The sequence below is a fragment of the Streptopelia decaocto genome, assembly GCF_964273445.1.
Source record: "Streptopelia decaocto genome assembly, chromosome: 1".
Lineage (NCBI taxonomy): Eukaryota > Metazoa > Chordata > Aves > Columbiformes > Columbidae > Streptopelia > Streptopelia decaocto.
Genome location: NC_138663.1, coordinates 83,160,532 through 83,304,710, shown reverse-complemented (window position 1 = coordinate 83,304,710; position 144,179 = coordinate 83,160,532). Strand labels below are relative to the sequence as shown.

Sequence of the window (144,179 nt, the reverse complement as noted above, 5' to 3'; positions counted from 1 at the left end):
GTCCATTCAGAGTACAACAAGGGACATTTTATCCTGCAGAGTTTTGAATCAAGTCACCTCAAGCAGTGCTAGAAGCACCGTGAATGGCTGTGCCTTTTGTAGTCATTACCAAGTAAAACTTCGTGATCTGTAAGGCACAGGGATTCTGGCACCATCTAGTCATCCCTTCTGACCTTCAGGTCTATAATGACAGGTCACATGCAATCCCTCCACTCAAAGTTCCATCGTCTTTTTCTGAGCAATTAGTTAAAAACAGTGATGTCAAGTTCTCTGGGTTACTGGGCTCAGGCTTCATATGAGGACTTGTCCAGATCAAGTCACAGATGCATCAAGTGCTTTCCTGTCATTTTCTGACTCCCTTTTGCAGGTTGTTTTGAATGGGTATAGCCCTTTGCTGGCAAATACCAGCAGTGTAGACATTTTCACAGACATATCAGGGAAGAACAAACACCAAAGAGGTAAAGCCAGTAGCATGTCCTGTGAAACTGTTTGAATATGTGCAAAAGGAGGCTGTCAGAGCCGAAATGATACTACTCTTCATCTGTTTTCATTTGTTTCTGTGATTTTCTGTGTTGCAATGAGCATCTTGTGAAATATCCTGGCAGAGAAATGATGAAAATTCCCCCATCTCCATGTGATGTGGGGAACACCCAGGATACAGCTTTTTCTGCATGTCGGATTAGAGATTGTGAAATCTCCTCAATAGTACGGGAGCTGCTCTACTGCAGTCTTCTGTACAGGAGGAAGGCAGTATTCATGGCCATATTGTCATGTGGAGTCTTGGTGGAGAAGAGTGACACTATGATAGAGATAATGAATCATCGAGGCAGAGTCTGTCCTGGAACTGCAGGTAAACACAAAGCCTTCCTTTCTGTCCTCTTGTAAAAGTAGGAGGAGGTGGGTGAAAATAGAGGGCTGGGATAGGTAACGGACATCGTAGAGTGGCTTGCCCCCTATCAGCAGAATGGGTTTAGGACAAGAGCAAAGCAAGACATGAGGAAACTGAGGAGTGCCCAGGCTGGGAGCATGGCGTTTTTCCCAGAGCCAGGGAAAAGGAAGGTTTTTCCTTACAATACATCTATTAATTACTAGTAAAATATAAGCTAAGTATCCTGCTTCTAAACAACACATTACTTAATCTTCTGTCTCTCTCTTGTCACACTGAAGGATCTAAAACTTGAAAAATATCCCCTTCTTTTGCAGGTGGTTAGAAAGAACTTATCATGTCAATATGTTAATGATGGGTATGTCCTTTGTAACTTAGTCACAGTATACATCAATTTAGCAGCTTTTCTTCACCAAGAGCTTCGAAGTGCCCATTCTTCCTGTGGAAACAATCTCCTATGTGTGTCTGCCTCTGCAAACACTGAGCTGGACAGTCACTCTTTGGGTGACTATACAGTATTGCATAAAAGGGCTTGGAGGATTGAGCCAAGATATAGGTAGCTGAGAGAAAGAAGCTCTAAGGAGAGATGAAGGGGAGGGAGGTTACAGAAAGAGTGCTCCATGAAAGAGTGTTCCATCAAAGACAGGAGTAATAGAGGGCAAAGAGGAAGATGTGTTGAGGAGAAAGGAGGTGTGACAGGACAAAGAAAGAAGTGCGGTTTGCGAATAGTACAGGCAGAACTTGTGATAAAAAGTGAAATAAAAGAGCAGCTTTAGGGCAGCCCATGTTGCCCTACTCTGTGAGTCTGATCAGTTGCTAATGTAGCAGGACATGGTTACAGCAGGACATGGTTACAGCACCTGTGGTGTTCCCCAGTCTTTGGAACAAAGGTAGCAGCAGGTTGTTGAGGTATAGAGCCACCTGGGCTACCCCCCATCTCTGGGCTGGGAAATTCCGACTCTTGCCTTGTGTTTTTCAGCTCCAGCAGAAGATACAAGCTGCTCCTGGCAGAACCCCTGGGTCTTCCTTGTTTCTGTCCTTGCCATCAAAACTGTATTTCTGACCATCTGCATTGGCGAGTTCCAGAGTCTCTTAATTCCCCTGGAGTGAAGAGAGCTGTTGACTGCCTTTTCTCAGATGGAAAAACAATATCCTAGTCTCTCTGCCAGCAGGCATATGCCCTTCATCAAAACAGCCTGTTCTGCTGCCCTCTCGCACCTCTGCCCTCTTGGGTAGCAGGGTCCCTTCCATAGTGAAGGTTCATTCCCTGCCAGGCCTTCCCACTGCTCCTCTCACTTTCCTGCCTGCCTGAATAAAGCCAGACCTAGATGAAACCAGTCAGTTTCTTCCCTCCCACCAAGAGCTGAGAAGTCTCTTCGGTGTCAGAGGTCACCTGAATAGGTTCCCTGAAGGCTAATTTTTGGATGTTGGTTCTCCTGATCTGGTTTCTGTCTCAGAGCTCCCTGTGAACATGTTGCCAACAAAGAGCCAGTGTGATCCCCTTGGAAATACTGCCCATGTTTTAGCAGGGTGGGGCTAAATCCATCAAAATGCTCCAGCCCACACTGGCTGCCTGGACTGACCAAAAGGGAAATCCTTTACTAATTTGGTCTGTGATGACTCCTCTGTGTTTCTTAAGTCCCTTCGTTGAGGCCTCAATTCTCAACAGTTCTACCCCTTCTGGATAAAGGTAAAAGATTAAGAGATAATGTATATTAATATTCCACTTTTATTAAGCTTATCCAAGGACTTTTTTAACCCTTCCCTGACCCCATCCTCAAAGGATGTCTAAGCTGGTTTAGTCAGTTGAGAAAAATTAGTCTCTCAGTCAGCAGAGGTGAGAGGAGTTTATCCAATTAATGCCTGTTCAAAGGAGGCAGTGACCAGTAGTGGGAGAAATAGCTTGCTGTTTCTTATCTCCTGATTTGATACACATTTCAGAGCTTGTCAACATAACAGAGTCTCTGTGGGGGCTCTAAACCAGAAGGGGGAGGGTAGGACATGTTGCTCATGAATGAGGACAAACAGGTGGCAGCAGCACTTTCATTCTTTTTCCTCTCTTCCCAGTTGTTTTCCTTCATGGAAGCGATGGCCAGTACAAGACTCTGCTCCAGAATGCTACAGAGTGGTGCTGCATCCACAGCATATCTGCAGACAAAAGTGAGTGATGCTAAGAGCCTCATAAGAAACACTATGAACCTCACCAAAATTTACTCTGGCATTAGTCAGTCCTTGAGGTTGGAATGTGGCTGTCAGCCAGAGCCAGATTATTTTAAGGAAGGAAGATAGAGAATTCAGGGAAAAAAAATGCTGCATTGTACAATTTTACTTAGGATGCTAAGAAAACATGTTCTGCGCTAGTGGAAGAGAGTGGATTGTGCCAGACCACCCTACTCTTCCCCTCTCACTGACCCTCACACAACCCCTTAACTGCTAGTCCAGCTCACTAATCTAGCTGAAAGGGCTTAATCCTTTTGTAAGGGCTGGTTCAATCCAACTCCACTCTCTGTGCTAGTTCACTGCATGTTCACACAAGCATCACGGTCAGTATGAGGGACAGTGGCAGGCATTGCTTAGTCCTGTGGGAAAACTTTAGCTTTCATTGTGGAATTATGAACGGATGGAGTAGCTTTGCAGAGTACATGATGGCTATAGGCTGTCCTCTAGCAGTTCAATGAAAGATTAGGGTGGGTAGCATAGAGACAGAGAGCTCCAAGTTCCTTAGACTGCTTGAACTTGATTTTACATATTTTGTGATGGTCTCTAATGCCACAGTCTCTCTTTCTACAAAGGTACATAATGGTGCACCTTGAATAGATCTCATGTGTTAGAGCCACCAGCAAGTTAACAGAAGTTTTTCTAGCTGTTCCATTCACTGGAGTCTACTCCCTTCATTTGGTGCCAAGAATGGGATGTGAGATTCTGTGTTGTGAAGACAACACTTGAAGAGCCAAGTGATCTCCTTTCTGCATCCCTCCAGCACTGGCTCCCCTCTCCTACCAGCCTTACCCCATGGGGACTCCTGCTGCCTCCCTCTGCTCAGTTCTGCACCTCATGGACATTGTGCTTTTTCCAGGAGTTCTTCTTCAAGTGGGCGAAAGGAGTATTTATGAACACCTATGAAACAAAATACTATATAGGCTTAACTTCTTAAAATGGGCAATGGCAGTGGGTGGATCAGACTCCATATAAGAAGGCAACCACATAAGTATTTCAGGGGAGTGAGGAAGGTCACTTGGTCAGTCCAAGTGACCAATACACTGTGTAAGGCAGATATGTGTCAGAGGGGGATTTTTGTTTCCACCTGAGCCAGAAAACTTGACTAATTTTCTAGTCAAAACTATGACTTCTGATCTCTACCACAGTAATATAACCCTTTCTCTTCCACAATTGTTCGAGGTGACTTCACCCTCATTGTCATGCATTCCAATGCATTCTCCATAGAGGAACTTTCTTTTACAGGTTCTGGAAACTTGGGGAACCCAATTTACTCTTTGCAGAAAAATGTGCTGCAATTTGCACCAAGGGAAACACAGACTCCAGCACTTACAGTAACTGGAATAATGTCCTTTGCTTCACAAGTTGCTATAAAATTTGTGAACTGACAGTCAAATTTGTCTGTGGAAGGAAACTCCACTTTGGATGAAGGGCCTAAAGGAGTATCTTTGAGAAAGGGCAGATCATGAAAGAGCTGATGAAAATCTGGCCTGAGCTCACACAAATGCTTTATCTTGTGGTGTAAGATGAGCAAGCTTTCCACAGAATCCCAGCTCTGAATAACCTCAGTTTCCAGCCTGTGCCCATGCATCTTTTTGCAAGCTGGAGTTCAGTCCTGGATGAAATCACTCAGCCTGATGTCAAGGACCTGCTGTGCCCCTTTTCACTCTCCTTCACAGATGGGTACCCTGATCCTCCGGTACTTTCCTTGACTACTTGTCCAATCAAGATCTCAATAGTGTGTAAAAGTCCCTCTTTGTTTCATGAAAATATAGGGTCCTACAAATCACTGGAGCAGAAATTGAAAGAAGAGCATTCAGTGGAGTGTGCTTGACCCACCCCTGAAGGGAACAATTGTTCATTCATGGCTTATCTGTAATGTTTCCTTCTTCCTTCAGCATACTCTGTGTTGATAAGTTAAAAAAAATCCATATCAATAAATGTTAATTCTGCTCTTTGCATGAGTTTGTCTTCTGAGTGACAGGTCCCAGCCCTCTGTCAACCCAGCTTCCTTGCATGGAAGTTTTCACTTTTCAATGTGTTTGGCACCTGCAGGTGAGAATATCACTGTGAGTGTGCTGGACTGCCCAGGAGCAGGAACAACCCAGTGTTCATCCGCAAAGCATGTGAGAAAGGCTCTGAATACTCTTGGAGAATCATATGTGAGGTAAGCAACAGAGCAGGCTGTGTAGTGGTGAATGCCAACAACTGTTTCCCCAGGATGTGGCAGAAAGGGGATGGATTTTGGAGGTCCTGCTGAGACATATGGCAGGATTAAGCACAGCAATAAAGGTGAGAGAAAGCAGTCAAATATAACATGAAGGATAAAAACCAGAGTCTCCCCAGGAGAGGTTTCTAATGTGAGAAAAGGGTAGAAGACCCTATCAGAGGCATCACAGCCAGTCAGACACACAGAAGTCTTGAGCCAGTTCCCTGCTTCTCTCGAATTCCACAAACCTCTGTCTGTGTGTTCCTCCCCTTTCATTAGAGACATCCACACTCCTTGAAGAGCTGGAAGTTTCCAGTTTGGGGGTAAAAATATACCCTGAAAAATCAGTTTTGGGTGATTTTTATTATCCATCAAAAATCTGAGCACAAAGCAATGTATTTGCCAGGTTTCTCATTTAGCCATTGGACCAAAGTCTTTGCCTTCTGATTTCTAAATTTGCTGGGATCTTTTCACAATAGAGGAAACCTTGTTGTCTTGTCCAATGTGACAGCAAACAAAAACATTGCAATGGACTTCTCTTTTCAATTTCCCCCAACTCAGTCTGGAAACCACAGCAGCAGGGTTTTGAGGAAGAAGAAGAGGCAGAGAAAACACACAAGAAAGGAACCAATGTTCTGCAGGAAGTTTTAGAGGCAACTTGCAATTATGGGTCCTGGGAGGTGGCATGGGGCAGAGCAAAACTCACACCAGAAGACTGGTTGTGAAAATGTAACTTGCTAGAAACACTCTCCATGGCTCAAATTTGGAACACAAAGTTTTTCTTGAGATGTCCTGACAAAAGAGGGACCTTGGGAGATGTTGCTGGATTTGCCTGTAGAATCACTGATCCCATCTCCCTGCAAACATATGCACACATATACATGCATTCACAAGTACAAGCCCATTCTTTTTCATTAGTTGTACAACACAGAAAATGAAGGTAAACAGAAATTGGTCCCTGTCCCTCCTTTGTGCATCCACTGTGGAAGGATAAGTGGTGAAACTCTGAGCAACAGTTTCAGCCATGTCTCTGAGTAAAACCAATGCCTTTGAGTTGTCCACCTCAATAGCAGCACTCAGAGTTTAGGCAGGGATGGACTCTGTACACAGTAGGTGTTGACACAGATGTAGAATATGCAAAAGCCTTCCTCTTAATGTATTTCTCTTCAATACGGATTTATCTGAAAGAGGTGCCTTTCTCCAACATATGAGAAATAGGCATAAGGTCTCAAACTGATCTTGCCCCAGGAAGTAGCAGATGTCATAGCAAGAGGCAGAGGTAAAGATATACAGCCAGGTGTAGCACTTTCAGAAAGCTTCAGAAGAACAATCCCTGCATATTGAACAAGGAGGTTGAGTGGAAAGGACAAAAAGTTTATCAGATTAGCATGCTTCATTAAGACATCTGCAGTCCTTGTTTTCAGGTAGACATCCTGGCCACATCCCAACTGCCTGTCAGAACAAGACCTGGATGCTCACCACTCTTTGACACTTTAGCTTTTCCTTTAGAAAGGAATTAAAATCTGAGGATAGGGAAGGAATCACAGTGACATTCAATTCTGAGGATATATACACTGAAGACATGGTCTGACTGTGGCAAAAAAATATATGTTGTGATTAAAACTTGAGCTAATTTCTGATTGAGCTAACTTCTGGTTTTCCTCAAGAAACCGTTTGATGTCCAGTCTTTGAGATGCTGTCTTCAGCTGGAGAAACATCAGAAGAGCGATATAGGAAGGACAGCCTAGGAATATGCCTCATTCCCCTGCATATGACTTTTTTCTCTCAAGGAAAGCACAACCAGTTCTACTCACTCCCTAAATCCTACTCCACAAGTCTTAGAAATTTCCCAGTGAGAATCTTCTTGTTGGGGAGGTGGTGGTGTGCCCTGTTGGTTTAGCCCATCTGCTCAGATAGCAGGGCAGGTAGAAAGAGAAAATGGTTTTGTTTCTGCTGCTGGCAAGCACTATGTCCATTGATGGCATAATCAGCAAGAGATGGAAAGAAAATGCCAGATGTTACCGTGGAGAGAAGCAAGAGTGGAAAGAAACGGTACTACATTCTGTTTTCAAAAAATGTCTAATAAAAATGTATGTCCTGTGTGACCTGGAATATTTCTGCTGGTACAGGACTTAAAGAAGACATTGATTGTGTCCATGGATGACATTAGTCAGGAGAAGCCAAGATTGGTGCAGGTACCTGTTGCAGATGAGTGATGTAGGGTCTTGCTTGATGCAGAGCAGTGTTTAGATCACTTAAGTAAAGTGTGAGTTAACAGAGTTCAATAGTAAGGTTCACTCTATTACTTACTGCATGGAGGAAATATGCCAAGGTGACAGTTGTTTTAAAGCAATTTATATGGGGACAGGAGAAGTGAAAGGGTAGAGGGAGATCCTCCCATTGAGTTACAAGGTTCAGAATGGATCCTCTTGCTTTCTAAACTCCTTTTCAGAGAGGAGTCTAGGTGTTGCTGGATCCAAACTTAGTCCCAGACTTGGTCAACCATTTATGTCTAAGAGACATAAAGAGTAAGAGAAAACAGGTAATGGGTTATATGTGTTTATAGAGAAAGGATTATATGTGCAGAACTGATTATTTAAATCATTTGGCTAGGATTTCAAAGTTTCATCATTCTGCATCTCAACCTGCTTACCTCACCTCCAGGGATCTGGTGCCAGGTCCCTCCAGAGTATGGATCCTAGGTCTCTGGAAGCAGACTCTCAGGCACTGAAGCTTACTGGCAAAGAAGATGGGATCCTAGGTCTCTCAAAGCAAACTCTCAGGCATCAAAGTTCATAAAAAAATAATTTAATGGAATAGTATAGCAGCTGTTTTGGCTTGAGTATCAAAGAGGTGCTAAACTGAGCATAGAAATGACAGAATCACAGAATGCCAGGGATTGGAAGGGACCTTGAAAGATCACCTAGTCCAATCCCCCTTCCGGAACAGGAACACCTAGATGAGGTTACACAGGAATGTGTCCAGGGAGGTTTTGAATGTCTCCAAAGAGGAGACCTGGGTAATTATACACTTCCAGACTGTTTACCCACCCCTCATGTGATGATTCAGTCCAATAGATATATCTGAGTCTGGGGTTTTCTTTTTTCTCATAGAATCATAGAATGTCCTGAGTTGGAAGGGACCCACAGGATCGAGTCCAACTCCTATCCCTGCATATGACAACCCCACAGTTCACACCATGTGTCTGAGTGTGTTGTCCAGTCTCTTCTTGAATACTGTCACGTCCAGGGCTGTGACACCTCCCTAAGGAGCCTGTTCCAGTGCTCCACCACCCTCTGGGAGAAGAACCTTTTCCTAATGTGCAACCTAAGCCTCCTCTGGCACATCTTCCTGCCATTCCCTCGGGTTCTGCCATTGGTCGTCAAAAAGAAGAGATCGGCACCTACCCTTCCTCCTCCCTTTGTGAAGAAGCTATCTCCCTTTAGTCTCCTCTTCTCCAGGCCGAACAAACCAAGTGACTTTAGCCACTCCTCATACAGCTTCCTCTCCAGAACCTTCACCAACTTTGTAACCCTCTTCAGACACTCTCCAGTAGCTTTATATCCTTTTTATACTGTGGTGCCCAGAACTGCACACAGTGCTCCAGGTGAGGCCGCACAAATGCAGAGCAGAGCGGGACAATCACCTCCCTTGCCCGGCTGGTAATGCTGTCCTTGATGCACCCCAGGACATGGTTGGCTTGTCTTTAGACAGGCCTTTATTTTGTTTTGCTGCCGACATTGTTGATAGTTCATAGTTACTTCATGCTGTCCTTGAAGGCATTATTTTGTCCAAGTGGATCCTTTTTTGCTCAATAAGGTACAAAACAGGCCTTATCTTGCACATGTTGTTGGTTTGTAGCTGCTTTGGTTTGCTCAAGGAGACACAAGTTTAGTAAATATGAGTGGAACTTTACATGGTACAGTTTAAGCATTCAGCAAATTTAGTGACTAAGTAACATAAAGTGGACAGTATACTAAAAATCACACAACGTTAATAATAATTCTAAGTAATTCATTCTATTAAAAATGTACTTATTTAAGCTAAACCATTAATATAAAACTTAAATTGGGCTCATCCAATGAACTGTGAGTAGTAAAGGATCGTCACTATACAGCCACGGCTGTCTAGAAGGGAAGTCTCAAAGTAAGCTGTCATATTTATGAAATAAAGTGGTTGTCTCATAGTCAAATTGCACACAGTGGGAAAGGTATGCATGAGACTCCTTGCACCCACAACTTATCAGTGTTCACTGTGTAATTCTGCTCCTACGGCTCAGGCCTTTCCCTCCTCTGGAGCCTGAAGCAAACTGCTGCTGGTTTGGTTAAGTGGGGTCAAGTGCATCCGTCACGGTAGCAACATCTAGCTTGTAGGATCACACGGAAGAGGAGTGGTGTTGCAGAGTCTATCTCAGTAACAGTGAATTCACTCTCTTAAAAATTCCCTATTGCTGTAGAGAGCATCGGCACATGCTGGTTTACCTTCCTTGCCAAGATAAGGGACAGGAAAACCTCCAGGAGATCACAGCAGTTAGTATTGACATCAGTTGGGCAGTGGACATGTAAAGCAGTCAGTGTTCACAATTCTTCTGGTCAGACTTATTAATCACATCTGCACACTGTGCATGCTGCTCTCTTTTTGTTTAGTTCTGACAGCTGATTCTTTTTTATAGGGTATATCTGGCTGTCTCTAATAAAGAATGATCCTTGCCAAACCAAGCGAAGAAATAAAGTGAAATGATGACAGCCACTGCCTTTTTTTTTTTTTTTTAAGGACTTCTTGAAAAAAATTTCCTCCAAGTGTCTCTGATCGTTTTTCAGACAAAGCACTAATTTTCTTCCTACCCTTGCTCACTTTTTCTATTTTATACCACTCAAATTCTTCCATGTTCCCTTACAACATTTATTCCTCCACTTATTTATGTTTCTTTGCACTCCTGCTGTCTCTCATATTGTTTCCCCCTTTATTACTTTTATTTTTATTTTAAATTCTGTTTCCTTTTTTCTGTTTTTGCTAGAGCACAGATGAGGAATGTGCAATGTTATTTTGGGGAAAAAATATAAAAATAATGTTTGAAGGAGTTCTGACACTGGAAACACATGTGTTCTGGCTTTTAAAAGTTTAAAATAAAAGAGGAAAGATAGTGTTATTGCATATATGAAACTTGGTATTCCTATATACACTGATAATGAGAAATAACACTCAGCTGAAACCTTTATTCTGCAGTGATTTGCTTTGATGGTACATTGGGTTTAACCATTTTTCCTTTTCTCCAACCTACTCCTATAGCTCTTAGAGGCCTGGGTAGTTCCCAGAATCAGTTACTAGCTATGCTCTTAAAAGCGAGAAGGCAGCTCCTGCTTGCAGTCTAAATGCAACAGAGAAAGAAAAGGAGGTGAAAAATAACAAACATCTGATACTGTTACTTCTGAGCTGTAAGTTAGAAAGAGGCATAAGGGAACCACTCTCCTGTGACAGCTTGTGTTAGGTTGGATGAGCTTTTTACCGAGTTGCTACACAAGGAATCATAATTTGTACCATGCTGCAGTATGCTACTGAAAGTAACAGACCCTGCAGCTACTCCAAAACTAGTGATGGGCACTGCAGCTTCGTCAACCCTGACAACAGCAACTGCGGCCACTTAAACCCCTGCAATACGCGCTGTGACTACTCAGACTCTAGCAATAAGTTATGCAGCTGACCAACCCGTGCCTGTATCAGTCACAGTTTCACATTTTCACAGTATGTTTGGGATTGGAAGGGACCTCAAAAGATCATCTAGTCCAATTAGGTTATTCCCCGCCCAACGCTCCAGCCTGTCCAGGTCTCGCTGGATGGCAGCACAGCCTTCTGGCGTGTCAGCCACTCCTCCCAGCTTAGTGTCATCAGCAAACTTGCTGATAGTACACTCTATTCCCTCGTCTAAATCGTTAATGAACATATTGAATAATACTGGCCCCAGTACTGACCCGTGAGGCACTCACCCCTGTACAGAAGAAATACACAAAAAAAATCATCTCACATGAAGGAGGAAGGAGAGTCAGGCCCATCATCACTGTGAGAGGTGAGGCCAGAGATAACCGTCTGATCATGCAGCTGATGCTACATGGAATAAGTGGATGGCAATGATCACACAACAGGCTTGAACAGGAAACCCCAGTTGTCCAGGAATCTTGGTAGTGATCATAGACTGGCCAGAAGGCAAAGATTTCACAATATCACCAGAAGAGGAGCTGATGCTTGCTGAAGAGGCCCCATCATATAATAAACCACCAGAGAATGAGAAGTGGTATGCCACGTTCACTGATGGGTCCTGTGGTATTGTAGGAAAGCACCAGAGGTGGAAAGCTGCTGTGTGGAGTCCCGCACGATGAGTTGCAGATGCCACTGAAGGACAAGGTTATGCAGAAATTGGCTTTACTAGAGGTTAATGTTCAGAAAAAGAGAAAGAGGAAGGAAAAAAAACAAACAAACAAACACCAACTTTATTCCAATAAAAGGAAGTCTCTTCCTCCCTGCGAGATCTCCCGAAAACCCACAGGAAGGCGCAGTCATCCTATGTACCGTCGTCCGCGGCCGCAAGTGATCCCTCCTCCTTTCCCCATTGGCTGAAGTACTCGGAGGGTACAGACTTTCCGATGAGCCCATTTCCTGTCTCCTCATTAACATCCCCTGTTAGCTGATTGGTCAGTCGCAATTTGCTGTGCACTGCTGTACACTGCATGCTCACGAGTTTCCGGCCACGATGTCTCCATTTTTCCGCCACGACCGCTCGGTACGTGCGGGTCTTTGTGCGCATGCGTTGAGCAGCCAGGAGGGGTCCGGTCACAAAGAACCCTTCCTCCACTTCTAGGCAGGCAAGCCCTTATCCAGTGTGTCAGGGTAGGGACTGCTGCAAATGAAAAGCAATACCTTTAACAAGACTAATGCCTTTTCTTAATAAACCAATTAACAGCACACCAATTAACAACGGGAACCTGACGACAAGGTGAATTAAGTCAGTTTGCCAAGGTGAAATCCATCCAGCTGGCTTTAGACCTTGTTGAATGAGAAAAAAGCCATTAGTTTATACAGAGTCATGGGTGGTGCCAAATGCTCCGTGGAGGTGGTTACAGCAATGGAAGCTGAAGAACTGGCAGCGTAGAGGGAAACCCATCTGGGCTGCTGAATTGTGGAAAGATTTGCTGCCTGGCTAGTGATACCAAAAAACTGGCAAAAAGATTCCTTAACACTGTTTTGACAGTGTTAAAAAGCAGGCACTTTTATTGCAGCACACCGGACGCTCGGAGGATCATTCCTCTAGTCGAGTGTACGCATGATTCATACTTCTTGGTATTTATTACACATACCAATTGCATATTAATTTGTTTATACTGCTTAGTTCATGCATTAAATATAAATTATTTACATAATCCTGCCATTTGCCAGAAGCCCATATTTGGTATTTAAGGACCTTCATTGGGGTTCTCTAGTGGCCCTGCTGGTCTTCGCAGCCTGGTGTCCCTCCAGTGTCAGCTTCTTGACCTGATTTCTCAAGGATATTGTCATTTTGTGCTACTACACAGCAAAAGTCAAGTAGTTCTTTCTTCATTTAGTGGAACATTCTGCTTTCCCAGCTTGCAAACCAAGGACATCTCGCTTTGCGTCACGTCCAGTCTCCATATAGCTATTGTTTTTGATTAAGTTCCCATTGCATTATGCCTAGTCTTGTTACATTAGACCTAGGGGTTTCTAAAAGACTTTTGTTCCTCTTATCACTAGAGAACCTGCCTGTAAAAGTGTGCCACATAGATGCCCATATGCCTAGAAGTCAGTCCACTGATGAACATCAAAACAACCATCACATGGATCACCCTGCTAAGATTGAAGTGTCTCAGGTAGATTTGGACTGGCAACACAAAAGTGAACTATTTCTAGCTCAGTAGGCTCATGATGTCTCAGGTGATCAAGGAAGAGATGCGATTAAAACCTGTATGGTATGGCAGGCAATGGCTAAAAATAAATACGGGAAGGCCTAGTAGATTTATTATATCACACTCCCACAAACCTGCCAAAGAAAGTGCTATGTGCTCACAATGGTGGAAGCAACTTCCGGATGACTGGAAACATACATTGTGCCCCATTGCCACTGTCTGAAACACTATCCTGGTGCCTGGCTTCCCTTGAGGTTGTTCTGCCTCCAGGGCCCAGTGAAAAGGGCTGCTCTCCTTGAGGCCACCTGGTGTATCCAGCCTGGTAGGGGGTCCACTCCCCTCTTAGGCACCCTGCCTCTGGGGTCTGGTAGGCTGGAGTGGTGTCCCACTCCGATTGAGGCTGCCCTGCCTCGAGGTCCATCAGAGAGTCCTGTTGTCCTCCAGGTCACTCCAGACTGTCCCACTTCCAGGGTCTAGCAAGGAGGCCCACTTCCCTCAAGGCTGCTCTGTTTCTGGGGCCTGACCTGGAGGTCTGTTCCTCTCGAGGCTGCCTGGTCAACTTGTCTCAGGAGAACGCCCCACTGCCCTTGAGGCTGCCTTGCAGCCAGGGTCTGGTGTGGTGCTCCACTCCCCTCAAGGCCACCCCAACTCTGGGGCCCGACAGGAAGACGTGTGCCCCTTGAAGCTGCTCAGTCTCCTTGTCCTGGCAGGTGGGCCAGTTCCCTTTGCCTGGTCTTCAGGGCCTGGTGTGGTGCTCCACTTCTCTGAAGGCCAACCATCCTCCGAAGCTTGGCAGGTTGGTGTGGTTTGTCAGTCCCCCACACCTCTTAGTCCTGGCAGGCTAGCATGATGTTCCACTCCTCTTGAGGCTGTCCTGCCTCCAAGGCCCTGCTCTCTGAAGTTCAATGCCCTTTCAGTTGGAATCACTACATTCGATCTCTTGATCGACCCTTCAAGATACTAGAAGTTGCAGATTCAGTAAGTGATTACTACAATTAGTAATACAAGAGTAGTGATAACTAAAACAAGTATTGGTCATGAGAATAAGTGTACAGTAGCAGCAACATTAGAGATAGGGCCACCAAAGTCTTAGTCAAGTATGTTGGCTGCTCACTACAGCCTCTGGCCTCTCCATCAGGGAGAGCCAGCAACCCATCAAAAGTCTGTCTCTGCAAACCTAGAGAAGAACAGTGATTCCTGTGACATGGACACCCTGTCATGTGACAGCCCCAAGAGGGCCATTAGCTCCACTCATAACGTGAAACGCATCAAGATGTTTCATCAGGAGCAACTCTGATCACATTTTCTAACTGAGGGAGTGTTTATTGCCTGAGGATATGGTGTGCAATAGGGGATGCTGCAGAAGAGAACTTTTGAATTGCACAGAACGTGCTATGGGATGTTTAGAAGAGGAACTAAAGGTGAGGAAAGAGATTAATTTAAGTGATTAATGGAGGAACAGGTGTGTGAATATAGATGCATAGGGAGATAAAAAGGGCTGGTTGTTTACCAATAGTTTGCTGTTTGATACACTTGTCTTGCCATGTCCCATGCCTGATCAGTGTAGTCACTCCTACCTTCTTATTAAATTCCTTTCTCACTCTTTTCCTGGGTAAGGGATTCTGCTTGTGTGTGTCTTTTGGGGTCTGAGAGCAGCAACTGGAATCAGATCACAGGTTGGAGAGACCTATTTTCCTGTGGTACCAGCAAATGGAGAGACTGGAGTGAGTGGAACTAGAGTGCTAGCAACTGGAGTGGGACCATGGGTCATAGCAGCCCATGTGTCTGTGGCAGCTAGAGTTAATGCAAGTGAGTGAGTGCATAAGCACTAGTGAATATCAGGCTTGGCTAGCTGGTGTGTAAGTGAAGTGGTCTGGGAGATACATGGCGCTTGGCTGTTGGGATCAGAGGAGTCCCAGCCAGGGTATGCAAGTGTGTGTGAGCGATGGACTGTACCAGCAAGTGGACTGGGGTTGCAGCCTCAGGGCTCACATGCTGGTGCTGTCTGTGACCAACTGTATGTGTTGTATACATATGCTCTAGCTGCTTGTTCCTACTGATAATATGCTTTCAGCCTTGCTGCTGATTGGACTTGGGGGCATGGAACTTCAGCCCCTCAGCTCTTTCATGTTGTCAGAAATGGCGTGATATATTTTTCTCCTAACACACCCTACCTATAAATCGTAAATATCCTTCTAGTTGCAAGGTTGTAAAAACTTCTCTGTTCAGTTTTTTAACCTCTCTGAATATGTTAATATCCATTAGTTTATTTTTAGGGTAACAGGATGAATTTCCGTCACTTAAGGTAATTTCTTCACGGTGTCTGGAAAAACCATAGCTTGTTGCTTATGATGGCAACTCCAATGTATTACAAGTGCAATGGAACATATGGGTGACACACCTGCCCAACTAGCTGTTTATTTGCCATACTGGAGAAGGGCTACTCATTCTCTACTCTCATTTCCAGGGAGAAAGGTCAGAGCATATGGGAACAATTGAAGAAGATGTATCTTCACTGTCTACAGTGGGTGGTGCAGGTGGCACTGTTGCTCCAGTGCTCTACAGTTTCCTTCACCCCTTCTCTGCTTTTACTTATTTATACAAGCCACACAAGCACAGAGTTGGTTTGCCATCTATCCTCCCTAGGCACTCCTGCCTGTATTAATGCTGGAAGGATATCTTTCTGAGTGACCTTTCTTTTGTGCACTTTTAGGTAAAGACAAAGACTTGCTGGGGGTGTAATTGCTGGCACAGTGGCAGCTGCCTATAGACTATTAAAATGAACAGTTATCCTGCAGCTGGGGGATATGTGTTGCATAATGCAGGCCTGATGGTCAAGCTACACATCCAGCCTAGCTATGTATACAGCCAAGCACTGCACAGGCTTGTGCCTTACTCAGGTTACCTGTTGTGTCGATCGCTAATTCAGCGTTAAGTCACTACAGACCCTTCCTCATAATGCTCTCCACTGGTCCTCAGGGGTGGCTTGGATCCTTCCCCAACACGTTTGTCCAGACTTGAGGGCTCCTCAGGGGTGGTTTAGTCCCTTCCTCACCTGGATCCTTCATCATTAGGCCCACCAGGGGTGCCTTTGACTCTCCCCCAACCATGCTGTCTGGGGTTCTCTACGGACATCAAGAACCCTTTCCAACCAAACCTGCCAGGGCTTCTAAGGGTTAGTTCTCCCCTTTCAAGCCAACCTTGGCCTCTCAGACTTCTCAGGGTCATCTTGGACTGCTCTCTGCCAGATCTGCTGGGTGTCTCTAGTGGCAACTTGAACCTTTCCCCACCATGCCCACCTGCATCTGAGTCTGCCTATGGGGTGGTAACTTGGACCCTTTCCCACCGATTTCATTTGTCACCTGAGGGTCCAAAAGACTGCAAAAACCCTTCTGCACTATGCCCTCTGGTGCTCCCCAGGGGCAACCTGGAATCTTCCCCACCAAGCCACCTGGGGATCACTAGGCATGACTTGGATTGTTCCCTGTCAAGCAACTTGGGACTTCCAAGGAGGGTCATGGATGCTTCCCTGCCTGGCCATGCTGCTCTCCAAAGGTAGCTCAGACTGTTTCCTGCCAAGCCCTCCAGGGCTTGCCTGGATGGTGATGCCCCTGGCCTTTCAGCTTCCAGCTGTGAGCCAGCTGCCAGCCTTTCCTGGTGCCTGACAACCTCTTCTGGTCACATGATCAGCTCACCTCACTTCCTTTTGCCCTTGGAGGACTCAGTTCTTTCGAAGTGTCATATTCCCAGTTGGTCTCAAAGTGCCCTGTGATTGGACAGAATGACAAGCAACATCTTCCTGTTCTAATGCAAGTATTTCAAGGCTATGGAGTCCCTTCTGGCCCTCCTGTACAGTGCACTCTTAAAATAAGAGATAAAGAAATTAATACTTCAAGATTAAATATTACTAGAAAGAATATTAAATAGTAATAATAATAAAAAAGACAGGTTTACACTCTCACTTTACAAGTTTGCTGATCACATCTTAAGAAGTCTGGGAGGAGGTATGTTTTAGAGGAGTGGGCTGCACCAATAATATGGGCACCATGAAGAAGTTTTGATGGGAACATCTGTCCCATATCTGTACAAAATGGAGTGCAACAGACTTACAGGTTTAACAAATCAGTTAACAGGGAGTGTTGGTCAGGACACATGCAGTGGGTGTTGCTGGGGGAATACGAAGTGAGGATCAGAAAGCTTGTGCCATCCAAGTACCTCAGCCAATGGGAAAAGAAGGAGGGATCACCTGCAGCCAGGGATTAGGATAAATAGGGGGACTGTGTCTTCCTGCACTTTTGAGGGACCCTGTAGGGACTCCTATGGACTCTCCCTTTATTCAAATAAAGATTTATTTTATTTTTTTACTCCTCTGTCTCCTCTTTGAACATATACCTCTAGCAAAACAAATTTCCTTACAGTTTGAACTTGTCTGTGGAGCCAGGGGTCAATAAGGCTGAACAAGAGGCCCCCTCACCCCGAAATGTTGTTCATGTTCTGGACCGTGTTTAACTTAGTGCTGATGATGTAGATATTCAGTTGGTTTTCAGGCATGCAGTGTCTTGTTGTGTGTCACTGTAATGATCTCACTGTTACTGGCAGTTAGAGCACAGCACAATAATGAAGTAAAAAGTACCCATCAGTTGATGCTCTACAAGATCCATATAAAGGTAGAGGTGATATCTACCACAAAGGGAAATTTCTTAGTGGCAACCCATGGACAAGCCCTGAATATATGCATTCACTGCCCTAGTGTACAAAAAGCGTAAGGATTTTCCTGTCTTTTAAGCTTTGATTTCCTAAATCTGCATGTGAGTGGAGGGTCAACAGTTGAAGTTGTGGAGGTCAATAAGACTGTTCACATATTCCTTCAACATGGAGAGGAGTGGATGGTGGCCTTTGTAAAGTATCATGTCATATTTTAACCAGTAGCTTTATTTCAAATCTTCACTGACTTTATTCCACTGCTGTGGATATGGAATTCCTGTCAGCCCCACTCCTCAATTGCTAGGGAATTCCAGGTTCTTAATCTGCTGCATGGTAAAGTTTGAGCTGACATTTTGTGGGAAAGTTGTGATGTTGGTTTTGATGGGTAGCATGCCATAAATTATTTTCTCCCCACCTGAATCCAAAATACTAGATGTCATAAACTGGCTTCTATCCAGCTCTTACATCTTGGGCCATGCCACACTACTTCACCAGTAGCTGTTTCTTTCAGAGATGGCAGAAAAGTTTTCTTACACATGTGGAATCTTAAAGAAGAACTTAGAGCTAGCTAATCACTTGCATGTATTGTGAATGAGTGCTTTTCTCTGTGCAGGAATAACAAAATTTACTGGCTGACTGTAGCCTCGTGTTTTACATTCTTCAAAATAAAATAGGAAAATCGTGTAAAATTTCTGTAGCTTCTAATTAGGGATTATTTTCTGTATGCAATGATATGACATGGATCTCTTCTGTGCTTATATTATCATCTCAGTTCTGAGTATGGCAAGGAAAAAGAAAATGCGTCCATTTATATTATCTTAGAAAATGCCCATAACATATTAAGTGCTGTCTAAAAACTAGGCAGATTCCTTGCCCTGCTGCCCCTAGTAACTGGCTGTTCCAGACTTACTGCTCAGAGGTCTACTACTAATTTCTAACCTAAATTTAAGCATAGCAACTTTATGCCTTTTTGCTTTTGTGTCAACTTTGTCTTCTGTTTGTTTCTAGTGTATTGACAGAGTAATCGCTTTCCTCTCAGCCTCTGCTTTGACATACTAAATAAGCTGAACTATTTTGGTCTCTTTTGTGCAATAATGATGACTAATTTCTACATGATTCTCTAATAGGTGCCATATCCTTGAAGATATCAACTCTCTCCTTCAATCCTGTGTAGTATCTCACATTAACTTATTGTCCTCAGGGGTATCTGTACTGTTATTAGACACTATTTCATTTTTGACTCCTGAAAGCACACCAGTATTTGTGCCCATGATTTTCAGGCATGAGATGCAAGATAACTTGCCTAATGGTCAGAAGTCTTGATGACCTAGCAGTTGTTCTCATCAGGATTCAGAAGTATAATTTTCAGGTTGCTTCTAAATAAAGCAACAACCGTCACCTTTCTAGCTACTGACTGAACATTTAGTCCTTAGTTTAGTTGCCTTCTTAGACATATGTGGCTTGCTTACACATCTCTAGGCTCCCCAAATTTACACTATGCTCCAGTTCTCAGCCAGTGAAGGGACACTTTAAATGAAACGGACTCTATTCAAGAAAAGTATTAATGGTTTTATTAGGTTGAAAAAAAATCTATCAACATTTCTACATCATGTAGCTCAAAAAGAAACTATCATCCAACAGGCCATATTCTTATTCCTGTTCCACTTGCTTTGTCCCACTGAATCAGCCATAAATGCTGACTTAAACCAGAGAACCTCCAGTAGGCTCAAGGCCTCTTGTGAAACAGTGATGTTTAATACATGCTTGTGGTTATCTAGCCTGTGATCAAGGGCCTGAGGGTGCTTTCAGGAGCTGTAAACAGTCTGAAGGGCTATAAAAAGTCGCTTAAATTATACAAGAGGACTGAAGAAAAGACAACATGTCCTCCAGCATTCTGAGTTTTTCCCAAACACCACACAACTGAGGACAGTATGAAGGCATGGGGGTATGCTTAGTGATGTCTTGTCTTGCATGGAAATTGGCTGTTTACATTTTGGAAAATAAATGTAATAATCTGAAAAAATGATGCTGAGATTTATCCATGGAGCTCCTGCTTGTGAAGAATATTATGGGTGGAGCAGTAAGAATAATTAGCAGAAATGCATCAATATAATGAACTTCATCATTTCAGTGTTACTCACAGCAGCAGCATCACTCAAGATGCAAATTCTAAACAGTTTAAAACTGCTCTTTCTTATTCCTCCCCAGATGCTATTCCCATACCTTCCCCTGGTGGTGTTCACATGGTAATTCCTTTTAAGGATCTTATTTTACCAGAAATTTCACGTCCATCACTCTGAGATGTCAGCCCTCAGGTGGCAGAATAACATAACAAAAGTGAGATAGCATTTCAGTGGCCACATACAGAAACCTACTGGCATATTCAGGATAATATTGGAATCTTGACTGAAATTGCTGGTACAGGCATTAACAAAACACTACCTCCACCATAAATACAGGATTGAAGCTGTGGGTTTGGTCACATTTTTTGAAGTGCTAAAAGCAAGATTTCTGTACCTATCCCTTTGCACCTACCCTCCAACAGCCCCAACGTTGTGCTAGTTCAGCTCTTTTTTCAGCTATACAGTGAATTGATTTAGTAAATGAAATGGAAAAAAAAGCAAACCCTCCAAGAGCACAATGCCACACTCCCTGGGGAAAAAAAAAAAAAAAAAAAAAGTAGATTTGTTTTGTAATTATAACCAGTGCCATGATCTGGATAGACCTGCATCCACACAGACAAGGGGGATAGCAAGCAAAAAAGGCAATGATGGAGAACTGGTCTTCCTGTTGAGAAAATTGCCTTGTTGAGCTGCATCTTGAGCTCGCCAATTCATTTAATAGAGTGGTTCCCATAAATGCCCAATAGAGGACAATTATTTCTGTAACTACCAGCTTCAGCAAATTTCTGGTTCAGTGATCTAGGGATCAAAACTCCTGTTGCTCTCAAAATCTCTTGAGCCATTATTCCACTCTGGCATGCACATTCAAATTGACCCTTACGATATTGAAGTAGAAGTCTCAATGGAAATAATTGCATGCCTTTCTGGAAAATAGACCTTCCCCACAAAGCCAGTGCAGAGCTACCCCAAAAAGTTTGCACATTTTGCAAAAATAAAACAAAAAAAAAACGATCTGTCACTTTCTCCAGAAGACAGAACATGGGATTTTGTTGTACTTTAGATCAGGACACACTAAAGCATTCATTATTTACTAAGAAATAATTGGATCCACATGAAAGAGTTTGAGTATTTATTGCCTTTGTGAAAGAGTGGTTACTGATGCATAAAATGCTACAATGTTACAGAGCAGTGGTTCTTTCTATTTCCCCTTTCCTTGCTCACAAGTGCAGCAGGTGACTGTCAGCGTTCTGGAGGAGCAGGCTGTTAAGAGTGTCAGTTCTGGCCACATGAGCTTGGTCCCACATGTTCCTGAAGGTAGAGTTCTCCTCCTTTAGGCTGAGGTGGATGAAAAACTTCCAGACTGCTCTGAGGTGCTATACATTCATTAGTGTAGTGAGTTGCCAGGCAAATATCCTTGAATAGTTCTGTTGTTTCTGCCAATTACATGCATTTTCCTAACACCTGCCTAATTGCACTCTAACTAATAAACGTTACATACCTAACCCCATAGCGATATATCAAAGGTTGGACTCTGGATCTCCAGCACCAATCTAGTTATTTTAGTCATGTCAGCTCAGTAGGTGTTTACCTCTCTGTAAGGAAGTTTGCTTCTGAGCCAAAGTTCCAGGTTCTCATAGGGTTTTGGCCCCACACATTTCTCCCTCTGTAAATGAACTTTCTAATGGAGGCAGTGTACATGAGAATGGGTGTTACAGACACTCATAATACTGATTGTTCGTTAAAAAATACTGTTTTATTGGGATTTTTTTCGTAAGATAGTGTTCACATAGGAAACCAAATCTCTCAAACAAGTTGGTCCGATGGTGTCTGGACAGTGACATCATAAGTCTCTGTTGCAAGTGCCTTTGCAAAGGCATCTTCAGTTGAATCAGATGAGCCTCACTGAATTGCTGCTCTGCTGAATTCTTATTATACAGCTGGCACACAGTCTCATGTGTGTAAACCTGGTCTAGATGTCTTATGTGTGACCATTTTTCTATCTGCAAGAACAGTTCTAGTGACTAGTTACAAGTATCTATGTACTGTTTGGTCAGTTCTACAGCAGCAACCACCTGGGGGCATCTCTGAGACAACACCATACTAATAGTGCCTGTCAGCTGGCTTACACAAAGCAGGAGCTGCCTGGGGAAATCTCCAGGACTGTCTGAAATTCCCACTTGGAGAGCTTCTGCAATGGTTTGTCAAATATTTTGTCGTGAAGGCAAGTAGGAGTTCAGTCAATGACCTCATATCATGTCAATCCACTGTCTCACATTAGTGTCCCAAACAGCAGAAACTATTTGTAGAATTTCTCAGTCACCCAGAGAATGAATAATTGTGCTCAGTATGCACATTGGCACAGCCATGTATTGTGCTGTACAGCTACACTGTGACTGTAACTTCTTGCAAATTAATATATCTCTGTATTTGTAGCGAATGAGATATGGACTCTCTTTAAGGTGCGAAGAGAGACCTTCATTACAAATTCAGGCTTGCATTTATACTTACTATGATGCTTGCTCAAGTGTTTGCTGATTTGCTGAGTTAGTCGTTACATAAGCAATATATTTTATGTTCTCACTGAAGCTGCTGCCATAAAAGCATTTTTTGGTCTATCACAAGTTACCCCCCTGTTCTTAATGTATCAATCCTGTATCAATCCTTTATCAATCCCATATCAATCCCTCTGGCCTTGATGTATCAAATAGTATACAGTCCTTGCTTCTTGTATTTTTCCACCAACACTTGTTCTCACGCTGTTGACTCTTGTGGTTTCTCACAGGTCCCATGTCAGAATACTGTCACATCTCCCCCCTCTTTGTTTAATAATTGCATAGCCATTACACAATTAAAGCTTTTTTCAATCATTCATTGTACACAAGATAAGACACATGGTATACAAATCAGAATAAGCAACAAGACTTCACATATAAACATTACAGGCATAATTAGTCACTTTGCCCATTTGATCTTCCTTTATCGTCCAGGTGGCTGGAACCGCACATCTTGTTTTCCTACATTTTACTTTCCAACAGTTGTCCGAAGGCACAAGGCCCTCCTACTGCTTTTCCCGGGATGCGTTTCCGTGCTCACTGCCCACAGATCAAAATCAAATCCTCAGAAAAACCTATGGGATGTGTCCCAAGAGTGATTTGACCAACACTTGTGATATTGCACCACAGGGAGTGACTGACATATATCCATGTAGGGAACACATCAAATCCTAAACTATTTAGATACTGACATGTTGTGAAATTTAGATAAAAGTAAATAGGTGCTTGTAAGGTTCCCATGATGTCAAACTTCTGTGTTTCAAGGGGCAATGCAGGAAAATCATTAAACTTGTACAATTTATCATGGTACCATGTAGCTTTTTCCCCAGCAGTCTCTTTCTAAGCATCCTGACACCACCACCATGGCTGCATAACTCCTGGCTTGGTGCAATTGCTTCTAACAGTTCCATATATAAATTATATAAAGTACTTAATTGTCGTTCCGTTACTGGCACTCCTACTAAGCATGTACAAAAAGGATCTGTTGGTGTGGACAAAGAAGCACACAGAGTAGTTGCACAGGTTAAGCTAGCTAAGGTAAGCCATACATTTTCTTGCTGAATCAGTCCTCTGTCAAGGGGCCACCCAAGGACTCCAACCAGGAGGCAACATAAGGTTGTACACATCTTGACAGAATCCACTTCACTTGGGAACCTGCAGAGACACAAGCGTAGCCCCTTCCCCAGGTTATTAGATCAACAGGTCCTGACTATTCCTTAGACACAGGATCTTTTACCATCCCTAAAGGACGTTGCTGTTCTGGTATGCTGGTACTATGTTGCCGTTCATACCTACTACACCCAGTATCATTGCAATTAAAAAAAAATCAGAATGTAAGAAGCTTTCCATAAACACTCCTGGGGCGAGAGGCCAGGGTCCCCCCTCTATTGTTTAGTAAGCATAGCTTTAAGGTCTCTATGAGCTCGTTCTACTATAGTTTGTCCTGTTGGTGAGTGAAGTATTCCTGTCATGTGGGAAATGCCCCATTCATTTAAAAAGAAGCAAACTTTGCTGGAGCAGTAGGCTGGACCATTGTCTGTTTTTATATATCACGGAACTCCTAAAACAGCAAAACATGTTAACCAATGTTCACAGACATCGTGTGCTCTTTCACCAGTGAGTGTAGTAGCAACATCAAATATTGAACGAGTGTCTACAGAAACATGTACATATTTGAGTTTACCAAATTCAGAATAATGCGTTACATCAGTTTGCAGTAACTTCATTAGCAGTAATCCCTCATGGATTAACACCCTCTTTGGATGGCATAGGTGTGAACTGTTGACAATCACGGCAGGATATAAGAATGCTCCTGGCCTGATCCATTATAATTTGAAATGGTCGTTTTAACGACCTTGCATTCTGGTGAAAGAATTTATGTGATAATTTAGCTTGCTCAAAGGCTTTAGGTACAATAAGTGGCATAGCTCTCCTATTGACTTCTGCAAGAGGTCCTGAAAGGGCAGTGTGAGAGCGGATGTGCATTGCATAAAAATCATGATGTCTATGATTTATTAGAAACCATAACATTCTTAATTCAGCCATCAAAAGAGGATTATCCACTTCCTGAAGAAAAGAAGCTTCTAGGCAGTTAAGCATGCCAGCTGCATAATATGAATCAGTTATAACATTCAAAGGTTCATTACAAAATAGCTCAAAAGCAATCCTAACAGCTCTTAGCTCAAGAACTTGTATTGACCCTTCATCTCTTTCTTCTGCCCTCTGTTCCCAACACTGTGTATCTGAGTTTAGCCACGTAATTACAACTTTACGTGAGCAACCAGAGGGATCAGCGAAAACAATCTTGCCACTCACCAGTCGTTGCTGACAGCGGCATTTGCTGTATAACAGTAAATTACCAATTTCAGCCCACAGTCTATGTTGAGGGTAATGAACTGATATGTTCCCTGTGTATGTAGCTAATACAGTCTGGAAATTCACATCTTCAGTTAATAACCGTTGCAAATTCTCTTTTGTTTTAGGAATAAATACACATTCAGGTCTGTCCCATCCATAGCATATGAATATTCTCTGCCTTTGATTATTAGTTTTGCATACATTTGTCCAAACTGTTTTTATTGGTATGTGAGCTAGAAAAACCCATTCCAACACTCTTACAGAATCACTTAATAATTTCTCGTATTGAAATAGTATTGCAAATGGTTGGAATTTACTGGCTATGAGTGCCAGCCAAGTAGGCAGTTGCAAATTGCGTTGCCATCCCTGGTTTTGTTCCATAGCATCAGATACTTTCTGTATGGCTGAACTCAGATACGCACTCTTGGTATCTTGTAGCTGGTTTCTCCAGGTTTTCTCAGATTTCTGAGAATATTATCAGAATGAATATTGATTGTCATGCTGACTAACCACCCTATTAAACCTGTAATGAAACGTAGATCTTTTAACCAGCCTGAGGGTGCTTTGCATAGTTGCTTAAGCTTAGGCCTTGCAAGTATCTATTGTAAACACAGAAGTGCTAGCACAAAAGTTGAAAATGGTGTTGGTTTTCCTCGCGGGATCAGAAGGGGAAATCTGAGTGCCCTGCGCACGTAGTGCACAACGAAGCAGCTCAGCAGAGGCCGGTCGGGCCAGGTGGCGGCCGCCCCCCCGCAGGCGGCGAGCCCGAGCGGGACGAGGAGGGGGCGCAGTAGCCGAAGCGCCGCCAGGAGCACCGGCCGCAGGGAGGGGACGGAGCGGTGCAGCCGGGCGGAGGCGGCGCCCACCGTTACCATGGGAAGTGTTAGTTGGCTCCCCTTTCATATTAACCCTTGAGCAACATTCAGTCACCCAGTGCCTGCCTTTTCCACATTTTGGACAATCTCTCAGAGGTACAGCCTTTGAAGTCTGGCGTGTATACTTTGTGCAACCTTTGTTTACATGACCCAGTGCATCTCGATCTCAGTTTTGTTCCCAATACTTGTAACTGTGCTTCTAAGGTGTTAGCTAGAGAGCTAGTAGTACAATGTTCAGCTGACTGTATGTTTTGACACACTCTCACCATGCCTGCTATAGTACACCTTTCCCTATTCCTAATACCCTGTAACACACATGGGCAATCAGCATTAGCATTTTCAAAAGCCCATTGTTTTAGTAACAACTCACGACCTGCATCATTTTCTATTTGTGGCTCCAAAGCAGTTTGCAAGTGGTCTAAAAATGGTGCATAATGTTCCTGTTATCCTTGAAAGATTTTTGAAAAGGACGTACTGGCATCTCTCCCAACCTCCGGTAACTTCCGAAACGCTTTCATTGCTAGTTTTGCTATTACACCATATATATCTCTGGGATATGCAACCTGATTCTCTGGCAAAGCATGAGCACCTTCCCCAGCTAAATGACTGCAATCAATCCCTCTTTGCCGATATACATTATCAATAGCCTTTACAGTACAGTTCTCCTGAAAATCAGATAGCCATACAGTATATTGACTACTGGTTAAGATAACTTTCAACAAAGAATGCCAGTCATGCAGGGTAAGTATGTAGGAGGAGCTTACTGCTTAAAAAAAATGTATAACAAATGGCAAACTCCATTTTCTTTAGCTAATGTCCATAATTCGTTTACAACATCATACGGTAGCTGTTGAAAGCCTGGAGTCTGCCGTTCACAATAGATTACAGGGCATGCTGTAGCCACTTTCCAGTGTCCTGCTTTCAAAGCCTTTTCTCTGCATTTATCCCACATGGTTAAAATAGTGTGCACTTTTGGTTGCAAATAACATCCCAGGGGAATAAATCAGGCTCTCGCTCCAAGTCCATCGGGCCAGGATCAAGGGGGTTGTCGGGCCATTCCCACAAACCATCTTTTGTCAAAAGGGTTCACTGTAGCGTTCATGCAGGGGCTTTGCTGTCAGCCAGCCCTTTCTCCGCTACTGCATCTGTGGTTAGTGCATTTTCACCTGATACAGTTACAGGATCCCCCTCCTTCCCTGGCAAGGGAGGAGCAGAAGGTTCACAGTTTGTTGCTACCTGTGCAACTACTTCCTTCTGAGCCACTTTTAAAGTAGTCAGAAATTTCCCCCAACTAGAAAAATGTTCACAAGCAGCATTATCTCTGGTCGCTGCCTGTTCAAATAGTTCTCATCCAACTTTGTGCCATGCCTCCAACTGAAATGTACCAGTTATAGGAAGGTCCGGCACATGATTAGCAATCCATTCTAATAAAGTCACTAATCAGACTACTGATACATCCTGATTTTGCTTTCTTAATAAATGTTGAAGGACATCTAGGCTTTCTTTTTGTTCAAGGGATAACGTCCCTCCCATGGTTCCCAATTGCTCACCTTTTCTCGGTGATGGGCACGCATGCTGTGCTTTCTGGTTCCCAGTTCTGTTTCCTGGCTCTGTTTCCTGGTCCCGGCTTTGCTACCAGAGCGACTGCTGCCTTTACAGCCACATTGAAAGTCCCTTGTTCAGGGTGCCATTTGTAGCGAATGAAGCACAGACCCTCTTTAAGGTGTGAAGAGAGACATTTATTATAAATTCAGGCTTGCAGTTATACTTACTATGATGCTTGCTCAAGCATTTGCTGATTTGCTATATTAGTCATTACGTAAGTGATATATTTTGTGTTCCCACTGAAGTTACTGCTATGAAAGCATTTTTTGATCTATCACAAGTTACCGCCCTGTCCTTAATGTATCAATCCTGTATCAATGTCATATCAATCCCTCTGGCCTTAATGTATCAAATAGTATACAGTCCTTGCTTCTTGTATATTTCCAACAACACTTGTTCTCACGCTGTTGCCTCTTGTGGTTTCTCACGGGCCCGATGTCAGAATATGGCCACATCTATTATTAAAAAAAAAACCCACCAAAAAAACCCCCCACAAAAACCAAAACCAATCAACCAATCAAAACAAAAACAAACCCAAAAACAAACCACCAAAAAAACCCTGAGAAATCAGGTCAGTTGTAAACTATTTTTTTTCTAAATTCATTCACCAGCAACACACTTCTTAGTAATAGTACTTATACTATACTAATAATCATCACTACCTCTATAGAACTGTTAGTCTCTAACAAGCTTTTTTTTAATTAGCTGTGTGTATATATGGAACTAATGGCACAGAGATCAAGATGACCAGGCTTGAGAGCACAGGAACAAGCCATGTTGGAATATCTGGATTAGTACATTTATATTTTAAAGTTTTCACAAACTTCTGCAATGGTCACAAACTATAGGACGACCTTGAAGTTCAGTCTTATATCTCAATTAAAACTTAAAATTAATGGAATCCTGTTACAAGGACCATTCATGATTACTTTCCTTTTATGGTGTTTTCAGATGTAAGAATTTGTGTGCCTTTCATTCACAACTATAGATGTACTGAAAATAAAACCGCCTATAGATATGACAGAGTATCCTTCAAAGAATCAAAATAATTTTAAAAGTCTAATCTAAAAACATACAAAGTACATTCAGCCCTAGAGAGTAACCAAGATTAGGCTATTCTATTTGACAATACTCTCTGCTTGACCATGCCCTCAATCTTTTCTGCTCTCTTCCTTTTGCAAACCACAGTTTGAGGACTTTTTGCTCTTTGGTACTGCAAATTGTAAGATTGTACTGGGCAATGAAGCATGTTTATTTTGCAGTGTATGGGATGATTAATATAATACAGGTTTGCAGTGTATGGATGTTTACAATGATATTACAAATATAATTGTAACACCCGATGATGTCCCATTACAGTAGCTGAAATGATAATCCAAGTGGTCTCTCTCGTCCTTGTGTCATGTGTAAGAAGTGCTGTAAATGATACTTTGCACTTAAGGAGACTTTTGTATTGTCTCTAAACATGTACAGCTCAAAGGATGTACAGCCATCAACTGAGTCTCCACAACCCAAAATGCAGGCTAATATTATAGATTAATATTAACTTAGATATTAATACTATAGATTGTAAAACTGAAAGACAGATAAAATCATCTAGTAAATTGGGGCAGAGACAAGTTGAAAATCTAGCACTTCTAACCATGTGTTTTTCACCCGTAGGTGTTAGAAGCTTCAATAAGCTTTCCCATTAAAATTGTTCTTCAAGGTTTATCCTTCTGTTCAATCATAATTTTGATGGACCATTATAAGATTCACTGTGACTTAAGGATGTTTTTGTTGTTGTTGTTGTTACTAGGTTTTTTTGTTTGGGTGGTTGAGCTCATACTCTTAGAGATGAACATGACCTTTCACATGCCATTTTAAAGACATGTCTTAAATTGACTTCTAACATGAATCCCCTGTGTTTCAGATTGCTGTAGCCTTCCTTTCTCCTCCTCACCAAGCTGGTAGTTCTTTGGAAGCTGGTACGCACATGGATTTACTACATATAAATCATCATTTTTATGTATTTCTGGAATATACCAGGTACAAGGGAGAGAATGTGACACTTTCCTATGTTTTTCTGTCATTGCAAGTTAAATATTTTGTCAAACCTCTTGTAGGTCCCAAGACTGTAGTAAAGATAAAAACATTTTCATTTGGATTTGTAGTGGTTTACTGTTTATGTTAAACCCACCCATTCTAGTCTTGCTTTTCCACACTGTAGGATGTATTGTTCCTAATGAAAAGGAATGGATCACATAAATGAGTTTAGTTGCAACAAGTTCTAATTCTGCATCACTTTTTTTCTAAATCCTCAGTTTTTAATTATGTACTGTTTTGATCTAGCAGCTTGAATTTTGTTTCAAGTTTTTTCCAGCATGCCAGTTCTTAGGTTTATGGACAGCAAGATCCTGTCAGCTACTGAAATAGACCTGAAAACTGGCTCTGGCCCAGCCCTCTTGGAATTTGTTATATGTTGCATGTAGTTCAGTTGAGCTCTGTGGTAAAAGTATAAAAGCAAAAGTCAGGGAAATAATGCTTTGCTCTCATCTATTTAGCAGCAAACTACCAAAGCAGGAACTGAAGGGCAACACCTAGAACAATGGGGTTTGAGCTTGATGGGCTGCTCTAGGCCACTTCTGTAAAAAAAATAGCTAGTATCAAAACTTCTTTCCTTAAGGAAACTTTGCCTTGCCTTTAGTGGTACTAGCTATATTCTTCCTTCCCTCTCCCTTCTCAGAAGCAAGCTTTCACTGTCACGCAAACTGTTAATACCTCTGCAATACTGACTTCTCTTAATTTCAAAAAACGATAACCAATATGTCTGTATTTCCAGAGGTTTTTTATTATATCAAGCAGGTTTCTGAATCCTAGGAGCAAAACCATTATGCATGAAATACTCATGAGATGTTTTTTCTCTGAAAGAAAATACAAGTATAACACATACATAGTTAATGTACTTCTCAATTTCAGATCTTTTGCTTCTACCATCTTCAGTTTTATCTAGTTTGAAGAGAGAGGATGGGCACCATTAACACCTAGGTCACACAATCATATCTGCATTATGCAGAGTTTAGCGTAAATGATTTGATCTTCTCTCTGGCAGGGACCACAGACAAACTAGCAGAATCTCCAGATTTTGCCAAAGTCCTCAATCAGATCAATAACCCAAGAGGCTTAGCTGTTTGCAGCCAGAAAAATCACCATCTCAGACACCTCAGAGTGCTGATTCTACACTACAATCCGGCCAAAGCCTGACTGTATTTAATTTATTTGGGACCATTATCAGGCAACATTGTAAAGAAGTATGACCTCACTTTTGATGAGTTCTAGACTGGTTCTGGAAAATGTTATGTTGCTCTCAGCTCATGACATACATGAGTACTGATCAGACTTCGTTGTTTTCCATGTTTTAGTGGGAGGCAGAAGCATTTTGGCAGTTTTCTTTAATGGAAGAGGAAGAAAAATACCAAACTTGGAGGAAAAAATTGCCAACACACTATCATAGTTACAGTTGGTTGTTTGTGGACAGCGAGAGCTGAACATACGTGCATGTGTTTGACAAAATTGTTCATGACAGGAAAAAGTGAGACACATAGCAGCATGACTTACTGTATAAGACAGTTATGGAAAAGAAAGCAAGAAGACAGATGGCTATTTGCTAGACCCGGCAGAGCCATCTGAGTGATTTTCATAGATCTTCCAGTTATAATGCTTTACAAGAATGCTCCCAAAGCCTTATGCATGTCACTGAAGAAGGCAAATAAATACCTTTTCCAATCTAGCAAGACATCAAGAAGTCTATCCCTCAAAAAAGGTGGGAGGAAAGACAAAAAAGAAAGGAAGTTTGAGAATGGGTGAAAAAACAGAAAGTGACAGAAACCAACACAACAGAGTGCCTGCCACCCGGCAAAGAAAGAAAAGAGAGGAGTAATTCAAAAACTCCTTTAACCTCATGTGACACAGCAATTTAAAAGTTTAAGCACAGACTGTAGCTTAAGAAGAAAAGAAACAACTAAGATTTTATAATTACAAAGCAATAAAACATCTTGTTTGAATGAATAGGGATGCTTTTACTTATCTGGTCTTCACCTCAGACTTGCTAAGCGTGCTATTATACTGAATAATCCAGCAAGAGAGAAAATCAGGACAGATGAAACAGAAATGAGTTTTTATTTAAATACAGAAATTCCACCTCAGATTCCAGCAAACAATATAAGGCAGAAGGCAGAGTTTTTTCAGAAAAGAAAGTTTCCTAAAAGCTATCATACAAGAGCAGAAAGTTACAAGATACCTTGAAACTGGTGATTTGCATTTGAGTAAAGATAGGTTCATGATTCTGAGAGTATTACTTCACTTTCTTTCTGATAAGCTGCGTGCCCAGATGCAATATTTTCTACCCATTGACAGCTTATGGGGGATGGCATTATAATGAGGTTTAGCTCTTCAAACAAAATTATACACCTTCTCTTCTCTGAGCACTCAAGAATAGAATCAAAGAACAGTCTTTCACTTCTCTCAACACATTTTTTTCTTTGACAGCATTGGCTGCACTTATCAAACCACTTTGGTACGAGAGTGTACATATATATCTTTTCTTTTCAAGGCTTCAGGAGAAATATGACAGAGAAAACAAAAAGTCAGACAGCTATTTGCTGGACCTGATGGAGCTACCTAAGTGATTTTCATAGATCTTCCAGAATCACACAGAATCACAGAATCATTGACCTTGGAAAAGACCTCTGGAAATCATCTAGTACAATCTCCCACTCAAAGGGCTGTCAACTAGATCAAGTTACTTGGGGCCATTTATACTCAGTTTTGAATATGTCTAAGGAAGAAGACTTCAAAATATCTTTGGGCACCCTAACATTAAAAACGAGTTTATCTTATGTTTTTATTTTGTGTATTTCAAATCATGCCCACTTCCTCTTGCCCTTTTGTTGGATACCACTGAGAAGAGCATGACTCCATCTTCTTTGCCCCCTCCCACATCAAACCCTCTCAACCTATCTTCATATGAGAGAGCTCTCCAGTTACTTAAAAATTTTGGGGCCCTTCAGTGGACTCACTACAGTATATCCATGTTTTTCTTAAGTTATATGGGAAAATATTTTGCATAACATTTCTTAGGATCCTAATAACTTGAAGAAGACTTTGTTGTCAAACTTCAGAGGTATTTTGTTGTCTGTTCTGAGTGCATGTGGTTTGTAATGGTTCAGAAAGTTAGGTGGGAATTGAACAAGGTTGTGCTATCACTTATGCAGGTCAGTGTCTGACATAACATGATATTATGCCCTCTTATCTCTGCCGCTGGAGTAATCTCAATTCTCAATGGCCTGCTTAGCTCTTCTAATCCACAGACAATTGGAGACCCACTTCGGTGGCCTTTATAGAAGTTGTCAGAATAGGACTTTCTTCCAGCTCACTCAGTTAAAGTTTAAGAGTTTAAGAGTTTAGCACTCACAATGAAAAAAAAAGTCAGGAACATTTTGGTTAAAATTAGATTAGGTTTTCTGTTTTTTGACTGCAAAATTAGAGTTTCTGTTGCTAAATAAAATTAAGTCTACAACCTTGAGAAAAATACAAACATTCCGGTGATTAATCAGCAAGAGACAAGGTTCTCTGGTGTTTAATTATCTGTAAGCATAGCTAAGGATTCAGATCATGACAAGGCTTCTGTAATTTAACACTGAATTATCTGAGCCCTGTATATATATTCTCGGCTTGTGGCAGTGGCTATCTTGAATCAGTTCAGCTTCTGATAGACCCTTCCTCACTCAAACCTAGCATCAACGGTTGAAAACTGCAGTGATTCCCAGGAGTAGACTGGAAAGCTTTAGTGTTCCTGAAGAAGGATAAGATGATGATACATGGGGAAAAAAAGTTAATGAGGAAAGCTAAAGGACCAGGAAGGAAAAGTATAAATAAAGTATTTTAAGAATTAATTTCAAAATCCTCAGAATGAACATGGCCAAATTGCAGGAAATAAGAGAAATATTTAAACTACTAGAAGTTTTGTGAGAAATAGTCAGGATAGAAGATGCATTAAGATATTGCAGAGATTGCCAAACATAAAGCATATTTCGAGGCAAAGGAAGTTGGTGTGACTTTCTGACCAATAATATTACTTTCAATAACAGATAAAGAACTAACATCACTCAAAACCAGTAAATGTCTCAAGATTCCAGAAGAAGGGGAGAAGAGAGGAAAGGGGAAAGGAAAGGGGAAAGGGGAAAGGGGAAAGGGGAAAGGGGAAAGGGGAAAGGGGAAAGGGGAAAGGGGAGGGAAGGGGAAAGGAAAGGGGAAAGGGGAAAGGGGAAAGGGGAAAGGAAGGGGAAGGGAAGGGGAGGGAAGGGGAAAGGGAAGGGAAGGGAAGGGGAAGGGAAGGGGAAGGGAAGGGGAAGGGAAGGGAAGGGAAAGGGAAAGGGAAAGGGAAGGGGAAGGGGAAGGGGAAGGGGAAAGGGAAGGGGAAGGGGAAAGGGAAGGGGAAGGGGAAGGGAAGGGGAAGGGAAGGGAAAGGGAAAGGGAAAGGGAAGGGGAAGGGGAAGGGGAAAGGGAAGGGGAAGGGAAGGGGAAGGGGAAGGGAAGGGGAAGGGGAAGGGGAAGGGAAAGGGGAAGGGAAAGGGAAAGGGAAGGGGAAAGGGAAGGGGAAGGGGAGGGAAGGGGAAGGGAGAGGGAAGGGGAAGGGAGAGGGAAGGGGAAGGGAGAGGGAAGGGGAAGGGAGAGGGAAGGGGAGGGAAGGGGAGGGAAGGGAAAGGGAAGGGGAGGGAAGGGAAAGGGAAAGGGAAAGGGAAAGGGAAAGGGAAAGGGAAAGGGAAAGGGAAAGGGAAAGGGAAAGGGAAAGGGAAAGGGAAAGGGAAAGGGAAAGGGAAAGGGAAAGGGAAAGGGAAAGGGAAAGGGAAAGGGAAAGGGAAAGGGAAAGGGAAAGGGAAAGGGAAAGGGAAAGGGAAAGGGAAAGGGAAAGGGAAAGGGAAAGGGAAAGGGAAAGGGAAAGGGAAAGGGAAAGGGAAAGGGAGGGAAGGAAGGGAAGGGAAGGGAAGGGAAGGGAAGGGAAGGGAAGGAAAGGAAAGGAAAGGAAAGGAAAGGAAAGGAAAGGAAAGGAAAGGAAAGGAAAGGAAAGGAAAGGAAAGGAAAGGAAAGGAAAGAAAGGAAAGGAAAGGAAAGGAAAGGAAAGGAAAGGAAAGGAAAGGAAAGGAAAGGAAAGGAAAGGAAAGGAAAGGAAAGGAAAGGAAAGGAAAGGAAAGGAAAGGAAAGGAAAGGAAAGGAAAGATGCTGTTTTATATGAGAGAGCATTCCAGTGTAATAAATATAACAGTTTAACATTGATTCAGGCTATATGAATTTTATCTGTGACACAAGGTGCTATTCTATTTTACCTTCTCTCTTCAGTCTTCTCATTGCTGTTTTTCTTTGCCTTCCATGGCTATACTATGTTTCCCTGTGTAGAACTTTGCTACACATTTTTTCACCTTCTCTGCCAGCCCTCTACCTGACCTCCTTCCTTTTTAATATTTTCTCTTCTCCTTATTCATCCTTATATTTCCAGTCTATTTTTCAACTGGAGCACTGCTATTGTCTCCTACTTGAAATTATGCCAAATTGTCAATGTTTGAAGTAATTCTTACCTACTTCAGCCCGAGGCTGCTGTTATTGGAAATCTGAAGTAATAAATGCTTTCCTTTCCATTTTCTCTTGAACACCACCCAACTCCACTTGTAATACTTTGTGACCTTCATATGTACTTATACATTATATGTTTACATTCAAAAGACACTTTTGACATCTCCTGGCTTTGTTACAAGTACGCTTTTACTACCATAATATTTTCTTTATGACAGTACTCTTTTACTTGAGATCTAACAAAACAGGAGCAGAAATATGTTCCCAAGCTCAGTTCCAATGGCTAGTTACCAATCTTAGGTAACCACAGATGTCATCAGGATTTTTATTCGCATGTCTGGGGGCAGAATTTGTCCCATAAACAGTATGAAAACTCATATTCCTCAAATTTAGTGTTCCTGTGAATTTGAGTATCAAAAGGAACTTGCACTGAGGCCCCTATTCAAACTGGACTGGCCAGACATCTGTATGTGTAAAAGCTGCTTGCAGACTCTTAACTGATACTGCTAAATGATTCTTGCAAGGAATAACTTCTACCCATGACTAGTAAAAAAAGTCCTGAAGGACAAATAGTTTTCTCTTTGGAAGAAAACAGATTAGAGCAAATAGTGTGTGTTTTCAAAACAGTTTCCTCAATCACATGTAGAACATAAAAGGAGGAGTAAGGACACCAACCATCTGCTAGATTTCCAAAGGCGTGTGGGACCAAAACTTTCATCCTTATGCTGGAACCATCAGAGTGGAAGGTTTTCATGGTATTTGTAAAGTATCAGCACTACGTTCAAGGATTAGCAGTCAGGTAGCATCTGTGTTGACAAAGAGGTAGGGAAGGACAAGAACAGGTGCCAGGGCAAGTCCTGCAGTATCTGAAGGAGAAGGATATATTAAATCTCTGCCTGCCAGTTTTGCCAGTTGCTGAGTGCTTTTGAAAATCTGATGCTTCATTTATCTGACTAAAGAGTGATTGAGCTGTACCAGAAATACAGAGCCAGCTGTCAGAGAAAACTGTAAAATATGTCCTGGAATAATTTTGAAAAATCTAAGTATTTTTTTTTCTGTATGTCTATATAGACCACTGTTTATTAAAAGATTTAATTATGCTAAGTTTAGCTATGTGCATCAACTGAAAATAGAGGAGACACACTAAAACTATATAGGTTAGCCCAAATGCATGCACCCACCAACCACATTCATGACATACCAGTGAAAAACATTGTGACAAAGATTGCAGAGACATTACATTTTCATTTGCAGATTATTTTTTCCTTATCCCTCCACCTAGAAATCGAAGTGTGGATAATTATTGGAAAAAAATAGTGGTATGGAGCTAATGAGAGAACTTGAGGTGTTAGAATAAATGTGAGCTGAAAGGAATAGCAGGAAATCAGAGGCTTGTAAAAAACTGAATGATCAAATGTCTCTTCAAAGTCTCTCACAGAGGTCCCAAACTCAAGCTGTATGGCATGTGTGTCTATAACATACTCTACAATTCTGAAAACTTTTTATATGGTACCACTGTGTCCTATAAGGCGTACTCATTGTCACTTGACATTTCAGCATACCATACACCTTCTGCTTCCCTGGGTTCCTTACTTTTGTGTGATTTATTACAAATCCCTGAAATCTGTTGCTTACCTACAGATCTGTATCTGAACAAGAATTTGTGAAGGTCATTCAAGTCAAAGGGAGAAATTTGCTTATTTAATTTTCTTGGCCCCACTGCCTCATCCCTGTGGGGCAGGAGAATAATTTTGCTCTCTGCTTTTCAATTCACATTCTCTACCTCCATTCCTTCACCACCAGGAAAATTTCAGCTTCCTGTGTGTCCAGGGACCTCCTTTTGTTTTGGCAATACCTCATAGCATGCCAGTATTCCAGAGATCAGCTGAGGATAAACTCTAATTAAATGACATTAAAATAGGCTGCAGGGGACAACTATTCAAAACCCTAGATCTACCATAATCTGTTACTGATGTAGTATCTGAGCTGGCTAAATGCTTAAAATATGCATCAAAAGTGATCTTTCAAACCTCTTCTTCAGGTCTCCATTGGCACCCCCAGAGGAAATTATTTCAAACTGTTTAGAGAGCAGCAATCCTGTTCTAGTCCTTGGAATCTTTTGAGCAACACACCCCCACACACCAGCATTATTTTCTCACCTCCTCCGTATAAAAACAAAACAGAAACGTGAGAACAGTGGGCTGGAGAGATGGAGCTGTAGAAAGTGAAGTTGGAAGGACTAATTATGTAATACGCCCCCCACTCCTGCCCTTTCCCACAGCAACCGGAGTGAGGTAAGCCTGATCCTCCCATCTGACAACTCAGAACTAGAAAGTACCCGGAGGAGTGAATGCAAGATAAACATGTGGGGAAGGTGGCAATGCACTCCCACAGAGGAAGATGTCATTAGGAAAAGGCTAAAAAGAAGTTCAAAACACCTTTAGCCCCTCCCCAACAAGATCTCTCCCTCCACCCCTTCCCCTCGCCCCCTCTCCCTTTTCAGTGGGAGCTGCATCCGGATCGGGACTATAGTTCTACAGTTCATGGCTGTCTGACGGAGTGTGGATTCTGCTGAAAAACTTCAAGTAAAACAGAAGCTGGGAGAACAAACACCAGAAGATATATTAAGAAAGCAGGTTTGCTACTTAACTCGGAGGAAAGAAGCTGGAGCAGACTTCTTCAGTTGCCCTCTAAGAGCCTTGCTGAGCGTCCTTGCTAAGAAAAATGTTGCTGATTCAAAAAGAAGAGGAGGGATGGGGAAGAAAAAAAATTGTCCATGTCTCTGTGAGAGAGAGATGTGTGCGTGTGTTCGTGTGAATGCATGCTTGTGTGTGAGAGGGTGTAGGCGACGGCTGTGGGGGAGCTTGAAAGAATGTCGTGGGGTTTTTGTCTTTTTTTTTTTTTCCTATGAAAGACATGTGAATGCAGTTCCCACAGAAGGGGACCAAACTCTGCCCAAGAGCAAAAAGGGTAGACAGAGGGAGGAAAGGAGGGGGAGCGGGGGGGAGGAGGGATTGCTATTACAGAAGACATTTGTAGAAAGAGGGTGGCAAATCCTGTGACCATCTTTAAAGGTAGTTTCCTGGGACCTAGGGAGCAAGAAAGAAGCCCAAAGAAAGAAAACAAAAGGCTATGATTTCCTTGTCCTGTTGCTTTATCTCTGTCTCCCTCTGCCTCTGGAAGAGTAGCCACAGGACAATAAGATGCCCGGCTGGTCACTGCATGCCCAAGTTCAGTTTAGCTGGTGCTTCTCTCCTGTTTAGCCCGACTGCTTACTGTGAAGGGGAGGACTCACAGCCCGACAGCCTTGTAGTTTATCCTGAAGAGTGTGTGCCGCCTCTCTTTGCCCATCCCAAGAGCTCACTGGAGGTGGAGGAGAGGGGAGAAAGAGGAGGACGTGAAAGTGCCCGAGCTTCTGATGCTAAGAGGAGCCAAACATTCCTGTGGACAATGCAGGAAGGACAAATCTGACTGATTTATTGCCGTTTTCCATAATTTTTTTTCTCTCCCTATCCATTGGCGCACACCAGTGTTTGGAGATCTTTGAAAACACAAAATAAAACACCAACCCTGAAGCCCCAACCCCTTGGCTAGCCCTTATGGGAATGAAACACTCCTCCCGCTGCCTGCTCCTGAGGAGGAAAATGGCGGAGAACGCTGCTGACAGCACCGAGGTAAGGATGCGAGGCCAAGCCTGGCGCCCCAGCTCCCCCAGCCCCGAGCATAGATCCCTTAGTAGACGCAGCAGCCAGTGCAGATAAGCTTTACTGGCTCCTTCAGCTAGCTCCTGCCTCCCCTGCTGCCATGATTTCCTGCATGTCCCCCCCCGGCCCCGTCATCCCCCTTCACCCCCCTTCACCCTATGCAGGGAACTTTGCACCTCGCGGAACCGGCCTGTCGCTCGGGTTTGCTTCCCGGAAGCTGCCGCTTTACGGCTGTTTCGCCGAGAAGTTGGGTGGGCTGGCAGGAGGTGAGGCTGCCGTGCAGGGTGCGGGGAGCTGGGAGGAGAGTTGGGTGTGTGCGGCGCTAAGGAAGGGGGGCGGTTATTCATGTGCTTGAGGAGGCTGAACAGGACAGAGGTCTCTTGCGACAGCACCTTGGCCAGCTTCGGGTGTGTTTGGCCGGGCAGAGCGCCGCGGAGCCTTTGTCGCGGTCGTTTGGGGGACTTCCGGAGCGTCGGTGTTTCTGCGGCATCTCGGATATAACCAGGCGGAGGTGCGCGGGGGGTGGGGGCGGAGGGCAGGAGGAGTAATCACCCTTGCGCCCCGCTGGCCTCAGCAGTGCCGAGAATAGCTTTGCATTGCCTTCGGGCCGAGAGGGTACCCTGCGACCTCTCAGGTTTTCTGCAAGAAAGCTACGCTGCCCCATCCCTCCCCCACCCTCCGCCCCCTATAACCTTCGGTTTCCTCAACACTGGGGTGGAGCAGCCCTTGTTTACTTGTCTAGGGCTGTCGACCACACTGAGAGTTCTCAAGGAATAGAGCAGTGTGCGAAGTCTCAGATCTGGAAAAGCAGAAAGATGCAGGATGCAGTCCCAGCTTCTCTGGGACTATGTGAGAAGGAGACAGGGGAAGGTATGAGTGTGTGCCAAACTCCCCGTTTCTATTCATAGACTGTGCCTAGCGCTCTGACTGAACTCTTAACACATGGCTGAGAAATATGCAGCACAACCCTGTGCAGACCTCAAAGGACATTGCACCCAGCCAGGTTCATGCCCTTACATGCACAGGCAGGTGGTACCAACCCTTCTGCCCAGTTGCCATACATAGATAATAAAGAACAAAAGCACCACTTCAGTGTGAGCACATGATTATTCCCTCTATTCTTTCAATGTCTCTGCTAAATATCCCCTACTTTCAGATAGCCCTCCCAATAGGTATCCTGCTCCCTCATGAGTTCCTAACAGTGCTCGCTCTGTTTGACCTTCATAAATATGCCTCCTTTTCTGTGCCAGGTGAAGAGCAGTATTTTCTTAAATGAATGTGATGTAAGCACTGAACCAAAGAACATGCCTGCTACCGCTTTCCATAGAGTACTGTTTGCAGAAGTGCTATCTATAAATAGTACGAAGTCTGGCTGCACATCTCTACACTGTCATAGTACTGACAGCACATATTGCATTAAAGGTCCCAGGATCCTGGGCAGTGTTGCAATGAGAAATGTCCAAGAACAGACAATTCCTTTCAAAGCCATTTTTCAATGGAAATTGTCTTTAGACAGGGAAAATAGGTGAGAGGAGCTCTTCATATGTTCCTCTTCTATTTCAATTAACTATTACGACATTTTTGTCATTTAACTGCCTTTGTATTTCTGCTGGTACAATGCTCCACACACAACAATGTCATTTTATGCAGAAGGCTCTCTTAACAAGGACAGTTTCATTCCAATGCTGCATACAGGTTAGGAGAATATTAAAATGCTGTGCTTTCTCTCCTCAGAGTATCCATTAGTGACAGATTTGTGAAATATGAGTGAAAATATTGTAGATTAGGCATATCCTGCTGCACTTCCACCTTAAGAAAATCAGAAGGGATACCTTCATAACATCTGCCAAGATATTTTCTATTTTATTAATTTTCGTATTTGTGATGTTAATATGTGTTATGTACTGAGAGAAGTAAGCTGCATACATGCAGACTTAGAAATGCACCAAACAAAATAAGCCAAGACATTTCAAGCTCTGTTGCTCATCAAGCATCTATTTTTAGCAAAGTCATATGATACCAGCTTGACCTTCAAACCTGTATTTCTCTAATTTTCTCCTGATGTTAGCAAATGTTCTGTGACGGAATACAGGACAAAGCATCTCACTTTTGAACTTAGCAGTATCAGAGAAAATTAGAAATTGGTATAAATTTGCTTCATTTAAAACTAATGGGGTATCAATAATATGCATGATTTGATACTCACTAAATATCTGAGGCACTTTGATGCCATGGTGATAGGCATCATGTAAAAAATGCCGGCTATAATGAGAGATGAACAGTTAGAACATTTAACAAATGGTCAAAATACCCCACTTTCAAATAATTCCAAAAACCTTCTGGTTCTTAGTCAGATCGATTTGAGCCAATTACTTATGTTACAGCTTCATAGCGTTTTTGTTTGGTTGGTTTTGTTTTTGGGGGTGGTGGTGGTCTTATTTGTTTATTTTTAATCTACCACAACTAAGAGCTTTAATCAAACATAGCAAGTGTACTGTTTCAGTAGTAGGGCAGTTTAAAAAAATACATTAAGACAAATAACATGGGTGCTGCATGAGAAACCTTTTATTCTCTTAACTACCCTCTGATGAACATAGTGCTAGCTCATTAGCCTAAGGAAGGAGCTTAAAGAAATTGTAACAAATACAGACAAGAGAAAAACAAAGCTACGGTAAGACAATACTCACTGTTTCCTCAAACAAGAATACAAAAGAGTCAGAAAGTAACAGCTCACTAGCATTACTTTCCAGTCAAGGAAGACACCTTGTGTTACCAGGGAGCTTACAGAAATGTGCTCCCGAGTACCAGATTGTGCAGGCATTTATATTGCCATTATTCCCATAGCCTTATATCTTGATAGAAAACACAGATAAGTGAGTGGAAGTTTTGTTGTGAGTGCTGTTGGGTCTTGGATCAGGCTCAGAATAGTTTTGTACTGTTATGGTATTGATAACAGCTTGATATCAGTCTGCCTGCCAGAGTTTAACTGGAACCAGCATTTTTTTGTGTTTATAAAAGCCTGAGAGTACACAGTTCTTTGTATAAAAATAAAAGTCATGGGGAATAAAATCATAAATCTTTTCTATTTAGAGCCTCACCGAGGCCCCCAGGGGTCCCACTAAGTGGGAGGCTTGCTAGAATGGTTTTGGATCCCTGTTTGGAGCTCACAAGGAAAAAAAAAGTCAGAAAGTCTTTATTCCCCTTGGTTATCCAATAAACTTTAAGAGAAGTTCCACTGGAAAAAAGCTGTAGAATCTCTCCTCAAGATACAAAAAATAAAGTTCTCTGTCTTTAGTCATGAAAGAAGACTTGCCTAAACAAAACAGGACAGTTTGTGTAAAAAACAGATCCAGAACTGAGTTATCTGCAAATAATTAAAGCCACACAGAAAACAAAGTGAAAGAGAAATTGTTCTTTGTAGAACATATGCACAAGGATTCTGCAAAAATCATGGTGCTGACCTGCTGTAGATTTCAGTTTCTGGGTCTTTTTATTTTAAATGTATTAAATGGAAGCCATATTAATACTAGGCCTGATATCAGTAATGAGAAACAAACTGAAAGAAGTGAGATTTCAGAAGCAATGTGCCGGAATCTAGTTTGTGAACCTATGTCAGATGAAGGGAGTAGAATCACAGAATATTTTGGGTTGGAAGGGAGCTTCAAAGGTCATCTAGTCCCACTCCCTTGCAACAAGCAGGGTCATCTTCAACCAGATCAGGTTGCTCTGAGCCCCATCCAGCCTGGCCTTGGATGTCTCCAGGGATGGGGCATCTACCACCTCTCTGGGCAACCTGTGCCAGTGTTTCACGACCCTCATTGTATAAAATTTCTTCCTTAAATCTAGTCTGAGTCTACCCTCTTTTAGTTTAAAACCATCACCCCTTTTCCTATTGAAACAGGCCCTGCTAAAAAGTTTGTCTTTGTCTTTCTTATAAGCCCCCTTCAAGTACTGAAAGGCTGCAATAAGCAGAAAGTGCTGCAATATCTGCATGTCCAACAGACATATACACCTACACGTAATAGTTTAGTCACTGACTGAAACAATTCTAGAACCTGAAACTGGGCTACTTTTGCACAATGCAACTGCACAGTAACTTCATAAAAGGCAATTTTTATGCTGAAGACTTCACGCTGTCTGTAGAGAGAAAAGATGCCAGTTTCATTGCTAAGAATAGAGACATTTGGTAATTTATTAACGGTAGCAGAACAGAGTCCTTCCTGAATGTCTTATTACACAAAGATTGGGTTTTGGTTGGAAAAAATAATCTTTTGAAGATTTGGGGCAACAGCCATAGTAGACTTCTAACTGTCGCAGTATCATGAGATCCAGGTCTGTGAAAGTAAGTGCTCCTCTATCAGAAGTGGGGAGTTTACAATGTCCTATCTGCATGAAATCCAGCCATGCCACTACTGATGGGAGAAGAAATTATAAAATCTGTTAAAATAATGAGCTTGTTTGCATTTCATGAGTGGGAAGAGGGGTTTCTCCTTCCTAAGTTATCAAAGTATAGATGAACAGAAGCAGAGCAAGTGTGTGCCTAGCAGAGAACAGTGGACTGAATTTATTCAGTAAGTCTAAGTTTTGTTCCTGGCTATTACACTGGGTGATCTTGGAGATACAATTTAATCCCTTTGAACTTTCCTATTCATGCTATTGAATTCTGTGATTTATTGCTGAAAGGTGCTGTATAAGATTATTATTTGGTGTTATTAAATTGCTTAGAACACCAGATATGAATGAACATTAATGAGTGGGTGATGTTTACCCAAGAGAGAAATAGCACTGCTATGCGGTGTACTTCTTAGGCTAACAGAAGTCGTGACAGATCTGACAGATAGCTAGCTGAAGAAGCAGGTTATGACATACCTTTTAGCCTTACTGACTGTGCCACATGCCTGTGTCACATAACTTTGAATAGGCAGAGTTGTGGTAGCTGGTATGTGCAGGTAATATCAGTGAGCTATAGAGACCAGCCCAGTGGCCCATGCCCTAGATGTTTTGCACTGCTGACAAGGCAGTCAGAAAGCTGATGTCAGTGAAGAATCACTGTGGGTGTAGTCAAATCCCCAAGGGCTATAGAGATAGCTCTGAATTAAAGCAGTGAGTATTCCACTTCACCACATTTTAATCCTGTACAATGCTCCTACTAGGACTAAGCTACTTAGGCTAGTAACAAGGCAGTTCTAATATAGTTGTGGGGGCTTTTTTGGTTTCTAGACAATTCAGTAATGGGGGAGCAGAAGTATGGCTCTGAGCCATCTTCCCCTACCAACTTCAGCCGTGCAGAACAGTAATTTAGCTCTGCTGAAGATCTCAGTGTAGTTAAATGCATTCCATTCCTTTCTCAAATTAATACTGAAAAGTCAAGACATTGACCATAATATTTTGGCCCCATTGAATAAATAACTTTCAGTTGGCATTAATAATATAAATAGGATCAAAAAAACTTTATGCTTAAATAAAGAATAAGAGCAATCACCCAAAGCAGAATTTCAAGATAAGGATGTCTTTGCATGGATCATCCTTTGCCAGCATAGGATTGTTCTGGTGAAGAGCATTTTAGTGTCAAGAAGACTGGTATTTTTTAGAAAGGATATCTTTCATCATGGTGACATCATAGGCCAGATCATATTGTGCCATTGTGGCGATGCTAAAAGAGAGGTTCCCTGCTAGTGACCACTTTGCACAGAAGTTGCTGTAATAACTCCTTTCCCAACTCTTTTCCCAGCACCAAATTATTCAGAGGAGAGTGTAAGAAGTTCTTAGGTGACTAGCTTTGCCATTGTTCAACCTTCCATGCCAAAAGCAAGTTTAGCAAGACTGACTGATGTGCCTTCCAGAGCTTCACCCTTGTCCTGGCTGTGAAAGATGAAGGCTTGTGCCCCTACCAGTACAAGCAGAGCAGAGAAATAAATAAAGGTAAAAAGCTTTAAGCCTAATATTTTAATACGATTTTTCCTCAGCCTTTCTAAGTTTGTAACAAAGTTCAGTCCATTGACAGATGAGGTGATGAGCAGTTGAAGGGGGTGAATGGTGAAACTGGTTGCTCCTTCTTCTGATTCTATAGAGAATCCTGCTGCCTGCTGTCCTACTCACTAGCTTCAATCCCAGCTTTATTTCGATCTACAGTTTAGGATAAAATGGGATTGTTCTTTCCATAATTTTCCTTCTTTTTTTGGGAAGAACCTCTAAACAGCAGAAAAAAGAAGCACTCATCTCAAGAAAGCAAAGCAGAGATTGCTCACTGTCCTGGTTTCAGCTGGCATAGAGTTAATTTTCTTCCTAGTAGTTCATAGAGTGTTTTGGATTTAGTATGAGAGCAATGTTGATAACATATCGATGCTTTAGATGTTGCTAAGTAGTCAAAGACTTTTCAGCTTCTCATATCATGCCAGTTGCACAAAAAGTTGGGAGGAGACACAGCCAGGACAGCTGATCCAAACTGACCAAAGGGATATTCCATGCCATATGATGTCATGTTCAGTATATATGCTGGGGGAAGAACAAAGAAGGTGGGGGGACCTTTGGATTGACTATGTTAGTCTTCACAAGTAACAGCTATGTGTGATGGAGCCCTGCTGTCCTGGAGATGGTTGAACACCTGCCTGCTCGTGGGAAGTTGTGTTGTTTTGCTTTGCTTGTGTGTGGATTTTGCTTTACTTATTAAACTGTCTTTACTTCAACCCACAAGTTTTCTTACTTTTACGCTTCTGATCTTCCCCATCTCACAGTGGGGAAGTGAGCAAGAAGCTGTGTGGTGTGTAGTTGCTGACTGGGGTTAAACCATGACACTTAATAAGTGGCTGAGTTAATCACTGCAAAGGGTGTCTTCACTATGCCAGAATGGAGCAATTGCTGACTAATCACAGCCCACCTGGCTCTTTCCTGTGTTCTTGAACAGGTAGTGACTAGCTCCATGGAGTCTTTTGGCATGCCATCGCTTTCAAGCTGTTGCATGGGAGCTGAGGCAATTTGCCCACTTCACAGTGACTGTGAGAGGATGGACAATATTTCACTCTTAGTATCTCAGTTTTAAACTGAGATTTAAGAAGTATAGAAAGATGAATGATGGTGGCTTTATTTATTTCTGCACTGGTTTGATTGAAAATGAGTTAATTTTCTTCATGCAGTAAGAAACCTTTCTTTTTCATAGCTAGCATGGTGATTATTTGGACTTAGTTTGAGAATAAAGGATAACACCCCAGGACAGAGTTAATGATTTTAATTGCTCTAGTCTGAGAGACAAGGACATTCTGAGTGCTCTGTCCACAGGTGTGAGGCAGCGAGGAAGGGAGGCATGGATGGGGCAGATCTTGACTGACATCCAGACTGATCAATAATATTCCACCCCATTAGCATCATGCTGCATATTTATCGAGAGTGGGGCTTTGAGTTTCTCCCTCTTGGGCGTCCCTGCTCTTGCTTGCTCTGGAGCGCTTTCTTTTGAGCTGAGGGAGTTTGATTTAGGATGTTTAGTTAGTTTTTTTGCCATTTGCAGAGGCCTCTGAGCCTTTCTGCCTTTTTCCTCTCTTTCTGAGATTGGCTTTGGGACCAGGTGCTGTTTCCTGGGACTGGCTGCTCAGAGTGTTTGTAAGGAATTGCCTTGAGTATCTTTTATTTCTTTTATATACACATACATATATATCCTAGTAGTGTATTAGTATTTTGTTTATGAGTATTTTGTTTTGTTTATTAAACTGTGTATATCTCAATCCAAGTTTCTCCCTTCCCTTTTTGATTTTCTCCCCCACTGGGGAGGAAGAAAGAGGGGGTGAGTGAGCGGCTATTGTGGTTGTATTGCTAGCTCAGGTGAAACCACGACAATTTCTTATAAGTTAGGTTTTTCAGGTCCAAGTTGTGAAAAAGCTATCTCAAAAAATCCAAATTTTAAAAGGTGTGTAAAATTTTGTCTTTTTCATAATCTGCATATTTCCATAATTTTCTCTTTTCCGTAATCTGCTTAATAGAAACTCAGCTTGAGAATCTGGAAGAGAAAATCCATTTATCTTCATATTATTGCACCAACGATTTTGAGATTTAGAGACCATAGCTGGAAATAAGGCAGACTCACTTGAAGAAGCACTCACTACTAAGTTTGCTTTTCTGAAATTTCTGTGAAATGGAGAAATTAAAGACCATTTTGCTTTGTATTTTGAGTGTGAAATGATAGGTGATCATAAATAAAATCTCAATGTCTTCACTTTTAAAAGTGGAGATAATATTTTAGTAACAAAACATTTGTAAGAAAATTATGGTGGGAATAAAACATTTAGCCAAAGTTTTAGACAAAGACACAATAAAGAAGGTGAGAAGAATAGTATTCTCCCTCATTTAAAATATTCTGTCCTGCAGCTAAGACATGCGCTTGGAAGTTTGTGTGTACTGGGGGCTACATTGTACCTTGGTCTGTTCTTCCCAGAGTGAATTCTTTAAAAAGGGGCGTTACCACATTTTCTAGACATTATTCACAGAAAAGGAGTTTCTTAAGCTTTTTGGAGAAAGGATGGGGAAAAACAAACAAACAAACAACTTTGGAAGAGGGGGCATGGAGGTATGCAATTTCTAAGACATTGTTTTATACCAGCTGCCTTGTCGGCTTTTCATAGTGGCAAACTCTTCATCATAGTGCAGTCAGAAAGCATCACATTCAGCATACTGTTTGGTCTGGACCATACCCTTAAGTTACTAGGGCTCTTCTTGTCCTGTCCAGGGATCCAGGTATATCTGAAGCATTCTGTCATGGTTCCACCGCCCCTTTTTAAAATAAAAAGTAGCATTTCCGTCTCTTGTAACAGTATGATGAAAGTAAACATACTGGTTGAGAAGCTGTGGTATACAGTGGTCTCCAAGGATTAGTATAGAAGTGTTCCTTCAGTGCCCACAATGCATGCTTGGGGTCACATATGGCCTAGCAGTTCTGTTCTTCTTGTGCTTTTCTGGCCATACAGCTTATGTTTCATCACTTCTAATAGCAGCAGAGCCCAGAATGTGTGACCAAGCTAGGGCCTTCCAACAATAATCCACCAATCCAAACTTGTTTCTGTTGCGGACCTTAATTTCTCACTTAGAATGGAGACCTTGCCATCTGTTTCAGTTTCTAGTCGTATTATTGTGTTTATTCATTTTACTGTCTTTCTGTCTGATAGGTCTGTTCCTTTCTTGACAGAAAGCTAATAATATTCCTTAGTGCTCATAAAATATGTCTCTGTCACTTTGCAAAGTAGAAGGCAAAATTACTATACTTTCAAGATCTATTTCCACCAGGCAAAACTGAATATTCTCATAATGCCTACTGGAAACAAAGGCATTCTTATCTCAAGACAGGCTAACCCTCATGTAAATGCACCAGTTTCAGCAGAATTATTTGTAATTTAGGTAGATTCAAAACCAGCTCACATGTATATGTAAAATTAAAAAGGATGAATCACTAGTGGTTTTGCTCAAGAATAGAGTTTTCATCATTCTGTTTCTTGATTGTAAAAAAAAAATAATCAGGAATATACTTTCTTGTATCCCTTTCTTAACTGTATTTAAAAGATGGGTCTGAAATACCAAAAGCTTATTCTCTTGTTAACATAAAGCTATACAAGCTTGATTTGTATCGACATGACTGTCACCAGCTGCTATTGAAATCAACTATATAGGTATCTGTCTTTTTACAGGTGTAGTTCAGAACCTATTGGAGTTAACATAAATTGCTGAAGATCTCTGAGCACTTTAGTAAAGATTCTATTACTAATGCAAGAAATGCTGAACACACTGGTTTGCTCATTTGTGTCAGTAGCACTCAGCATGATCATTTATTGTAGAATCAAGTTTCATACTGGCAAGATATTTAAAAACACTCCTCATCCACCTTATATAATAGGGAACAATAACAATTCCACTGGAACTAGTGGGATTGCCTTTGTTCTAATTGTTAGATACATATCCAAGCTTCTTAACTGCTGAAAACACATTGAAGTCAATTGTGGTATTTACAGCTTTCTTGAGAACAAATATGCTAGCCAACCCTGGTATCGATGGGTGATTAATCTCAGTATCTTAGAATTAAATTTCTCAGACTAGCTAAACCAAAACCAAATAATGTTTCATGGTCAAATATGAGCAAGTGTATTTCATTAGGCTAAATTTACAGTATGCTTAAGGACATGTATGTTGTCCTTGCTATAAATGTGGACTAGTCAGTCTGGGAAGTACACACAATTGCCTTAACAGTCTGAAGAAAGAGTAGTATTTCTTTGTCCGTTACTAAGCAGACTTATGAGAAACTTTTTTTTTACTGGGCCTTTTAATCTTGACATTTAAGTTTCGTCAGCTCCTTCAATGTAGTTGCAAAATACCATCACCATTAAAAAACAGCAACAACAACAACCAACCAACCAAACAAACCAAACCAACATTCATATCCAGTGTAGTTCCAGATTCTGGTAATTAATGACTTGTCAACAATATATACAGTCAAACTGACACCACAGTTTCTACTCTAACACCATTTCAAATCAAGGAAGTTACTCTAGTCCCCATCTTAGAACTAAAATGCAAATACAGTACACAACAAAAGTTCTAAATGAGCAACACTATGCTGTTTAATAACACGATAACTGTCTTAACGTTGTGATCATTTGTCATTTTAGCCACACAAAGAAGTATCCAGTTCTTAAACACACATTAATATGCTTAATTACAAAATTGCTTATCATGCGTATGCATCTATATAAATATATACACAATGTTTTGTATTTACCTAAATTCAAACTGCATGTTATGCTGTGACTTTCATTCCTTTGTGCACCCAGATTGTCATTTCTAAAAAGAACTACGTTAGAATAAGACACTACTATGCCAATGTGGGCTCATACTGTAAAATGATAAAAACCTGGTTAAAGTCTTATACCACATCAAATGCTTTTATACGGAATAGAGTCACAGAATGGTTTGAGTTGGAAGGGACCATAAAGATTATCTAGTTCCAACTCCCCTGCCATGGGTAGGAACACCTTCCAGTAGACCAGGTTGCTCAAAGCCCCATCCAGCCTGGCCTTCCAGGAATGAGACATCCATGAAGGACAGCAGAAGAGGACCTGATTCGATAATTCTATTCTATGATTCTATTCTCCAGGCTATAGGCATCTATTACTGACACTGGCATTAAACTGGTAGGAGTAGGATAGCTTGAGGTTCCCTCCCCTGGCAACTTTAGTTTAAAGGCCTCTTTGCCCATGTGGCAAGACGAAGATGCTGTTCTCTTTCTCTAACAGATAGACTGCATCAGCCCTGGGTAGATCAAGTTTCTCAAAGTGAGACCCACTGTCAAAGTATCTGAACCCTTGGCTGTGTCCTCAGTCCTTTAATAATTTGCTGATTTGCCAGATTCAACTGTCTCTTTCAAACCTGTTCCCTTTGACCAGGACAATTGATAAAAAAACTACCTGCACTCCAGAGTTCCTTATCACTGCTCCCAGGGCTCTGCAATCCTTCTTGATACTCCTCAGACTGCTCCTGGTTGTATCACTCATGCCCGCATGAAACAGCAGCAGCGGACAACAGTTAGTGGACTGCACGAGGCTTGGTAGTCTCTTGGTGACATATCTGATATGAGCCCCTAGTAAGCAGCGCATCTCACTAGACAGTGCATCAGTTTGGCAAAGAGTCACCTACTACTATCACCCATCACCTTTTCTTAGTTGAGCTTGTTATACAGGTAGCAGATTGAGCTGCCTTACTCAGCTCCAGCTTCTTTCCTGATGTGGGGGGTCTTTCCTCTTCAGTTTGCAGAGCGGTGAAGCAGTTATGCACCTCAAGCTTCAGCGGAAGTCTCTTCCTCCTGTTGGTCCTGACCATTGCAAGCTTCCATTCCTCTGCATTACTGGCCCTGCTCCCTTCTGTGTGTGCTGATGGGAGAGGTTTTAGCTGTTTGTAGGCTGTGGGTACACTGCAGACTGTACTTGGCATCAGCTATCTAACCCCTTCTCAGCCTTCCTGAGGTAAACACAGCCTTTTTACCACATCCTGCCACTGAGCCACATGCTGCATGGGTCCTCCACCTGAGCATACCTTTTGCAGGCAGGTCTGCCACCTATCCTTTCCCAAGGAGAAAGGTCTAGACACTTCCTGCAGTCTGAGGTTTGCACTACAGCCTCTCCAGCAGCTCCATCTGTGTAGAAGCATTGGCCACCACTGGTGTAGATGGTGCAGACCCCCCAGCCGGAGCTGCTGCCTTTGCTCTCAGATGAGTGGCCACCATTCAGCCTTGAGGGTCAGGCAGGATGAGTGCCCTTGTCTTGCTGCAGATGATCACAGAGCAGTGCTAGGTTGCGGGGTTATGTGTACTTCAAGTCTCCCACTCAGCCAGTGGAATGCTCCTTCTTCAAAGAGGCAGCCTCCCTGTGTACCCTTCCAGACAAACTGCCACACAACCTGCACCATAACATGCCACATTCTGTTTGCTCATCATGGTCATCAGTGCTCCCTCGGGCCGCCTTTTGTGGGAGTAGAGGGTGGCCGCTGTTACACGCCTTGTCAGACACTTTTTTGAGAGCTGCTGGCTCCTGGTGGATCTCTGTGCTCCCCTGGGGTTTCCCTAGCTCAGGAATGTCTCCGTGTACACCACTGTGAAGATGCATCTGCACATTGGGAAGTAATCCTCTGTTGACAGAAAAACTCTATGTTTAAAAAGGTAGTTTCACAGAAAAGTCCTAGCTTTTCATCCAATAATATCCTTCCTCTCTATGGGTGTTCTGACAAAATTGAGTTTAGTTATGTGGAGAATTACAGGAAGATGTAGCCTTCTGTTTCAAGTGGAAATAACGAGCTCACACTTCAGATACAGTGCTCAAAAGCTCTGAAGTAAGTTTAAATTCAACTAACTTGATGAGCTGTTAGGAATACAAACTCCAAATTCAGAAAGGGAGCATTTAAAAATATTTGTCCTTTTCAGTTTAAATCACTTCCAAGTATTCACACCTTTGATTCAGCAATTAAATATAACTAGTCTAGTTTTCTTAAATTCAGTAACACCTACACATCTCAGAGGTCAGAGAATAAGACAGCACACTTGCAAGTCAGACCAACTCAATTGAAATGCATAAAATGCAGTTTAGTTACTCTCACAGGGGTTCTTGATTTGAACATTTTGGCCAGTAAGAATATATTCAGAAATATGTAAAAATCTGGTTCTCAAAAATATTTTTCTTCAAAACCTCTTCAGAAATTTAGCCACTGTTACTAGAATTCCCCCACTCACTCTGTTCAAGCACCTTTCACCATTACCAGAGAATCTCTACTACGCAGAGTGTATTCGACTCAAAAGTACAAAGCAATTATTTATTGTCTAACATATCAAAGACAGTTAGGATTAACAAGTTATTAAGTGAAGCACTAATAGGCTTATCATTCCCAACATAAGACACACAAAGAGTCTTTGCTGGCTGGATAATCATGAAGCAGGTGGTGAAGAGTTAGATTCTGCTGCTGCTGCGAATGTTCATGTTTCATGTTGCTGTTGCCATCTTTAGACTCCTTTAGCATGTTATATCTCTTCACATTATTGTTTTTCTTCCTGAATCCTTGAACTTTAAATTTGTAGTTCACCATATTGTATCTTTCATGGCTCTATGCTACAGGCTTTGTCAAAACTCTCCATTACAATTTAGGATCTTTCTCAGGAGTCTGACCCATGGTTACACATCTGAGCAGCTGATCATTGCTAGACCTTGAATCACACTGCTGAACCATTAGGAGAAGGGGTTGGAGGGTACAGAGAGTAGGATGCAGCAACTAGGAAGACACTGAGCTGAATGGGTACTTCTGAAAACCGTAGGTGTACATTTCCGGATATTTCTCTGCCTACATACTGTTAAGTGTTGTAAGAAGCTTAGCCCACCTCCTCTAGCTGCTGTGGCCAAGGACCTCTCCTACCTGGCCACTGGAGCCCATGCTGGTGCCCTGGGCCTCTGCCCAGACTGAGGGACATGGCTGATGTTTTCCTGTTTGCAAATTCATCCAGTGATAAGGCTGCGCACATATCCCAGACACACACACACAGAGACACAGACACATACAGAGGACACCAATATGGCCAGCTACACAGGCTGGTACAGACAAGGCACTGCCTTCAGCAGCACCTACACACAAGACTCACATAAAAGACAATCCACAGACAGCCACGTCCCCATCTCCTCTTCAGTGTGCAAAGACAAGAAGGTCACTAGAGCAGGCACACAGACACACACACACCACTGTCCAGGTTCACAAGCACACACACATTTGCAGATCCCTTAATTCCTGGTGTGGCCCCTCTGCCTGTCCAGCACTCCTGCCTGGATCCTAGGCCCCCTTACTTGCCCCAAAGGGTCCTTGGCTTGCTGGCTTGGTGCTTGCTGCAAACACACAGCATTCACACACTCATCCCTCATGCACTCCACATTCACAAGTTACCCTAGGCATACCAGCATGGACCCTCTGTCCGGATGGACCCTGGCCCAGACCCTAGAACCCCGTACTCACTGTCTAATCCAGGCAGAGGTTTGCAGGCACACCCCAGGCACACCAGAACTGGAGAAGACACAAGACTCTCCCCCAGCAGCCAATACCAGGCCCATGGGCAGTCACCTATGGTCCCACTCCAATGGCACTGAGCTCCTCACTCGCCTCACTCACGCTGTCGCCCCGACAGCTGGTTTGGGAACAGGCACCATTCCCAGCCCAGTGGCTGGGAATTCAAGGCACCCATTGGCTCCAGGAGGTGATATGGAGACGCTGCTCACACAGTTGCCAGGCCAGGGGTGCCCACTCCCTGTTCTGACCCCCAGGAGCTGGCATCAAATTCCCCTCACTCACACACAAGTCTCACCAGTAGCTAGCACTGAGCCCTTGCAGCGCACGTTCACAGGGGACAGAGAGTGAGCATACACAGAGAGATGCTTATGAGAAGATTCAATAAGAAGATATAAGAAGCCAGGCTAGACTGTGGTGATCAGGCACAGGGCTCAGCCAGACAAGCATATTGAACGGCCTCGTTTTACAGTGACCAGCCTCTCACACCCTTTTCTCTCTATCCCCATTGTTCCCCCTGCTCCTTCTTCCCCTGCACTTCCCCCACCCCATGGGTCTGTACGGCTCTGTTGGTTTCCACATCTCTCGAAGTCTGGGGCCCGCTAATATGCAGTATCATCATCTGCAAAGTCCTGGCTGATCTTTTGGAAGTGGCACATGTGGTTTCTTGATAGCTCATCAGTTAGTGAGCATGGTGAGGTTTGTTTCTTGCCATTGTCTCCATGTTTGCTTTGTCAGGTCTATGTGCCTGTGTATTTTTTTCTTGTTTCCCCCTTTCCACAGTTTCCCAACTGATGGGTCCCCAGTCAGATAACCTCGCTGGAACAAACTTTCCTCACACTCTCACAAGCCCTTATCAGCTGATGTGACTGACAGGTTTTCTTCTCCTCACTGCCTCCCTTATCATGTCAGTCAGGTTTGTGTCCCTGTATTTTTTTGTTTCAGGCTTCCTCCTTTTCTTATTGTCCTGTTGCTTTGGAAAAGGTCCTGGACAGATTCCCATAAAGAAACAGACACTCTCCTTCCACATACCCTCCTTTCACATACCTTTGAAATCGTGGCCCTCAGCTACACTGTATATGCTTGTAATTGCTTACACATTTATTCTAGTTCTGCACAGATATTTTGTTTAGGTTAAACTTAGGGATTTTTAAAGGTTTACCTGGGATTATACTACAATAGGAATGGCCAAGTGAATTTTGTATTTTTGAATGATGGTTGTCCTGCACACCACACACATTGGTATAATTTAAACCAAGTCTGAGTCTTACAGTATACTAAACTTGTAGTATAATTTAAACCAAGTCTGTAGTTCACTTAAAGCAAGTCTTTGACTTACTGTGCATATTGTACAGTAAGTTTGATGACTCACAAATGCACTGGATTTAGCACATACAAACCACAATTGTCTGTGAGCAAGTCTGATGTTTCCTGAAACATACATGATTTCAGTCTAATCATGGACAAGCATGATAATCCTATCTTGGGTGACTGAAGACTCTAAACCATACTGAAATACTTTACATAGCTATAGATCCACTAAGAATGAATGGAAAAATCAGTCGTACCTGGTAGGTTAACTGTGCCAAGTATGGATAATGTATTAAGTCATTAAAGTCTTAAAAACTAAGATAGCTGTTTTGCTTCATTTAGAATCTCAATTTAACAGTAATCATGAAGTCACTGTTGTGCTTTTCACTGTGTATGACCAAGACTTATCTTTCTTGGAAGCCAAAATTATATCCTTACATAAATCCATGACCAGTACAAACCAGATGACCAGACAAATGCTAGAAGTACCTAGTTATGGTGACAATTTTCAAAATGATTTAGCAATTCTGAATTGTACTGTGTGCACTGAGTACCTTTTGTATAAAGAATAAGAACAGATCTCTAGCAGCTAGTTTCTCCTAAATCATTAGCAATATATTTTCTTGTAAGAAATGTCATATTAATGAACATCAATATTAACCACGTTCTATAAAGCAGCATTTATATTTTCCATGCTGTATGTTATATTTAGGGCCTCTTGACTGCATCTGACATTTTTGATTACTTGCAGATTTTTCAGAGGTGTGAAAGTCTAATCCCTATTAAAAACACAGAGGCCACTGGGTGTTGAAGTTTCTCTTAAAAGCCACTACCGCTTACAGCTCCACTAAGAGGTCTGTTAGTTGTAAGTGTGAAGAGTGGAATCATAATGAAGAATTAACATTTTTGACAGAAAGAAGAAATCTGGTATGTGATTCATGTTTCTACCCATTTCCTTGTTTGGTGATCTCAAATAATGAGGAAAAATAAAACCAGAAAATAGCTCAAACACTGATTTTACATAAAAATAAATTTGAATAAGCAAATCAAGGCAGGAGAAACGGGCTGACAGGAACCTCATGAAGTTTAACAAGGGAAACTGAAGTCTTGCACCTGGGGAGTAACAATCCCATGCATTGATATATGCTGAGGGCCACCCAGCTGGAAAGCAGCTTGGCAGAATAGGACCTGGGAATCCTTGTGGACATCAGGTTGAATAGGGCCCAGACCTATGCCCTTGCTGCAAAGAAGACAGTATCGTCAGCTGCATTAGACAGAGTATAGGCAGCAGGTTGAGGAAATTGATCCTTCCCCTTTATTCAGCTCTGGGGAGACCACACCTGGAGTTCTGTTTCCAGTTCTGAGATCCTCAGTACAAGAGAGACATGGACGTACTAGAGAGAATGTAACAAAGGGCCAGGAAGATGGTTAAGGGACTGGAGCATCTCTCATGTGAGGAAAGGCTGAAAAGGCTGGGACTGTTTAGCTTAGAGAAGAGAAGGCTCAGGAATATAATCAATGTATATAAATAAGTGAAGAGAGAGTGCAAAAAGGACAGAGCCAGGCTTTTTGCAGTGGTGCCTAGTGACAGGACAAGAGGCAATGGGCAGAAACTGAAACAGAGGAGGTTCCATCTGAATATCAGCAAATACTTTTCTACTGAGGGTAACCAAGCACTGTCACAGGTTGCCCAGGGACGTTGTGGATTCTCTCCCCTTGGTGATATTCAGAAGCCATCTGGATGTAGCCCTGGGCAACTGGCTTGAGGTGGCCCTGCATGAGTCGGGGGTTTGGAGCAGATGACCTCCAGAGGATTCCTTCTAACCTTACCTGTTCTGTGATTCTGTCATCCCATTAAATCAAACACAAGATAAAAATAAAATTGGAAATCTAAAAGCTTTATATATCTATAAATAATGCATTGCATTATTTTTCTTTCCTTGGTTGATACTTAAAAAATCCAATATATTTAGAAATCTGTAACAAAGGAACAAAGTCCCTGGGTTTCCTCAAACATTCAGTCCTATGAAATGCTGAGTATCTTCACATGTCCATTGACTATGATTTCTTTCACACCTGATGAACTGAGGTCTCAATAAAATGAAAAGGACCAATGATTTATTACAGTCACTGGATTGTACAGTTTGCACAATCCAGAACAAAGGAAATAAAGACAATTAATTACTGAATGCATTTGTGAACAATTCTATATTTGACTTCTATCACTTTGCATTCATCTAAGTCTTTTAACTGCTGGATTTGACTTCAGTATCGCAGACACCAACTTAAGATCAAAATCCTACTTAATCATCTGTTTTTCAGTGAGAAATACTAGGTTGAAGAAAGATGATGGAAATTACTTGGACCTTTTAAAGGAAGTAGGGGAGATGCAGTTGTCAGATTCCTTTGTTCTTCCTTCATCTTTCAATCATTGATATCTTCATGGTGTGGTCTTCAAAAGAAACCTTATTACTTGTGATATACAATTTGTGTCAGTTGTGTTGCTGGTGGCAGAACAGTGCACTCCTCTGACTCACGTCATGATTCAGAATTCTGCTGAAAATTACTATGTTGTCAGTCAAAAGAAAAAAATAAGCACTGTTTTTAATTTGACGCTGAATGGTTTTACCTCCAGTGATTCAATATCTCTAGAAACCCCATTTGTACAGGCTTTTTGCATTGCTTAACTTCCTGAAAAGTTTCAAGAGTTATTCAAGTCACTCTTTTGGGATGTTCGTGATAGCAGTAATTTGTTTTCCATGCTATTTTAAGAAATATGCACAACTCATTGGTTAGGGTCCTGTTGTTCTCTATCATTGGATCAACAAATCTGTTATTTTCTGTTGTTATTATTTTACTTTGCATAGGTGAAGTAGGATCTGGATTCTGCTCACATGAATTTGAATGCTTTAACAAAGTGTCTGAGTTGATGGCCTACTTGTCCTGTCTAGGACACCTCTGAATGGCAACTCTGCCCATCTCAAAGCTGAATCATGTCTTTAAAAAGCATCTTTCTTTCTATTGATTGTAGACAGAGCCTATGGTGGTCCGGCTGCCAAACTTCAGTAATATTAACAGACCAAACACAGTGTTTTTTCATTTGTATGACAGTCCTGAAAACATATTCCCCTGTTTCATAGTTCTATAGAAAATATCTTTCTTTTCTTTTTCACATTTTCAGAATCTTATGCCTATCAGAATGCTTTCCCTCCCCATTAATTCTGAAAGTGCAGGCAGTAAAGAAGTGAGAGCTGATGCTGCTTCTCCAACCATTCCACAAAGAGGAGAAATATTTAAAGAAAGACTGTTCTGTGTCAATAAAACCTTGAATCACCTTGAGTCTTATCCCACTCTCCATGATAATTTATTGTAGCATCCAACAATCACCACTAGACAGACTGGGAAAGAGGTTTCTTTCTTGACAGTGAGGTATGAGTAGGACTGGAGTAACCTAAATGCTGTTCTTGTCCTGAGATTCATTAAAAAGATAGATCAGCTTTGGCAAATCTGAATTCAGTGACATGGCCAGCAGCAGGCTATAGGAAAATACTATTTTTGCTTCTATTACTTTTCTCTCTTCTGTTTGTTTTGTTCTTGTTGTGGGTTTTTTTTTGTGGATTTTTTTTTGTGGTTGGTTTGTTTGTTTGTTGTTGTTGTTGTTTTTTGTGGATTTTTTTTTTCCTTTCATATTTCTTAAATCATGTCAATGTTCAGAAAACTAGCAAGTGAAACTTTCAGTCCCATCCTTTGGCTCACAGCTATCTTAAACAATGCATAGATTTTGATGATTTTTTTTCCCCATCCACCAGCATATCAAAAGGCAAGAGAAACTGAAGGCCTGTTCTACCAGCGGAACACAGAAGGGGTTGGTGCAATGAAGAATTTTGCATTACTTTACATCATGCTGTGCCCATGACGTGTTTAAAGAACAATAATGCCAGCCTCATATGTGGAAAGGTGATAAGACTGTCTAAAAAAAGACATGGAATTTGCGTCAATGTGTTCCTTTTATAGGCCTTTCAGTACCTGGAAACTTTTATTCAATATTTTCAAGGTTTCTTCACAACTGTGAATAGTAAAAACCTTTCTAAAGCTGAGATTGACTCTCTGAGGTTTTCAGGTTGAGAAAAGTCACATGAATCAGTGTGAGTCACAGGTCAGAAACATTTTCATCAGAGAACATCGGTCTTCCTGCTAATCAACCTATTTACTCAGCATCAGTCCAAGACTTATTTGAACAGAAGCCCAGTTATACAGATCTTTCTACTGTCAGTTATATTTTCTGCTCATATTGTCTCTAGCAATTTCCTTTTTGCTCTACAGTTCTTCTAAGACACATGTACAGTTTGTAGTGATTCTACAGCATTCATTTGAATTATTAGGTTGGTGCAAAAGTAGTTGCAGGTTTGGACCATGAATTTTAAATCATAACTAAGCTCAAAAACATCTTTATTAATCAAAATAGGAACCAGTACAATCAACACATTTTTGCGAATGAGAAATAAGTTTGTTTATTCCTGTAGCATAAAAATCTGTGCTTTGGGATTTGATGAACTCTTGGAAAGCATTTTCTATATACTGCAGGTTGTGGAAGCATTTTCCCTGCAAAAAGTTGTCAAGATGCTTGAAGAAGTGGTAGGTGGTTGGTGAGAGGTCAGGTGAATATGGCCCATGAGGCAAAAAATAGTAGCCCTATTTGTTCAACTTATGAAGTGTTGGTTGTGCGACGTGCAGTCAGGCATTGTCGTGGAGAATAATTGTGCCCTTTCTGTTAACCAATGCCAGCTGCAGGCGTTGCAGTTTTCAGTGCGTCTCGTCAATTTGCTGAGCATACTCCTCAGTGTAATGGTTTTGCCAGGACTCAGCTGTAATGGATCAGACTGGCAGCAGACCACCAAACACTGACCATGACCTTTTTTTGGTGCAACTTTGGCTTTGGGAAGTGCTTTGGAGGATCTTCTCAGTCCAGCCACTGAACTGGTCATTGCTGGTTGTAGTAGGAAATCCATTTTTTTGTCACACATGACAATCTGCTCAAGAAATGGTTCATTGTTGTTGCAGAGAATAAGAGAAGATGACACCTCAAAATGACAATTTTTTTTTTTTTTCAGTCAGCTCATTAGGCACACACTTATCGAGCTTTTTCACCTTGCCAATTTGCTTCAAATGCTGAATGACCATAGAAAGGTTGACATGGAGTTCTTCAACAACTTCTCGTGTAGTTTTAAGGGGATCAGCTTCAATAATTGCTCTCAACTGGTCATTGTCAACTTCTGATGGCTGGCCACTATGCTCCTCATCTTCAAGGCTCTCATCTCCTTTGCAAAACCTCTGGAACCACCGCTGCACTGTACATTCGTTAGCAGTTCCTGGGCCAAATGTGTCATTGATACTGTGAGTTGTCTTCGCTGCTTTATGGCCCATTTTAAACTCAAATAAGACAATCACTTGAATTTGCTTTTTGTCTAACATAATTTCCATAGTCTAAAATAAATACAAAATAAATAGCAAGTGTCTTGGTTTAACCCAAGCTAGCAATACAACCACGATAGCTGCTCACTCACCCTCCTCCCCATTCCCCCCAAATAGGGGTGCAAATCGAAAGGGAAGGGAGAAACTTGGGCTGAGATAAACATGGTTTAATAAAATAACAAAATACTAATACACTACAAGTAAAAATATATATAAAATAGAAATAGAATATAAAATAAAAGCTACTCAAGGCAATTCCTCATGAACTCCATCCACACTGAGCAACTAGTCCCAGGAAGCAGCACCTGGTCTGTAACAGCTGATCCTGAAGAGAGAAAAAAAGGAAAAAAAGGCAGAAAGGCCCAGAAGCCTTTGCAAAACCACAGAAGGCTGAACTAAATGTCCAATACAGAACTCCCCCAGCTCAGACAGAAAGAGTGAAGAAAGCTAAGAGGCGAGAGAGACCAGAGAATTCTGACTCTCCTTAAATATGAAGCATGACGCTAATGGATGGAGTACTCTTATTGATTAGTCTGGATGTCAGTCAAGCTCTGCCCCATCCATGCCCCAGTTCCTTGATGCCTTACATCTGTGGGCAGAGCACTCAGAATGTCCTTGTCTCTCAGACCAGAGCAATTAAAATCATTAACTCTGTCCCGGGGTGTTATCCTTTATTCTCAAACTAAGTCCAAATAATCACCATGCTAGCTATGAAAAAGAGAGTGTTCTAACTGCATGAAGAAAATTAACTCATTTTCAGTCAAACCAGCACAGCAAGTAATAAGTCAGTAGCAAAAAAAACCCACCCACCATAAAGCAAGAAAATCACATTAAAATGATGTATAACATAACTACATTTATGTAAGAATGTATTCCAATACCAAACAGCAAATTTCAACGATGCAAAACCTGTGATTACTTTTGCACCAACCTAATACTTTTCTATTACTGCATAAGGAAGGGGAAAGATGAACCACTCATGCACATACATGTTAGTCTTGCTTCTTGCTGCCTGTGTGCTCTTGTGAATGTACTAGGCAGAGCCAAAGCTTTTCACAACAAGAAGGAAAAATCAGGACCCACACAGGATGTCAACAGAAAAGAGTATGTGTCAGCTACAGAAATAGGGTAGCAGAATGCAGGCTGCCCTTGCATGCCTGAGGCCTCCAGGAAAGATTCAGCTTCAGCTGACACTGTGGTGCAAGTAGCTGTTGCTTGTTGCACAGAGTAGCGGGTCAGATGTTGTGGACAAAGCATTCTACATTTGTGTCTCCATGAATCAGGTGAAGATTTCCAGGCATTCCTAGCCAAGCGTGTGCCTGCTCTCAGCACGCAATAACATATGCTGCCTTTGTCGCAAATGAGTTGAATGCAGCTCACTCGAAAGGCAGAAACACGATATGTTTTTACTGAGGTAACATAATAATGTGACAGATTTCAGCGAACTAGATGGAATTTAACAAAGTATAACAGTGATTTATTAAGGTTCAGCAAGTTTGATGGCAAGGTTCACCTTATTAATTACCGCTTGGAAGAAATATACAAAGGAAAATTGAGTTAGAATTGAGTTAGAATGATTCACACAGAGATGGGACATGCAAAAGGTAAGAAAGACCCTCCCATTGAGTCACGAGGTTCAGAGTGGACCCTCTTGCTTTCTAAGCTCCTTATGTAGCCTAAGTGCATCTAGGTCCAATCTAAGTCTCAGACTTGGACAATGGTTTATGTCTAATGGAATTATCTATACAAAGTTTATATTAATATGTATTAGTAATGTTTCATTAGTATTGATTCAGCATACTACCAGTAACTTGCCAAAGAACTGCCATTGGTAAAAGGTGCCTCAAGGAGCAGCCTTGAGAGGCATCCCAGCTCCAGGAGAGATCACTGCCATGCAGCCACTCTGCCTAGTAGGGAGAGCTCAAAGAAGGCTCACCTAGGCTGTCACATTTATGGAATAAAGTAGCTGTCTTGTAGTCAAATCACATGCAATGGAAAGGTAGGCATGAAACTCCTTGTACCCACAACTTTCTTTGTTCCTTGATAAATGAGTCTTGGAAAAGTCACTCGCTTTAATTGCAAGATTGGTGTTCCAAGCTTATATGCATTGATGCTCACTGTGTCACTTTGCTCCTTTGCGGGTTTTCAGAGAACTGGCTCAAACTACAGGAGTTCTTGGCCTAACTGTGGCTCAGGCCTTTTCCTCCTTTGGACCCTGTACCAAACTACTGCTAGTTTGGTTAAGGGGTCAGGTGCATCCGTCGCAGCCTTATGAATCAGCATGAATGGAAGTACTGAGAGAAAACACCCAAGTCCTCATGAAAATGGCAACAGCAAGAGAGGGAAATTGTTGCAGCAAAAGCCAGGATGGAGACAGCCCCTTAATGAATAGGAATGGAGGTGGTTCAAGGTAGACTATTTGTGATATTTTAACTAACCTGAAACCATTTGGTATATAATTCATACATTCTTACTGCAAAGTAAGCCTCACGAGAGAAGGTGCACTCTTCATTGTAAATCTGAAAGGGATGTGTCTTCCTGAACTTCCACATACCCAAGACAGAACAGTCAGAACTTTCCTTCCACTACGCACTTAACCACCCTTGTGAGGCAGAAAAGCTAGTATTTTTGTTTTAGCAGCTGGGGCTCCTGAGCACAAGTTAAAGGCTTTCTGCCAGTTTTCTCCCCAATGATTTGTTTACAATTGGACCCTTTAAGTCTTATAAAAATAAAGCTTGAATGTCTTGACAGGAGTTTTACTCTGATTACAAATGAAAATACCAGTTGCAGATAGGTGTTAAAAGTCCAATATTCCCTTAGCCAGTTTATTTTAGATATTGCATATATGAAGAGTATACAGGTAAATATAAAAATTTTTATTAATGTCTTATTTGAAAAAAGTTGATGTTACATGGGATTTCTGATTCAGTAAGGTAATACAAAATACACTGAAGACACCATACAAATTTAAGTTACACTTAGCAAAATGTAGGAATTGCAATTGCAGTTCAATCATAATACCAGTGTAATATGCTCACTGTCATGACATTGGGTGTCCCCAGTCACAGGGGAGGAATACATGAGTTGAAGGCAGCTCAAGCCCATTGCTGTCATTGAAATTATTCTGTTAGTTGTTTACATTTTGTACATTATGTTGTGCTGAGCCATGTAATGACTTCCCACATACAAGTCTAGCTTACTCAGGAACATTCATGCTCTCGTAACGAACTCAGGGAGAAATATTTAAACCACCAGTTTGATAGCTGCTTATCTGAAACAAAAGTCACCATCTAGTCCCTTTTGTGTTGAGATAAAGTCAGCTTCTTTGCAACAGCCATGGTCAGTCACACTGCATTATTCTCTGAGTTTTTATGGGCACACCACCCTTGTCCATCTCTAGTCAGACTTCTTCCATTTTAGGGCTTAATTCAGAGTCAGATTGCACCTCTAATTCAGTCAGTCACAGGAGGATGCAAGACTCTGATAACCCACACCAAGAGATGGCTGACTCCTTCGAAGTTACACAATGACATGTACTTAAGATTAACGCAGAGGACAAAAACAACCTGCCAGCCTGGTTATTGCAGGTGATCAAGAGAAAAAAATTGTGCTGTAACACAATAAGACCCAGTGAGCTATGGTTCTAAAGTGGTAGAGTGTCTTTACTCTGTGCAGGGAAACAAATTGTTTTTTGCTAATTGGCAAATTGAAGTGCCAAATGACTGTTGCTAGTGTTGGTGCCTGTTTTCTGGCAGTTCTGAAGCTTCACTGAACTGTGTAAATCAGTGTCCTGATTTTCTTTGGCACTTAAACTCAGGAATTGCTATTTCTATGTTTTAGTCTTTCTGTCCTCATTTATCTTGCAGGGGTTAAAAAGTAATAATGGATTGACACCATAAAATCGGCAAAGTAATGGACTCTTAAAGCCATGTTTTAAGGTTTTAAAAGTAGCATTTCTTATTCAGCACGAGGGCCAAAATGGGGGTGTTCCTCCATAGGTCTGCCACTGACTGGTTGGTCATACATGGTTTATATTGACAGAAAAATTACATGTTCATTACAGTTCTTGACAACCATTAACATATTCCATGCCTATTCTAACACAAGCTATCTTTTTAAGCAATGTTAAGTAATATTCACATGTTTCTCAGTTACTTCTCAGTTACATGTTTTAAAAGACTATGTCGTAAAACTATGTCAGTTTTAAAAATAGGGTATGATTACTAAGTGCAAAGATTCTATGGTTACAAGGTCTGCTTATACAAAGATTCTGTGGTTACAAGGTTGGTTAATTTTTAAAGGTTGCTACCTTAATATTCTCCTAAACTCTGAGTTCTATAATTCCTTAAAACACAGTCTAATAATTAGAAATAGAGGTATCAGATAAACCTGGATACTTCTTAGGCAGAGACCTTCTCTAGAGCTGAAGTACCTCTGAAACAACACTGAAGCGTAGATCAAAAGCTTGACTAAGACATGGAGTAGGTGATCAATTGGAATTTTTTTCCTCTCTCTCATAATACAGCTCAGCAAAGAATGTCTTTCTAGAACTTTTGTGAAACATCTGTGAAGCTAAGTAAGAGTGGAAGAGAATGACTGGGTTATCAGAAGTGAAGTGACATTCAGGGATCAGGTAATTAGAAATTTCTAAGCAGAGGAGGGCTTCCATTAACTTTTCTGCTAATTTTAGAAAATAATTTGTACAGATAGAACTCTCTGGTTATTTTTGTGAAAATAATTAGCCTCTAGAAATAGCAACGCTCTACTTTTTCAAGTGAATTTCAGCTTACTGCCTGATACTGACAAAGACCCCCAAAGTAACTCGTTTTATAGTTGACTATCACTTTCTGGTTCTTGTTCCCTGTGTCGCCAGAGAATCAGTCAAGATGATGATGAGGTGGGGAAGAGGCTGTCCAGTGGCACAAGAACTTCCCCTACAAGAAACATATAATGAACATTGATAATGGGAGCGGTAGCCCCCTCCTTTTTCTCAACACATTTCATGCATTTGCCAAGGTGATGTAAACTAGTTTTAAAGTACCAAGGTATTTTTGTTCCCTTTCCATTTTGCCACTGCATCACAGAATGTTAGGGACTGGAAGGGACTTCAAAAGATCATCTAGTCAAATCCCCTGCTGGAGCAGGAACAACTAGATCAAGTTACACAAGAATGTGTACAGGCAGGTTTTGAATGTCTCCAGAGAAGGAGACTCCACAAACTCCCTGGGCAGCCTGTTCCAGTGCTCTGTCACCCTCACTGTAGAGAAGTTTCTTCTCATATTTAAGTGGAACCTTCTATGTTCCAGTTTACACCCTTTGCCCCTTGTCTTAGAATTGGTTATCACTGAGAAGAGCCTGGCTCCATCCTCCTGACACTCTTTACATATTTATAAACATTAATGAGGTCACCCCTCAGTCTCCTCCAAGTTAAGGAGATCCAGCTCCTTCAGCCTTTCCTCATAAGGAAGATGTTCCACTCCCTTAATCGTCTTTGTGGCTCTGCACTGGACTCTCTCCAGCAGTTCCCTGTCCTTCTGGAACTGAGGGGCCCAGAACTGGACACAATATTCTAGATGTGGTCTCACCAGGGCGGAGTAGAGAGGAAGGAGAACCTCTCTCAACCTACTAACTACACCTTTTCTGATACACCCCAGGATGCCATTGGCCTTCTTGGCCACAAGGGCACAGTGCTGGCTCATGGTCATCCTGCTGCCCACCAGGAAAGTCCCTTTCCCCTACACTGCTCTCTAACAGGTCATTCCCCAACTTTTACTAGTACCTGGGGTTGTTCTTGCTCACATGCAAGACTCTACACATGCCCTTGTTATATTTCATTAACTTTTTCCGTGCCCAACTCTCCAGTCTGTCCAGGTCTCGCTGGATGGCAGCACAGCCTTCTGGCATGTCAGCCACTCCTCCCAGTTTGGTGTCATCAGCAAACTTGCTGACAGTCACTCTATTCCCTCATCCACATCATTGATGAATATGTTGAATAGTACTGGTCCCAGTATCGACCCTTGAGGGACTCACTATATACAGGCCTCCAACCAGACTCTGCCTCATTGACCACAACTCTCTGGCTTCTTTCCTTCAGCCAGTTCACAGTCCACCTCACTACCCAATCGTCCAGTTTCTTTTGTGTCCATCTTGAGAAGTTTCTCACAAGGGGGTATATCACTTCTGGTTTATTTGTACATTACTGGAACCATTATTCTTATGCAGCAGCAATTATAGTAGCAACCAACAAGAACATCATAATAGAAAGTTCACACATCTCTGGCATTGTAGCTTCGTAACTCTTTATGCAATGATCTGTGACACACTCTTCCTCTTCACTGCGTTCAACTTTTATGTTTTCAGTACAGGCTCCTGTAACTTCTGTTGCTATTTCTACAACAAGCTGTACCTTGTGATGTGAGGGATTTTTAAGTAATCTGGGACATATCTCTCTTCACTTGGAGATGAATTAAAACCATCAGTCACATTTACATCTCTGCTCACTGTTCCACATAACTGTAGCACAACTTCACTGGTATGTAGTTGATCACAAAGTGAAAACAACTGCTAAAAGAGCTAGGGTTTCATGACTCAGAAAATGACTGTGTCCTTAAAAAGAATTTTATTTCAAAAAAGAGCTGAATTACCTAGTCATCCTTAAAATACAACTGTTATCACTTGTTAACAGGCCCCTTACATTCTGGCTATAGATTCCTATGCACCATTCATGGCTTCTTAGCTGTGACAATAAATAATCTGTAATTCAGAATTTATGTGGAGTTATATCACCCAGGTGGGTGACACACCACACATTCTGAAGGCTTTTTTTATAGGGTCTTGTACACTGAAATTTGGACTCTGCAGATGAGTGAAAGGGGGGATCTTTTTATTTCCCTGTACAGTCTATGCACACTGTGAGCTATACTGTAGAAAAGAAGTATTAAGGTGCCACTGATGATACACAGAGAAGGGAAGGGGCAGAATAATGAGAAACCAAGATCTTCCTCCCAACTAGTCCAACTAGTTTGTGTGAAGGCAGTCCTAAAAAACTGTCATTATTTACTGAGCCTGACATTACAGGAGAAAAAGGAACTGAAATGGAGAAATAAACTTAACAGCAGAGTCAATTATACTGTTAAGGAGGCATTCTTTATTGACAGCACTGGGGAGCTCTGGGGATCATTCTCCATAAGTGCTCCAATGACTGGACACTCTTGCGTTGCTTATATTCACACAATTATTACATCTTAATTACAATTTTAAGACATTTTTAACATACAATATATCTACACTAAGAAATAATAGATAAAATTGGTTATAATTGATTGTTTCTTACTTTCAGTACATCTATTAATTATTAGTTATATCTAAACTAAGCACTCTGCTTCCAAACAATGTATTACTTAATCTTCTGTCTCCCTCTTGCCATGCAGAAGGATCTAAAACTTGAAAAATATCCCCTCATTTTGCAGGTGATCAGAAATCATTTATCATGTCAATTGGTTAATGATGGGTATGTCTTATATAACTTAATCACAGTATACATTCATTTAGCAGCTTCTCTTCAGAACTGAAACATGACTTGCTAAATAACAACACAGAGTTTGAGCTACTCCCAGGGAAACATAGCATGGAACAATTTATTCATCATAATTGTTTGCAAAGTGCCAAATCTACCCAAGCAGCAGAGAACATCACCCACCAGGAACCCTGAATTATCAGTGTACATGTGCCCACAGGAAGAACTATTAGCCTTGTCCCAGCTACTGCCTCACAATACCCAGGTTGCCTAGAACTAGTGCTGGATTGAGAGGACCTGAGGACTCCACTCATAGTCACATGTAAATCTGAGGGTTTATGTCGTGTCTCAAAAAATGAGGCAAGACTGGTGCTATTTGACTACTTGTATTGCAGAATACAAGGGGAAGGGAAAGACTAACTGTAGTTTAAGTCAGTGCTATTCCAGCAACCTTCTCACTCTGCTATGCCAAACCTGATCATGAGAGTTGGAACTGGTAGTATGAGTTTGGCCCCTGAGCAGCTGAATGTAGCTGAGTATTGTTAGTATAGGCATACTTGCCTGATGGGATATTAAAATACAAGTATCAGTGCAAGTAGTAAGCATGTAATGTTAACAGTTTTCACTACCAAATACAGAGATTGCAATGAATGTCCAGGAATCAAATTGGTACAGTTTATTTTTAGATTACTTGAGTTTGTGAGCAATATTTTAAAATCAGCTGGAAGACCTGATGCATTCCCCTTATGAAACTCCTTGAAAGGCAAATCAGAAATAAAATGACACTAAACTTGGAAAATGGCTTTATTTCCCAGAGGCTATGGCCTCATTCAAATGGAAAATGCTGCTATCAGATTCTCCTCTTGTGTAACTTTCAACAATAGGCAAGTAATAGACATACCTCAAACTTTCCCTCTGAACTAACACAAAAGCTAAGCCTTTAATAGCCCTGTCAGAACAACAGGCTGTTTCCCCATCTTGTATCTGTACATCTTGATTGCTTCGGTTTAGAGAGCTCTGGATGTAGTGCTGCAAAGAGAAGAGATCTGTCAAAACTCTTGAAAACCAGAAATCTCAAAAGGAATATCTGGATAACTGAATGGAAGAGAAGGAATAGTATTCCACGGTGATCGTCAATGTCAGTGCTCCCTGGCCTTCAATGGCTATTAGGTGCACTTCAAATTTTGATAGAACTAATACCAAATATGTAACATATGGCTGGGAATAACATTCTTAGCTCTCACAGTTGACCTCAGTTTTTAATTTTAAATTCCCATTATGATATCAGAATTTCACCCAGTCAACATAAACAGGGTGAGGACCACTCGTTAAGGCACCTTCCTGTTTTTCACTACTGTAATATCTCAGCTTCTACCAAAGGAATGAAGAATGATTAAATTAAATTAAATTCTCACCATCTTTGGTCAGAAAAGGAGAGGCTTAAACCAATACGAAGAATTTTTTTTTACATCATTTGGTTTTATTTGTTTTTCATGAATCTTTAAAAGGGATGGGATGCCCCAGTGGAAAGCAGGAATGTGCAGTGTTACCATGTCAGACATAGCTGTAAATCTTTACAAGACCAGATGCTGCAATCTGGGAGAGCTTCTGGCCTTGTGAGGCTGCTGGTTGCAGTTTGTGCTCCTCTGTGATCTACACATCAGAACCAACTTTCCAGACTGGATTCTGGAACAGAAGAAAGGCTGCTGTAACATACAACAACCAAAAGGCTCATACTGATTAGCAAGGCACCAAATTTGGAAGAGCTGTATTAGAAAGTATGCTGTTCCTAACTGTCCTGATATATATGGTAATAAGACAGAAAACACTGCGAAGTCTGAAATGTCTCTCAGAGACACTATAGTCCTGATGGTCTGGCCTGTATTTTGCAGCCTGCCAGTTTTACTTATACATGTCAAAATAACCAGGGTGCTTGAGTATATCCTCCTCTTCCATTCCTGATTGCACTGAAGAACGGAAACGAAATCATAGAACATCACGCCACAGAACAGCACATCTTACCTCCTTCATGAGTTTTAAAACTCATATTTAATATTTAATTCTTTACCTTTCAGATTCTTGACTTGTGTGACAGAGACCATTATACTGTAACAAATCCTATGATGTATATTTGGAGGGAACAGCATAGCTATATGCGGGGATTCATTTTCAGATTATTGATTGTAGTAACTTAGTCTCTACTCCATTAAATGAAGGATGAATTTAGCCATCTACCAGCTGTACTTCACTTTTAATATTATCCACCAAAGGGCAATGGCTCTACAATATGATACCCCACTGAGCTGAAGCTGTGAAACTCTGACTTCAACAGAAGCAGGTTTGAGACTTTGGCCAGCACTTGAGACTCAACTCCTCACCGTGCAACTTAGCTCACTCCTCATGACACTTAGAGGGCTTCATACAAGCAGATGGGCAACAGACTCTAGTGACAGACCATCTGCTCTGCACAACAAAGTACAGGTGAAAGCACAAGGCATTTCTCCAGCTGCTCCTTGTAACAGGGATCTTGTAAAGCAGCAAGGTGTTGCAGTTAGGTGTGTGACATTAAATCTAAACCAATAACAGACATTAAGTCTATCACATGCCAAAGACAATAAAAATGTAACCTTGTCCTGAAGAAAGGTGCCTTTCAGCACTTTTAAAATAATTATTCTCTATCCTTCCATGAGGTACTTTGCAAAGAGTAAATTTTAGTTATTATTACAGTAATAACATTTCTCCCTTATTTCCTTTTGTTCTATGCTGAGCTAGGACTGTTAATGCCCTGTACTGGACCTTCTACTTTACACGCATTGCAAAATCTCCATCTTTATAAAAAAGAACACAATTTAAATGTCAACATCCATAACTACAATTTATCACTTGCTTTTTTCTGCTGTACTCAACCTGCACTGTAATGTGCAGCAAGCAAGCAGTCAAGAGGATAGATTGGATGAAGAGTATTTTTATTACCTGCGCAGGCACATAGAATGGTCTAGAACCATTTAGACTTTTATAAATGCTACAGACATTTAAATGTACTCCCTTCCTTACATTCTGTCATCTCCTGTCCTATCATTCAGTCCAATTCAGTTACATGTAGCTTCAAAAGCTTTTCATTACAGAGTGGCTTGTTGTGTTCTTCTCACGGTGTGCGGTTTTTAATATCATGAAAACAGATTCTGTTCCTATTTTATGTACAAATCTATAAACCCAAATTTATAACTGTCACAGTTAAGCCCCAGAGCCCCCCAGTCAGCAGCTAAAACCTTCCCCCACCCCTGGTAGGATGGGAAGAAGAATCAGAAAACAAAGGCAAAACTTGTGGGTTGGGATAAAAACAGTTTAACAGAACACCAAAGAAAAAAAAGAATAAGCAGTTACAACAGCAATAATGATAGAACCTGCAAAAGCAATGGTTAAATGGAACAACTGCATCCATGCTGCGGTCCCACCACATGGCAGCTCCGCCGCAGCAGTAAGCAGGCTCCCACCGCAGGTCATGCTAAAACTCTCCTGTTGCCTTGGCCACAGCTCACGCTGAAACCACTCCCCCCCTGCCCCGAACTGCAACTCATGCCAGAAATACAAAAGCATCAAACCATGTGGTCAAGAAGGAGCTGACCCAGGCCACACCCCTGGCTTCTCACCTTTATACCTGAGCCTGGCCTTATAAGGTATTGAATACCTGGATGTCCTGGCAATGTAGAAATGAATCCCATCTTGACCGATCCAGCACATTCCATCCTGTATTCTATATTATTTATGTCATGCTCGGGTCCTACATGTACCCATATGCTTCAGCTACCTACCACCCTAAATACATATGCGCATATATATGTATACACATATACACACAGATATTTTATCCCTTAGTTTATGGCATAGTCTCATTCCTTTGAAATGTTCATTGAGTCTGTGATTTTGGACTCTGTCTATCAGGACAGGCAGGAAAGATGGAGTGCCATGTTGGACTGTTGTATTGCTGCATGCTGCATCTGGAACGTGTAGTTTGTGCTCACGGTTTGCATGTCAAAGGCATTGATCTCAAGGAGAAGGCTGGATACCAGTTGTTGGAAACAGCTCTGGTTCCATTCTTCATTAACCTAAAAGACACTTACTGAATATTGTATTAAGCAGCAATTACTGTCATAAAATTCACATCATGGGAGTATGCTCGCCCAGAATCAAATCCCCCTGAGGTACACATTGGACTCCTCCATCCCTTAGCATTACCCACCAAGTGCACCCAGGTCCCTGAGCAAAAGCAATCCCATGGATGGGTTTGCCTTTGCCCAAAGCAGGAGTAACACTGACAGTTTTCCTCAACACGTTCTTGATTCGCATCACAGGGACTTTATCCCCCACTACGGTGCATGGAGCAGGGCGAGCTCAATTGGAAGATTCCCTGGTGTTAACTCATCAGGTGGCCTTTGCTGAATTTGAATCCCAGTTTCTAAAAGTTCCAACACCCATTGATCTTAGTGTAGTCTTTAACAGTCCGTTTTGCTGTTCAATTTTCCTGAAGGCTGGTGCATGAAAGGGGATGTGATATACCCACTCAATGCCATGCTCTTTGGCCCAAGTGTCTATGAGGTTGTTCCAGAAATGAGTCCCATTGTCTGACTCAATTCTCTCTAGGGTGGCATGTCACAAGAGGGCTTGCTTTTCAAGGCCCAGGATGGTGTTTTGGACAGTGGCATGGGGCACAGCAAATGTTTCCAGCCATCTGGTCTTTGCTTCCATAGCACTTGCCGTGTCGGGTTTGTGGGTGTGTAATACGGTCAATCTTCCAGGCCTGCCCGCATTTAGACTTCAGCCATCAGCCCCCATACCACACAGGCTTTAGCCACTTGGCTTGCTTGATTGTAGTGCATGTTTCACAATTGTGAATTACCTGTGCACTAGTGTCCATGGTCAAGTCCACCCTTCAATCATGAGCCCATCTATATGTTGCATCCCTTCCTTGACTTGAGGCATCATGGGCCACCTGAGCTATAAATAATTCACTTTTGTGTTGCCAGTCCAAATCTACCTGAAACACTTTAATCTTGACAGCTTGATCCACCTGATGGTTGTTTTGATGTTCTTCAGTGGACTGAATTTTAGGCACATGGGCATCTATGTGGCACATTTTTACAGACAAGTTCTCTAGCTGGGCAGCAATGTCTTGCCACAATTCTGTAGCTCAGATGGATTTGCCTTTGTGCTGCCAGTTGCTCCTCTTCCACTGCTGTAACCACTTCCACAGGGCATTTGCCACCATCCATGAATCAGCATAGAGATAAAGGACGGGCCATTTTTCTCATTCAGCAATGTCTAAAGCCAGCTGGTTTGCTTTTACCTCTGCAAACTGACTTAACTCACTTTGTACTTCAGTGGCTTCTGCGACTCGCCATGTGGGACTCCATACAGCAGCTTTCCATTTCCAATACTTTCCCACAATATGACAGGATCCACCAGTGAATAGGGCATATTGCTTCTCATCCTCAGGTAACTTATTACACAGTGGGGCCTCTTCAGCATGCGTCACCTCCTTTTCTGGCAATACTCTGAAATCCTTACCCTCTGGCCAGTCTGTGATCGCTTCTAAGAAACACTGGGCGATCAAGGTTCTCCATTCAAGTGTGTTGCATGATTAGTGAGACCCACTTACTCCACATGGCATCAGCTGCATGATGAGTAGAGGAGACCTTCCCTTTGAACATCCAGCCCAACACCAGCAGCTGAGGTGCCAGGAGGAGCTGTACTTCAGTACCAACCACTTCAGAAGCAGTTCGAACCCTTTTGTATGCTGCCAATATCTCCTTTTCAGTTGCAGTGTAGCAGGCCTCAGATCCTCTGTATCCCCAACTCCAAAACCCCAGAGGATAACCTTGAGTCTGCCCTGGTGTTTTCTGCCAAAGGCCATTCTCCCCAGCTGCAGTGTAGAGCACATTTTTAACATCTTGTCCTGACTGGACTGGCGCAGGAGCCATGGCATGGACTATCTCCTGCTTAATTTTTTCAAAGGCTTGCTGTTGCCTGGGGACTAACTTAAAATCATTCTTCTTCCAGGTCACTTGACAGAGAGGGCTCACAATCTGACTGCAACCTAGAATGTGCATTCTCCAAAAACCCACAACCTCCAAGAAAGTCTACGGTTCCTTTTTATTAGTTGGTGTAGACACAGCTGCTATTTTGTTGACCACACCCACTGGAATTCAAGGACATCCGTCCTGCCATCTTACTCCTAAAAACTGGATGTCCTATGCAGATCCCTTGGCCTTACTTTGTTTTATAGCATAACTGGCTTCCAGAAGAATCTGGATTATCCTCTTACCTTTCTCTAAAACTGCTTCTGCTGTGTCACCCCACATGATGAAGTTGTCAATGTACTGCAGGTGTTCCGGAGGTTTGCTCTGCTCCGGTGCAGTCTGGATCAGTCCGTGACAAACGGTGGAGCTCCGTTTCCACCCCTGGGCTGTCAGTTCCAGGTGTACTGGATGCCCCTCCAGGTTAAAGCCAACTGTGGCCTGCACTCTGCTGCCAAAGGAACAGAGAAAAATGCATTAGCAATGTCAGTTGTCACATACCACTTGGCTACCTTGGACTCCAGTTCATTCTGGAGCTCTAGCATGTCGAGCACAGCAGCACTTAATGGTGGTGTGACTTCATTCAGGCTGCGATAGTCTACTGTTAATCTCCCCTCTTCACTGGGCTTCCTCACTGGCCATATGGCACTGTTAAAGGGTGAGTGACTTACTGATCACTCCTTGGCTCTCCAGTTGACGAATCAACTTATGGATAGAAATCAAAGAGTCTCGATTAGTGTGATATTACCGCCAGTGCACTGTTGTGGTAGCAATTGGCACCTGTTGGTCTTTGACCCTCACCAGTCCTACAACAGAAGGGTCCTCTGAGAGACTGGGCAAGGTAGATAGCTGTTTGATGTCCTCTGTCTCCACAGCTGCTATGCCAAAAGCCCACCAGTACCCTTTTGTGTCTTAAACTACCCTTTTCTGAGGCAGTCTCTAACAAGGATGTATGGGGTATCTGGGCCAGTCACAACAGGGTGCTTTTCCGAGTCCTTTCCAGTCAGACTCACCTCAGTCAGACTCATCCTCCCTGGATGAGGGGACTGAGTGCACACTTAGTAAGTTTGCAGATGACACCGAATTGGGTGGGTGTGTTGATCTGCTGGAGGGTAGGAAGGCCATACAGAGGCATTTGGATTGCTGGGCTGAGGCCAGTTGTGTGAGGATTAACAAGGCCAAGTGTCAGGTCCTGCACTTGGGTCACAACAACCCCAGGCAGCACTACAGGCTTAGGGAAGAGTGGCTGGAAAGCTGCCTGGAAGAAAGGGATCTGGGGGCATTGATTAACAGCCAGCTGAATATGAGCCAGCAGTGTGCCCAGGTGGCCAAAAAGGCCAATATCATGCTGGCTTGTATCAGGAATAGTGTGGCCAACAGGACTAGAGAAGTGATCATGCCACTGTACTCGGTGCTGATGAGGCCCCACTTTGAATACTGTTTTCAGTTTTGGGCCCCTCACTATAGGAAAGATATTGAAGTACAGGAGAGAGTACAGAGGAGGGCAACTAAGTTGGTGAGGGGCCTGGAGCACAAGTCTTATGAGGAGTGGTTGAGGGAACGGGGGCTGTTTAGTCTTGAGAAAAGGAGGCTGAGGGGAGATCTTCTTGCTGTCTGCAGCTGCCTGAAAGGAAGTTGTAGCATGAAGGCTGTCGGTCTCTTCTCCAAAGTAGCAAGTGATAGGAAAAGAAAAAATGGCCTCAAGTTGCACCAGGGGAGGCTTAGATTGGATATTAAGAAAACTTTCTTCATGGAAACATTGTCAGGCATTAGAACAGGCTGTCTAGGGAAGTGATGGAGTCACCATTCCTGGAGGTGTTTAAAAGGCATTTAGACAAGGTTCTTAGGGACATGCTTAAATTCTAGAGTTAGGTTCTGGTTGGATTCATTTATCTTGAGGGTCTCTTCCAAACAAAATGATTCTATGATTCAGCACCTAATACAGTCAACTGTTGGGATTCCCCAGTCACTCCAGAAATGCTGATGGATTCTGCTCCTTCAGAGTTTGATGGAATTAGAGTACATTGGGCCCTGGTGTCCACTAGAGTCTTGCACTCCTGTGGCTCTGACGTTCCAGGCCATTGAATCCACACAGTCCAATAAAACCAGTTACTCCTCTCCTTCACCTGACTGGAGCCAGGGCCCCTCTAGTCCTGGTTGTGGTACTCATTGCCCCCTTTTTGCAAGAACAAATCAGAAGTCCCTTCAAGAGGGTCAGAAGCAAATTCAGCTCTTCTACTATATCTGCGGAACTGCCCGCAGGAAACTGGGACAGCATTTTTCCTGGCATAATCTCTGCTAGAGGTTGTCTTTCCTTTCAACTCATGTACCTGTGCCTCTAGGACTGAGGTAGGTTTCCCATCCCACCTCCTCATGTCTTCTCCATGGTCATGCAGGCAAAACCACAGGGTGCCCTGTTTTGTATAGCCTCTACATTCTCTCTCAGTTGGAGATATGTTCATTCTGAGTAGCTGAGACCCTAGGCCATACAGGTGGGGAGCGAAACTTGTCTTCAAAACGCTGGAACTCTCGGGATAGTTTTTCAGTTAGCATGTCTGGCAGTTTCTCCACAGCCAAGATGCAGGACTGCAGGGAGGAAGATAGACTTCCCTTGTATTGCCAGAGGTGGCCAGCCAGTTCATCCACCATTTGTCCCTTGCCTTCTTTCCAGGACATTACTGCCAATTAGCTAGCATAGGACGATGGTGCACTCTGCAGGAACTTTGGCTGCATGGGTTGTGTGCACTGGATTCCGTCGGGATCTGTGGGTAAATTGTTTTTATTGATGTCATTATAAATCACCTCCAGCACAGCTAATTCCCTCAAGTACTGCATAACTTTCTCCATGGTAGTCCACTTGCCTGGGTGGCAAGTAACATCTTCCTTGAAGGGGTACCTTTCCTTCATGCCTGAAGGAAGTTGCCCCCAGAGGCTGAAGGTTTGCACCTTTTTTCCAATTGCCTTGTCAATGCCCCCTTCCGCAGACAGGGATTCTAGTTGCTCAGCTTTCCTACTCTCTAATTCCAAGCTACCAGCCTTGTTATCCCAGCATTGGATCAGCTGAACAACAATGTACTCGCCATCCCAGCGGCTGAAATCCTTTTGCATATCTGGCAGCTCACCTGGGGATAGAGATCGGGTGATTATCTCTGGTTCTGCCTCCTCCTCCTGTTCTTGTGATGGGACTGGGTCATCATGTTCCCTCACTAAGTGAACTGATTTCTTTGTGTATTTTTTTTTATGGACAAGGGCGACTAGTACAGACACAGGTTGGTTCTCTGATTCAGCTGAAGCACCTGCTTCCTGGGTCTGGGTAGCCACAGTGCCTGTCACTGGGGTCTGAGTAGCTGCAGCATTTGGCACCAGAGTGGGAGTAACCGTAGTGCCTGTCACTTTGTTACCCCCCGGCTTTGCCCTGGGGGTGCTGCATGATGTTGAGCAGTGTTTGATAGATACTGGCCAGCGCCCAGCACAGTGCAGTAAGTTGTGCTTCTTTGGAATAGCCAGAGCATTTTCCTTTTAAATATTCTATCACCTCATCAGGGTCCTGCAGTTGTTCAGGAGTAAAACTCCAAACCATCAGACGTGAGAAATTCTCTAGATACCTGCCTGTGTTCTCCCCCAAGCCATTCCACCCATGACCATCCAACCTCAGGGCAGATCTGTGAGCAATATTCTTAACACATCCTTTTGTAACCCTGTATATGACCCGACACAGATTTGGAAGACATAGCAACAATAGCATGCTAGCTTGAATATTACCAGGGTGTTCAAAATCCTCAAAAACTGTTGCACCTAAGCCGGAGGAGAAAACGGAGGTAAAGAAGCGGGGGAAATTGCCCTGCCCTCTGTCTTCTCCACAGACTGTGTACAATTACCAATCAGTTCAGAGGGATGGCACCCAAGGTACAGAAATATCGTCAATATCTTATAAAAATACCAATAAAGATGTGTAAGAAATTAAATCACTATCTCATAGGTTGATATCATACAGGACAGCAATATGATCAACCTAATCTTTTTCCCAGATGTAATAAAAAGCCCCACAGGGAACACATGTGGCATATAGGAATTCAGATGACACAGCCATGTGAGCAAGTAAAGAAACATTGTGACCACTTAACTAATAGAGTAAACTTTAAGACACTCTGGTCGGCTCTGTCCTTATCCCAGCCCTTTTATTTGTCCTGGCTGGCTCAACAGAAAGGGTGGTTGTAGTTTAGCCCCAGCCTCCTGCCAGCTGTCAGCTAAAACAACCCACCACTCGCTCACCCCTCTCCTGCCCTCGGTGGATAGGAAGGACAATCAGAAAACAAAGGCTGAGAAGGAGCCCACCAGAACCACCAGCACAAGAGAGGTCATGCCCTGGCTTCTTGCCTTTATACCTGAGCTTGACCTTGTAGGGTATTGAATACCCAGATGTCTTGGCAATGTAGGAATTAACCCCATCTTGATTGATCCATCACAATAACCTATCCCATAATCTACACTAGCCTCAGGTTTATAAGTTTATCCTGTCATTGCCACCTATGTGTCCTGCATAGTACAAATATAACAAATATAACTGTCCATGTCTTATTGTTAGAGAATAATATGGGTAGAAAGAGAACATGAAAGGTAGATCAGGCTGCTAAGGACCTTCTCCAGCTGAGTTTTGCAATCAACAAGGTTGGAGACCACACAGACCCTCTAAACATTTGTTTCAGTGCTTAGCCTCTGTTAGGGGGAAGAACTATTTCCTTATACCAAACTGGAGATTTGCTTCCTTAATTTGTGACCTCTCACTAAGAAGATTCTGGCTTTTCCCCAAAGAGTGTCCCCATTAAGAATCTTGACAGGATATCCTGGCTCAGATCCACAAAGCTATCACAGTTCTTACCTTGTATTTACATTTAGATATCTGGATTAATTTTTAACTTTCAAATGAATAACAGACTTGCAAACCTTTGTGATCTTTGCTGTCCTTCTTGCTACTCTGTGTTATTTCTACAGCAGTCTAAATATGCCAGCCGTGCCCCTGTCATACTGAAGATCTGCTTGCATCTTTTGCTTTGACTTGCTGAGGATTTGGACACTTAGTGTATAACCAAGATCCTTGTATAACTGCTCAGTCTCAGTTTTTCTGGACAGAGGCTTTATTTTAAAGTGAACAATAGATTTCAGAACATGCCTCAGTGTTTTCACAATATTTTTACTATCATCATTACCTTAGGTAAACTCGCATGTAGCAGTTGTAATGTACTCTAAGCTATACTTGTCTGTAAAGGACAATTAATTTCCTGCTGATAAGAAATGGACAGGTTTGTCTATGACAGTTTGATCTGGCATTTCAGATGCTCTGTGTAGAAAGTTCAGAGCAGCACTTTACTTTGAACTGGCTGAAAAAAGAATAGCTTCAAAGTAAGCAGTTTTAAGAATCAGTTCTCTCTCCCAGTTTTCTTACATAGTCTGTCTCTGACTAGATTTGCAGTTTTAGAGTTTAGAGAGATTTGCAGTTGCATTGAGCTCATAGTTATCTGCAATTTAAAATAAAATGAGCCTAGTTTTTATCAAGCAGAAAGTAGATTCTGCTTCAGATCCTGCTACTGACAAACTGCCTATTTCATCCTGATTTTTAAAAATACTACAGTATAAAGCCTCCATTGAGAAAAACAAAATCCACAGTGAAAGGCAAACATTCTTTTACTGGTCCTGAAAACATGTACCTAATGCAGACATATATAACATCCTTGTCTCCAAGCAGTTGAATGTTTGTCTCATCTGGTCTCAGTTGGAACACCTTCCTTACTGGCTATTTTGCACTTCTTGTGAACTTCACATCCTTAGCATAAAAAGGTTTTTCCATGAGTCTTTGTAATCCAGTAGACAAATACAGAAAGGACTACAGGGCAAGGTAACTGCAAAAATTTGATAATGTGTACACCAATGGAGAAAAATGTTGGTATATAACCTCAAGCATGTAATTGAAAGTATGAAGATTAAATCTGGAAGGCTTGAGCTGTCAAGGTGTCTCTTGCAATGAATGGGCAAGGAGATAGTTTCTTAAGATAAATTCCTGCAGATGGACATTTTAAAACTAGACAGGACAGAAATACAAATACCAGTTGGAAACAATTGTATTCTGGGTGGGAGGTGAACGGGGTCAGGTAATAGAGTAAAAAAATCAGAAGTAGAAAAGACACATAAGTAAAGCGCTTCTGGATCTCTATGGATGAAAGGTGTTACAGAAACATAAACCACTAGTATTAATGTTTCACAGATGGACCAAACATACCATCTAAAGATGACACATTTAAATCTTTAATTGAAGAAGGGAAAAAATGTGGGCGTTTTTGTGTGTGGTGATTTTTTTTTAATACATATATTGAAGTAAGCTGAACTAAGCTAATTGGTGCTAGAACTAGGTTAATTGATGCTATTCAGAGAGAGTACAAGGGATTAATGGCTCATGGTATCAAGCTATAGGAGACAGAGTGAACTTAATGGAAGTAGCTAGGAGAGGCTCAGGCAAATCTAGTCCCCACTGGGAAAATACTAAGTCCAAAATTTTTTTTAAAAGTACAAGAGGAGGTGATGTATTTTAGGTAGGATTGTCCTTCTTAATATATGAAGCTCTTGATTGACATGTGAAGCTGTAGCATCTCACTCAGTCTTTCTCAGTTTTCAGCATTTTGCTTCATGTTAGGGATGAAAGATGTAGATATACTTATGGGCCAAACCATGTTTGTGAAACATTCTTTCTTCTGCCTTAGGTGCTACAGGTGTCTGAGTGAAGGGGATGTGAGCATTCTGGCTCTATGGTGTTGGAGATGCAATATACAAGGAAAAATGAAGTGCAATGGGCCAGGGGGTGTTGGTAACACATAGCTCCTGCATCTCCCAACACTGGGAAACTAAATTAGGGGATCATATATCCCTCATGGCTCCCTACAGTGCTTTCTGGACATGCTGACTCTCAACATCAGATACTTTCAGATACTGTGAGCATTCTTATACCTATCTCATCAATACAGTCAGAAACATTACCTGACAATTAAGAATCAATTGTGAGTCCTGTCCTTCTTGTTGGCAACACTGTGTCCAAAATCATTTAATTATGAGCTCTTCTTTGCAGGAGAACTTTTTATTTATTACAACTTACCTCTCACAAAGCTGTAGCAGTTTGACAGAAAAAGACACTAAAGAAGAAAACCTATCTCTTAACTGCCTTGTGTTAATGTTTGGAGTCACACGCTTCAGCCAACACCAATAATATGCTGTTACTTTGCACTGATGTAGGTATCTACAAAGGAATATCAAGGAAAATGCCATTAAGGAAATTTTCCAAGACAGTAAATAAATTAAAGAGCCAGGAACAGAAGGCAGCCTAAATTTCATTTATGATATCCCATGTGTCTTTGGTCTTACTATCTCCTAGATAGTCACAATAATATCACTATGCTAGACATAGAGAAAAATGTTTGCTTTTAATGATCCCTCTTAAAAATATTCCATGTTCTCCTAGGTTTGCCCTATCCCATCCCAGCCTCCTCAGCCTGCTGTTGTTCCAAAGCCAGTTCAATCTGTTATACATGTTCCATTGCAACCAAGCTGCCCAGGCCGAGGCAAGATGGCAAAGCTCATCAGTCCAGAAGAGATGACATCCAGAGATTATTATTTTGATTCCTATGCTCACTTTGGAATTCATGAGGTAATATTTTTTTTTATTTCAGTAACTATTATTATTATTATTGTTGTTGTTATTTTCTTTGATTTTTTAAGTTATGTATCCCTCTCCCACTTGCTTACAACTGTATTCCTCTGCCTTTCCTCAGGAGATTGTATTGTCTGGTTAAGTGCCAAAGATATCACCTGTACTCAAAACCTCTGTGTCCCTTAGAATCTTACATAGATATGTTCTATACAGAGCTCATATTAGCTATCTGTACAGTGGCGATCTTCATTAGTGCATCAATTTAGTGCATTTATGAGAGTTGCATACATGGAAAATACCTAATTGCTAAGTTAGGTCTTTTGTTCTCTTGCATATTTGAGCACAGATGCCAACAGAACAGCTACTCAACTGACATGAGAAGTCAAGTAATTTCTTGAACTCCTGGCATGTTACTTAAGTGCACAGGCTCAATATCCTCCAGTAAGTACACTTCTGGAAAGAATTCAAAATACATGGTGGACCAAATTTGCCACCAAAAAGTTGACTGTAGACCAGTTCTAAAGATGACACTACTATCTTAAATTTATGTGACCCAATAAGATGGGATCTTAAAGACTAGGATGCAAAAGGCCAGCAATGTGAAAACAGTGGCACTTTTCACAAACCACACAACAAACAGAATCTATTTCCATTACTCTAATAATAGCTTGTGGACATATACATAAACAGAAGATTTCTATCTGCCAGTTAAATCTTGCCAGTGTAGCCTTCAGAAATTTAATCCAAGAATGGAAGACAGAGGAACAATTGAGTGAGAAGTAGACAGAAGAGAAATATTGAAGACACATCAGAGACCTCAAATTAGATTGAGATCCTGATGGATGGATGCATGCAGCTCTATAGGTCTCAAGGAGTGCAGGGAGTACCTGCAGCCTCTTGCTGAGACTGGGAAGTAGGACGTTGCCTCCTTGCCTGCACCAAGTCTGTACTGGTAGACGATCTGTGGCAAATAAGCAAAGGAGCTGCTAGAGGAGGTTGGCACACTTCACTGCATCAGGGACATGAGAGACTGACTGGATTTTCTTCAAGATCCTGAATATACAAGAGCCTAAATTCCCAACTGTATGGAAAAGAGGGGCGGTCAGAGTCTCTACTTACCAGGTTTGCAAGTGGATACTTCTCTGATCGTGAAGCTGGAAACTTGTGATGTCTGGCAACAGGAGGAAGGCTCCTGATCCACCTGGAGACCTCTAGCTACAAAATAGGTTCAGTGTCTTCATTGTAGATAAAGGGCAGGAAATTCTGTACAATGAAGCATCAGAACCAGCTGGCCCTGAGCCACGCAGAAGCACTGGGAGGAAGCAACAAGCGATAGCAGCGGAAGTCTCACTCCTGCTGTGGACAGGGTCCCATATACTGATCTGACCTGCTGGTCTAGGCATATGGGTCTGGGATATTGTGGAGAGGCTTCTGACATTTTTCCAGCCTGTAGACCAGCCTTGCTTTACTAATGCTGCTACTCCACAAAAGCACCAATGAGATCTGGAGCATATGAAGTATGACTACACAGCTCTTAGGATGGTGATCAACAGCAAGGTGTGCCACGTGTTTTTTTACCTTAATTCTAACAGTGCAAATAAAGACTTGAGGAGAAGTGCTTCTGCGGGTCCACAGCTGATTATGCAACTAGTGTCAATGACAAGATTTCAGCTTTTATGTCTATGAGACCCGCTTTGAGATTAAGGCTTGTTAGAAAGAGATGGAATCCACCTGACAAACTAGGCCAGAAGCATCTTTAATAAGAGGCTGGCCCACCTGGTGAGGAGACCTTTAAACTAAGAATGACAGAGGAATTAGATGGTGACCCAGGTGACTGCACATGGGGAAGTAGTGGGCTGAGTTGGTAAGCAAAAGATACAGAGTGGTGCGGACAAGACTTCATAGTCAGTTAGTAAAACAGAGCAGAAGGGGCCCACCCCAAGTGTAAGCACACAAACAAGGAAGTATCATGATGCTGTATTATGAGGGAAGGTCTCATAGATTTTCTGGAAAATCAACATGACAGAGAGCCTCTCTGCAGTGTTTGTACACTAGTACATGCAGCTTGGCGAATTGAACATGAGGAATTAGAAATGAGTGTGCAGTTGCATGGCTACAGAGATGCGGTGCTCACATGACTGGAATGCCACAATAGCTGGATAGAGGCTAGTTAGGAGGGATGGGCTGGGAAGGTGAAAAGGGAGATAGGGCAGCTGAATGCATGGCGTCATGTCCGCTGTGGGACAGATGGTGTTTTAGCTGAGAGCTTTTGGGTCAGGATTAAACTGCAAATCAATATTGTTGACATTGTTGGGGGTGTCTGCTACAGACCACCTAATCAGGATGAAGTAGATGAGGTCTTCTTCAGACAACTGAAAGAAGTCTCATATTTGCATGAGAGATTTTAGTCTATGGGAGATTTTAATCAACCCAACATCTGCTGAAAGGCAACAAACAGGACATAAGTAATCCAGGACATTTTTTGAATGCATGATGATAAATTCCTGGCACAAATGACCTGAATCAGTGTGGGGGGGTGTGGGTTGTGTGTGATGGTCCACTGGTCCTGATAATTACTAAAGAGAATGAACCAGGCTTGGCTGCAGTGAGCATGAGATGGTGAAGTTCAGGATCCTGAGAGCATGGATGCTTTCTCAGGATCTATGCTATTTGTCTTGTTGACAACACTGGGTTTCAGAACAGCAGTCTTCATCCTTTTCAGGAATCTGCTTGGAAAAAGCTCGTGACAGATAGTCTTGAAGAGAAGAGGGGTCCAGGAAAACTCACCTCCTCCAAGAATGGTTCATCCCAACATGCAGAAAGTCAAGCAGCAGTGGCAAGAGGCCTGCATGAACAAACAAGAAGCTTCTGAGAAAATTCAAACAAAAAAAAGAAGCATACAAGAGGCAGGAGGGTCAGGTGACTCGGAAGTAATTTCAGGGCCACAGTTAGGAAAGATAAGTTGTATCTGGACAGGAATTTGGCAAGGGATGGGAAAGGTAACAAAGCAGGTCTTCTCTAGGTGTAGTAACAGCAAAACGAAAACTGGGGAGAGACTGTTGCTGAATGAGACAGTGTTTCTGGTGACAAAAGATATGCAAAATTGCTTCCTATTTCTCTCAATCTCTCCTCACATAAGCAACAAACAGGAGGAGCTGGAAGCCATCGTGCAGCAGAAAAAATACAATATAGTTGCCATCATTGAAACATGGAGTGCTGCATTAGATGGCTATAAACTCTTCAGAAGGGATAGGCAAGGAAGGAGAAGAGGTAGGGTAGCCATGTATATTAGGGAGTGTTTTGATCGTCTGGAGCTTGATGAGGGTGAGTGCCTATGAGTGAGAATTAAGGGGAAGGGAAACAAGGTGGACATCCTGGTGGGGCTCTGTTACAGACCACCCAACCAGGATAAAGAGGCAGACAAAATATTATATAAGCAGCTGGGAGAAGTCTCTTGGTCTCTAGCCCTTGTTCTTGTACTTCTTCAACTTACCCAATGTCTGCTGGAAATACAACACATCAAAGAGGAAACAGTCTAGGAGGCTCCTGGAGTGTATGGAAGACAACTTCCTGACACAGCTGGTCAGGGAGCCTACTAGGGAAGATGCCTAACGGACCTGTTGTTTCTGAATAGAAAAGGACTCATGGGTAATGTGTCAGTTGGAGGTCGCCTTGGGCATAGTGACCATGAAATTATTGAGCTTTCTATTCTTGGGGAAGTAAGGAGGTCAGCAGAACTGCTATCTTGGACTTCCAGAGGGCAGACTTTGACCTCTTCAGGAAACTGGTTGACAGAGTCCCTTGGGAGGCAGTCCTGAAGGGAAAGGAGTCAAGGAAGGCAGGTTGTCCCCATGTGCTGGAAAGTGAGCTGGCAGGGAAGAAGGCTGGCCTGGCTGAATAGATAATTGTAGCTGGAAGTTAGGAATAAAAGGAGAATTTATAACCTTTGGAAGAAGCAACAGGCTACTCAAAGAGGAATAGAAGAATGCCATGAAGTTATGCAGGGAGAGAATTAGAAAGGCCAAAACCCAGCTAGAGCTGAGCCTGGCTACTGCTGTAAATGGCAACAAGAAATGTTTCTATAAATATATCAGAAACAAAAGGAGAGGTAAGGAGAATCTCCATTCTCTGGTGGATGCAGGGGGAAACATAGTGACAGAAGATGAGAGAAGGGCTGAGATACTAAATGCCTTCTTTGCCTCAGTCTTTAATAGTCAGACCAGTTCTGCTCCAGGTACTCAGCCCCTTGAGCCAGAAGACAGGGATGGGGAGCAGAACAAAGCCAAATTAATCCAAGGGGAAATGATTAGCGACCTGCTACACCACTTGGACACCCACAAGTCTATGGGGTGAGATGGGATCCATCCAAGTGTGGCAAAGTGCCAAAAGAAGGATCCAGGGAATTACAGACCTGTCAGTCTGAACTCAGTGCCCAGGAAAGTCATGGTGCCAATCATCCTGGGTGCCATCACATGGCACATACAACACAACCAAGCAATCAGGCCCAGTCAGCATGGTTTTATGAAAGGCAGGTCTTCTTTAACCAGCCTGATCTCCTCCTATGACAAGGTGACCCGCTTAGTAGATGAGGGAAAGGCTGGGAATGTTGTGTACTTAGACTTCAGTAAAGCCATTGACACTGTATCCCACAGCATTCTCCTGGAGAATCTGGCAGATCAGGGTCTGGATGGGTATATTCTTCAAGGGATAAAGAACTGGCTGGAGAGCTGGGCCCAAAGAATTGTTGCCTACCTTGAGTTCAGAGAGGCTTTTGACTCCATCTCTCCCTACATCCTCATAGGCAAGCTCAGAAAGTGTGAGCTGGATGAATGCACAGTGAGATAGTTCATCAGCTGGCTGGATGGCAGAGCTTAGGGTGTTGTGATCAATGGTGCAGAGGCTGGTTAGAGGCCTATTGTTAGTGAGGTTCCCCAGTGGTCAGTATTAGATCCAGTCCTGCTCAACCTGTTCATCAGTGACCTGGATGAAGAGACTGAGTGTACCCTCAGCAAGTTTGTTGATGATACCAAAATGGGAGGAAGGGCTGACACACCAGAAGGCTGTGCTGCCATTCAGTGAGACCTGGACAGGCAGAGAAGAACCTAATGAAGTTCAACAAGGGCAAGTGTAGGGTCCTGCACGGGGGGAGGAATAACCCCAGGCACCAGTACAGGCTAGAGGTGGACCTGCTGGAAAGCAGCATTGCAGAGAAGACCTGGGAGTTCTAGTCAACAACAGGTTGACCATGAGTCAATGATGTGCCCTCGTGGCGAAGAAGGTCAACAGTATCCTGGGGTGCATTATGAAAAGTGTGACCAGCAGGGTCGAGGGAGGTTTTTCTCCTTCTCTATTCTGCCCTGGTGAGGCTGCATCTGGAGTACTGTGCCATGTTCTGGGCTCCCCAGTTTAAGAAGGACAAGGAATTACTGGAGGGAGTCCAGCGGTGGGCTGCAAAGATGATTAGGGGCCTAGAGCACCTTTCTTATGAGGAGAGACTGAGAAAACTGGGTATGTGCAGCCTGGAGAATCGAAGGCTGAGAGGGGATGTTATCAATGTTTACAAAAAACAGAAGGGTGTGTGTCAAAAGGATGGGACCAGACTCTTTTCAGTGATCCCCAATGATAGAGTGAGGGCCAACGGGCACAGATTGAAGCATAGGAGGTTCCTTCACAATATGAGAAACTTCTTTACTTTGAGGGTGAGAGAGCACTGGAACAGGCTGCCCGAAGAGGTTGTGGAGTCTCCTTCTCTGGAGACATTCAAAACCCACCTGGACACATTCCTGTGCGATCTGCTCTAGGTGAACCAACTTTAGCAGGTGGGCTAGGCTAGATGATCTCCACAGGTCCCTTCCAACCCTAACAATTCTGTGACTCTGTGATTCTGTGAAAGACTTGTGGTGAACGGAGTCAAATCCAGTTGGTTATTGGTTGCGAGTGGTGTTCTCCAGGGCTCAGTATTGGTGCTAATTCTGTTTAATCCCTTTATCAATGATCTGAATGACGAGATTGAGTGCACACTTAGTAAGTTTGCAGATGACACAAAATTGGGTGGGTGTGTTGATCTGCTGGAGGGTAGGAAGGCCATACAGATGGATTGGACCAGCTGGATCGTTGGGCCGAGGTCAGTTGTATGAGGATTAACAAGGCCAAATGTCAGGTCTCGCACTTGGGTCACAACAACCCCAGGCAGCACTACAGGCTTAGGGAAGAGTGGCTGGAAAGCTGCCTGGAAGAAAGGGATCTGGGGGATTGATTAACAGCCAGCTGAATATGAGCCAACAGTGTGCCCAGGTGGCCAAAAAGGCCAACATCATCCTGGTTTGTATCAGGAATAGTGTGGCCAACAGGACTAGGGAAGTGATCATGCCACTGTACTTGGCGCTGATGAGGCCCCACCTTGAATATTGTTTTCAGTTTTGGGCCCCTCACTATAGGAAAGATACTGAAGTACAGGAGAGAGTACAGAGGAGGGCGACTAAGCTGGTGAGGGGCCTGGAGCACAAGTCTTATGAGGAGTGGTTGAGGGAACCGGGGCTGTTTAGCCTTGAGAAAAGGAGGCTGAGGGGAGACCTTCTTGCTGTCTACAACTACCTGAAAGGAGGTTGTAGCATGGAGGATGTCAGTCTCTTCTCCAAAGTAGCAAGTGATAGAATGAGAGGAAGTGGTCTCAAGTTGTGGCAGGGAATGGTCAGATTGCATATTTGGAAAAAATTCTGCATGGAAAAGGTGGTTAAACAGTGGAACAGGCTGCCCAGGGAAGTGATGGAGTCACCATCCCTGGGGGTGTTTGAAAGGTGTATAAACAAGGTTCTTAAGGACATGCTTTAGTGCTAGAGTTAGGTTCTGGTTGGACTCAATGATCTTAAGGGTCTCTTCCAACTGAAAGGATTCTATGATTCTATGTATCTATGTCAGATGCTCCAATCCCTTAATCTTCTTCACGGGCCTTCACCGGATCTTCTCCAGCATCTCTTGTCCTGGAGAACCAGAACTGGACACAGGACCACAGATGTGGTCTCACCAGTGTTGAACCACCTCCATTGACCTGCTGGTGATGTTTTTTTTAGTGCATCCCAAAATGCTGAAAGGGCACATTGATGATTCATGTTCAAACTGCTGTCCACCAGGTTCCCAAAGTCATTTTCAGCAAATACTGTTTGCTTTCCAGACAGCTAGCCTTCAGTCTACAGTAGTGCATGAGGTTATTCCTCCCCATGTGCAGGACTTTGCATTTCCATTTGTTGATTTTATTGAGATTCTTGTCAGTTCTTTCTTCACGTTGTTGAGGTCTCCCTGATTTGCAGCACAATCACCTGGTGATTCAGCTACTCCTTGCAATTTTCTATCAACTGCAAACTTGCTGAGACTGCACTCTTTCCAATCATCCAGGTGTATTATTGAAGGTATACAACAGTACTGGTGCCAGTATTGACTCCTAAAGGGACACCACTAATGACTCGCTTCCAGGTGGACTTAGTACTTCTGATCACAACTCTTTTAGAGAGAGCACTAGTTCAGTCAGTTTTCAATCCACTTCACTGTCCATTTATGTAGTCCATATTTCATCAGTTTTTCAATTAGGATGTTATGGGAAATGGTGTTGAAGCTCTTGCTAAAATCAAGGTAAACAAGCATCCACTCCCCTCATCCACATCCTCATCACCATAAAAAGCTAGCTGGTGGTCGAGCATCTCCAAATCACCTTCTTGTCCTTAATAAGTTTGGAAACAGTTTCCATGAGGGTGTGCTTTGTCACTTTTCCAGTGTTGTTGGACTGTTCCTCTGCCTCTTTCTCTGCCTGATACAAAATAATGTTTTATGATTATAAAAATAGCTGATTATTCATGTGGGTATTGAATATATATCATCTCCTGCCAGGACAGGTAAGTAAGCAACTGATACGTGTAACAATCCAGTACACTAATGCTTCAGAGTGCTGGGCAGTGAACTGATTCTTTTTATCCTGAAATTCAAAATCTCATTTGCCTACTTGCTTAAACTATGATTGGTGGCAGTAGTATAAGGAAAAGTTCAGCCTTCTAGAACTAACAGAAGCATTTTGAGAAAATTAAAATGTGTATTGAATGGCCTCCACTTCTCTTAAAAATGGCACTTGGATTTTGACCTCAGTGCTCTTTATTGATATAATTTGGCTGATATATGCACATTTGAGAACAAGGTGTCAATGGAATTAAATGTGTGTACTGCTGCTATCAGTGGAGTAAAAATCAGAACTTGACAATGACAAATTAAAATAGATTGTAGCACTGAAGTAATATTTAGGGAAATAAAATTGTACAGAGGTCATCATGCTTCTTCTTAATAGTTCATTTATAATTAGCTAGCATTTTACAGTTGCTTGGATGTGTGCACCCTGAAGTACTTGAAAAACTCTTCAGGTTGTGTGTTAATAATGCTTAAATTATAATAAAGGAATGCATTCAGCAGCGGTGTTGAATGCATATGAATATTTCAAGTAACAGCACAATGCCTTTTTGTTTCATCACAGGAAATGTTAAAGGATGAAGTGCGTACATTAACATATAGAAACTCAATGTATCACAATAAACATGTTTTTAAAGATAAGATTGTCCTTGATGTTGGAAGTGGCACAGGAATCCTCTCCATGTTTGCTGCAAAGGCAGGAGCCAAGAAGGTTTATGGGGTAAGAAGCCTTTATCTTCTGTTTTAAGTTTGTGCATTTTGCCTGAGAATTTGGCTTGGCAATTTACGTTTTCTTACTTGTCTTGGTTTGAAATTCTCCTCTCCAAGCTCTTGTGTGGCTTGATTTACAGTGACTTTGGCAGAGTTCTGTTGCTTTCTATGACCTGCAGTAATGTGCCTTTTCCAAACTGAGATACAGTGTCTTCTCTTGTGTGGAATCTTTGGTGATCTGGTACATATCCACATTTCTTCTTAGCTGAAAAAAAATGTTAAACAGACTCACTCCTGCTCAGAGGTGCCAAAGGAACTAACTTGCTTTTTAAAATTCTTAAGTTCCGCAACTTTGTAGTCTTGGAAAGAAATTTATTTAATACAGTTTTCCCTGTACATTTCAACTCAGCAAACCATGCAAAAAAAAGCACGTGTATATTTTCTGTGCCAAAAATAACTCTTTTCAGAAGCAGAAGGGAATTATTACCTTAAATACACTGAACTTTTGGAGTGTGAATGTGCAGTTCTCTGTAGAAAAGTCATTAGAGAGAGCATAGATTTGCTTCCTAAGTATATTCAGAGTTATTTGTACTGACTCTAAAATGAGAAATACAGTTTATTTTTGTTTTGGACTTCTGTTTCCCGTGCAGACATAACACAACATAGAAAAGGGGAATGGGAATTAGATTCTATTTCTCTGTGTACTTCTTCAACAAAATTGTTTTCTAAAATTTAGTTGGCTACATCTGCATTTGAAGACACTGATGTCACTTAGTATCTAAATGGTACCTCTTCTACTATTGGTAATGTTACATGACATGCCAGGACTCCTGTTCAATTCTCAGGCTTATATTTTCAAAATCCACTGTTAATTCTGAGTTCCTCATCTGAGTATCAGACGAGAGCATGGAAGTATAGATAGCTGAAATCAGAAAGTTCTGGCAGAAGTTTTGGAGTTTAAGCATGAGACAATATCCAGACTTGGCAGCGGGAGTGTATTTCTTGTAAATCAAGTACACAATTTATTATCTAAAGCCTCAGGGAGAATAAACCTGGAGCCTTCTCTGATGCAGGAATGCAGGTCTCACACAAGGATATTGCAATGCTGTGAAAGTATAACCATATACAAAACAATGATGCTGTGCTCCCACCTTCCTGTCTCCCAGATCCCTGGCCATATGGTCTTCCTCCCTCCCTTGTGCTGGCACTGGTGCTTATCTGACTCTACACTGAGCCAGATCACTGGCAGAAAATTCACCTAGTAAAAGAAAATACTTTTCCACAGCTTTGTGATTGTTAGGTTACATTGATTTGGACTTCCTTAGAGTTCAGGTTGTACCTCAGGCGTTTATAAGGCCCGGTTGCACACCAGTGTCAGCTCAGCCATGGACTGCACGGCACTGAAGCTGGGGGGTGTGCTCTCAAAGGAACTCAGCTGTGAAACTTCTCTGCTACAGCCTAAGAGTTTCAGCCGTCTTGTTACATGATCTACCTCACCATGAACCTTGTCATGTAGCAAGCTGCAAGAGTTGTATTTATTTTGGAAAAACAGATATTTCAGAGATCTGGCAGTGGCGTTCTTACAGTAAAATTCAGACTTTGTAGTCCTATTGGCAAAGAGTGCCAATGGGAAGTGTGAGTGTTCCTTTTAAAAAGCCAGCATTTGCTATGACATATTACATAGAGCAGAGATGTTCCATTTTCTTCTCTACAGTTAGATGTGATTTTCAAATAGCATGATGTGGGAACTGTTGACAAATGAAGAGTATTGGTTTTCTGACTACAGTACCACTGAAATCACTCTCTTCTTTCTGACTCTTTCCCTTCTTCAGGTTCAAATTCTTCCGCTACCCTGTCTGGTTCTTCTTATTCCCTCTTACTCACTGTTGGAACTTGTTCCTTGCCACTACCTCAGCCAACTGTTGGAATCCTCTCTAGGTCTTCAAGAGGTATAAATCATAGACTCACTGACTCATAGAAAAGATTTAGTTTAGAAGATATCTGGAAGTATTTAATCCAACCTCCTGCTGAAAGCAGACTGAAGTTTAAAGCTTTATCAGGTTGCTCAAGGCCTTGTCCAGTCCAATCTGGGAAATCTCCAAGGATGCTCTCTCAGCACCTATTCCAGTGCTGCAGTCATCAGGAATTTCTCTTGCTGCAGTTCATGATTCCTGCCTTTTGTCCTGTCACTGTGCACTTAAGAGTTTGACTCTGTTCTCTCTCCAAGCCTTTTTTAAATAGTTGACGATAGCCATTGAATTGAGGGGTTTGCTACTGCAAGGTGAACAGAACAAGGCCTCTCAGTTTTTTTCTTTCTTTATGTGTTCTGACTCCTAAGCATTGTGGGAGGATAACAGTAGATCATGAAATTATGTTCATCTAACTAGGGAGTTGTAAGATGAGTAGAGATAGGATTGGTATGTGGCTGTTGGTGCTTGGGAGGCGTGAGTGAGGGACAGAAAAATACATTCTATTCTCCCTTGAAACCTTGGTTTGTCTGCAGCATTTAGTCATACAAAATTCAGCATAATCACTGCAATAGAACTATCTGAATTCTAAAGTATTTTCAGACAAACAAGACAGCATAGGTAAGAAGGATTTAAACAGACACATAAAATAAGGGCCATGTGTCAGATGTTAGCTGATTTGGATAAAAGGATGGTGATGAGGACACAGACTAAGGGAAAAGGAAATCTGGGAATGTGGTGACTGTTTCAGAAAAAGACCCCAGTAAAAGAGGAGACAGTTGCAGCATTAGATTGAAGATTGAGAAGTAAAATGAAAGTAGAGATGAATATACACACACAGTACTAGATACAGCTGAAGAAACTCAAGGGTCCCTCAAGGGTCTGTAGCAGGACCACTACTATTTAGTATCTTCATTAATAACATAGACAATGGAATTGTGTTCACCCTCAGCAAGTTTGCAGATAACACAAAGCTGAGTGGTGCAGTTGATATACTTGAGGGAAAGGATGCCATCCAGAGGGACCTTGACAGGCTTGAGAGACAGAGCAGTGTGAATCTCATGAAGTTGAACAAGGCCAAATGCAAGGTTCTCACTCTAATCAGGGCAATCCCCAATGTCAGTATAGACAACTCTGTCTCCCCACTCAGGCAGCTGTGTACCTGGAGCACAACTGGTCTTACTATTAAAGACTGAGGCATGGCAGGCAGTAAGTACCTCAGCCTTTTCCTCAACCTTTGTCGTGATGTTTCCCCTTGCATCCAATAAAGGATGGGGAATCTCCTTAGCCCTCCTTTTGTTGCTCGTGTATTTATAGAAACATCTTTTATTGCCTTTTACAGCAGCAGCCAGATTCAGCTCTAGCTGGGCTTCAACCTTTCTATTTTTCTTCTTGTATAATCTCATGACATCCTTGTAGTCCTCCTGAGTGGACTACCCCAAAGGTCATAAACTCTCCTTTTATTCCTAAGTTACAGCCAAAGCTCTCTTTTCAGCCAGGACAGTCTTCATCCCTGCTGGCTCATCTTTTGGCACTCAGGGACAGCCTGCTCTTGTGCCTTTAAATCTTCCTTCTTGAAAAATGTCCAGCCTTCCTTGACTCCTTTGCCCTTCAGGACTGCCTCCCCAGGGACTCTGTCAACCAGTTTCCTGAAGAGGTCAAAGTCTGCCCCCCGGAAGTCCAAGATAGCAGTTCTGCTGACCACCCTTCTTACTTCCCCAAGAATAGAAAGCTCAATAATTTCTTGATTGCTATGCTCAAGATGACCTCTAACCAACACTCTACCCACAAGTCCTTCTCTGTTCACAAACAACACGCCCAGTGGGACACCTTACCTTGTTGGCTCACTGACCAGCTGTGTCAGAAAGCTGTCTTTCACACACTCCAGGAACCCCCTAGACTGTTTCCTCTCTACTGTGTTGTATTTCCAGTAGACATTGGGTAAGTTGAAGTCCCTCACGAGAATAAGGGCTAGCGATTGTGAGACTTCTCCCAGCTGCTTATATAGTATTTTGTCTGTCTCTTTATCCTGGTTGGGTCATTTGTAACAGATTCCCACTGGGATACCTGCCTTGTTGGCCTTTCCCTGATTCTTACTTGTAAACACTTGACCCTATCATCACCATCATTAAGCTCTAGAGAATCAAACAACTCCCTAACACACAGTGCTACCACACCTCCTGTCCTTCTTGTCCACCACTTCTGAAGAGTTTATAGCCATCTAATGCAGCACTCCAGTTTTGTGAGTTACCTCATCGTTTTCCTGCTGCACAATGGCTTCCAGATCCTCCTGTTTGTTGCCCATGCTGTAGCATTGGTGTAGACGCACTTCAGTTGAACTATTGTTCCTGCCACCTTCTTGGGATGTGTCCTGGTTTTGGGTGGGATAGAGTTAATTTTCTTCCTACTAGCAGGTGTAGTGCTATGGTTTGGATTTACTATGAGAAGAATGTTGATAATACCCTGGCGTTTCAGTTGTTGCCAAGCAATGTTTATACCAAGTCAAGAACTCTTCAGATAAAGGTTGTAGGTGCACAAGAAGCTGTGAGGGAGCAAAGTCAGGACAGCTAAACCAAGCTGGCCAAAGGGGTATTCCTGATCATATGTTGTCATAACCAATACATAAACTGGAGCTTGATGGGAGGCAAATACTGCTGCTCAGGTTCTAATGGGCTATTGGTATCGTGGGCTATGAGCAATTGTATTGTGCATCACTTCTTTTGTGTATTCTAATATTATCACTATTTTCTCTTCCCTTGCTGATTAAACTGTTCTTATCTGAACCCATGAGGTTTTTTTCCTTTCTTCCCTTTCAATTCTCTCCCCACACACTTGTCTGCACGGTCCTAGTTGCGTTTGGAGTTAAACCGTGACAGGGGGAGAAGCCCTGATTCTTACATGACCATTCTCAGGTGCTTCGTGGTTTCTAACACATTAATAACGCTTGTGTCTTTGCTGCTGCATCTATCTCTATTCCCTACTTCCACTGAGACAGCAGACTACAGGACCTCACTAACAGACTGTCCCTCAAATGTTTGTGTGCTGCTCCCAGGCTTATCTCTAGTGAACCTGGTTTTATCCCTTTCCCCCTTCCAAGTCTAGTTTAAACCTCTTTCAATGAGCCCTCCGAACTCCTGCACAAAGATCCTTTTCCCCCCTTGAGACAGGTGTAACCTGTGTGTTGCCACCAGGCCTGGTGTCATGTAAAGTGACCCATGATCAAGAAGCCCAAAATTCTGCCACTGACACCAGGCTCAGAGCCAGGTATTGATCTGCTGGATCTTCCTGCTTCTTCCTTCATCGTTTCCTGCAACTAGAAGGGTAGAAAAGAACACTCCTTGTGCTCCTGATCCCTTAACCAGTCATACCAAGGCCCTAAAGTCTCCTTTGATTGCCCTCGGACTCCTTGTTGCAACTTCATCATAGCCTAGCTGAATATTATATGATTAATATATTATGTAACTTTGTAGTTAGGACCTCTTTTTTTCCACATTGCAGGAGTTTTAACAGCTCTTCTATATGAGCCACTTTAACTTAAACATAGACTGAAGTTTAAATATTAAGATATCATTGATCACGATCCTGCCCATGTTGGTTTGATTTACTCTTTATCAATGGTTACATGTCCTGTTGAGTCTTTGCTGCCTTTAGTAGATTTTGGTTTTATTTGTGTAACTGAGCTCTTCCCCTTGCTTTTCTTTTTTCTTTTTTTTTTTTTTTTCCTAGATTGAATGCTCAAGTATATCTGACTACTCAGAAAAAATTATCAAGGCCAACCACTTGGACAACAGTAAGGCATATATAAAAATAATTTCTTCAGGAGAAAGAGAAGATAACTGTTTCGCTTTTTCTGATTAATTTATGTTGTGTGGTTTATATGCAAATGGTAGGTTTGCATAATTTACTTATGTAAATACAAAACTAAACACCTCATTCTAGGCACTTCAACAGTTCCTCATGGGAGAAGTTACTTCTACAATTTCTTCTAGGCTCACGGACAACAGAAGCAAAGAGGACTCATCAGCAGGCAGTTTGATGTAGCAAAGTACACAGAAGGTCCCATATTAGAGCTGAACTTTTCCAATTACTTCTGCCATGTGAATTCCACCTTATTTCTTAAATAGAATCAACACACACATTCAAATTGAAATAAGGTTCAAAACAAAAAATATTTCATATCAATACAGAATTTTCACTAAGTATATTCTGACTTCGAACTTTAAAAAAATATTTTTTAAAATATAGAAAATTGTTGAAATTTTCCTGGATGTGGAAACAATTAAAAAAAGAAAACAACAACAACAACAACAAACTAGAAATACCCCCAACCTACTGAAAACTCTTTTTAAAAATAATCTCCAACAAGCTCTATTTCATGCCTTCAGTCCTCCCCCTCCTCTGAATCACTGCACACAAGATATCTTTGTAACAACCTAAAAAAACAGGCTTTTTTTAACTGAGGTTGTGAGATAATTCTCGTTTGAAAGTGCTCTTTGTGAAGAGCTTGACTTTGCTGCAGAGCAGCGCAGGCCATAGCTGGCTACACTGTCTCATTTGTCATCCCCCTTTTAGCTGGGTCCGTACTGGTGCTATGCTAGCATATGTGCAGGAACAGATTTCTGTTCTGGTTTAGATCTGCCCTAATTTTTATTGTGGTCACAGGCAGCTTCTGACTAACACAGAGCTGTTTGGGAGGAGAATTTTTTGTACAGCAGGCGTATTCAAGTGGTGTGGTGTGAAAAAAACAGCGATGTGGGATATAAGAGGCCAGCCAGTGTACGCAACCTTTGGTTCAGAAAAAGAAGGAAGCAAAGAACCAGAAAATACTCTCCTCCACAGCTGGGATAAGGCACTAAAAGAATGAAGTGTTGACCTCAGCTTGGCTATGCTGTACCTTTGGTCCAGAGCCCATTTATTCTAGAATGCCTGTTCATGAAATAGCTACACAAATGGCATACCACAAATCAATTCGCGTTTGGATTTCCAGCAACAGGAATTGTGTGTGAAGGCACTGTCATCAGAATAAGTAAGATGCACCCAGTGTGCTCCAGAGGCTGCAAGAAGGTATTTCTCTCTGCTTCTTTCTCCCATTTCTCCAAGGAGCAAGTCCTTGGAAAAACTGTGGATGAAGAAGCAGAGACCACACCCCTTTGGCAGAAGACTTGTCTGGACAGGTGCAGCAGTCTGTCCAACTGCAGTTTGGTCTCCAACATAAACAAATTACACAACTGAACTAACATTTACACTTACACACTTTACACTGACCCACATTCACTTTTATTGTAAAGCAAACAGGATCTTGTTGCTCCTGGAAATTTTTCTTCCCCCCCCTAATTGTTTAGAGAAATGCAGAGTCAGCAAAAGGGGCTGAACCAACAGAAAACCCCCTGTTTCCAGAACAGATACAATGCAGCTGGGGACAGCACTATTTCTTCTCACATGTTGCCTTATGAAGATGTTTTATCAAAGCGAAGGGAGGCAGAAGACACTTACACTGATACTGTGACTGTTGTAGCTATAAACAGAGGGCTTCTAAGTCTGTAGGCGTGTCACCCTGACAGCTGTCAACAGTGCTAAAATTCAGTCTGAAAGAATTGTGGCAGTGGAAGTTCTTGGGAGAAAAGAAAATTAAAGAGAACTCATGGCTGGAGCTTATAGACACCAAGAGTCTTCAGTATAAGGAGAGATGAACTATTGAGCTACTAACTGAGAAAGGAATGAGTGGGAAGGAGAAGAGAGAACTCTACTTGTTTCCAATCAGGTTGCTTTTACCAGCTGATAACTTTGTGTTACCAGTTTGAATCAAAGTGTCCCAAATTCTTAGGGGACCAGGCTAGATTGAAAGTGTGCTGTGCAAATAAAGTGGCCACATCTAGTTAGATTAATACTAGTACTGCATGTATTTTGGAAAGATAAAACTTAATTTTCCCTGGGCCGAGTTCTAAATATCGCTCAACCCACACATCCAGTCTTAAACAGCTAACCTATTTCTAGCTAAATGAAAGTACTTTCATCCTTCTCAAACTGATTGTTGGCCACTTTCATCACTAAAAATTCCCGTCATTAAAAATTGCCATTTATTAAGAGTAATACAGTAATTGAATCAATTAGTAATGGAAATGTTCTCTACTCACTTTATTCTGGAATTTCAAGTGCAACAGTTACCTTGTCAAGGAAGAATCCAGAACCATGAGACTTTTCCCACTGCAACAAAGAATATAAATAGCAGATAAACACAAAATGAAAATTATTTACCTAAAGAATTTAGAATACATTTTAAAATAGGAAATATATTTTAAAAAGCAAGAATGATTGGTGAATTGTGTAGTGATCCTAAAATGAAATTATTGAACTAAATTATTGAACTAAATATGGGCCAGCATTTAATTTTCCTTTAAGCAAAATATATGTTCTAGTATCAGCCAGTTCTATTAATTGCTCATTGATTTGCTTTCATAGTGCATACTCAGTCTCCTGTAAGCAGTATGCATTATTTCCAGTCATTTAATGTGCTGTTTTGTAATAGTGTCTCTGAGGATCTGGTATTCTACTACATCAAATTTCTAGCAACCCTTTTCATTTCCTTTAAGCCAATTTGGTGACAAAATACCTGACAGCAATGTTTTCCAGCAATCATCATAGATAACTGTGGAAAATTATGCAAGTCTAAACCAGATAGAAGATTCAGAGTATGCTAGTATGTTATCAAAGATTCAATCATGAAGCTGAAAGGAATGAAAAATGTTTTTTCATGAGAGAACTGTGTTTGTACAAACTTTCTTTTCTGTGTACTGTCAGGCTAAATCTGACTTTCTCAGTTGAGTCAACTCACCAGAATTCATGGAAGAAATAAACCTTAGTTTCCTCATTGTGAAGCCAGCATATTATGTTTGAAAAGCAGGTGGAAATTAAATCCTAGGTCCATAGATCACTTAATATATCAGTGATGAGATCATGTATATGAAAGCCTACAGGGATGTTTATAGGATTCTAGGTGGATTCTTTGCATTACTTGGTCCGAATTCCAAAGAGCATGTAAAATAAGAACATGCAGGTAAACGGGTAAGACTTTTTTGTTGATGGTGGTGGTGGTTTTTTATATATGGGTTTTATTTGGTTTGATGTTTTGTTTTGTTTTCCTTATATACAGATATTAAAATTTCTGTTTATTATGCTTACTGCAAGTAGTTTTAAAATAGCATAAAATCCACTGAGTCACATGGAGTCACCCCTTATCTACAAGCATTCAAGAAGAGAAATCATACTGTCAGCCTGTCAGATCTCCCTGACATTCACCAGTAAGGAATTTAGTCGGGTGTTTTATTATGTGAAACATATTTCTTTGGATTCTTCTTTCAGTAATCACAATATTTAAAGGTAAAGTGGAAGAAGTTGAATTACCTGTGGATAAAGTAGACATCATCATCAGCGAGTGGATGGGTTACTGTCTGTTCTATGAGTCAATGTTAAACACAGTCATCTTCGCACGAGACAAGTGGCTGGTAGGTGCTCTGTATGTCATACTCCTTGCTGGAGCAACCGTAATTTATTTTCTGACTACAAGCCTTCCCGCTCCTACTGTCACTGTATCAAGACACAGTTACATTTCCAAGTGCCACTTCCTAGGCTTTAACAAAAAGATTAACAAAGGGAATCTCAGTAGAAGAGCTTTGCTTTTTGTTAACTGCTGGTGGAATTTGTGTCAACACTAATAATATTGCCACAGGCTGGAAGAGTTGCTGAGATTAAAGCTGATGTGACAATCTGAAGGAAAACAATGAAGTCATGCAAGGGGTGCTTGTCTGGTTTTTGTATGTGCAGTTCAAAATGTGATGTCTTTGTCAGGTGAATAGATTACGAGATCCATTTCCCCACAATTCATCAACAGAAACCTGGAGGGCTAATGTTTCCAGACCGAGCTGCTTTGTACGTGGTAGCAATTGAAGACAGGCAGTACAAGGACTTCAAAATTCACTGTGAGTAAATGCCTAACAGTAACCCTTTCTATGATTATTTCCCTAAACTATTTGATTTACTGTAATCTTAATTAATGGCAAAGTTTTGCAAAAGCCATGAAGTCATGCTGACCATGCCAGAATTCCAATACAAACATGAACCCTAGTGCAGTAAACCTTGCTTTGAATTATATTGATACTTCTCCCTACCTCTATTTTAAAATGCGAATTTTGGAAGATTTAATTTTGTTGTTGTTTTGATAAATACATCACTTCATATAACTGTGATTAAAATTGGTAAAATGCACTTTCTATTGTTGCAGAAAAGTGGAATAGATAATAGAACCAGGTCCCAGTTTTTGTTTTTAAAACAACAAGAACAGACAAATTAATAAGATGCAAATGAATTGTAAATATTAAGAAATAAGTCTAGAAAAAATGGTATCTCAATAATAAGCTTGTCAAGAAAAAAAAGCATGTAATACTATTTAAACTTTATCAAATATTTTATTTGAGCTTTTGCAAATGAAAAAATAGAATCAGAAATTTCCATTTACTCTGATGTGAACAAGTTTCTAAGCTTTTTTGTTTTACTTCATAGATGCATAAAATTGACTTTACATTTAATTTTTTTTTCTTGAAGTTTCATTGAATAACTGGTGCTGTTAGTGACCTCTACAGGTCGCCTAGTCCAGCCTTCTGCTCAAAGCAGGCCAGATTTCACAGTTAAAGCAGGTCACTTAGGGCCCCACCCCACAGGGTCAAGAGATGGGGGATTCCATAGCTTCTCTGGGTACACAAATACTGAAGCACACTCAGGAGTATACATGTTTCTGAATATTCAGAATTTTCCTTGCTGAAACTTGCCTTCATTGTCCATTGTCACCTGAAGGGACTCGGACTTTTTATTTGTTTCCGTAGCGGCAGATAGCAACTAGATTCCATCATTAGCCTTTGCTGTCCCAGGCTAAGCAAACACAGTTTTTTTGACACTCCTTATATCTTAGCATGTGGTTCACTTTCATCACTACAAGGTCATACTCGTGGTTCATGTTCAACTTGTTGTCACCCAAGTTTGGCTTTATTTGCTCATAATAGTTTTGAGGAAATTAATAAGTTCTATATTATTCCACTTTTTTTTTTTTTTTTTTTTGGCTTTTATTTATTTTTTCAGAACCAGTCGATTTTGCTTAAAGGCATTTTCCATTAGGGAAAAAAAAATTACAAAATTTCTAAGCAGTTTTATTAATTAAGAATACATGCAGGAGCATGGTTGAAATTAATGGGTTCAGTCAACCTTTAAACAAAAATGTCTAACTCCTTCCTTGACTCTCAGCTCCTCTCAGAAAAGACAGTATGGTGTTTCTGTAACCAAATTCCATGCCAATACACAGAACTACCAATGGGACGAAACTGTCATTCTGGTTCAAAAAGCAAGCCCAGTGTAGTAGGGCAGTGACAAGAAATCTCTGTAGGTGCCAGGGAGAATTAAGCACAGCCTAGATTTTTCTCCTCAGTTAAGTGATGACCTTGACAGCTAAATTCCTTACAAAAAGTATGCACAATCATTTAAAGGAATCAAAACCATTTTGTCCTAATTAAAAAAAAAAATCCCTTATGCCTTTTTTCACTTTGCTTTTGAACCCCTTCCTTTCTAGGCCGTGAGCCTTTTTCTTTTCTTACAGACAATACTCCTGGTTTTAATTTGCTTATTTATTATAATTTTAAAAATATTTCAGGTTCTTTTTCTCTTCTAAAATATTGTTTCCTTTAAGACACTTTCATTTCTGATTTCACTTCTGATTTCCTTCTCCCCTCACTTTTTATACCTCTGTGACTTCTGCAGTTATTTCCATCTCACTACCTAACTATCTGCACCACCATCTTGTCTGTCTTTTCAGTTGTAAATCCTTGATGGTGTCTCCTTACATTTAAATTTTTCATCTTTCTTTTTTTGCTCTTAGAGTCTTGCCTTCATATCAGATGCAGGGCTGAGCATTTCAAAGGACACTCACGAACACTGATGTTGATTAAGAAATAATGCAATATGACATTTCTAAAAATATCTGGCTTCTGATTTCTCTATTAATACCACAGACTACTACTGTAGTCAATTACTCTGATTTCCTGCAAAATGTAAAATATATGAGTTTATCTTTTAACTGCTGCGACATGTCCCTGTCTAATACAGACTGTGGCATATATTTCAAAGGCATTCCATTTGGCTTGAAGTACATCAAGTGATGGAGGCCTCCAACAACTCTGTTAATAAATTGTTCGTTCAGGGTTTCCTAGCTAATCTTTTCAGAGTAACCACATAAAAACATATGGCTTCCATGAGTATAATCTGAAGTTCCCACATGCTGCTGATGCCTGAAATGAAAGTTTTGATCACCATCTTCCCTGAAATATGGAGGAACTCACAGCCAAATAAAGAGATAAATCAAAGAACTGTTAATATCCAGATTTGTTACAATTTAGGAATACACAGATTTCTTGCTCATACTGTATTTTCAGTCATAGTCCTCTGGGAACATCAGTAGCTCAAATGCTGTGCTCTGAAAAAATGAGACATTTCAAGCATGCTCACTATTGCTGTTTATCAGTTTACTTGGCTTGTGTTCAAACTATTTTTTTTGAAGTTCACAGTATTCATTTTAGATTTTCAGATGCAGCAGTGAATGGACCTTGACTCACATGATTCATGAAACTTAGATTTCACTTTTTTGGAGGTTTTTCTTTCATTTTGTTAAGCAATCTTAAAAGCAAAGCCAGTGTCCTTTTCAGTGTTTCAATATTTTAGTGTTTTAATTTCGTTCAAGAAAAGACAGAAAAAAAACCTCAGCAAGATAAAAAGTATTTATCAAAACCGGCAGAACAGAAGAGCAGTTCAAATATAGAAGAATGTCTTAGCTTTTAAATCTTTTAAAATTGGACATTTTGCTTTTTTTGTCATGATGTACATGCAGATTAAAACTTGGGTGCTCCAAATATTGAAACAGACCTGTAATTCCACTGTCAGTAATTCACTTGCTGAAACTAAAGGTACTTAAATAATTAAAAGAGCATGCAAACTGCTGATTGAATAGCAATCTATTTAAAAAATAATAATAATAATAAAAAAGGAAATATTAAACAGAACGAATAGGAAAGAACAGAATAAACTTACAGCTATTCCTAAGTCTCAGCCTGACATATTATATGATTTTGGGCAACACTCTTAAATGTCTAAAGCCATGATGTCATTGACAAACTTCATGTAACACAGTTTTGGGGACATGAAAAAACAAGGACCACTTGTTCAAAGAGGTACCTTGTGGGGTTATTTTGCCACAACTGCACTATCTGTAAAATAGCATTGATGACATAGACAACTGGAGCAGGGAGCAAAGTGCTGAAGAGGAGCTGAAAGTTAGGGGATGGTAGAAATTATTTCAAACGAAAGATGCTTTGACAAACAAAAAATGTTTTTTTTATTATTATTGCTAATCTTTGACACATCCATTTGCATTGACAGGGTGGGAGAATGTGTACGGCTTTGACATGACCTGTATTAGGGATGTTGCCATGAAGGAGCCTTTGGTGGACATAGTAGATCCAAAGCAAGTGGTGACCAATTCCTGTTTAATAAAGGTTCGATAATTCCAAATGTACCTAATTATGAATGTTTATACCTAAATGTAGGATTCTTTGGAGTCCTGCTGCTTATGTTTTACTATTATTTTTGTATGCTTCTAACTATCTGCAGAAGCCATCATCATAGAATGCTATCACACTAAGAGGGACAATTGTGCAGTTTTAAATTAGTCAGTACTAGTATATTGCACTTGTCAAATACCATCACCTGAGCTAAACAGGAACATTGATACCTTGATCACTTATGGAATACCCAAAAGCAAGATGCTTCTTGTGACTCTATACTCATCTGGCTACTGCTAACTATAACTTAAGACTCTTACAAATTATACATGTACAAATACTGGATAAATAAAGACATGGTGTATTTAGATATGAATTTTAATTGCCCTGCATTCTCGTAAATATAGGTTGGAAATTATTGATAGAATGCTGCTGAGGAGAAGGGGTAAATTAATTCTGTTTGCTGTAAAAAAAGGCTCAAGCGTCAGTTTCTGAATTGGTCAGCTCTGATGAAGTAACTCTAGTTTACTCCAGAGCATGAGATCAGAATTGGAACCTAATTTATTTGTGTAACTTCCTGATTCTTAGCCTTACCCAGAAAGATACTGTGCTGTCCCAGCACAAGTATCTGCAGCTAGAGGTTAGCTTGTACTCTATTCTACATAGAAGACAGAATGGTCACTACTCTGTTGAGAAGACCAGGTTAAGAATCCATAGCCTGCAGGAGCACATGAAAGTTCTAAAATTCCTTCCATGTGAAGGAATCCTCCTCATGTGGAACTAGTCTCATGACTAAGGCTGTCCACATGAACAGCAGTGGTAGGACTGGATCCATGAATCTAAGAGTGTTCTCATCACAAAGACTCGGCTCTAATTTTCCCTTTCACTTTTTCCTAGTAACAAGCACAGCATTAAGTATGCCCATATGCAAAAAGGAAAGACATTCCTTCAGTCTGCAGAACCTTTAGTGCAGGATGTCAAACTCATTCTCACTGGGTGCCACATCAGCCTCGCTGTTGCCTTCAGAGGGCCAAGTGTAATTTTAGGACTGTGTACACCCAAGCTTTAGTGGAAACAGCAAAAAGGAACAGAAATAGAAACTCTGTGCGTATGTATGCGTGCACTGAGGGCAATGCAAGATGGTTGTGTCTGAAAACAGCCTGAGCAATTTAAAATTGCAATACACACAAAATAAACAGCTATTTAGGCTACATAAAATATGTCTGGAGAGTGAGAGATCAGGTAGCAAAATGGGTTGGCTTCTCTGGAATAAAAAGATATAAAAGCTGCATTAAATGAAGTGCAAATCTAGTTTGTTCTTTAGAAGGTCTTTGAAAGTAATTGGGTTTAACAAGACGGACAAAATTTTTCGAACTTCCCTATTCAGGGTTTATATTTAATTCTACATGGCCTGGCACCTTTTTTCCATACACTGAATGGTGCTTTGCCATGTAATGGCACTTTGGGAGCAAACCAGGTAATAACTACATAGGCAGAATCCACTCTCCTTTCCAGAATCTGTCCCTAATTTCACAAATTGATCACTAAAAGCAGAGAAAACTGTCAACAAAAGGCAGGAAGAAGGGAGACTTTTGTTCAAGGTAACAATATGGAAGCAGGAAAAATTGAGGCTACATTTCTCTTTTAAATTTAATTTGCTTTTGCACATGGTGTATTTCTTTGATCCTGAAAATATTTGTGAATTCAGATAATAATATTAGCCTAAGACAACAACTGAGAACAAATAAAGCAATAATGTTTCATTATTAAAATGCTTTATTATGACACTTAAAGATGGCACATCCTATTCATATTAGATTCACAAAGGGATTTTTTTAGGGGTGTACAAAGCCAGATGGCTTTTTTTTTTTTTAGGGGTGTACAAAGCCATCTGGTAGGTACTTAACGTACCTACCAGATGAATCTGTGTTCCCTGTACATTAGTCAGCAGATGGAGTAGTGACTAGATACATTTCTAACAGACCAGTTAGAGCCCTGTGCTTCTGCAGTTATTTCAATTCCCAATTTAGATGCTCTGAATTGTTCTACAAAATCAATAAAATAAGGAATCAACCCCTGCATGCTACGTTACCATGACACTTTTCTAGAATGCTGGAGACTTGAGTAAAATTTCCTCATTTTTACTCTTCAGGAATTGGATATAACCCAGGTCTTGAGCCCTTCAAGGAACTTTAGCCACTAAGCCACAGGTGCTCTGGGGGTGGTGCATGCAGGGAATACAGCATCTTCTTTGTTGTGGAAGCAATTCCCCTTTTAATGTTCCCTTAAATATATCGCAAGGGCATAGGAATTTTCCTGGTAAGTAAGAGTCCTCTGTTTAAATTCCAGTCCAAATCAGTCAGGAAGGGTAGTGGGACCAAAGTATCTTCAAACACCAGAGTCAATAACTGATCTCAGGAAAAGTGTACAAGTGTCCTTCTGAAGGTCTACTGCTTTCAGTAACATTGTCTGATAAAACTGAAAAGTATTTTCAAACTCAATAAAAGAGTTGTGTTTTCTTCTCTGATCCCATTGTATGTTAGAGAAATACAAATTATTTTGGATTGACCCAAAACTTATTCTCCATGTTAATTTTGATTTAGTTTCAGCACCAGAGGCTACAATAAAAATAAACCAGTTGTTCACAGAGATGTAGAAAAATCTGCAATGAGAGAGTGGCAAAAACACACAAAACCAAACAATAATGAAGAACATGTCACGTCCAGTTTAGAATAAAAAATACTCTTGGACTTTCTTGAATATCATCCCCTATCTAGCCACAGAGAAAGAACATAAAAAAAGAAATACATCTATTTTTATACTCTCCTTTGTCCCACACTTTCCAGGAACAGTTTAAAGCTCCTGCAGGTCACACACCACTTTAAGATTACACAGTTTAATGCTACTTAAAACAGAAACTGCCTTCCCTGCACAAACACACACACACAAAAGGCAACATTCTTGTTTATCAGAGAACATAGCATGATAGTAAAAAAATTCATTGACCTATACGCTCAAATATCCAGTTCTTTGAGAAATTTCTGCTGTTTTGGAAACATATGATTCACCTGTGTGAAGCCTTATTTCAAAGGACCTGCAGTATTTTCCCCAAAAAGGTACTATTGCTCAGAGAGATCCAGTCATACAAGTGAGGCACTTGTCTGTGAGCTCTGGTGAGTCCCAGTTCTTCTCCCATAATCTTGACCCATGAGATTTAGGACAAGCCATTCCTCATGAGACTTTTCTCTTGCTCCACTGCAGCTTCAGTGAACTCCCTAATCACATTCCTTTCTCCCAGCTTCTCCTGAAGTAAAGCAAGAGGCACCTATGCCACTCATTTTCCATCTTTGGAAACACTGCTCTTTTTTTCTCATTTTTCTACTCTTTTCTCCACCTGAAAATCTCCCTTTGCTTTCTTAAGTGACTTTCCCTGTCACTCTTTCCAATAGTCCTCTCCACAGTCTTTTCTTTCAGCATTCTCAGATTTAACTCTACCAATTCTCTCCCTCCAAAAAAAAAGAAAAAAGAAAAAAAAAAAAAAAGAAAAAAAAAAAAGAAAACTCAAATCCCAAACAACACCCTCATAATTTTCAGGTACTTCCTTCTGTGAAAACAGGAAAACATGGCAGAAGAGGACCCTGGCAGGAGGCTGAGATCTCGTTATCTAGAAGCCATAGCTACACTTGTTTCCCTGTTATATAATCTGACAGAAATATTTGCAATATTTAGTCTTAACAATCTCAGATACTCCATTCTTCCTTTCACTGCTCCCCCAAAACACCCAGAATTTAGTGTTGTTTAATGTTGTTACTGTTCTCCTCACATTAATACTGTTAGTTCTCCACACTTAAAAAATACATATGTGGGGGGTTTTTTTTGTTTTGTTTTGTTTTTTTAAAGTGAATGTGTTTTGGGGCCGACTACTGCCACATCTGTATGTATGTGTGCAACTGACAATACAGGTCATTTGCTCAGTTCTTGTCAGAAAAGAGGGTCTGGCCCTTTCTCCTTTCCCTACCATTTAATTTTACTTCTCAGCCTTCAGATCTATTCTTTCCCTGAAACTGGCAATACTGCTTGTACCGATGCTACCTGTCCATCTTTTACATAAGTGTAGTAGTTTTACCTAGTCTGATTAGCACTGCCTTCACCATCACAGCATGTTAGGGTGACCATTTCCCTCTTTGTCCAAAATAAGACAGCTAGTGCAATGGGAGAGAGGAAGGAGGGAAAAACACCAACCCCAAATTCAAAACCAACCAAACAATCAAATAAGAGACCCCACCAAAGTCAGACATTCACTGAGATTTTAATCTTTCATTTATCTCCATGGTCACATAATCCTAGCCAAGTAAGCTGACTAGCTGGGAAGGGGATCAGAAAAGAAGTGCAGTGGCGTTTTAGAGGCAACCTTAATTATGATTCACTTGAAATAAAGAGTCAAGCAGCAACTCAACATTTTTACCATCAGCAAACCTGATTCAGGGCTGTTTCTCTTGTTAGTTAGGTTATCTTCAGCTAGCATGATACCATTCAAACAAGAAATACACAGTAGCAGGCAACACCACATCTCAACCTCACTGTCACCGTCCCTGTAAATCTAAATTATCTTCTATCCATCATTTGCTCAGTCCTAAAGCAATTCATGCCACAAGACAGCCTAAGAACTATTCTTTATGCAGTGAATGTAAAAACTGGACCCTATCTGCCCCTCTGCAACAGGGAAGTGTATCGTGGGATGTCTCATGCATCTTTCTGCACTGTCTTTCGTGCAGTGTCAACCACAGTCTCTTGACCTGCTTATTTAGCTGATAATCCTGACACTTTTATTGTTGCTCAACCTAAAACATTTTATATTTTTGTTATAATTAAGAGCTGTATTTTGATCAAATCCCTGCTTAACTATGCCCATTTTGTTGCTGTTTTTGAAATCTGAAGGAAATCTGGTACATCATTACTTTTCCACTTATTTTATACAAAGATAACATTTGTCCACTGTGCAGTTAGCTGAAATTAACATTCAATGAGTGGTGGCATATAATATTGTTCTGGTTTCGGCTGGCATAGTGTTAATTTTCTTTCTAGTAGCTGTGTTTTGGATTTAGTATGAGAAGAATGTTGATACAACACTGGTGTTTTGGTTATTGCCAAGTGGTCAAGAACTTTTTTGGCTTCCCATACTCTACCAGGTGTACAAGAAGCTGTGAGGGAGCAAAGCCAGGACAGACAGTTCAAGCTGGCCAAAGTGGTATTCCTTACCATATAATGTCATGCTCAGTATATAAACTGGAGTTGGTCAGGGGGCAAATACCGCTGCTCAGGAATGAATGGGTTATCGGTGCCACATGAGCAATTGCATTGTGCACCACTTGTTTTGTATATTCTATCATTATTATTTTTATTACTATTTTCTCTTCCTTTGCTGTCCTGTTCTGTACGTTTCTGATTCCAACTCACAATTTTTTTTTTTCCCTTTCTGATTCTCTCCCCCACCCCACTTTGCAGGGGATGAGCTACATGGTCCTAGTTGCTGCCTGGGGTTAAACCCCATAGTCCTTTTTGACACCCAATGTGGGACAAGAAGGGTTTGAGATAATAACATTAACTAGAACAAACTAAGAGTTTTATATCTGTTAACAGTTGTGGGTCATTACATTGATTCATCTGTTCTCAATATTAGTTTATTTGATCTGCACTATGCTCTTGTTTTTGTGGTACATGTTAAAGATTGGTGTTGGGTTTTGCAGCTTGCTGTGCTCTGCAATGATTAATGACATTTTGCCTGGGTTATTAGAACATTGACCTCGAGCTTAACCTGGTATTTGAGCTTTGTACTGAAGCCATTACTGTACTTCAGGTACTGACTTGTGGAGACAAGTAGTAATTATACTTCTTCCTCTGAAATGCTTTTCATGGAGGAAATACAGAATGGCACTTTTGCTACCTTCTTCTATGATGTTTCCTCCTTCAGTACAATAACTTGTCAGTACCTTGAACATCCTTGGGTAGTTAAAATACTTCTATTGGTATCTCTTTGGAATATTGTCTCAGTTTTGTCTGAGGTTAGCAAGGATCATCCATAGCAAGAGTATCATCCAGAGATCTGCCCTAGGGCTGGATATTTATGAGTTGCAGGGTGTATGGAACAGCATGGGCAAATGCTTAGGATGGTGGGCACCTCCAGTGTTTTGGAACTTCACCCATTAACAAGTTCAGACTCCTGAAAAACTAGTAGGACACTTAGAAGAAGTATGCTGTCATCCTGGCAATTCCAGAGAGACACAAGTCACTGCAGTGTGCTGGGGCCTGGCCCATAACTACTGAGCCCTGTTTAACACTATTCAGTACCCTCAAAGGGAAGAGAGTGTCTCTTACAATGTGACAAGTGCAGCAGTTACTCCAAACCCTGTGACAGGCACCTGCTGCTACTCAGTCTTCAGTGACAGGCACTGCAGTCACTCAGAACCCAGTGACAGGCACTGCAGATGAGTCAGAGGACCAATCTGTACCAGTATCAGTCACCCCTATGCAAGAGAAGAAAGCCTGGAAGCAAAAGTCAGCTTGTTTAGTAAGGGAAGATGAAAAAGCAGGGCCATCACAAGAAGAGGAGGAGGAAGAAAGCAAGACGGTAACCACCTGTTCACTATCCATGGATGAGCTGTGAGATATGCAAAAAGACTTTTGCCATTGTCCAGGCGAGCACAATGTCACCTGGCTGCTCCAGTGCTGGGATAATAGGCCCAATAGCCTGGAATGAGAGGGTAAGGAAGGAAGCAGCTGGGACCCCTTTCTAGGGAAGGAGGTATTGACAAAGTGGTTGGAAAAGGGACACAAGCCCTCAGTCTCTGGAGGTGACTCATATCAGGCATAAATGAAAGGTATCCCTTCAAGTGAGATGTGTAACCCAGGCAAGTGCATTAATGTGGAGAGAGGTATCCAGTACCTGAGGGAAATAGCCATATTGGAGGTGATTTGTAGTGACCTAGACAACACGCAGTTGCCCAAAGACCCAGATGAAGCCCAGTGCAAACAACCCATGTGGCTGAAGGCTGAACACACTATCATCGTATGTCAACTCTTTGGCAGTACTGACCTGGAGAGACGGAGCGGCACCAGTGGTGGATGATGTGGTTGGCCAACTCTGGCAGTACAAAGGAAATCTCTCTTACTCCCTCATATCAGCTGTGGATAATCTACAGGACATGATAGCCGAGAAACTGTGCTAGGAGTTCCAGCAATTCAAAGAGGGTATGTCCTACTCCTCACCCGTATGGACTCAACTACTAGGAATAAGGATTTTTTTGATCAAGAGGGAGGATATAGAGAGTACACACTATGGAACACCTGTGGTTTTAGTTGCATGACCACAGACAGGATATGAGGAAGAAGGACCTAGGGACTTCGACCCTAGAGGCACCGGTACATGAATTGCAAGGAAAAACAATCACAAATAAAGGTTCTTTCAGGAAAATTGCTGCTCCAGTCTCCAGTGGGCTGTTCCTCAGCAGAGTAGAAGGACTGAGTTGCTCATTCAAGCAACTTCCTTGAGTGAGAAGGGCTGATCTCACTTCTGATGCTATGGAAGAAACTTGTGATTCATATTCACAAAAAGTGAGTAACAAGGATGAAATTTGAACCCATGTGTGCCACACAAAACCATTCAGCAGTAATGAATACTATGATCAGGACTAGAGGAGCCTTACATCCAGCCAGGTCAAGGAAAGGGACAATTGGGTTTATTGGACTATGTGGATTTAATGGCTTGGCACATCAGACCCACAGGAGTGTAAGTCTCTATTAGACAGCAGTGCACAGTATACCCTAATGACATAAAGCTATAGAGAGGCAGAACCCATCTGTATTTCTGGAGTGACAGGGAGATCCCAGCAGCTAACTGTATTGGAGGCTGAAGTGAGCCTAACTGGGAAAGACTGGCAAAAGCTCCCTATTGTGACTGACCTAGAGGCTCCATGCATCCTTGCCATAGACTGCCTCAGGAGAGGGTATTTCAAGGATCCAAAAGCATATTGGTGGAATTTTGGTATAGCTGCTGTGCAGACAAAGGAGATTAATCAGCTGTCTACTTTGCCTGGTCTCTCAGAGGACCCTTCTCTTATAGGGCAATACAGCAAAAGTTTTTGAGAAAGGGAAGAAAATAGTCCAAATCCTTCTGAAACTGTTTTTGCCATAAAACAAAGTAATGTCAAGGGACATGCACAGGAGATCCAGTTTTTAGGAATAAAATGGCAAGACAGACATTGTCATATCCCAATGGATATGATAAAATAGCAGTTATGTCTCTATCAACTAGTAAAAAGGAAACACAAGCTTTCTCAGGCATTGTGTGTTTTTGGAGAATGCACATTCCAAATTACAGTCTGATTGTAAGCTTTCTCTATTGAGTGACCAAGAAGAATTATTTTAAATGGGGCCCTGAACAACGACAAGCCTTTGAACAAATTAAACAGGGGATTGTTCATGCAGTAGCCCTTGGGCCAGTCCAGTCAAGACAAGTTGTTATAAATGTGCTTTACACTGCAGCTGGGGCGAATGGCCCTACCAGGAGCCTCTGGCAGAAAGCACTAGGGAAGACTTGAGGTCAAGCCCTAGGATTTTGGAGACGGGGATACAGAGGATATGAGTCCAATTATATTCCAACTGAAAACGAGATTTGGCAGCATTTGAAGGGATTTGAGCTGCTTGAGCAGTGATCGGTACTGAAGCACAGCTCCTCCTGGCACCCTAACTGCTGGTGCTGAACTCGATATTCAAAGGGAAGGTCTTGTCTACTCATCATGCAACTGATGCTAGAGGGAGTAAGTGGATGGCACATATCACGCAATGGGCTTGAATGGGAAACCCAAATAACTCAGTAATCTTGGAAGTGACCATGGACTGGCCAGAAGGCAAAGATTTCAGAATATCACCAGAAGAAGAGGTTATGCTCGCTGAAGAGGCCTCATTAAATAATAAACTACCAGAGAATGTGAAGTGATATGCCTTGTTCACTGATGGCTCCTGTCTTATTGTAGGAAAGCATCAGAGGTGGAAAGTGGCTGTATGGAGTTCTGTATGACAAATTGCAGAAGCTGCTGAAGGAGAGGGTGAATAGACTCAGTCTGGAGAGGTGAAAGCCATCCATCTGCTTTAGATATTGCTCAACAAGAAAAATGGCCAGTACTTTGTACTGATTCATGGATGGTGGCAAATGCTTTGTGGTGGTGGCTAGATCAATGAAAGTAGATCAATTGGCAACACAGAGGTAAATCCATTTGGGCTGCTGAATTATAGCAAAATATTGCTGCTCAGATAGAGAACTTGGTTTTAGAAGTACACCACGCAGATGATCACCTACCTGAGTCCAACCACTGAAGAACAACACAGCAACCAACAGGTGGATCAGGCTGCTGAGACTGAAGGGGCTCAGGTAGATAAAGACTGGCAACAAAAGGGTAACTTATTTATAGCTTGGTGGGCCCATCAAGGAATGGATGCGACACAGAGGTGGGCTCCTGAGTGAGGGATGGACTTAACCATGGACACTATTGCACAAGTTATCCATTAATTTGAATTATACACTGCAATCAAACAAGCCAAGTGGTTAAAACCTCTGTGGTATGGAGGATGATGGCTAAAATATAAATATGGGGAGGCCTGGAAGATTTATTATATTACCCTCCCACAAACCAAACATGGCAAGTGCTATGTGCTTACAGTGGTGGAAGCAACCATCGGATAGCTGGAAACATATCCCATGCCCTGTGCCACATGTCCCCAGGATACTATCCTGGGCCTTGAAAAGCAAGTCCTATGGTGAAATGATACCCCAGAAAGAACTGAGTCAAACAACGGAACTCATTTCTGGAACAACCTCATAGACACCTGGGCTAAAGACCATTGCATTGAGTGAGTATATCACATGCCCTTTCATGCACCAGCCTCCAGGAAAATCAAACAGTACAATGGGCTGTTAAAAAATACACTCAGAGCAATGGGTGGTGGGACTATCAAACATTGCAATACACATTTAGCAAAAGCCACATTCTTAACCAACACTAGGAGATCTAGGCCCTGTCTAATCAAAAGTTTCACATACTGTAGAAGGGGATGAACTCTTTGTAGTGCACATAAATATGTTAGGGAAGATGGTCTGGGTTACTCCTGCCTTGGGCAAAGGCAAACCCATCCATGGGATTGCTTTTGCTCAAGAACCTGGATGCACTTGGTAGGTAATGCAAAAAGATGGGCAAGTCTGAAGTGTACCTCAAGAGGATTTGATTCTAGGTGAGAACAGCCAATTATTTGAATTGTATGATGTTCTAATTGCTTCATAATACTGTATGTTATCTCTACTAGGGTTGCTATATGCTGTATCAGTAGTATTATAGAAAGAATCACACAGATTAATGAAGAATGAACTTTGATGAAACAGAGTAAAGTGCAGTGATGATGGAACCAGAACTGGCTTCAGCAACTAGTGCCCGGCAACTTCCTTGAGATCAACATCTTCAACCACAGCCATGGCCATGGACTGCACCAGATACACCAGCTACAGGCTTTGGATGCAGCAGTGACCTTACCTGAGATCACTTTGGTGCCCAGTAACCCCACGGAACGCACCACCTCTCCTGTCGTGAGTGACCACTACCACAGATGGAGCCCAAAGTAATGGACTAAATTAACTCAATGGACATTTTACAAACGTTGCATGGAAGTGGTCCATAGACCAAAGGAGGGATATATGTGTATTATATCAAAGGATGGGAACGGTAATACTGGGTAATGAGAATATATTGGATAGTGTGAGAACTGAGCATGATGTAAATGGTATGGAATAAGGTGTGGATACTTTCCTGGTTTTGGCTAGGATAGAGTTTATTTTCTTTCTAGTAGCTGTGTTTTGGATTTAGTATGAGAAGAATGTTGATACAACACTAGTGTTTTGGTTATTGCCAAGTAGTGAAGAATTTTTTTGGCTTCCCATGCTCTACCAGATGCACAAGAAGCTGTGAGGGAGCAAAGCCAGGATAGACAGTCCAAGCTGGCCAAAGGGGTATTCCTTACCATATGACGTCGTGCTCAGTATACAAACTGGAGTTGGCCAGAGGCAAATACCCTAATACTGTTGCTCAGGCACGAATGGGTTATCAGTGCCATGGGTGGCGAGCAATTGCATTGTGCATCAATCGTTTTGTATATTCTATTATTGTTATTATTATTATTACTATTCTCTTTTCCTTTGATGTCCCATTAAAATGTTCTGATCTCAACCTGCAAGTTGGGGTTTTTTTCCCTTTCTGATTCTCTTCCCCATCCCACTTTGTGAGAGGCAGGGGGGGTGAGCAAGCAGCTGCATGGTCCTAGTTGCTGGCTGGTGTTAAACAATGACAAATCTAAGAATATATAGTAGTGAAAATATGATTCAAAGAGATCACCAAAACAGGATCAAAGTAGTTTCAAAACTAAATTAATATAACTCCCCATATTTGTCTCATCTTTCATAGTAAAAGAAGTATGTTTCTGTTCTTAAAAAAAATTACTGCAAAAGTGACCACCACTTTATCCAACACATCTGCTCAATATTTCTGAGACATTTCCACCTAACTTCTCTGCTTTTGATTCCACTTTACCCTGCAGAGCCAAAACAGTTCAGAGAGACAGAGCTAGATACATTTTGTGTGCCTCATCATTGGACTTAATTCACAATTTCCCTAGTGCAACACCACTAAAAAAACCCCAAAAATTACAGAAATTTGCAGCTATCACCCACCCGTATAGTCTAGCTTGTCAAAGCAAATTTTGCAGGCTACTATGGAAATCTGCCAGAAGACTCCAGAAATTCTTATTCCTAGTATGCTTTTTTCTTCTTCTTTTGTAGGGGAAAAATAGAATATGCTGTTCCAGCTTTAAATGACCACTTAGAAGCATGCGTCACTTTTAAGCACTAGTGACTCAGGGTGCCATTGCAATGTAGTAGAATATTTTTCATCATGGTTAAGTTATTCTTGAACAATATTGCTAATCAGACAGGCCAAAACTATGGCTTGCTCAATTCATAGAATCATAGAATCATTTCAGCTGGAAGAGACCTTCAGGATCATTGAGTCCAACCATAGCCTAACTCTAGAACTAAACCATGTCCCTAAGAACCTCGTCTAAATGCCTTTTAAAACACCTCCAGGGATGGTGACTCCACCACTTCCCTGGGCAGCCTGTTCCAATGCCTGACAACCCTTTCCACGAAGAATTTTTTCCTAATATCCAATCTAAACCTCCCCTGGTGCAACACTTGAGGTCATTTCCTCTTGTCCTATCACTTGCTACCAACACCACCCCCCCATGCTACAACCTCCTTTCAGGCAGTTGTAGACAGTGAGGTCGTCTCCCCTCAGCCTCCTTTCTTCCAGGCTAAACAACCTCAGTTCCCTCAGCTGCTCCTCATACATCTCATGCTCCAGACCCCTCACTAGCTTCATCACCCTCCTCTGAACTCTCTCCAGCAGCTCAATGTCTTTCTTATGATGAGGGGCCCAAACCTGAACACAGTATTCAAGGTGGGGCCTCACCAGTGCCAAGTACAGTGGCACAATCACTTCTCTAGTCCTGCTGGCCACACTATTCCTGATACAAGCCAGGATGCTGCTGGCCTTTTTCGCCACCTGGGCACACTTCTGGCTCTTACTCAGCCGGCTGTCAACCAACACCCCCAGATCCTTTTCCCCTAGGCAGCTTCCCAGCCACTTTTCCCCAAGCCTGTAGCTCTGCCTGGGGTTGTTGTGACCCAAGTGACCCATTTCACCGTAAGTTTGCTAAGTCTCAGAAACACATATGTGGTCCATGCAAAGATCTCAGTAACTGAAATATGGCTACATCTTTTGATGTCTATTTTTCTAGACTTCTCTTAGATTATAGAATGTAATTGCTAAAAGAGTGCTCTATTGTGCTCTAAAGAGGCTAAAAGAGCCTTCTTCTAATGGACATTCTAGATTCTGCTCCCCATGTTTGCAGTGTGAATCTGAAGTAATGCTAGTGAGGTCAGTGAGATGATTCCTGGCTTACGTTGGGAGCACAGGAGAAACTTGGATTTCTCCCTACAAAGCTCCTATTTCTCTGCATGCATGAGCAGTTTCGTTGTTAATACTGACTTTCTGAATAACAGAAAAATATTTTTGCCCTGATAAGGACAATAAGGACAGTGAAGGCAGATACACTCAGGAGGATATGAGAAGGTGCACTGACAGGAAATGTTTCCCATAGCCTTATAATACAATTACTAGTATTTCAGACTTACTATCCTCCCTATCATGACAACAAGTTTTGGAAACAACCCAGATAAAAGCAATACCTAGCAGGGAAAACGAGATCCATCTAAAAAAATTCAGTTTAAGCCTTGAACAGTGGGATTTAAATACTGATGGAAATAAGCAATCTTGGAGACTACATCACTGCTCCCAACTACTGCAATCAAGCCATAGTATGATGTACATTATTTGCTTCTGTCCAAGATTAAAATCACTGCACTTAGTATTTGGAAGTGGTTATCTGACATAGGACTAAAAAGCATTATCAGCAAAAAGCAGGCCTCTGCCATCTCTCACATATTTTGACTCCTTGGCACAGTCAAAGCACATTCCCTTCCAGAGGTGCTCAAACAAATCAGAGGTTGATTTTTATTAAAAACCTAACTCTGATAAATATGGGCATAATGGGTTTTGAAATGGAGATATAGGTCCCAGTTCTAAGACCTTTCGTTATCAGGGACTGTCACCATGAGGAAAAATGTCAAAGCGTGTTTTTACCTGTATTTGCTCCAACTCCTGCAGCCTCTTCCTGCTGTTCTCAATGACACATGCTCTTCTGTGAGTGGCCTCATATCACACTTTTTCAACTTAGTCAGATAACTGTATCATTTGATGATGATTTGGTATATTCTAGTGTAGCATTGATTTCTTACATTGTTAAAGAGCTGCCAGTTGTCTTTGTTGCTGATCATTAAATGAAATGCTTAAGTCCATTACTTAACATTTACTTTAGAGTCACAGACATCTGCATTTAAATGTCTTTTTTCTTTCTCACCAAAACAGGAAGTAGATATTTATACAGTGAAGACTGAGGAATTGGCATTTACTTCTGCATTCTGCCTTCAAATTCAGCGTAATGATTACATTCATGCCTTGGTCACCTATTTTAATATCGAATTTACAAAGTGCCACAAGAAGATGGGATTTTCTACAGGTAATCTGTATTTCTTTAACTTGCATTTTGACTGTTATCTGGTCAGTGATACAGGAAGGTTTACTGTACCATAAGGTTTGAATTTCAGTGATAAAAATTATTGTCACTTTGGGGGAGGTAAGTGGGGTGGGGAAAGGACAACTGCTTAAGGAATTCTGTGAAAACAGAGGCAGGCTTTCACAATGGGAACCATCAGAGAGTGTGAGAAGGAGATTGACTGGTGGAATAACTCCCTGGCGTGCCAGCCAGAAAGATCCCAGGGAGATACCCCTCAAAAGGTGATGGACCCCCCGCCCTGTCAGGCTGAGGGGGGAGACCTGAGACAGCCCCTGCCCTGTTGCTGTCAGGCAGAGGTAGGGGACCAAAACGATGAGGAGGGTTGGAAGCAAGTCCCAGTTCAGCATCATGGGCAACCCCTCTCCCTACCTGCCTTGCTTCCCCAGGTGCGCCTCCATAATAGTTTTGAGGCCCTGGATCTCGAAGGAGAGGTAGGTGAGGATGTGGTGGAAGGCCCACTTACGAGGTCACATAGGAAGAGGCAGTTGACACCACACCTCAAGACTCCCTCCAATAAGAAAGAAAAAAGGGTAATTGTAGTAGGCAATTCTCTTCTGAGAGGGACAGAGGACCCAATATGCAGAGTTGATCCTCATCATAGGGAAGTATGCAGTCTGCCTAGAGCCTGGATCAGGGATATCACCAGGGCACTCCCCAACCTCGTGCACTCGACAAACTACCACCCATTACTGATCTTCTAGACAGATGGGGAGGAAGTTGCATCCAGTAGTCTGAGGGGAATGAAGAAAGACTTCAAGACCCTGGGACGGTTGGTGAAAGAGTCTGGGGTGCAAGTTATTTTCACAGTATCACAGTATCACAGTATGTTTGGGATTGGAAGGGACCTCAGAAGATCATCTAGTCCAATCCCCCCGCTGGAGCAGGAACGCCGAGGTGAGGTCACACAGGAACATGTCCAGGCGGGTTTTGAATGTCTCCAGAGAAGGAGACTCCACAACCTCCGTGGGCAGCCTGTTCCAATGCCCTGTCACCCTTACTGAGAAGAAGTTTTTTCTCAAATTTAAGTGGAACCTCTTGTGTTCCAGCTTGATCCCATTACCTCTTGTCCTATCATTGTTTGCCACCGAGAAGAGCCTGGCTCCATCCTCATGGCACTCACCCTTTATATATTTATAAACATTAATAAAGTCACCCCTCAGTCTCCTCTACTCCAAACTAAAAAGACCCAGCTCCCCCAGCCTTTCTTCATAAGGGAGATGCTCCACTCCCTTAATCATCTTTGTTGCCCTACGCTGGACCCTCTCCAGCAGTTCCCTGTCCTTCTTGAACTGAGGGGCCCAGAACTGGACACAATATTCCAGATGGGGTCTCACCAGGGCGGAGTAGAGGGGAAGGAGGACCTCTCTCAATCTACTAACCATCCCCCTTCTAATACACCCCAGGATGCCATTGGCCTTCCAGGCCACAAGGGCACAGTGCTGGCTCATGGTCATCCTGTTGTCCACCAGGACCCCCAGGTCCCTTTCCCCTACACTGCTCTCTAATATGTAATTTCCCAACCTATACTGGAACCTGGGGTTGTTCCTGCCCAGATGCAGGACTCTACACTTTCCCTTGTTAAATTTCATTAGGTTATTCCCCGCCCAACTCTCCAGCCTGTCCAGGTCCCACTGGATGGCAGCACAGCCTTCTGGCGTGTCAGCAACTCCTCCCAGCTTAGTGTCATCAGCAAACTTGCTGACAGTACACTCTATTCCCTCGTCTAAATCGTTAATGAATATATTGAATAATATTGGCCCCAGTACTGACCCCTGAGGCACTCCACTAGATACTGGCCTCCAACTAGACTCCGCACCATTGACTACCACTCTCTGGCTTCTCTCCCTAAGCCAGTTTGCAACCCACCTCACTACTCTATTGTCTAGACCACACCTCTTCAACTTAGCTGTGAGGATGCTGTGGGAGACTGTGTCAAAGGCTTTACTGAAGTCAAGGTAGACCACATCCACCACTCTGCCATCATCCGTCCACCTTGTTACATTCTCATAAAAGGCTATGAGGTTGGTCAAGCATGACTTACCCTTGGTAAAGCCATGCTGACTGCCCCTAATAACCCTCTTATCCTTGATATGCCTTGAGATGGCACCAAGGATAAGCTGTTCCATTACTTTCCCAGGGACAGAGGTGAGGCTGACTGGTCTATAATTACCCGGGTCCTCCTTCTTGCCCTTTTTGAAGACTGGAGTGACATTAGCTTTCCTCCAGTCCTTGGGCACCTCTCCCGTTTCCCAAGACTTGGCAAAGATGTTGGAGAGCGGTCCAGCAATGACTTCAGCCAGCTCCCTCAGCACCCGCGGATGCATCCCATCTGGACCCATGGATTTATGGATGTCCAGACTACTTAATTGCTCCCTAACCCAGTCCTCTTCGACTAAAGCAAACTCCTCCATTGACCTGGCTTCATCCGGGGTCTCAGGGCTACAGGGCTCCCCAGGACAGCCTCCGGCAGAGTAGACAGAGACAAAGAAGACATTCCATAATTCTGCCTTCTCTGTATCTTCTGGGACCAGGGAACCCACCCCATTCATCAGTGGGCCTACATTGCCTCTGGTGTTAGTTTTATCTGCTATGTATTTGAAAAAGCTCTTTTTGCTGTCCTTGACCCCTTTCGCCAGCTGTAATTCTAAGGAGGCCTTGGCTATCCTAGCTGCCTTCCTACATCCTCTAACAGCAGCCTTATATTCTTCCCAAGTGGCCAGCCCCTGCTTCCATGACCTGTAAACTCGCCTCTTCAGCTTGAGCATACCCAACAGACCCCTATTCAACCACACAGGCCTCCTGGCTCCCTTCCTTGACTTCCTACATGTGGGGATGCTCTGATCCTGAGCGTGGAAGAAGCAATCTCTGAATGCCACCCAGCTATCTTGGGCCCCTTTTCCTTCAGGCAGTCTTGCCCATGGGATTTCCCCCAGCAATTGCTTTAAAAGGCCAAAGTTAGCCCTGCTAAAGTCCAGGGTTGCAATTCTACTCGCTATTCTGTTCCTGCCACACAAGATGCTGAACTCCACCGTCTCGTGGTCACTGCAACCCAGGCAGCCCTCAATCTTTACTGCTTCGACCAGACCCTCCTTTTTAGTGAGGATGAGATCCAGCAGTGCACCTCTCCTAGTTGGCTCCTCCACCATCTGCATGAGGAAGTTATCATCAATGCACTGGAGGAACCTCCTGGACTGTGGCTGGCTGGCTGAATGGTCCTTCCAGCAAACATCAGGGAAGTTAAAATCACCCACAACAACCAGGGCCTGTGACTGTGAGGCCACTCTCAGCTGCCTCTAGAAGGCCTCATCAACTTCCTCAGCCTGATCTGGTGGCCTGTAATAGACACCCACAACAGTGTCACCCCTGCCAGCCTGCCCCTTGATCCTGACCCATACACTCTCAGCTCGCTCGTCATCCACTCCTGGGCAGAATTTAGTACGTTGTAGTTGTTCTCTCACATAGAGAGCAACTCCACCACCACGCCTGGCTGACCTGTCTTTCCTGAAAAGGGCATAGCCATCCATGACCACATTCCAGTCATGTGAACTGTCCCACCATGTTTCTGTAATTGCCACCAGATCATAATCTCCCGGCCGAACATAGGATTCTAACTCCTCCTGCTTATTCCCCATGCTGCGCGCCTTGGTGTACAGGCATTTCAGGGAGCGAGCAGAGCACACCAATTTCTCCCTAGGGGCATAGGAGGCCACCCGGTCCTCATCAGTTTTAGAATGCTGCCCCACTGGGACAAGCCCAGCTACAACCCCATCCCCCTTCGAGCCTAGTTTAAAGCTCTCCAAATGAGCCCAGCTAATTCCTGCCCCAGCATCCTTTTGCCCCTACGAGATAAACCTTTCCCACGTGACACTGTCCAGACTGGTGTCTTATAAAACCAACCATTATCAAAAAATCCAAAGCCCTACCTGTAGCACCAGTCTTGGAGCCAACCATTTAGGGCCTGAATTTTCCTATTCCATCCCACATCGTCACTTGAAGATGGAAGGAGTGAAGAGAAGATCACTTGAGCCCCTGAGTCTTTCACCCTCCTTCCCAAGACCCTGAAATTGTTCTTCATTCCCCTCAGACTATGGGAAGCAGCTTCCTCCCCATCTGTCTGGAAGACCAGCAGCGGGTAGTAGTCTGTCGGGTGCACCAGTCTGGGGAGCTCTCTAGCGATATCCTTGATCTGGGCTCCAGGTAGACTACAAACTTCCCTAAGATGAGGGTCAACTCTGCATATTGGGCCCTCTGTTCCTTTCAGAAGGGAATTTCCTATTACAATCACCCTCCTTTCTTTCTTATCAGAGGCAGTCTTAAGTTGTGAAGTCAACTGCCTCTTCCTATGTGATCCTGTAGGCAGGCTTGGCACCATCTCCTCAACTACCTCTTCTTCAAGATCCAGGGCCTCAAACCTATTACGGAGGGGCACCTGGGGAGACAAAGCAGGCAGGGAGGGGGGCTGCCCGTGACGCCGAACCGGAATATGCTTCCAACCCTCGTCGTCTTTTCGGTCCCCTACCTCTGCCCGACAGCAACAAGGGTGGGGCCGTCTCAGGACTTCCGCCTCTGTCCGAGAGGGCAGGAGGTCCATCTCCTTTTGGGGGGTACCTCCCTGGGACCTTTCCGACTGGCACGTCAGGGTGTTACTCCACCAGTTGATCTCCCTTTCACACTCCCTGATGGTCCTCAGCGTCTCAACCTCCTCCTTAAGTTTCACAACCATGTCGAGCAGATCTTGCACCTGCTCACACCTCACACAGGTGGAGTGCTGGCCTCCCTCCCCTGGCAGCAGCAGGCTCTGGCACTCCCTGCAGCCGGAGACCTGAACGGCCACCGTTCGGGACAGAACCTCAGTCTGCGTAGCCACAGTCTGTTTGAGACAAGCTCTCCTCCTGGAGGCGACCATGGTCGTCAGCAGTCTGGGATGCTGGCAATAAGTTAGAGGGGCTGACAAGCAACAAGTGCTCTCTGCACCCTGCTGCACAAGCTACCACACCCGCTGCTCCTGCACAGTGTGGGTGGGACTCACCCACCTCTCTTCCCTCCTTCAATTTTTGGGTGATAATGTGGGATGGAATAGAAGGGTCCAGTCCATAAATTGCTTGGCTACGAGACTGGTGCTACAGGCAGGGCTTTGGGTTCTTTGATAATGGCTGGTTTTATAAGATTACAGTCCAGACAGTGATACATGGGAAAGGTTTATCTCACAAGGGCAAAAGAATGCTGGGACAGGAATTAGCAGGGCTCATTTGGAGAGCTTTAAACTAGATTTGAAGGGGGATGGGGTTGTAGCTGGGCTTGCACCAGTGGAACAGCACTCTAGAATTGATAAAGACTGGGAGGCCTCCCATCCCCCTAGGGTGAAACCCGTGTGCTCAGCTAATTCCCTGAAATGCCTGTATACCAATGCACGCAGCATGTGAAATAAGCAGGAAGAGTTAGAAACCTTGTGTTTGGTCAGGAGATTATGATCTGGTGACAATTATGGAGACATGGTGGGACAGCTCACATGACTAGAATGTGGTCATGGATGGCTATGTCCTTCTCAGGAAAGACAGGCCAGCCAGGCGAGGTGGTGGAGTTCTTCTTTATGTGAGAGAGCAACTAGAATGTATTGAGTACTGTCCAGGGGCAGATAAGGAGCAAGTTGAGAGTTGGTGGGTGAGAATTAAGGGGCAGGCTGGCAGGGGTGATACTGTTGTGGGTGTCTATTACAGGCCACCAGATCAGGCTGAGGAATTTGATGAGGCCTTCTAGAGGCAGCTCAGAGCAGCCTTGCAGTCACAGGCTCTGGTTGTTGTGGGGGATTTTAACTACCCTGATGTTTGCTGGAAGGTCAACTCAGCCAGCCATCCACAGTCCAGGAGGTTCCTCCAGTGCATTGATGATAATACCTTCCCGATGCAAATGGTGGATGAGCCAACTAGGAGAGGAGCACTGCTGGTTCTCATTCTCACTAACAAGGAGGGTCTGGTTGAAGTGGTAAAGGTTGAGGGCTGCCTTGGCTGCAGTGACCATGAGATGGTGGAGTTCAGGATCTCATGTGGCAGGAACAGAATACCAAGCAGAATTGCAACCCTGGACTTCAATAGGGCCAGCTTTGGCCTTTTCAAGCAATTGCTAGGGGAAATCCCTTGGGACAGGGTACTTGAAGGTAAAGGTGCCCAAGATAGTTGGTTAACATTCAGGACTGCTACTTCCAAGCTCAAGATCAGAGCATCCCAACAGGTAGGAAGTCAAGGAAGGAAGCCAGCAGACCTGCTTGGTTAAACAGGGAATTCCTTAGCAAACTCAAGTGGAAGAAGAGAGTCTACAGATCATGGAAGGAGGGGCTGTCCACTTGGGAAGAATATAAAGCTGTTGTCAGATGATGCAGGGAGGCAACTAGGAAAGCTAAGGCCTCCTTAGAATTAAACCTTGCTAGAGGGGTTAAGGACAACAGAAAGAGCTTCTTCAAATAAATGGCAGATAAAACTAACACTAGAGGCAATGTAGGCCCACTGATGAAAGAGGTGGGTGCCCTGGTGACAGAAGATACAGAGAATGCAGAGTTACTGAATGCCTTATTTGTCTTTTTCTACACTGCCGGAGACTGTCCAGAGGAGCCCCATACCCCTGAGGCCCCAGAGGAAGGCGGACAATGGAGGAATTTGCCTCGGTTGATGAGGACTGGGTTAAGGACCAATTAAACAATCTGGACATCCATAAATCCATGGGTCCAGACGGGATGCACCCATGGGTGCTGAGAGAGCTGGCTGACGTCATTGCTAGGCCACTCTCCATCATCTTTGCTAAGTCGTGGGAAATGGGAGAGGTGCCTGAGGACTGGAGGAAAGCAAATGTCAATCCAGTCTTCAAAAAGGGCAAGAAGGAGGACCCGGGTAACTATAGAGCGATCAGCCTCACCACCATTCCTTGAAAGATGACAGAACAACTTATCCTTGGTGCCATCTCAAGGCATATCAAGGATAAGAGGGTCATTAGGGGCAGTCAGCATGGCTTCACCAAGGGGAAGTCATGCTTCATCAACCTCATAGACTTTTATAAAGACATAACAGGTTGGATAGATGATGTTAAAGTAGTGAATGTGGTCTGTCTTGATTTCAGTAAAGCATTTGACACATTCTTCCACAGCATCCTCACAGCTAAACTGTGGAAGTGTGGTCTGGACAATCAGGTAGTGAGGTGGACTGTGAACTGGCTGAAAGAAAGAAGCCAGAGAGTTGTGGTCAATGGGGCAAAGTCTAGTTGGAGGCCTGTATCTGGTGGAGTGCCTCAAGAGTTGGTACTGGGACCAGTATTATTCAATATATTAATCAACGATGTGGATAAGGGGGTAGAGTGACTGTCAGCAAGTTTGCTGATGACACCAAACTGGGAGGAGTGGCTGACACGCCAGAAGGTCTTTTATAGCATTGAGAACATGGCTTCATCTGCAAAGAAATGTGTTTCTCTTTTATGTGTGCATATGAACATACATGTTTTAAGGAACATTCATTGAACAGATTATGGTATTTGATTGTTTTCCAGTCAAATATGTCTCATCAGCAAATCTGGCCCTCAAATCCAGACATTCTTTTTTTTGACTTGTAGACATCCCAGTGAATAAGCATCAAAAGTTACAAGGAAAGGATCCATTATGTTATTGCAAGGAGCTACAACAGAGTAGACATAAACTTGCTCCAGTATCAGTACAGCAAAAGGTGGCTGGGATAAGGACTTTCTTGACTCTTCTTGCCTCTTGGGTGTATGGAATAAAGAGGGCTCACTCAGGGACTTAAACAGATGTTCTGCAACACCACCACAGGTGGGCTTAGCTTCCATTAGCATATAGAAGTGAGAACTTGAGGAAGGATTGAGGTTAAATAGTATTAGTGAGAAGAGGCTACATTTGGACAAAAACCTAGAGCAGATATCAAGTTTGGCATATTTTTTCTTACAGAGAGGTTTTTTTCAAACCCACCTCAACTTGCAAATATATGTACAAGGTATTTTGTGCCTACCCATCATAAATAAAGGGGAAGTGAGTCACGTTCTTCAAAATTTCTGAACTTCTATCAAGAATGATGTTCATCAGCAGTACTTGAAAACCTAGCTTCTCTAAACTATCTCTAGCTCCCACTTCAGAGGTTCTTAATGCTTAGTTATACGCTCATATTGTAGGATGCTTTCAGCTTTGATGACTTCCCCTTTCTCATCATTCTTTGTGTAACTAGAGCTGCTGGTGACTCAGCCTCCTTGGAAGCTTGCTTGCAGAGGCTTCCTATGTCTTCAAACTCTGTCTCCTGTCACTTGGCAAATGCTACATTTCTCCTATCAAATGCTTTTATTTGCTTTACTGTCAATTTTCTGAACATCTTACTTCAGTAACTCATTTCTCCAGTAGGCTGTATGGCCCACCAAATAAAAAAGGTTGGATGTAATTATATGCAAATGAGAAAGAGCTACTAGCCAGGTATCCATGCGAAGTCAAATTCTTAAGATTTTCAAGTCCTTGCTCAAGCTTTTTGTGTGTTTTTGGCAAGGGCTTCTTCTAAAACTGTCTTTGATACAAATGATGCTACAGCCACATCACCAGTCGTAGCAGATCTAGAGACCACTCTAAAACCTGGGGAACCAATTGGTTGTGACTTCTCAGCACAGTACTTGGTCCAGTGTTTCCTCTGGGTCCCATGGGGTGTCCCTCTCCTTGCACTAAGACAAGTACTATTTAAATGGAAGGGTTAATTTTTATTCAAAGTACCTAAAATAATTGGAGAGGTGCTTTGTTGCCATTGGAGAACAAGGTTTTTTATATTATGAAACTGCTAATACATGAGTTGTGCTTCAAGGCACGCCATCAGGTCTACAGAACCCTAAATAAGTCCATAGGATCAGACATGAGGCATCCAAGCATGCTGAGGGTGCTGTCAATGTTATTGTAAGGCTACCCTCTAATATCTTTAAAAGGTCATTGTGACAGTGGAAGGTTCTTGAATCTTTGATTTGAAAAACACAGGTATCGCACACAACTTCAAGAACTGCAGTAAGCAAGATCCATGGAACTACAAGCCAGTCAACCTCACCTCAATTCCTGAGAAGCTTATGACACAAATCCACCTGGAAACTATTTCCCGCTGTATGAAGCTATATGAAGAAGGTCATTGAGAACAGCTAAGCATGGATTTACCAAAGGCAATTATACCTAACCAACCTGGTTGCCTTATAGACAACTAGATGTGTGGATGAGGGAAGATCCATGGCTGTTGTATACCTTGACTTTAGCAAGGCCTCTTATACGACCTTGCATAACATCCTTACAGCTATATGGGTGAGATATAGACTGGATAAGTGACCAATAATATGGGTGAAAAATTGGCTCAACATGTGTTAATCAGCAAAGTCAAATCAGAAGCCAGTTATTAGTAGCATCCCACAGGTGACCAACAGTGAGGTCAATATTGTTCCACATCTTTATTAACAACCTGGATGATAAGGACAGAGTGCACTCTCTGCAAATTTGTTGGTGATCCCAAATTGGGAGAAGCATAACCTGGAGAGAAAGGGCTGCTATTTAGAGAGACCTATGCAGGTTCAAAATGGGCTGATGAGAACCTTATAAAGTTCAGCAAATCCAAATACAAAGTCCTCCAGCTGGGACCAAACAAGTCTATGCTATTGCTTCAGCCAACTGGCTAGATATCAGCTTTGCTGGAAAAGACTCTTCGATTCTGGTGAGCCACAAACTGAGCATGAGTCAGCAGTAGGCCTTTGCAGCAAATCTGGCCAATTTTCCTGACCTGTATTTGCATGAATGTAGACAGGAGGTTAAGGAAAGTGGTTCTCTGTCCCTGTTCAGCACATCATGACAAGGTAGGTGCAGAACAAGTTACTCCATAAGGCCGCATTTTAGGCTTCTGTAACTGAAGGAATAGATGTCACTGTCTAGAAGACTGGTCTGGTTGCTCAGCTAGTGTCCTCTGCATAAGGGCTTGTACACATGTACATGTGTGTGTACAAGATAGCAGTTGATTTAAAATATAATTTAAATTTAGTTTTGGTCTAACATGTTTTCAGTTCAGAAATTTACAGAGGCATATCCAAATGGAAAACATATTCTGGATCTGAACTCCTGCAAGAAGAACTCTCAATTTAGCAATTGAGATTAACAATCATTAAAACTGCCTAGACACATAGTCAGAAATTTTCTGGTAAAATACTTTTCCTTTGGGAGACATCAGTTTGCCAACACAGTCTCTGGCAAGTTTGTTTATATCAGTCTTCTGATTCTAGAATTTTGGACGAAGAGAACTATTACAAATTCCTGTCCTGATAGTTTAAAAAAACAAAACAAAACACCAAACGTCCACTATTTTCGCAGTCACAAACCATTTCTAAAGCCAAATATTTTTGAGACATTGATGTTGAAATAAAAAGAAGTCATTGTTTTATTAAACAGTGTTAAGATATTATTAGCATGATTCAATACAGTGGGCTCATGTCTGCATCAAAAAAGTGACTGCGGAAGCAAATGGAAGAAAAATAAGTTTATCAGAGGCTTTTTTGCCAGGTCAGGAAGTCTCTGAACTTGTACATCTGTTCTTCGGTTCCTAGATGCTCTTAACTGCAAAAATGCTAGGAACAAGAAGTAACCAATGCAAGTTCATTAGGCACTGCTCAAAGATTTGAATTCAATCAAAAGTGAAAACAAATAAGTAAAAAAACCCAAACCACCTGAAATAGCAGAAGGTCATCAAAATGATTCTGCTAAGCAAGACTAGAAATTAATTTACATCAGTATCCATCTCTGGCAAATTTACCACAGCATGTGACTTCAAAGTTCCAAAACCAGGTCAAAATGCAGGTGCCCTTTCCCCAGCTGCATCCTGCTGGAAACTATAAAATCTGCTGTTCCGGGATCATAAGTCAAATATTTCATCCGTGTCATTGCAATTAATAGTTTTTGATGAACCTTTCTTTCATGTTTTTTGTAATTGTTTTTTGACATCTGACTTTCAAAATATTTAGTGGTAAAGATTTCTACAACTTCAGTGTGTGGGGGTTGAAAGGAAAGCATCAAAAAAGTGCCTATCATGCTCCCTTTGTGGAATCCTTCTTGTGGGGTGTGATTCACATCTGACATATTCCAATAAAAATCAGAAAGCAACCCACTGACAGTCAATAAAATTGTGTTGTTGTAAACCATGTTTGCTAATATAGTATATAAGTTAAAGCATTCTATGAGAAGAAAAGGCATTTTTTCAGTATTTCCAAGTCTTAATTTGACTTGTAATACAAAGAAGAAATTTCTGTCAATAATACCATATATATTTTTTAGCACCTGATGCTCCCTATACTCACTGGAAGCAAACTGTCTTCTACTTAGAGGACTATTTAACTGTGAGACGAGGAGAAGAAATCTATGGGACTATATCCATGAAACCAAATGCAAAAAATGTGGTGAGTCAACATCACTGATTCTAATTCCAACTCTATTGATCACAAACTACAATAAACAGTAAATAAAATGCACGTAAGTATAACAACAAGCACACCAAAGGCTATAAATTCATGTTTATTAGTAAAAGCTTTGGTCACAGCTTCACCAAAACTGGTGATAGCAATAGTAATGCAGTGCTAATGTTACAGAACTCAGCCTGCAAGGGGGAAGGAAGAAATGATTCAGCACCAAGTCAGCTACTCTGTGCAATCAGCTTAGCTAACATTTTGTAACATGAGTAGGGAAGGATCTCTTCATACTGTCACTAAAATCCATGGTAAGATCTCTTCTGACAGCACAGGATTATCAAAAGTACTTCAGTTCCACATCTATAGCCGGATTTCCAATACAATGACCAAGAACCCTCTTTTAGGAAATTAACAGCTTTCAGCTGAATGTCTGTATTAACTCGCTGATCAAATGTGTTTGAACTCACTAATTAAGTTATATGGTTGGTTAGAAATCGTGGCTTTCCACAGAAAATACTGATGCTTTATATGTCTGAAGATAAAGCATGATGGATATCACACTACGATGACTGGTGAAAACTTCCTTAATTTCTTTGCTATGGGCTGAATCCCTCACCAAGTATGTCAGTTATTCAGTGTTGCGTTAAACTTGTAAGAACTATGAGACATGGTCTGATGGACATCTTATGCCTGTATAGAAGAGCAAGACATGAGAAGTATGGCTTCTGGGAGAAGCAGTGGCATCATTTTCTGTCACAAACCTTGAGCAGAATCTCTTCATTATCTATCACAACATACAACCATTAAAATAACCTGGTTATAATCCATCCATGCAGTTGTTGCAATCGTTGTTGCAATCAAGAAATATTGCATTTCTTGACTGTAGCAAATTACCTCATTTTTTTGCGTTATCTCTCCTCTTTTGTAGCAAATACAGATTGGATATGGTTTTCATAGTAGTGTTGGCACAGAGGAAGAAATAAATATGAAACACACACAAAATATACTTGGCACTGAAACAAAAACATTGACTCCTGAAGCTCCCCCTTGGTGTGAAAGTAGAGGAAAACAGTTTGTTTCCCAACTTTATGTTGTCCTTGGGGGCAGCTGGAACATTTTATTAGGTGATGAATGTATCAATTTTTGTTTGAGAGAAAATGAAGAAAACATTTCAAATTTGTTTGCACAGCAGTAAGCACCTGAATGTGGATTTATGTGCTAAAATTAATGTGTTCTTGATAGTTATCACAAGACAGTGAGAGCACCTTGGTTCAAAAGGATTTGTTAGTGTTTTGTTCTGAAACATGAAGCCTTTCAAAAGCTTGTAGAGAGACAACTTTGTTTTGTAGGGCTATGTAGTGCTCATTTCCAAAAAACATGTCATTATAAGATAAATAATGACTGAGGGCTTCCCTACAATAGGAAGATTACTAGATCTATTCTGGAATAAGTCCTAGTGTGAAAACCCTAAATTAAAAGCATCTCAATGGAGGATACCCTTAGAAAATGCTACAGAATGTGTATGATAGCACAGCATTTCAGAAGCCTCCCAGGTGTAACAAGGACACTAAATCAGCCTTAGGAAGGATACACAAATATGCCCTAGGCATAGATTGTGTGGGGAATGCTATTACACAGCCTACATTGTGCTTTTTCAGTGTTAGCAACATTTAAAAACAAAAGAAGTTAGAAACCACAGTAGGGATCTCCTGAATCTGCAGGTCTTTTCAACCTGAACGATGATAACTGGATTCATACACTAAACTAATGGTCTTACTTACATGTTACATTTAAATCTTTTTACAGCGTGACCTGGATTTCACAGTAGACTTGGATTTTAAAGGACAGCTATGTGAAATGTCAGTATCTAATGACTACAAAATGCGCTAGCAAGAAATCTTTCAGAGAGATGAAAAGGAGAATTTTATTAAGTCCTGAACTGCTGAACTTCAAGCTAGGAACAACTGTTCACAAGATCATTATATTAAATACTAGAATGTTTACTCTGATGAAGAGTGGTAACCTGATCCTTCTTGCAAGTAGTACAGGGGGCTGGGATCCCACTGTGAATGTACAGTATACAGAACTGCAGCTTTTGTCAAACAGGAAAAATGAGTGTTCTGGTTAACTTTAGGATGCCAGAAGATACATATACAAAATGTACTACTTACTGTGAATTTCTGGTTCTTCCAAGCCTTGCATGTTAAAAATTATTGGGGCAGCTTTTTCACTACGAAAGACCACTACACTACATCACTATGATAACATTACTGGACTTATATTCAATATAAATGAATATATATATTGTACATGAGAAAAAAATGTCATTTCATAATAAGAATTTGTTTTGTGATTGTTTAATTCTCATTATGCAGTTATGGAAAGATAATGATGTTACCTCTGGCACCACTCCAGGCAGTGATCTATTCCATTAACTGTCCAAAGTTATAGCTTTGGTAAATATTCTGTGCAAAGAGTAGATAAGACCTGAGCATTTACAGAAAGTACAACTATATTTTTTTATGTTCTCTGGAAAACATGGACCATTAGTTTCAAAATTCACCTTCACAACTGGATGTCTGTCAGAGCTTTAAAAAACATTAGCTTTTTATTCTTGAAAATATTCTGTGGTGATTTTTTATAGGTGGATTTTGCATGAGATCTTCTGAAATCAGACACCTAGTATTTAAATGTGATGAATGAAAAGTCTCTGAAATGGTGGGTAATTCATGTTTCTTGGTCATGCCATATTTCAGTTCTTTGCAAGATTATTAATACAAAATAACTAAAAAACCAAGGAATGTTTTAGTGATGCTTTAGATAAGTTTAAATTGCAAATACTATTCTCAAGAGTGCAGTGATTTGCAGGAACAAGCTAATGTCTTTAGAAAAATGTCCATGGCTTCTGATATTACTAAGATGTCTGTAACTTCCCTGTCCCTTTACACCCCTTGTTTTTCTTACAATATCTCCTGCTTATAGTTAAAATATTAACTGCTTATAATTCTACATACGTATATATCATGTCTTTTTACTATATGAATGTTGACCACTTAATCACAAGTAATTCATCAAAAACTGCATCATTGGTCCTATCTACCTATTTTCCTATTTTCCAATCTGTCTGGCATTAGGCACTAAATCATGTTGCATCATGTATTGGATGAGATTGACTAGTTCTTTGCCTAAAAAAATCCTTTTAATCACCTGCAAATAAAGCATACTTGAAGATCTATTTTGCCAGTATTTGTCAACTTTTCACTTTTTAGAAACCTATTTCTATTGTTTTTTCCTTCACAAAAACTGCACAGTGCCTCCCACTTTCTTATGGTCTAAAGATTACGATCTAGAGATTGTATCACATGGTAGACTGACATTAAACTGTAACTCAGCAGTAAAAGATATTGTTTGCAGTGTAGCTCATCACTGTTGTTTTCAAGTACTTTCCTTTTCTTGGAATAAGGCTAAATGACATTCCTCACAATATGACCAGGTTTTTATCTCTCAAATGTTACTGTCATTTTCAAGGTATCACTTCATAGCTAGATCAGCTACTCTGTCAGTAACGGATTGGACTAAAAAAAATAGTAGAAGTCCCTTTCTACTAACACTTCCGTGATTCTAGGACTTTAAGGTAAGGAATTCTACTAGATTTTTTCCTCAGCCATCTTCATTTATATAAAGGTACTCAAACAATGTTTTCATCTTCTCCCTTGCCAGTAATTCCTGAGGCAACTATAACTGAAAGAGGAAAGACCCTTACTTTGTCTAACTTACACTTCAACAGCACTTCAGACCATCCACTTCTCTTGCCTACTGCATGAATCTTTAATATATATAATATTAAAATAATAACAAAGAAGGAGGGGAACACTTTGTTTAAAAAAAAAAAAGACAAATCACACACACACAAAGATAATTCACAAGGGTCTGCCTGCCTTTACTGAAAATTGTCCTTTTTGCCTGACAGCATTAGACAAGAAGCAGCTAAGAAAACTCGATCAGAACAGCTTATTAACAAATTTGAGAGGTACTTTAAGCACTGCTGTGTACTGCTGTTTCTGCTTCATCTTTCACCTAAAGACAGTGAAATGTAGGTCTCTCTTCAACAGTGGCCACCTTGCCTTTTCACAAGTGCCCCTTCACTTCAGTGTTGCAGGACTAAGCCCTTGCTGATATCACTAATGGCACAGTCTGGGATCATGACCAGACTTCAGTCACTTTCAGCCCTGGGGAAATGGCTTGTGCTTCACATCAAAAGCATATCACACATTTCTTCACATAAAGAATGGAGAGTATCTACTACAGTGCTGAGTATCTTCAAATGACAGTAATTGAAAAGAAAATATAGGCTTCCAAGGCCATTATAGGTGTTACCTACCACTAAGGTTTTGATAGCATCAATGAGTTGAGTGTATGTAGGATCTGTTAGGTAAGCATTAGTGAAACATATATGCAAAGAGCTTGCAGGCCTGGTGCAATTGGCTGATAAACTTTCCTCAGCAATCCAACAAGTCTGGGTAACCACCACAGAGTCTGAGCCTAATCTTCTCAAGGCTTGAATAAGAAGGTCTATCATGGACTCCAGGTTGAATCCAAGCCACTAATATTCAAAGCATAGCATTAAATTACTAATGACAAAATGACTGTTGATGTCTGAAATAGACATATGCTTAAAGTTTTTCTTTTCCCTCTCACTGACAAGAAAAGAAGATCATGAGCTGAGGACAGACCACGAGATAGAAACTGAAATGCAGTAATCACACAAAAGACTGTCCCTGATGAGTAACAAATAGAGTAATGGAGAAAGAAAAAGCAGGTTGCTTCTGCTTTGACTCTGATCTTAAGGTATTAAAACTCTTCTCAGGAATTGTCCTATCACTTGAAACACAAAGAAGCATCCAAAAAAGCTAGATACTGAGCATGCCTCTAAGAGCCACAGTGTGTAATTCACACTTGCAGTGCTTGTAGGATTAGGGAGGTAGTCCCTAATGTTAAGAGAGGGCCCCCTCTGTTCCAAAGATTCTATGCAGAACAGTATAGTATGACTCTATTCTCACATACATTTCTTACTTCCAGCACCAACTAGCCCTTGCCAGATGTTATTAAATTTTCACAGTTTTGGTTTGGTTTTTGCAGGACTTGTTCTGGGGACCTTCATATGTGCTGAATTAGGAGTTTTAGAGCCATTTTGTGCTCTCTTAGACTTTTAATAGGGGTTGAAACAGTCTAGAATATAGACAAAAGCATTAACCAAGACAGCATGTTTTTGCTATAGAGCTAGTTTGAAGAACCTTCTCAGAGGTAATTTCTTACAGGATTTGTCTTTAATATTTATTCATAAATTAATTTACCACATACAGATTTGATTGTAAATAATCAAGAGAAACTTTCTTCACTCAGAAGGTAATTTTATAAAGTATACATGCTATTCTATGTCTATAATGAAGAATAAATCACCATCTTAACAAGATAATCCAACAGTCACTCTCCTTTACACATAAAATACATTCCACATATACTACTTACATAAAAAATACATATACATATACATACATATACATATACATACACATATACATATACACATATATATATATATATATATACTGTCATTTCAGAATCTTGTCAATAACATTGTAAGTGGCCCAACTCATACGGGTTGAATTTAGTGTAATAAAGGACAATCTGTACTGTATAATCAGCAACTTGAAGTACCGTGCAGACTGGTAGATGTAATGTTGTCTGTGATCAGAAGACACCAAAAGGCTTTTTTTATTAAAAAAAAAAGTGTAAATGAGAAAGAAAGACTTAACAAAAACATGTTCCAGTGTCACTGGTGTAATAGACAAAGCAATACAGTATTATAATTATTTTCAAATTACAAAGCCTCATGAGTGTTACAGAAATGGGAAATTAGCTTTCAGAAGACTGTTTGCATTGGTGACCATGCTTTTATTTTGCAGGCAGGAGAAGCAAAAGAGAGAAGTGGGGAGGGTGGTGGAGCAGGAATGTACCAGAATGACCTACCTCTTATCAGTCTGTCCCTTCCCTCATTCAGGTGGAGTCATGGGCTCAGAACTCCTTTCTTAGCTGAATAAGAATAGATTACTTTAGCCAAATGAAATGAATCCTGCTAAATATGAAGAAGATGGAGTGGGGGGGAAGGCATTCAAAATTCAAAGCAGACAGCAAAACAGAGTAGCCGGAGTTATTTTGCTGTAGAACCTAATAGAATCTTAGAATAACTTGTGATGGAAAAGACTTCTGGAAGTCTTTGGTCTAACCACCCTCTCAGATTAGGGCTAACTTCAGAGCCAACTCATGTTGCTCGGGGCCTTGTCCAGACAAATCCTGAACATTTTTGAGAACAGAGATTCCCCAGGCTCTCTGGGCAGCTGTTCCAATGCTGTGCTAATCTCACAAAGAGATTCTCAACTGGAGATTCTCTTGTTATAACTTGAGACAGTTGGCTCTTGTTCTTTTACTATTTTCCACTGAGAAGAGCCTGTCTCTGTTTTAACTGTAACTCCCCATTAGATATTGTAAGATTCAATTAGTTCGCATCTTAGTCCCATCATGGTAGCTCCTCTCTTGCCTATACAACCCTTGATTGCATCCTAGCCTTTTATATGAATTACACCACCTATTCACCTGCAATCCCTCCCCTGCCTTTTTTCTTTCTATATTTTGCTGCTGTTACACTGCTTAAGAAATATATCTAAGGGTTTTGCAAAGAATGTAATTCCAAGGGTCACTAATCAAAGAGAACATCAGGTTCTCTTACCATGTTGTGTTGGTGGCATGGAGGACACAGGTTGGCATATGAGGTATAAACTTATGCCAGTGTGTGTACTTGCCTAGTTTGAACATAGAACAAAGACAGGTGATTTATGTTTCAATAGGCTTTAGGTATTCACAGACTAGTTCCAACTGGAAAAATGTGAGGATTTTAGTCCTCTTTAAAACATTTCCTTTCAATGTTTCTCAGAGATCATCTCAGATGTTAATCCCCAAAGCACCCAGGCAGGTGAGAGGAAGACACATCTTTTAGATGGTATCACAACTTCCTAAAAATTATGTGTGAATTTACAGCACTTACAAATCTTTTTTAAAACCAACTAAAGAAACAACCCTGATGTTTCAGAACTGGAATAACATTTGTTTTATAATAGCCTCATTGTAAAAGAAAAAAACTCAGATTACTTTAAATTCAATTTTCATATGTTGTTTTAGAGTAAAAAAGTAGTGAATCATCGGGTAGACATTCCACAGAATATTGGTATTTCTGCATAATATGTTGACTGAGGTGAGCCTGGGCAATAGTATGTCTACAGGGAACTAGACTGTTCCCTGAAAATCTGTGGATAGACACAAAAAAGGTAAAAAAGACATGTGCTACACACTGCTGAGATGGAGAAAGAGGCAGATCACTGCTCACAGGTGGATGCTAAAGCAGAGCACCTGTGCTTTAGACAATAACTTATTCCAGGGTCCAGATATTGCTGAAGGGGAAGGGAAAGGTTTTTTATGATCTCAGAATTGTTAAAATCTCTGTTGTTCTCTTCACCTGTCTTTACAGTCTCTGCGGGTACTGACGCAATTTCCCTGACTCCCTTCCCTTTACCCTTTTTTAGTATGATATTTTCCTCATTTTTCAGTGGAAACCAACACTGGAGATAACTGACGATGCAAACAACAGGAAGATAGCATTTTTTTCTAGAAAGCTTGGAGAGAACTACAGTGTGATCGTGAAACAGAAAGGAACTGTGTTAACTCTGAGATGACAATTACAACCAAAAATCAGTCTTACTTCATCACAGAACACACAAGTTTGGGCTACAGTCCAAGCCGTTCTGCTGAATCATCAAACATGGCCTTTTAGAGGTAGAGTAGTTAGCAAAATCAAGCCTGAGTTGACCCCTGAATCATGATGCAGAAAACAGAACATCCTCTTTTGCAGTTCAGTCCTGTGCTTTGATGTCTAGCCATTTCCATTTACTCAAATGAACCATCCATATTTCCAGTACAACACAGCCATAGAATCTGAAATGGACCATTACGGTCACAACAGAATCTTATCACAAACCATACATGCCCTACCATTTTGGTGCAGAAGTATGAAAGGGCAGTCCAAAAGGCATGTATAACTAATTATAAACAGGAACTTTTAATACTTATCAGTTAGCAGTAAGTACTTTATCATCATAGTGGCATATTTTTCACATTTATTGGCATGGCAAATCAATGTAATTAGCTAAAGAGACCAAATTAAAGCAAAAAGTATTTACTTACATAATTGTCTGATTATCCTATAATTGTTATTATCACCATTGACATAGCATCTCAGGAAAAAATAGCTCACTATTTTGCTTGCTTTCCTATGGCACGTGTAGGCAGGCAAGCAACGTAAATGTTGTGTGAATCTGAAACAGCAGCATGTGATGGAAAGCATTAGTACATAAAGTCAACAACATCAAAACATCTGATGACAAACAGTTTTAAGCTATGAATTGAGGATATGAAAGTGGCAGATTTCAAAAACTGAAAGTATCACAGTATGTTTGGGATTGGAAGGGACCTCAGAAGATCACCTAGTCCAATCCTCCTGCCAGAGCAGGAACACCTAGATGAGGTCACACAGGAACATGTCCAGGTGGGTTTTGAATGTCTCCAGGGAAGGACACTCCACAACCAAACTGGGCAGCCTGTTCCAGTGCTCCGTCACCCTCACTGAGGAGAGGTTTCTTCTCAAATTTAAGTGGAACCTCTTGTGTTCCAGCTTAATCCCATTACCCCTTGTCCTATCATTGTTTGCCACCGAGAAAAGCCTGGCTCCATCCTCATGGCACTCACCTTTTATATACTTATAGACATTAATAAGGTCCCCCCTTAGTCTCCTCTTCTCCAAACTAAAGAGACCCAGCTCCCTCAGCCTTTCTTCATAAGGGAGATGCTCCACTCCCTTAATCATCTTAGTTGCCCTATGCTGGACCCTCTCCAGCAGTTCCCTGTCCTTCTTGAACTGAGGGGCTCAGAACTGGACACAATACTACAGATGGGGTCTCACCAGGGCAGAGTAGAGAGGAAGGAGAACCTCTTTCGATCTACTAATGACCTGCCTTCTTATACACCCCAGGATGCCATTGGCCTTCCTGGCCGCAAGGGCACAGTGCTGGCTCATGGTCATCCTGTTGTCCACCAGGACCCCCAGGTCCCTTTCCCCTACACTGCTCTCTAATAGGTCATTCCCCAGCCTACACTGGAACCTGGGGTTGTTCCTGCCCAGATGCAGGACTCTACACTTTCCCTTGTTGAATTGCACCAGGTTATTCCCCACCCAACTCTCCAGCCTGTCCAGATCCTGCTGGATGGCACCACAGCCTTCTGGCGTGTCAGCCACTCCTTCCAGCTTAGTGTCATCAGCAAACTTGCTGATAGTACACTCAGTTCCCTCGTCTAAATCGTTAATGAATATTGGCCCCAGTACTGACCCCTGAGGCACTCCACTAGATACTGGCCTCCAACTAGACTCCGCACCATTGACTATCACTCTCTGGCTTCTCTCCTTAAGCCAGTTTGCAATCCAACTCACTACTCTATTGTCCAGACCACACCTCCTCAAGTTAGCAACTAGGATGCTGTGGGAGACTGTGTCAAAGGCTTTACTGAAGTCAAGGTAGACCACATCCACCACTCTGCCATCATCCATCCACCTTGTTACATTCTCATAAAAGGCTATGAGGTTGGTCAAGCATGACTTACCCTCAGTAAAGCCATGCTGATCGCCCCTAATAACCCTCCTATCCTTGATATGCCTTGAGATGGCACCAAGGACAAGCTGTTCCATTACTTTCCCAGAGACGGAGGTGAGGCTGACTGGTCTATAATTACCCGGGTCCTCCTTCTTGCCCTTTTTGAAGACTGGAGTGACATTTGCTTTCCTCCAATCCTCGGGTACCTCTTCCGTTTCCCAAGACTTGGCAAAGATGGTGGAGAGCAGTCTAGCAATGACTTCAGCCAACTCCCTCAGCACCCGTGAGCGCATCTCATCTGGACCCATGGATTTATGGATGTCCAGACTATTTAATTGCTCCCTAACCCAGTCCTCTTTGACTAAAGCAAACTCCTCCATTGACCTGGCTTCATCCGGGGTCTCAGGGCTACAGGGCTCCACAGGACAGCCTCCGGCAGAGTAGACAGAGACAAAGAAGACATTCAGTAATTCTGCCTTCTCTGTATCTTCTGTCACCAGGGAACCCACCCCATTCATCAGTGGGCCTACATTGCCTCTGGTATTAGTTTTATCTGCTATGTATTTGAAAAAGCTCTTTTTGCTGTCCTTGACCCCTTTCGCCAGCTGTAATTCTAAGGAGGCCTTGGCTATCCTAGCTGCCTTCCTACATCCTCTAACAGCAGCCTTATATTCCTCCCAAGTGGCCAGCCCCTGCTTCCATGACCTGTAAACTCGCCTCTTCTGCTTGAGCATACCCAACAGATCCCTATTTAACCACACAGGTCTCCTGGCTCCCTTCCTTGACTTCCTGCGTGTGGGGTTGCTCTGATCCTGAGCTTGGAAGAAGCAATCCCTGAATGCCACCCAGCTATCTTGGGCCCCTTTTCCTTCAAGCAGCCTTGCCCATGGGATTTCCCCCAGCAATTGCTTTAAAAGGCCAAAGTTAGCCCTGCTAAAGTCCAGGGTTGCAATTCTACTTGCTATTCTGTTCCTGCCACACAAGATGCTGAACTCCACCGTCTTGTGGTCACTGCAACCCAGGCAGCCCTCAACCTTTACCGCTTCGACCAGACTCTCCTTGTTAGTGAGGATGAGATCAAGCAGTGGTCCTCTCCTGGTTGGCTCCTCCACCATTTGCATGAGAAAGTTATCATCAATGCATTGGAGGAACCTCCTGGACTGTGGCTGGCTGGCTGAATGGTCCTTCCAGCAAACATCAGGGAAGTTAAAATCCCCCACAACAACCAGGTAAAGTACCCTTCACCAGTAAAGATGCAGAGATGACGGAGAAAAGAACTTAAAAAAATATTGGTCTGACACTTCCCACCAACAAATGTAGTGGAGACATTTGAGTTCTATTGGTAAATGATACCGGTAAGCAGGAGTTCTGTTAAACAGAGGGACATCTGGTCTCAATCTGGACAAATACCTAGACCTTTCCAACCTAAAATTCATGGGTCCAAATGCAAAATCCGCTTCTGCTTGCCAGAACATTGGCACTGTGTTGTGTTCTTCCCATCCTTTTCTTTCAACAGTACTGACATAATATGCTGTTTCTTTTCCTTCATCTCGAGATGTTTCTAGCTTGTACTTCAGTGATACATAGTAAAAGGGAATCTACTTATAAATAAACCAAACCTAAATCAAACTTTCATTCTAAGCTGTCCTCATCTCTTATTTACCTGTGTGTTGTGTTCTTTTTATTATGGTCTGCACTCATGTAATTGCCTGTGGTAGTGAGGATAAATCTAGTCAGCCTGGAGATCCTGCTAATTCCATGGGGCTTTGAGCATTACAAAGAGTCAGAATTTGAGGAGGCAGGAAATAACACTTGGATCTACCAGTCTCTTGAGAATATCTTGTCCAACTCCATTGCTGAAGCAGGACAAGCTGGAGCAGGATCATTTACAGTTGGGTTTTGAATATCTCCAAGGATGGACAGTCCACAGCATTTCTGGGAAAACATTCCAGTGTTTGACCATCTTTAGACCCTCTGGGCCCAGTCATTCAGTCAGTTTCTAAAGTACTTTCCTGTCCAATTATCTAACCTGTACTTTGACATCTTTAAATGAGAATGTTATGTGAGACTGCTTCAAAAGCCTTACTAAAGTTGAGGTAAACAACATCCATGACTCTCCCCTCATCTACCAAGCTAGCCATCTCATTGTAGAAACTACCAGGTTATTAAGCACAAATTCCCCTTTGTAATTCCATGTGGACTATTCCTAATTACTATCTTGCCCTTCATGTGACTGGAAATGGTTTCTGGGATAATTTGGTCTGCTGCTTTCCCAGGGATTGTGGTAAGGCTTACTACCCTGTATTTGTCTAGATCTTCCTTCTTGCCCTTCTGGAAAACAGGACTGGCATTTGCTTCCTTGCAAATGTCTTGCACCATACAGTGGTTTCATATCACCCTTGGATGCTACGTTGTGGGTGTTTTGGTGGTCTTAGACTGTCAGGCTTTAAAGTTGGTACACAAAGCAGACATGCAGAACAGTTTGCTTAACTGAAAGATTATGGTTTTTTTTCCATCTATGCCAGAGAAATGGTGGTTTTAAGGAAAACTTGGAGGTTTCTAGTCCAACTTCGTGCTCGAAACAGAACTTTCCCCAAAGCTATGTCAAATAACTGTGGCTTTGTGTAAAACTGTCCTGAAAACTTCAGAGAACTGAGTGTTTATAAACTATCAACAGATCTGATAAAACACATTCCCCTTCACAAGAGAGCATGCCTTGCTTATTTAGCATATTTTGAGACTTACCAGCAAACAATCTTTAACCATTTGATAGATGTCTGTAAGGCCGATTTTGTATGACTCCACTTTCTTGATTAATGACACCCTATAGAAGTCTACTACAGTTGCACAGCTACATTGTCTTCACAGCAGTAATAAAAAGCTATTTAACTTTTGTTCTACACAATCCTAAGAATCATGTAAATGAGGAACAAATATTAAATAAAATTTCCACTATTTAATCATCTGTGTATATGTTCTCAATTTGCCTTGATGTGAGTAGCACTCGACTTCCATACAGGCATACCCTACATGGGGCATGGACACAATGAAAGCAAGAGTTTAGTAATACCTTGCACAACGTCCTCTGGGGCTTTTAATGACAACATTGTGTTTCAGTGCAGAAGGCAACTTTACAGTGTGGTTACAAATTAAAATGTCTACAGCAGACATGTAGAAAGTTTCACCCTTATAATTCCTTTGTCTTTCTCTGCTGACAGACATATCATTTAATGCAAATCAGTTTCTCTGTTAGAATAATACTTAAAGAAGTGCTGTCATGAGAAGCTGCGTTAGAGATTTATGCCTTATTTCAAAGGAATGAGCAACAGCTTTATTACAGTTTCATAATATGAATCCATATGGTAAGTGTTGCTATGACAACTGATGAGCCTTAAAAGTCTAGATTCAAAGGACCTTGATCAAAACTGTCTTGTAGTGCAGTACTTCAGTCATTTGCACCTGTAACGACGGGGCGCAAGGCCATGCAGAAACAGAACAGTGCACTCACAGAGGAACCACATTGAGTTTTGCAGCTGAGTGCTCTATCTCTGAGTGATGCAATAGTAGCTTTGAGGCTTTTCACCCCCTATCAGGGGTATCCAAACTGGTGTTTAGCTGCAGCAATACCATGCTCAGCATTGGCTCCCAAAGCCACCTGAGAAGCATAGTAAATTAGTTCACATTCAGTTCCACTTATTTGTATTTAAAGATGAAATTAGAAACAGATGAAACAATTAAACACCTTGCTGCTTCTAAAAGTGGGCTGCCCACTTGTCTAGATGTCTTTTCTCACAACAGCAATCTTAGCTGTGTTTTTCTATCCATATCCTCCCACTAGCTCTGTTGTTTGTCAGATTTTGCTAGAGTACTTCAGTTCACTAATGCAATAGAAAACTCTGTCATCTTTTTTTTTTTTTTTCCTTCAGATTCTGTCAAGCTGCCAAGACAATAATTTAAACTGGTTTATTGCAGAGTTCTAATGACATGTAAAAGATAAAATGGAGGAGTAATGAGGGGCAGGGATGATGAGTTGCAAACCCACCCTCTACTACCACCCCTGAAAAAGATGGCACCTGAGCTTTAAAAACAGCTACATAAACACAGCAATATTCACATGCCTGATCCATATATTTGATTTGCAAGGCAAGATTTAAGTTTAGTGCTTCATGAGGACTGAATCCTGCAAATAGGCAGACTGTGATTTTCCAAAGCTGATAATGTTCACTTTGCAATGTGGTCATTTAGAATACAGAAGAAAAAAAAAATCATAGAATCATAGAATGTCCTGAGTTGGAAGGGATCCACTAAGATCATCGAGTCCAACTACTGCCCCTGTGTTTGACAACCCCAAAATTCATACCATGAGTCTGAGGGCATTGTCCAAATGCTTCTTGAATATTGCCAGGCTTGGGGCCATTACTGCCTTCCTGGGGAGCCTGTTCCAGTGCTCCACCACCCTTTGGGTAAAGAAGCTTTTCCTAATGTCCCACATAAACCTCCCCTGGCACATCTTGCTGCCATTCTCTTGGGTTCTGTCACTGGTCACCAGAGAGAAGAGATTGGTGCCTATTCTTCCTCCTCCTCTTGTGAGGAAGCTGTAGCCGCCATGAGGTCTCCCCTCAGTCCTCCAGGCTGAACAGACCTAGTGACTTTGGCCGGTCCTCTTATGGCTTCCCCTCCAAATCCTTCACCAACTTTGTAGCCGTCTTCTGGACACTCTCCAATAGCTTTATAACCTTTTTATCCCCAGGACACAGTTGACCCTCTTGGCTGCCAGGGCACACTGTTGGCTCATGTTCAACTTGTCATTGATCAGAAGCCCCAGATCCCTCTCCAGAGAGCTGTTCTCCAGCATCTCATTCCCCAGTCTGTATGTACAGCCAGGGTTGCTGTGTCCCATGTGCAAAATCCAGCACTTGCCCAAATAAGTGCACCTCAGTTTTCCAATTTGTCTTGATCCCTCTACAGGTCCTCTACAGGGCCTCTCTGCCCAATTTTGTGTCATGGGAAAACTTACTAACTATTCCCTCAAGTCCTGTGTCCAAATCATTTGTGAAGACATTGAAGAGTACTGGCCCTAAGATGG

At 41.9% G+C, this 144,179-nt stretch overlaps 1 protein-coding gene and 1 pseudogene across 7 annotated transcripts; both read left to right on the top strand.

Annotated features, from left to right (window-relative positions):
• Positions 1-813: 813 nt before the first annotated feature.
• LOC309452495 lies at positions 814-4,532 on the top strand (annotated as a pseudogene). Its single transcript has 5 exons — positions 814-850; positions 1,866-1,961; positions 2,954-3,046; positions 3,793-4,090; positions 4,349-4,532. The product of its transcript is annotated as an uncharacterized misc_RNA (transcript).
• Positions 4,533-37,601: 33,069 nt separating this feature from the next.
• On the top strand, positions 37,602-132,606 carry PRMT8 (protein arginine methyltransferase 8). 6 transcript variants are annotated; one of them, XM_082042968.1, is made up of 11 exons: positions 37,602-37,834; positions 38,239-38,724; positions 81,191-81,376; positions 89,892-90,047; positions 95,731-95,794; positions 99,364-99,506; positions 99,893-99,980; positions 103,477-103,592; positions 117,683-117,833; positions 129,208-129,329; positions 131,145-132,606. In XM_082042968.1, exons 2-11 carry the CDS (start codon positions 38,650-38,652, stop codon positions 131,226-131,228), a joined length of 1,185 nt encoding a protein of 394 aa, XP_081899094.1. In that variant the 5' UTR covers positions 37,602-37,834; positions 38,239-38,649; the 3' UTR covers positions 131,229-132,606. The 6 variants fall into 6 exon arrangements, with proteins under 6 accessions (XP_081899094.1, XP_081899095.1, XP_081899097.1 ...); XM_082042969.1 differs by having other exon boundaries at positions 37,613-37,686; positions 38,314-38,724; XM_082042971.1 differs by lacking the exon at positions 37,602-37,834 and adding an exon at positions 64,622-64,729 and having other exon boundaries at positions 38,707-38,724.
• The last annotated feature ends 11,573 nt before the right edge of the window (positions 132,607-144,179 follow it).

What these genes read in the sequence shown, in the direction of transcription:
- PRMT8 (XM_082042968.1), top strand. Translation starts at nt 38,650, where the DNA reads ATGGGAATGAAACACTCCTCCCGCTGCCTGCTCCTGAGGAGGAAAATG. An exon ending in ACGCTGCTGACAGCACCGAG is followed by an intron (nt 38,725 to 81,190) that starts GTAAGGATGCGA and finishes ATGTTCTCCTAG; the next exon opens with GTTTGCCCTATCCCATCCCA. An exon ending in CCAATTCCTGTTTAATAAAG is followed by an intron (nt 103,593 to 117,682) that starts GTTCGATAATTC and finishes TCACCAAAACAG; the next exon opens with GAAGTAGATATTTATACAGT.